Source organism: Lutjanus erythropterus, chromosome 5 (assembly GCF_056507025.1).
Source record: "Lutjanus erythropterus isolate fLutEry1 chromosome 5, fLutEry1.hap2, whole genome shotgun sequence".
NCBI lineage: Eukaryota > Metazoa > Chordata > Actinopteri > Lutjaniformes > Lutjanidae > Lutjanus > Lutjanus erythropterus.
In genome coordinates this window covers 1252482-1396660 of record NC_139321.1, presented here as the reverse complement: position 1 = coordinate 1396660, position 144179 = coordinate 1252482, and the positions used below count along the sequence as shown (strand labels likewise).

The 144179-nt window shown below is 39.2% G+C and overlaps 5 protein-coding genes across 5 annotated transcripts; 2 read left to right on the top strand and 3 right to left on the bottom strand.

The window, feature by feature from the left end:
• Positions 1-24315: 24315 nt before the first annotated feature.
• neurog1 (neurogenin 1) lies at positions 24316-26197 on the bottom strand. The gene is made up of 2 exons (XM_084718321.1): positions 26007-26197; positions 24316-25473 (listed from the first exon to the last, which is right to left on the bottom strand). The coding sequence occupies exon 2, from the start codon at positions 25444-25446 to the stop codon at positions 24835-24837; it is 612 nt and encodes a 203-aa protein (XP_084574447.1). The 5' UTR covers positions 25447-25473; positions 26007-26197; the 3' UTR covers positions 24316-24834.
• Positions 26198-39512: 13315 nt separating this feature from the next.
• exosc3 (exosome component 3) lies at positions 39513-42904 on the top strand. Its single transcript, XM_084718537.1, has 4 exons — positions 39513-39820; positions 40421-40570; positions 40667-40818; positions 42645-42904. Exons 1-4 carry the CDS (start codon positions 39596-39598, stop codon positions 42850-42852), a joined length of 735 nt encoding a protein of 244 aa, XP_084574663.1. The 5' UTR covers positions 39513-39595; the 3' UTR covers positions 42853-42904.
• Positions 42905-45419: 2515 nt separating this feature from the next.
• On the bottom strand, positions 45420-49857 carry LOC146326298 (polyadenylate-binding protein-interacting protein 2-like). Its single transcript, XM_084718535.1, has 3 exons — positions 49625-49857; positions 46924-47115; positions 45420-46124 (listed from the first exon to the last, which is right to left on the bottom strand). Exons 1-3 carry the CDS (start codon positions 49769-49771, stop codon positions 46059-46061), a joined length of 405 nt encoding a protein of 134 aa, XP_084574661.1. The 5' UTR covers positions 49772-49857; the 3' UTR covers positions 45420-46058.
• Positions 49858-51098: 1241 nt separating this feature from the next.
• matr3l1.2 (matrin 3-like 1.2) lies at positions 51099-65659 on the top strand. The gene is made up of 22 exons (XM_084718534.1): positions 51099-51204; positions 52139-53059; positions 55994-56055; positions 56142-56180; positions 56271-56368; positions 56497-56549; positions 56704-56820; positions 56953-57078; positions 57179-57343; positions 57595-57719; positions 57987-58407; positions 58503-58697; positions 59464-59560; positions 59778-59794; positions 60060-60182; positions 60531-60659; positions 62253-62381; positions 62554-62684; positions 62803-63100; positions 63471-63612; positions 63803-63918; positions 65077-65659. Exons 2-22 carry the CDS (start codon positions 52283-52285, stop codon positions 65137-65139), a joined length of 3423 nt encoding a protein of 1140 aa, XP_084574660.1. The 5' UTR covers positions 51099-51204; positions 52139-52282; the 3' UTR covers positions 65140-65659.
• Positions 65660-66278: 619 nt separating this feature from the next.
• matr3l1.1 (matrin 3-like 1.1) lies at positions 66279-100830 on the bottom strand. Its single transcript, XM_084718533.1, has 22 exons — positions 100683-100830; positions 96525-97623; positions 96273-96334; positions 95339-95377; positions 95083-95159; positions 94959-94990; positions 94743-94865; positions 94398-94523; positions 93892-94008; positions 93479-93603; positions 92896-93401; positions 90187-90310; positions 88622-88794; positions 88415-88542; positions 88235-88316; positions 70145-70170; positions 69926-70051; positions 69236-69366; positions 68503-69136; positions 68245-68341; positions 67150-67271; positions 66279-66406 (listed from the first exon to the last, which is right to left on the bottom strand). The coding sequence occupies exons 2-22, from the start codon at positions 97593-97595 to the stop codon at positions 66374-66376; spliced, it is 3954 nt and encodes a 1317-aa protein (XP_084574659.1). The 5' UTR covers positions 97596-97623; positions 100683-100830; the 3' UTR covers positions 66279-66373.
• Between the last annotated feature and the right edge of the window lie 43349 nt (positions 100831-144179).

Genomic DNA, 144179 nt, shown 5'->3' with positions numbered 1-144179 from the left:
TATGTTTTGTTCTTTTTTTGTGATAAATGATGACAGACAGTCCACATGATGCTATGTAACTGATGTATGTAGTTAGATTACATCATCGTTCAGATCCAACATGGACGCCACTCGCTGCAGCGTCAGTCCTTCATCTGAGACAGTCAGATGTGACGGCACTCGGTCTTGACTTGGTCTTGACACGCTCTGGTCTTGGTCTTGACTCGGTCTCAGTTTAGGTGGTCTTGATTACAACACTGCTGATAGGTGACCTCAGCTCCACCAGGCCCGTTATTGATCTAGTTATTGATACTGATCAGCTCCTGATCAGACACAAACAGCTTCACTGTGTGAAGATTCCTCCTGTGAAAATGAAGATAAAGTTTTCTCATTTTCGCCTCCCCCCTCTGCCTCCCTCCTCCTAACCTCACTTGTCTCCCTCTTTGGCCTTTGCCCCCCCCACCTTCCACTCCCCTCCCCCCGCCTGCTGGCATCACAGAACTCGCAATTACAGCCGATTTGCAGCTCCCAGTGGAACTAATGTGATAAAATCTTAGAAAAAGACACGGTGGACAAAGACACAGAGATGTAGCCGGGGGCGGAGGGGTGAGGGGGTGAGGGGGGTGAGGCTCAGCCGAGGCAACAAGTGCCTTTTTGGGGTTTTGGGGGACCTAATGGGATTTTCCAAGGAGCTTTGCCAGATCTCCTGCCTGCACACTGAGGATCAGCCTTTTGGCTGCCAGGCGGCACACTTCAGCCCCCTGCCCCCCCATCCAGACCCCCCATCACCGAGCTGTATGTTCAGAGGGATGAGATGACCCCCCCCACCCACCCCATCACTCAGATCCCCTGATCTGTGTCTGCTGAAGGCAGCACAGGAGACAGGTGTCAGAGGTGAGATCCTGATCTTCAGTCCAGTTCACAGGTCACATACAGCTGTGCTCAGTGGTTACCACGGAGACGCACTTCAGACTGTCCAGGTTCACATGGAGCTGCGTCCTCGGGGACCTGTGATAGAAGGAATCAGAGTGAGGACAGAGACCCTTTACAGGCTGAGCTCACTGAGTGTGTCTGTTGAAAGGACAGTTCAGATTTCTCAGGACTTTTTTGGGGGGATTGATGTGATCAAAGATTTCACAGCAGCTTCTCTGAAATGATGCATTGAATGTTATCATTTTTTTAGGCATTTTTTTCGATGAAATTGCAGGACCAAGTCAAAATTGCAAAAGAAAGTTCCTTTTTTTGCTTAATTCATTAAAAATCTGAGACAACTTGTTCCAGTGAGAATAAAATCTCTCTCTGTTCTGAGTGTTCTTACTAACCTCACCAAAAATGCCGTATTACAAAAATAAATAAATAAATAGAGATCTGCTTTATTTGTAAATGAAGAAGTGCAGGGGTATTTCACAAAGAAGCAGCTCAAACTCAGTCAAAACAGGACAAAATTATAAAATAAAAGTGGACAGAGTGCTGATGAATATCAATAACAATGAAATGTGTTCTTTTCAGAATCCATGGGAATAAAAAACAAATACAGGAAAGTAGTGAATAATAAAACACTGAGTCGGTTCACTGAGATGTACATGTATGACATTTGATTGGTGAAAGATGTAGGAAACATGTTACCACACGTGTTTCACATGGGAACATACATGTTACACCATCAAAACGTTTCAAAATCACACGTTTTCCACGTGCAAAGAACATGTTTAACGTGAAATTACACATTCACCATATTTTTGTGATTTTGCACGTGAGAAGTACACGTGATTTTTCAATAATATCACTAGTTGGTGAAATTTATTTAAACAGACAAAACACATGCATGCACCGTCTTTAGAAAAGTTTGATTTCAGTCTCACAACTTTCTGACCCAAACAGCTGATCTGCAGCCTGATACAGAGGCAGCACCGACAGACACACTGATGCAAAGGAACAAGGAGGTACTACAGCTGAAAATGTCTGACGGCGAGCTAAAATTGTGAAAATATTCTAAGTATAGCATGCAGTTACACTGATATTGATTTCTCTAGGTGTCTAAAATACATGTTGCTGCTGACCCTGTCCGCAGCGGGACATTGCTCAGCTTCCTACCCCGGTACTCCTTCTGCTTCTCCAGACTGGAGGGGTGTCAACTGCCATCTGATTCAAATGATCTGAACTGTCCCTTTAAGGTGGTCTAGGAGGGTCTGCTGATCCAGGATCCAGGAGGAGCTGCAGAACCTGAACACTGTCACCAGCTAGAACTCACTGAGCCTGTAGCCCCACATAACCTGAACCAGTAAGAACCAGTAAGATCCTGGTTCTGGGTTTTATGAACCAGAGGCTCATTTCACCAAATTTGCAAAATGGAGCTGTGATCTGCAACAACATATCATTTAACTGATCAAACCATGTGACCCGATCATGACGCCAGAGGACTCTGCAGTTTGTCAGCGATCATCAGTGAAACAGGATGTTAAACTCAACACTGGAACCAACATGGTGGTTTTCTGTTGGGTTTGGTTCCAGATTCACCTCAGCTGAGGGACAGAGTGGAGATGATGGAGGTTTTCTGGCACATTTACATGCAAATCTCTGTACCAACATTTAGGCACCAGTAAGAACCAGTAATTATGTAAGTGGTACCTGAGCTGCAGAGTGGAGCGTCTGTGATGTTAAAGAACATTTTAATTCAAAGATTCAACGATTCAAGTAGATTTATCATCATTCATGCACACAAAATTCAATTCAGATATTTAACAGAGTAGAATAGATGAAAATATAAAGTAAAATAAATAGATATATACATATACACCCAGGAAGTAATTCTGCAAGTCATTTTTTTAATTTGTGTGAGGTTGAATATGAACAGGAGCAGCAAGGTGGAGATAATCTTTATGAGATGGTGAAGGAAAGACTTTATTGTCATTATACTCAGATACAGTGAAACTGAATGGCTTCTTTCTATGCATCAGAAAAATATAACCATAAAAAATCTGAAAATATGAAAAATAAATAAAAGCAGAAACAGACAAACAGCAGTAATAGCAGCTTGTGTATGTTGTGCAGATTCTTCACATATTTGCAGGTTATTTCGAGGTAACATCTTGGAAACATTGTCCATCAACTGTTTCCTGTCGACGATCAATAAAAGTCATCAGCAGCAGGTATCAGGTGTCTGTGGATCAATACACTGATTTCAGCTCCTGTTTCACTCTGCTGCTCTTCTGTGAAAGAACTCTGAGCTGCTTGATGAGGATGTTTTCTGATGATGAAGATGAAGGCGGCAGATATAAAACATTAGTTCAGTTTGAACGTTGCAGATCTGAAATCAGTTCAGTCCTCAGAGGGAAACAGGATCCTCTCAACAGTAGCTGGAGGTCAGAGAAGCGTGACCGCTGCCAGTTGTTGAGTTGACCTCTGACCTCCAGAGGGGAGGAGGGGGGAGGAGTCTCTTTTGTTGTAAACCACATACAGTTTAGCGGCTGAACAGACACACAGAGGGTTTTCTGCTCGGAGGAACTTGAGAAGCTCTTCAGGAGGAATGAAATCATGTCACCAGTTCAGTGTTTGTCTGACGGTGACTTTGAATTAAAAACAAACATCTGTAACACAAACAGCTCCAAACTAACAGATGAATGAATGAACAAGTGTCTGTGTTTACACGTTCACTGATTTTACACTTTTATTCTGAACATGAGAATATTCTGACTTTGATACAGGCGGTTTAAACAGTTTATTCTGATCAGCACTTTGTGGTTAAGACAAGTGAGATATACTGATTTAATTCAGGTTTCGAGAGCATTCTTTAGACACTTGTTTATTTTATTTTATTTATTTATTTCTCACAGATAATGCATATCAATAAATATGACTGCAAATATGTCAGGATTAGTCAAAAGGCTAGTTTTCATCTGTAGTCCCTGGCCAGATGTAAAGTCGGTGACCTAAAATCAGTATAAAAATTGAGAAACAAGTTATAACAGCAATTCTAAAAGCTGCTAATTATAGTAAAAGCAGAACACAGACAGTATTAAGCAGAGAACAGACATAGGCAGAATAATAAAAGCAAAGCAAATCACAGTTCAAAAAGACCAGAAGCAAACAAAACAACAACAACAACAACAACATAAGCAAAGTCAACAACAACAAACAAATGCACAGACATGACAAGAGAAAAAAAGAATTTTAAAATCAACTTTAGCACAAAACAACAGGAGCAGTAACATCTGTCAGGCAGCAAAACAAGCAAATATACATATATTAATCTTCGATTTGCCAGATGATGGCACCTGAAGGCCTCTGTGTTAGTGGTGACTGATTTGGTTGCTTATAAACCAGATTCTTATAGTGGCGAGTTCTCTGATATGAGGCGTGTTCACGGCTGGAGGTGGAAATAAGTGAAGCTCTCAGGTGACAGAGAACTTTTGGAGAGAAGTGTTTACAGTGAACTGAACGTCTTCAGTTTGACAAATATTTAATTGTGGATGAAATGATCTGATGATGATTGACAGATAATCCTCCTCAGGTCCATCAGTGTGTCCCTCTGTGCTGCCTTCAGGGACCCGAGACTCTCTGTGCTGCCTTCAGGTACCTGAGACTCTGACCTCTGACCTGCAGCAGGAGCAGGTTCAGATGGACATGACCGGCAGCTCCCTGAGGAGCAGGAGGGGAGGTGGACAGAGGGGGGAGGGGGGGAGGAAGTCCTGTCAGGAGGCTGAGGTGCTTTTTTCTTTTTTCTTTTTTTTTCTGATGGGTTTGATGTCCACAGATGACCTCTGTGTTTTCCAGCTCCTCCAGTACACTGTTTCTATTCTCTGACTCCCCCCTCTCCTCCTCACCTCCTCACCCTGACCTCCAGGCCACTTTGTAGCTGCTGCCTTTTATTGCAGAGAAGAAGAAGAATAGAGTCAGTGTGGAGGAACGAGGAGACAGAAGTGTGTGTTCGATCTGTGTTGTGTTACACACTCGACTTGATTCTGTCATAAAATGACCAACACACTCGTCAGTCAGTGTTTTATTGTACAGCTGCAGAATAACAGACTGCAGAAGAAGAACAGTTCAGTGAACCAGAGACATGATGCAATATCCGTTCATGTACTGTATGATTTTAGAAATGTTGTAGTTTAATTTCAGCTCCCACTGTCCGACTGAATCGTCAGTCACATGATGCTCATTTCAGGGACAAAAGACACACACTGAACTGTCAGCAGGTCCTGAGTGATGCTGCAGGTATCAGCAGCTGCTGCAGACTTTTATCTCTCTGAGTCAATAAAACAAAGTGACCTGCAGCAGCTACAGTGATGAAGTGACAGATGTGTCCTGCTGCACCTGCCCTCAACACACCTGTGTGTGAACATTAATGTCACTGATCAATATGGAGGACAGCTGTCTGACTAACCTTACATTCACCAACATGTTCCTGTTCATATGAAGGGGGAACATGTTCGATCGCTGTGTTTCCTCTCACACTAAATCAAGACAAATACAACTTTTATCTTGTATTTATTTACTTTCTCAGCAGCTCCTGTTTGCAGTGCAGTCATGGATACACAGACAATCATCACTAGATTAATGTAATACTGTAGAAAACTTCAAAACATGATGATTCTCAGGAGAGTTTTACAGCAATCAGGAGTCTTCCTGTGATAATATATACATTATATAATAATATAAGGAGTATTAATAAGACAATTATTGCAGCATATTTTTTCTCTGTCTGCTGTTAATTAGCTGATCTGAACAAACTAAAACAAAAGAGAAAGTGTGTGTGTGTGTGTGTGTGTGTGTGTGTGTGTGTGTGTGTGTGTGTGTGTGTGTGTGTGTGTGGTTGTAGAGGATCAGGATTTAGGATTTAGGAATTAAGATGAGGGATCCACTCCAAATCTGTGTGTGTGGGTGTGAGGATTAAGCCCCGCCCTCCTCTCCTTTGAATCTGCAACCAGTCGATCGGTGGACCCGTCGATCAATCAATCGCTTGATCAGTTTACTGACAGTATGTTCAATGGACACACTCAGGGTCGAGGTTTACTGGAAAGAGCTGCTGTTGCTGCACTGCAGCTTCTGTCTCTTTTACTTTGAGCTGAGAGAAAAACAGCTCCACTTAAAAGCAGCGTCTTCCTTCTTCTTTCCTTCTTTCTTCTTCGTCTGTGCTGCTTCTCTTCACTACAGCCTGATCTCAGAGGATGACATAAATAATATTCCACTTTAAAAGACATCATGTCTTCGCATGTTAAGATTTTCATTGGTTTGATTGTTGAGTGTCATTCCCAGGATTCTGGTGAGTTGTGGGTGATGATTGAAGGCAGAGGTGACCAAACTTTCTTATGAGGGGCCAAAAATGTATGAAAAATGCTATTAAATTAAAATGTGTTATAGAAAATTTACATTCTAAATAATAATAATAAAAAAATCTACTCTTTAGTCTGCTTAACAGTATTTTTTATTCATTTGCAGAGATGATGTCAAAAAAAACATCCATAAGTTTCATTTTGGGAGCATGAATCTAGCAGGAAAGAGCCCTTTCTGACAGAAAGTTCATGTAACTCAATGTGATTTAAAATGCTATATGAGGGCAGCGGAGTTAAGTGCTGTGTGCAAAACACAAAGCAACAAGCTGCAGACATCTGACAGGTGACATGAAACTCAGAAAACAGAAGGAAAAAAAAGGTGGGAAATGTAACTGTGGAACAGCAATTTAATAAACTTTTAACAGACGTGGAGGAGCACATTAAAGCAGCAGGTACAGCCAGGTCTAGTGCTCCCCTCTGGTAACCTAATCGTCTTTGCATATAAACATACAGAATCATTTAATAAATAGTTGGATGTGCATTATTAATATGTCACAGATCAACACTTACATGTGATCTGGGCTGCGGCTGTGTTGCATTACGTCAGCAGGAGCTGATAGCTGCCATTCTGCATGATGCTTGTGATTCCATGCAGTCGGTCCCAGAAGCGTCTCTCCGCTCTACTTCAAATATGCACCATGTCTGCTTTTGATGGATGCAGCGTCACTCTGCACAGAGCAGAGCGAGCAGCCAGGAAGTCAGACACAGAAAAAGCAAAGAGCATCCTGCAAATTTTCAAAATAAATTCTTCTTTCACAATAATTCTCCTGGCGAGAAACAAACAGGAAGTACGAAAGTATTGATGGATGCCACCGAAGTTCTCTAAGTGTTCAGGCGCACAATTTAAGATCAAATCTGTGTCTGTTTTTCACTCTTTATATTTTGTCACCTGACATGTTTTTCTTTGGGACCTTTGTTCATATAATGATGCACTGTCTGCATAATCAGTCCAGCCTGGATGGTGTGAATTGACACATGAGAAAATCAATAAGTTGTGGTGATAGCACACAAAATGACTGACTGATACATCAGACTGCTCACAAACACGACTGAAAACTGGACAAGATATAAACATTTCATCACATTCAGAGAGGCTGAAATTCTCTTAATGCATGAGTGCAGACACACACACACACACACACACACACACACACACACACACACACTCATACACACTCTCCTCGTCTCTCTTTGACAACTTTTTCTGTCGTTCTTTCTTCTCGCTGCTCGTGTTGTGAGGAGCTGTTAGCTGTGAAAAGAAGGAAAAGAAAACAGCGTAACGCAGTGAAAAAGCCATTAAAAGAATATTTTCCCTGCTCTCCTATTGTGTCCCCTCTCCTCCACCTCTCCTCCTCCTCCTCCTCTCCTCCTCCTCCTCCTCTCCTCCGCCTCGCTGCAGCACCAAAACCACACAAACAAATGCAAATGGAGCTGAGAAGTTTCCACAGAGGCAGAGAGAGCAGGACCCCCGTTTGAGAGAGGAGCTGAATGGGCTCTAAAGGAGAGCCTAATTAATCTAAGTACAGCAGCAATAGGCCCACTTGGAATTTTTTTCACCCCTTTATCTGAATGGGAGGGCAGAAGAGGGGGGGTGGGGGGTGGAGGGAGGGAGAAGAGGAGGAGGAGGAGGGGGAGGTTAGAGGGACAAAATAAAGAAAAAGAGAAAGAAAGAAAAGAGAGAGGGGATCAGGCCTCCACCTTTTCTATCCAGGGACCCGCCTCATTCAGCCCCTCCATGTTTAACAGCACCCCCCCACCACCACCACCCTCATCCCCACACCCCCGCTGGAATCAATCACTCTGATTTTACCTCTTTTATTTCACTCGTCAACACACACACACATACACACACACACTTTCTGCACACCGTAAAAAAAAAGCAGGAAAAATGTAAAAAATTTCAAGTCAGCTGTCATCACCAAATGTTTAAGTTTTAATTGAAATCAAACTCTTCAACTAAGCAAAAAAGGTATAATGATTTTGTTAAGATTACTTTTTTCTTTTGAATCTTTGAGTTTTAAAACCCCCAAAAATGTGGCTGCAATTGAAAATATTAAATTATATAAGATAATGTAGAGTGAGCAGGTCATAATTACATAATAATAAACCCTGACAGAGATACTGAATAATCCTAAAGTGGGTTATTTCACAATCGTGACCTGCTTAGTGTACATTATCTGACATTATTACATAGCTTTGTTAAATACTTCCTGACAGGGATGTTAAGTCATCCTGAAAGGGTTTATTTTGCGATAATGACCTTGTACATTATCCTGCTTATTGCATGATTACTTACATTACTTACATACTTATTACAAAAAATCAACAATTTGATATTCATTTCAAAATTATTTTTATTGCTCCTTCAGAATCTCTGATCAGAACTGCATCCTTACTAATGATTTGCTATAAAGAAATAACAGACTTAAGACTGCGGTAACTGACCAATCAGAATCTAACAAAGCCATGTAATAATGACCTGCTCACTGTAGATTATCGAACATATTATACATTACTGAATAAAAATCAATAATTTGACACAAAATATTCATTTAAATTATTATTTTTATTGCTCGTCCAGAGTCTATGATCAGAATTGTGTCCCTGGCAACAGTCTGATCTTCATAGCAATGGTCTGTTATACAAAAATAACAGAACTTAGAACACTGTAATTGAGTATTTAACAAAGCTGTGTAATAATCACCATTATTTAGTTTCACAGTGAGATTACTCAGCCATTTGTGAAGTTGTTTGTTTTTCAAAGATTCAAGTTTTTCTAATAAAATGTGCAACAACTGTCTGCTATGTATAAAACATTATTGTTTACACGGATATTGTTTATATCATGATGCACATTTTGTACATATTTCTTACATTTATTTATTTTCTCTTCTATTTTTCTCTCTATATGTATCACTGTTCTACTGTAAATCTTTGTCTATATGCTTTTATACATACTTTATTGTATAGATTTTGTTAAATTATTGCTAGATTATCTCGGTATGTATTTTAGTAGACTGGACATATTTTTTGTTACTTATTTTCTATTTTCTTATCATAATATTCTCATATATTTTTCTATTCTTGAATAGGTGCATCTGTAATTTGACCAATTTCTGCCCAGAGATCAATAAAGTATTTCTGATTCTGATTCTGAAGAAAAGTAAAGTAGACTATAAGTTTCAAAGCCCAAAAATATAGTGAAGACATTTACATTTTTGTCAGTTATTTTTTTTACAGTGCAGCAAAAACAACATGCAGATTTTCAGAATTAAGAAGAAGAAGAAGAAGAAGAAGAAGAAGAAGAAGAAGAAGGAGAAGAAGAGAGTGTTTCGGGTGTGTCGTGGCAGCGGTGCTGCAGTTGTAGCGGGTGTTGTCAGGTGCAGGGGTGGCTGCTGCACAACAATGGCAGCAGCAGAAGGCTGCAGCTGAATGCTGCTGCGGGTAAATCAGTAATGGAGCTAAAGGGCAGACGCCTGTGGGGAATTTGCCGGCGTATAAAGGAGCTTTAAGAGGGGCTTCATTCATACGGCCCAAAGAGATTTGAATTGCCCCCTTCACAATCACTTGAAAGGATGAGCTCAGGGTGTTCCGAAACAAAGTGGAAATCACTCTGCCTTTCAGCGCTTCTAATAAGCTTTTAACTATTTTACATTATGGCGCTCCCCTCGTCCTCGCCCTCCTCGCCGCCATTGTGGCCGGCCGCCGCGCCTGAGCCGACTTAAATGTCTGATTTATACTTTTCTTCATGGTGAATTTGAAGTTTTTTTTCCTCAAAGACAGAAATGCCACTGAAAGCTTTATTATCATACGGGTCAGAAAATAGAAGGAGCTCATTATTCAGTCGGCGGCTCGGGACGAGAGCGGCGCTCCCACAGAGAGACGTGTGAGGAGGAGCAGGACGTGGAGTGTGGACGCCGTGTGGACGCTGTACGAGTGAAAATAAAGTTTTAATCTGAATTTAAGCAGCTGCACATTTATAAAAATACATTTCCTTTAATTTTCTTGACTTTTTTCAGTGAAAACACTGGTACATAAATCAGGGGTCACATTGTGAAGGCCTCGTCGCTTGTCGTCGTGGAAACTGTTTATTGCTCTGGAAATTGCTTCAGTCTTTTCTGAGCGTCGGAGGTCAGAGGTTCAACCAGGACACGACGGGCTGAACCCTAAAACTCTCTGCTGGGGGGGGGGCAGGTGATGAAATGGATGGTGGAGGTTTGGAGCTGGTGGGGGGGTTAGATGGTGGAGGGTGGGTGTGTGTGTGTGTGTGTGTGTGTGTGTGTGTGCTGGGGGGGGGGTCACAGTCAGGAGCCCCTCGCCCTCTGGATGACTCTGAGCCGTGTGGACATTAAGAATTTCATGGTAGTTGTGGAAGACAAGGAGGAGGGGGGGTGACCTCTGCAGCCCTGATTAAGACCTCATAACTGATGCCGAAGCACCCCCAACACACACACACACCCATCCACAACACACACACACACACACCCATCCAAAACACACACACACACACACACAACACATGTACATGTGGCTCTGCAGGCTGTAAAGAAGGTAACAATCTGATCACTAATCAAACCCATAAAATGATCAGTCCAGCTCTTGAATTTGAGATCAAACTCTCAGATTATCATTCAAAGACTCAAATTACTGATCAGATCCTCAAATTATAGATCAATCATATTAATCAAACTCAGGATGTTTCTGAGCCGGAAGTGATTGATCATCAGGTTGAAGATCAAACCTGCTCCGTCTGCAGCGAACACGCTCAGCGACGAGCCGCTTCTTTTGAAAAAGATCTCGCCCTGCTTCTATTTTTGTGGAGTTTTGCTCACCTGCTTCATTCATTTGTTGTCCATGTTGACTTCTGACTGGAGGGAAACAGAAACACTTAGTTTAGTTTATTAGCATCCTCATTAGCTGCTGCTATTCTTACTGCGGTCCAACACATGTGCACAAAATTATACAACACATAACACATCACAATAAACACATTATGGCATGGAAAGTAAAACAAAACACACAGCACAGACATGATTATTATTATTATTATTATTATTATTATTATTATTATTATTATTATTATTACCATCATCAGAGGGATGAAGGAAGGTGATCAGATCTTCGTTTGTTGCTCCTCTTCAGACATGAATGAACCAATTAGTGAGGACCAGAGGTCTGCTGAGGGTGAACAGGATGAAACTCTACTCTGCCCCGGGGTGAGCACAGGGGTGAGAGGGTGAGAGGGGGGAGCTACAGGTGCAATCAGTGGCACATGGAGTGGGGAGGAGGAGGAGGAGGAGGAGGAGGAGGCGGGGGAGTCAGAGGTTATCTTCTGGAGCAGAGAGAGCAGAGGGCAGAAACTCCCATCTGTTTACCTGTAGAGCAGCAGGAGCAGCTCCTCCGAGGCTCAGTTTCCTGATCTCTATCTGAGGGGGGTCTCATACCTGCAACCCCCCGCACACCCACACACACCCCTTCAATCCTCACTTAAAATCTGTTCCTCTTATATCATCATAGTTTTTACTCTGATGATTGCAGAGAAAGAAGTTTTCAGTTTTCATCTGAAGAAGATTTTTCATCTGTTTCACAAACTGAGTCTGGTTCAGTGGTGGACTTTTGGTTGGACCCCTTTTCCACACATGGTCTGGCTCGACTCAGTTTGACTTGGCTCATCAGTCGAGCACAGCAGGAGTTTGCATTTCCACTGCAACAAGGCTGGCTGCTCAAAGGTGTGTCTTTTAAGTGAAGACAAGCTTGAGGAGGCTTGAGTCAAGCGGTTGTAAAGGTGGATACTGTTCATATACATCTCTGGGACAAACACACTGTTTCCTTAAATCCTCTGTTGTTTATATTTAAATACTTTTATTGTGTAGCAGCACCATCAGGAAATGTTTTCATTCAGGGGTTTGATCAGAGTAATTGAACATGACCCCGGCACACATGAAAAAAAAGTAAAATAAAGCAGATACCTGAAAAAACAAACAGCGCACAGGAAAGAAACTACATTTCAAAGCACAGAGATTCAGTTAGAAGCTACAGAAGTAGAGAAGGTCCATCTCAGGCATGACTTGGTACAATAAAAGTGGTAAAGAAAATGCTAATTAGTGTGGCGTGCTTAGACTTGGCGCGGCCAAAAGCTCCATGTGGCTCCTCTCGGGTTTTACAAAATATAATTTAAAAAAAGTGATATATTTTAACAAAATCCTGTCCTACTAGTAACCTTACACTAATGCACCATGACAAGTTTACAGTAAAATTTAAATCAGAACATAAGTTCAGTGGTTTATTATTATTTATTATGATCCCAGAGGGCAGTTACTTCTCAGACTAAAAGAAACACAGTACAGTTAAAAGGACATCATCTTAAATATAACACAACGGACACAAGCCTTAGTCTTTCAACTGCTGCCGTTATTTGTCACCACTGGCAGACCAGGCACTGCCCAATCCAGCTGGTCCACATATTTGATTTACCGTAGGTTTTTCTTTACACCGGATGCCCTTCCTGAAGAGACCCTCCCTGTTTATCCAGGATTGGGACAGCACTGGCTTGTGTGTCCTCTGTAGCTGGGGAACAAACCAGGGTACAGTGTATTGCCCAAGGACATTTTGACATGTGGCCCAGGTGAGTAGCTGTTGGAGATTGAACCCCGGACCCCTGCAGGTGTCCCGCTCTACCAGCTGAGCCACGGATGCCCCAAAATGGAGAGAAAAGCACAGTACAACATTAAAAAAGCCATCGTCCCACACTTATCACAGTGGACAGTACAAGACGCAGCCTCTAAGATCAGGTTATGCATCAGCTCATCCATCAACTGAAGGATGGAGAAAATTCTGTTTAAGCAATTTTAGTCTTTAGCTTTTGCTCTATTGGTTGAGGCAGAGATCCCGTGGTACCATGACAAATATTACTGTTATGGCAAGAAGCTTTATGGATATTTCTCTGTCAAAAAATAATTTGTATGTAGATTACTTAAACACAGATGTGATACAGAGACAGGTTTTATTCCACACCAAGTTTTCCAGTCTTGCTTCAGAACAATGCAAGCTATGTACAGTTGTAAATGGTATTAATACAAAGTCAGCTGGATTGGATGGGGCATGGGTGGAGCACAGTGGAGCATTTTGCACCTTCAACTTGAGGCCACCTTCAACACCTTGTTTTTGTGCTTCTACGTTTGATAAATAGTCTACATGGTTTCTTTTCTGTCTGTTTTTATGTTTGCAACTCTGCAGAGGGTGTTTTATTTTGAAAGGTGACTGGAATCTCTGTTTTTTCTGCATCTGACTGCCTGCCTGCTTGATCTGCTCTGTGCAGACTGATGCAGAATCAGTTGCCAATAGATGATAATATCTGCTGGCGTGTAGTGAGGTTCTACTTTTGGAATCACAAGCATTGTGTAGAATGGCTGCAGCTGTGTGATGCAGCTGTAAACAGTGGAACCACGCCTTAAGGCCAGAGATATACCTGCTTTATAAGTATGTTTAGATTCAAGTAGCACTCATTTCTGATGCCGTGCACAACCAACATGCTAAACAGATGCAGGATATGTGAGGCAGCCATGATGCACACATGAACACGCTAATTAATCTCTGGCATTAAGAACTTTGATCAGTTTTAATCCTTCAGTTCCACTTCAAAATGTCTTTTTAGGTTCAACAGAAATTTTCTGGACTCAACACTGATTTATTTACTGTGTGTGTGTGTGTGTGTGTGTGTGTGTGTGTGCGTGTGTGCGTGTGTGTGTGTGTGTGCGTGTGTGTGTGTGTGTGTGTGTGTGTGTGTGCGTGTGTGTGTGTATGCGTGCGTGCATGTGTGTGTGTTCATGCTGCTTGGCTGCTCTCTTGATTGACACTTTCCTGTGACTCTGTTCTGCCTCTGTGGGCTTTTAAAGGGAAACTAACTGACCCCCCCAACATGCCCTGGAGCTGTGTGTGTGTGTGTGTGTGTGTGTGTGTGTGTGTGTGTGTGTGTGTGTGTGTGTGTTGGAGGTGATGGAGCGTTGAAGCCTCCTCCTCCTCTCAGCCTCCTCTCTCAGGTCATTAGTGCTCTCTTCAGTCTGCTGTAAGAGTCCTTCATCGTCCACTTCTACCTGTCGACCTGCTCACCTCCGACCTTCATCACACTGAAGAGGAGACATGAGAGGCTTCAGTTTCATCACACACACTCTGAGAGCTCGAGTACAACCACATAAAGCTGCCAGGAACCACAAATACAAGATTAGTGACACGGACGCCTGTAAAAATGTACAAAATGTTCTGATTCCAGGTTTCCATGTTTAAAACTGAAAGAAAAGCAGCATACGAAAATTTTAAAATCATTTTTGACCTATATTCCATTGAACACAGTACAACGACAAGATATTTATTGTTCAAACTGTTAAACTTTTTGTAAATATACACTCATTCTGAATTTGATGTCTGCACCACACTTCAAAAAAGTTGGTTCAGGAGCAACAGGAGACTGTGAAAGTTATGGAACGCTCCAGAAACACCTGTTTGGAGCATTCAGCAGGTGAACAGGTGAGTTGGTAACAGGTGACAGGATCATCATTGGGTATTAATGGGATGTCCTGGAAATACTCAGCGGTTCACAGCATGGATGGAGTGAGGTTCACCACTTTGTGAAAACAGTTTAAGAACGTTTGTCAACACAAAACTGCAGGAATTTATAGATTTCGTTATCTACAATCCATAATATCATTAAAAGATTCAGAGAATCCAGAGAAATCTCTGAAAAACAACACTGACTGTCTGTGACCTTTGACCCCTCAGGCAGCACTACATTAAAAACCCACATCATTGTATAAAGGATACTACATGGACTCAGGAACACTTTGGAAAACCGTTGTCAGTAAACACAGTTTGTCTCTGCGTCTACAAATGTAAGTTCAGACTCTACCATGCAAAGAGAAAGACACATATCAACAACGTCCAGAAACACTGCAGACTTCTCTGGACCAGAGCTCATCTGAGATGGACGGACGCAAAGTGGAAAAGGACCATCCAGATTGTTACCAGCACTAACTTCAACAGACATCAGCTGTGATGGTATGGAGGGATTTCAAAAAGACGTCAGGGATGGCAGCATATGTTGCTCCACAGAACATCTGTTTATTTCAGAGAGATGATAATGAGACACATTGTGGACGTGTTCCAACAGGTAACGTGTTCTTCATGGTAAAAGAGTTCAGGTACTAGACTGACCTGCCTGCAGTCCAGACCTGTCCCCCATTGAAAATGTGTGGTGCATTATGAAGCAGAAAATAGGACAACAGAGACTCTGAACTGTTGAGCAGCTGAAGTCGTATATCAAACAAGAATGAGAAAGAATTTACCTTTAAAACTCAAAATGAAAGCATTTGGTTTTACAGTGTAAAGTCTCACCTGTTTTTGTGTCTTTTTCATTGAAAATTCTAAAGTGAAAATATTAAACTCAAAATATATTTTTTTTCCAATCAAAACTGTCTTTTCTTCATGTTGGAGCTTCAGAGTTTGTTTCCAGATTCATCTGAAGGACAAACGTTTCTCCAAGTAGATTCAATTTAAGATTTTTTAACAATTTTAATTTTAATATATGATGTATCAATAAAGTTATGTTGAGTGTAGAAAGAGTGTTTCTGTCTGTGACTGACATGCACCTGAACACTCACCTGCCTGAAGCCTGTTACCACGACAACCAGCAAATGTTAGCCAACAAGTCTTTAAAGTAAGAACTCAGTGTGTGTGTGTGTTCCTGTGTCAATAAGTGTGTGTTCATGTGAGTAAGCGTGGGTCAGCGAGTGTGCAACGGTGTGAGTAAGCATCTCTCTCTCTCTCTGTGTGTGTGTGTGTGTGTGTGTGTGTGTTTCCTTTACAAATGAAGACAAGATATCTTCACATTGTGGGAGGTCGCTCACTGAGAGCTGCCCCAGGCCAACGCTCCTCTTCTCTTTCCTGTTTCCTTTCTTTCCTCTTCATTTTTACTTTCATTTCCTTCCTTTCACATTAAGAGCGCTGAATCAAGGGAATTAATTAAATTAAATGTCTTAAATGTTTATAAGGTACCACAATGACATTAACAAACTACAGTGAGTGTTGAAGTTGAAATTATGTTTCTCATTTTGCACGACAGGAAAACACACACACACACACACACACACACACACACACACACACACACACACACACACACACACACACACACACACAGAGCAACATGGTAATATCCAGGTGTGTGAAGCAGTGATAGGTTCCTGGTGAGTGAATGGAGGGTGGAGCAGCCTCAGGGTGGACACTCAACATCTGAATGGAGGAAATGAAGAGAAACCAAGTGGAAGTGACGTCCTGTCGTTTTCTAAAACCTCTCTGTCCACCTCTTCTTCTTCTTCTTCTTCTTCTCTTTCTGTTGTCACACAAACAAAGCTGTGCAGCTCACTTTTCTTCTTCTTCTTCTCCATGTGGCTGATAGAACATCTTCACAAACATGGCTGATCTCTCTGTGAGCTGCTGTCAGTGAGTCCAGTTTGGTTCGTCTCACACGGGTTGGTGAGGACAAAAACTGAAGATGATGGGGGAAAATGGAAAATCATGTTCCTTTCAACATCAAATATCATCCAGACACAAACTGGGATACCAATGCGCATGTACATGTGTCATTGTTGGCCAGTTGTCATGACAACAGACATACGAACTTATAAAAACACTGACAACATGTGGACTGAGGACTGATTGGTTGTATTCCAGTTTTCGTTTGATTGCTAACATGCATCAGTTAAACTGAAGACATGTTGACAAAACTTCAGTTGGAAACAAAAGTTTCTGTGGACCAAACTGTGAATCATTTTTCATTGCTTTCACACAAATCGCACATTTTCCAAACTCCAGCAGTTTTTGTATTTGCCACCTGTGAAATCTTAGCGCACCGCAAAGCGCGCAGGACAGCTGACGCGCCATCAGACACTTCACCAGAGCGCACCACGGAGCGCAGGACAGCTGACGCTTGTTTTTGTCTCTGACAGACTCAGATTGTTCTTGTTGGTGTCTGACAACATTATGGAAAAGATCACTACAGTCAGAGAGATTTTTTTTTTAAAGAGGAAGAGACGTTTGGTTTAAACAGAAACAGCTTGTCTTTGAAAAATGATAACTTTAACATTGTCATCATTTATTCACCAAAAACACCTTGGTTCGTCTTTTCACTGTGTCAGCAATCGTCAGCTCTGGGTAGGTTTAAATAAATTCTTAATTCATGATGTTTAACTGTAGGAGGACTCACTTTTACTTTCTCTGACTGAGTGAAAATGTGATTTTCACATCACAAACAGAGTCTTACTTGTTAAACATGCTCATGTAAGTTTTTAGAGTAGTGCTTTGAATTTAAAAATAAATTGAAATATTCGTATAACTGTGCAGCTAAATGTGATTCAGCTGGTAAAATCCTTAGTTTGGGACAAACCTATACAGTATGAATGATTTTTGTTCTGTAATTCCAGTATCATTGCATCTCTGGAATTTGAGGATTTTTTTTATTATTCATAAGTTAATTAGCAAATGGTACAGAAAAAAAGATAGTGAAGTCAGTTGCCTGCTTTCTTTCTGGTGCTGTTTTTACTCTATAATGAAGTGTTTGGGTGGTTTGAAAGAGTTCTGGTGGTTTCGGTGGTGACGTTAACTTGTCAGTTATGCAGTAATGTTTTTAAATAATGGCTTCAGCATTGTCTGATGCTTGTTAGTAACTGTAAGAACTGCCAATGACAGAGATCAGACTAATAAGGCAGGTGGCTCTGAGACATTTCTGCAGTTATACAAACTGCTGTTGTCTTCACTACAAATGTTATTGTGAGATTTTTTTTCAGGTTTTGACTTGTGTGGGCCAGAAGAGAAAGGAAGACTAATTTTATCTGCATTAGTGTGGACATGATGTGAGTGTAAGAGGGATCAGGATGGAGGAGGAGGAGGAGGCATGAGGCTTTTGACTGCAGGAATTCTTCCTTCAGTGTTTGAGGGCAGAGAGGAGGAGGTGAACACTGCTGTAAAAAGTGTCAGAGGAGAGGAAGAGGAGGAGGAGGACACTGTAGAGAGCTTTAGTCCTCTCAGACAAAGAGCATAAAGTGGGTTAACAAATTGAGAACAATGTGGAGGAATTTACAATGAGCTGAATGGGGAGCGTGCTGCAGAGGAGCAGGCGCTCATTAACCAAACTGTTGTTTCTCTGAGAGCCACTCGAACTGTCAAATCCCCTCAGACTTCAGAGAGAAACCTGCAGGACGGAGACTAAATCCTGATTCACTTCTGCTCTGTAATCTGCAGGACGGTGTATCAGCATCATCATTATTATCCTCATCATCATTATCATCATGCAAAACCAAACTATTGTTTCTTGAACTGTCGGATCCTCTCAGACTTCAGACAGAAACCTGCAGGACGGAGACTAAATCCTGAAAAATGTTCTGTAATCTGTGCTGTGCATCAAGATTATCATCTTCATCATCATCATCAGTATTACAGTGGTGTTATCAGCAGTGCCAGCAGTTCTCTTGTTCCACAGTGAGTCTGTTGTGTGTCAGGTGTGCCGGCAGCGTCTCATCCTCCTGCAGGATAATTCCAGGATTTACAGGAATCCTTGAATCCTTGAATTTTCACCACCTGTGTCAGGCGTGTCAGCAGCCTCCGGTCTTCTGCAGGATAATGACTTGTTGATAAAATAGAAGATTAACTTGAGTCTAATTGGTCCTTTAAGTATCACAGAGTGTCTGACTGACAGAAGTCACCACAGGGGGGAGGGGGAGGAGCCAGGCCAACAGGTAAACAGGTAAATAACTGACAGTTGCTGAGATAAGAACAGAACATATGTCCAATAACAACTCGTTAGCTCGCACAACAAAGAGTCACAGACATTCAACTATTCAGCTAAAATAATCAAACTATATTTTTTTTGCTCTTCAAGTCAGTCTTTTCCTGATGGTTTTATTGTATTTAATGTTTTATTTTATTATTTTCAAACATTTTATTCATTATAATTTGTTTTCTTTTTGTATTTTTGGACCAGACATAATCTTTAATCCTCTGTATCTGCATGTTTACATGGGAGTTGCTATAGAAACTAAGTTTATAGTAACGTAACATATTTTCCGAGTATATTTATATGAATGAATCTTTATAGTTGTGTTGAGAGTGTGTTGTGTGTCCTGCCTGTCACACTGAGCTCCTGCTGTGAAGCAGATTGCTGTGAGCTGGAGGTCAAAGGTCTCAGGCTAAAGGTGGCTGCTCAGGCTGACCTGAGATCAGTGCTGATGGGTAAGTGTGTCTGCTGTCGCCTCGGGGCAACGACCAGCCGATCTGAAGCTCTGATCCACGATCAGAACGACAGATTCAGACAGAGTGAAGAGCAGTTGACTGCAGAAGTGTTTTAAAGACTTAAAAGTTGTGTTTATAATATATTCATTAATAATAATCATATGTGGCTCTGATGGTGAAGCTCAGCATGTAGTATAGAGATATAGATTATAGATTATAGTTCTTATGGTGTTCCTCAGGGATCGGTCCTGAGTCCAGTATTGTTTTCTATTTAATGTGATTTGATTTTGAACAGACTTACAGTGAGAAACATAAATTAACATTTGATGTCTGAAAAGGAGGAAGAAGAAGCAACATGTCTGTCCAGCTCTACACCTAATCTATACTGATCCATCAATAATCAATCTATGACATAAATCCACTGTCCTTCCCATCAATCAACTTCACAGTGACACCACCGTACTTCTTAATACCTGACCAACATTACCTCATTTATCATTCATTCATTCATTCATTCATTGTCCATAACTATTTATCCTGACGGGTCATGGGGGGTGGAGCCTATGCCATCTGACACTGGGTGAGAGGCGGGGTTCACTCTGGACGAGTCACCAGTTCACCTCAGGACTGACACATAGAGACGGACACTCACATTCACACCTACAGACAATTTAAAGTCACCAATTAACCTAATTAATGAGAACCTGGAGAGAACCCACGCTGACATGAGGAGAACATAAAGAAAGTACAAAAACTCAAATTACTGTAATCAAGTAGTTTTTTTTGGGGTGCTTGTACTCTTATGAGTAGATTTTCAAGTCTGTACTTCTACTCATACTTAACTCTTTATTCTGAGCTGTAATCTACTCAATTACTTTTAAAATCATATTTGAGTTCTGAGCACAATTTGAACTAATATCCAAATCTTTCATCTACATTTTTGTAGCCAATCAGATGATCTGATCACAGATGGGCCAATGAAAACAAAGACATACAGACGGAAAACAAAACAAAACCCTGCAGCAGCACAGGTTTAGGGTAAAGATTTTAATGATTAATCATAAATCAATTAATTGCCCTCAAGTGTATTCATGGATATTTAATCAATAGATATGGCAGCAAATAAAATACAAAAATATTATAATCATTTCTCAGCCTATTTAATTATTTGTTCAGGAAAACACACTAAATTTGCAGCCGTAGTTTGAAGAGGTGACGTAACATCAACGGTTTAAAGTAACTCTGAGTAGTGTTTGATACAAATTTGTACTTTTACTCAAGTATATTTCTAACACCAGTACTTTTACTTGCAACTATTTTAGCAATGTAATAGAACTTATCAGTACTTTTTTGATCATTGGTAATTAGTTACTTCCTCCCCTGCATACTGAGTACTAATTTTGGGTTTGATGTTTTTTCTGTCTGAACTTCACTGGACAGCTCTGTTCATTGTCCTGGAAACAATGTCTGGATTTTTAAAAGTTTTTTAAATAAAGTTGTGTTTTTTTTAAATGAAGTCTCTCTCTCTCTCTCTCTCTGTCCCTGTCTCTCAGTGTCTCCATGTGTGTGTGTGTCTTCACCATCTGTTGTCCATTAACTGTAGTTTGACTTTAATCACACTGTTGCTCCTCCACGGTTACAATAACGACCTGCTGGGGTGTCCAGTTAAAGATGGAGGGGGGTCAGCTCCCTGCAGCCCGGCACAGCTGAGCCCCCCGAGCACGCGCACACACACACACACACACACACACACTGAGGGGGCTGGCAGCTTGCTCTCTCCGCCATCTTGTCCTGATCAATATTTAATGAGGTGATAAAACAATAAAACGTCTCACTGAGACTCCACAGCCTGGAACAGAGCAGAAACAGTAGAAACCAACAGTAGAGCGAAACATCTTCTGAAGGTGACGTCCAGCTGAAACCTGCAGCGATCAGCTGACAGACTTTTATTCTGACGGTCATACTCAGAACGTCACGTCTTGGACTTTGATCAACATTTTATGACATTTTATGGACCAAACAAACTAATCGATTTGTGGGAAAGTTATTGCTAGATTGAGCACTAGTTGAAAAATGTTGAAAAACACCATCTTGGACTTTGATCATCTCTCTCTGGTTCGTTGTCTCCGGTCTAAGCCGGGTTAGCTTAGCCCTTATCCCGGCTCTCTTCCTGTGGTGATTGTGGTCCAGCTGGTCTGGCTGGGTGACCCGTCTCAAGGTCCGCTACACTAATCGAGTTCCTGCTCTTCCTTTTCCCACGTTAATGAGTGTATTTCTGTCATCTCTCATGTAGATATACCTGCTGTATTTCACCATCTGACCAATGTTAGCTGAGATGTAAGCTAGCTTTAGCCTCAGTCTGTTAGCATTAATGTTATATCATGTACACAGCTGTTAGCTAACTTTACATAAACACTTTCACAGGGTTCTTGTTTTAAAACGTGTCAGATGGAAACATCAGCTGGAGATTTCGAAGTCGAGTTAGCATTAGCATTACGTTACATAAGCCAGTTACACTTATAAAATCTGCTTGTGAGTCATTATTTTAGTGACAAAATCCACCGTCGTCAGCTGGAAATGAGAATTACTTACACTTACAAGAATTACTCCAAAATTTCAATGTTAAATCTGCCACCGTTTTCACCGTAAACTGCATTCAGTGCAAGGATGGAAAGTTTAGCAGGTGTAGCAACAGTACCTAAGGAGGGCGGGGCTTGGCAAAGGGTAAGTTTATCCAATGAGTTATTGTTTTGAGTGATGTCACATTTTGTATTCTCAGTTTGGACACCCTCCTTCATTAATTGGGGGGGGGGGGGGGGGGGGAATCAGACTGTGCTCTGGGCCCCTAAACTGCAGCCTCCAGCCCTGGAGTGCGTGCCTCCACCCTGCCTGTGTTTCCAGCCAATAGTGCACCTCCTCCTCCTCCTCCTCCTCCTCCTCTCCTCGCTCTTCCTCCTCCTCCTGCTCCTCCTCAGTCAGTTGACAGATTTGGCTTCATCCTCTCTGCAGTAACAATAGAATCTAATTCAAACTTTTTGGACCTCATTATGAGTCTGCAGGTGCACGCGGCCCGACGGCCGTTAATCCCGCTCAATTAACGCACGGCCCCGCGCACACACACAATACAACGGAGTCAGCGACGGGGACGCGCAATGCCCGCGCGTGCCCGCACACCAGACAAATAAAGATCGAACTCACTTCTCTGAGTCTGATGCGATAAATTAATAAATCATCATCCTGTGTTTCCAAACTGCTGAGATCAATAAAGATGATAAAAGTTGAAAGCTGCAGTGAGATGAATGTAACGATGAGAATCAAACAATAAACTGTCTGTAAAGTTACATCAAATCAAAATCAAACACTTGTCGTTTCATGATTGCGACACATTTTATCGTTAAATCCAGTTTCTTTAAACCTCAAACCTCGTCCAGACAATATGAATAATATTTTATAATAATAATATTAATACGACTGCTACTAATAATAGCAATACCAATAATTAATTCTTAAATTATACACTGAATCTTTTGAATAAGTTCACTGTCACATTTCAATAGATTCAATCTGAAAAACACCAACATGTTTGTTTCTTATAATGCACAACATCAACTATAATACATCAATAATAATAATAATAATAATAATAATAATAATAATAACTTTCCACTCTTCTCTTCTCTTTTCTTTTTTCTGTTTGGATCGTTTCTTTCTTTCCTTCCTTTTCTCTTCGTTTCTGTTGTTGTACTTTCTTCTTTTTTGTTTTATTATTTCTCTTTATAACCTTTTTTTTTATCTAGTTAATTTTTCTCTCTTTCTCTTCCTTTCTTTTCTTCTTTACTTTTCTTGTCTTCTCAGTTTTCTTCGATGTTATTCTCTCACCTTGTTTTCCCCTCAGTTTTGTCTTTTTTCTTTTCTTTTCTTTTCACTTTTTTTCTTTTCTCCTCTTTTCTCTCCTCAGAGACTTGGCAGCATCATTCTGTCCCCCCGGGTGTCCTCCCCTGATTATCTGTCCATCCTCAACACGTGCAGAGACAAGAAGACCGCTGCTGCTGGACGTGTGTGAGGCTGAGGGGATTAGACTAGACCCCCCCCCCCACACACACACACACACACACACCCATACACACACACACAATCACAAACACACTCCACCCTGAAATGTTCTACTTTTAAAACTCCACAATGAAAAGATTTTACTTTGTGCGTTTCTTTGTCAAATGAAACATAAAGTTCTCAGTACTCATAATAAAAAATGAAAACAATATAAAGTGTTTGAATGTCAGAAAATTAATTATTGAACTATTGAATTAAATTATTCACAACGTATGACTGTTGTCTTTTATTATTATTACTATTATTATTATTATTATTATTATTATTATTATTATTATCTTATCTTCTTCTTATTATTATTATTATTATTATTATTGTTGTTGTTGTTGTTGTTGTTGTTGTGTGTCTTAGCTGTCTATATTCGTGTTCTGTTATTCACATATTTCTATAAGTTGCTCATTAACATGACAGTAAAACTGACAATAGACGATCTTTGTTTGGTTGAACTTGTTTCCACCTGCTGCTCTGAACAAACCGTTAATTTATTAATATTAATAATTATCATAAAAAAACAGGTTAATGCATCCTGAGCTCATTACTATGGTTATTTTAACAAACGGATTAAATTCAGATTATTTCAGATTATTAATAACTGAGAGAGAAAAGACAGAGATTAAAATGTTTTATAGAAACGTTATAACTTTATTTAGTAGAAAACTGGTTCCAGTAAATAGAATAAAAATCTCTTTATGTACAAATACAAATATCACGTGACCAAACAAAACGAGTCAAATAAATAAAAACAACAATAATCTAACAGAGGTGGGGGGCAGTGGTGGGGGGGGGGGCAGAATACATAATGAATCAGCTTCATTCAGTCTATTGTCACAGCGGAGAAACTCGATTTACACGCTCTCTGTTCTGCTCCATCACTCTACAAATTGTAAAATTGACTTTTCACCTCCGACTGAGGGAGGAGGAGTGGGGGCTGTAACCTGGGAGACTGGAGGGGGGAGGAGGTGGGGAGAAAAAGTGCAAAAGGTTTGAGGAGAAAAACAGAAAATAAAAAAAGAACAACTAAATCTAAAGTTCTTCTCCTGTCCAGTCCATCAGTCAGCAGGGAAATGAGCTCATTAAGGCAAAACTGTGATTCTTGTTAATCCAACACACTGTCCGTCTGTCCCTCTGTCTCTTAGTAAATGCCTGGGACGAAGCTACGGAAGCCGAACAGGTCGTGCTGCAGGTAGCTGTGTGTGTGCATGTAGTCCTCCGGGGCCCCGGGGCTGCCCGGGCTTGAGGCCGGGCTGGAGGCGCAGTGCGGTGGGGAGGAGGAGGAGGAGGAGCCGCTGGAGCTCCAGGAGCAGGAGTCGCTGTGGGGGCTGTGCGGGGAGGGGAGGAGCAGGGGGGGCTCTCCTCCTACTACTCCTCCGGTCCTCCCTGCCTGCAGGTCCGCGATGCGGATGGTCTCGGACAGCGCCCAGATGTAGTTGTGGGCGAAGCGCAGAGTCTCGATCTTCGTCAGCTTGGTCTCATCCGGGAACGCGGGCAGGACGCCGCGCAGCGCGTCCAGCGCGTCGTTCAGGTTGTGCATGCGGTTCCGCTCGCGGTCGTTCGCCTTCATGCGCCGGTTCTTCTTCACCGCGTGCACCGTGGCCTCGCAGCGTGCGCGACCGCGGCGACGCTTCTTCTGCTGCTGTGGTGGTGATGGCGGCGCGCAGAGCGGAGAGCTGCGGGAGTCTTCATCGTCCGTGTGCGGGAACAGGTCACAGCTGTTGGTGTCGATGTCGGAGTACACGGAGTCCATGATCAGGGTGCGGGTCTCTGCAGGTTTCTGTGGAGAGAGGAGAGGAGCGCGTCAGACGGAAGCCAAAAATCAGAAAGTTCAAAGTTTTCAATCTGCCAGTACAGTGGCAGGGCTGGAGTTAAAGCTGCTACAAGAAATATTTTGTTGATTTTGACAGACAAAAGCAACAATTACGCCAAAAATAACCCAAAATTAAGTTATCTCTTGCTTTAAACTGACTAACACTATTTACTGTCATTTTGCTTTGGAAAATGTGTCCGCCCAGGTGGCAGACATTAAACATTACTTTATGGAAATAATCTCATTTTCTTATATAGGTCATATTATTAAGTTCAGACTGTTTGGTAGCCTATAAAAACTCCTTGTAGTAGCTTTAAAATGCACCTTGAGTCTATTCAAATTTTAAATTTCTTTAAATTCTTCTCTAAATCTTTAAATAAACTTCCATCTTAATCTATTTCCACCACACTTTTAAAGAAAGTTCTGTACATTTACAGGACTTTCTCTAAAAAGAAATCCTTATATTTCAGTCTTTTCTTGTTTCGTTGCCGTGGGCTCACCTGAAGCGTCAGATCCGGGTCAGAATCCAGGTGTTCTGGGATGTTTTGCGGGTCGAGCGGCACGCGTCTCTCTGTGCGTCTTTTTACGCGCTCCGGATCAGCTCGTGCGCTCGAGCCGGTGAGCCTGGCACGAGACCGACCTCAGCCCTGCTTATATACCGAGTCCAGGACAATGACCGCCCCCCTGCTCTCCGGGACCCCCCTCCCTCTCTTCCTCCTCCCGGGCCTGAACCGGTATCTGAATGAGCAGCAGCAGGTCTGCCCCGTGCCGCGCGACCACCTCATTAACATAATGACGCACCACTGAAGCGTGCCACTAATCACGGCCAGCCAATCAGAGGCGGCGGCCGGCCACGCGAACGACACGCACGATCCCGCACCTCCTCCTCACCCCCTCCCTGTGAGGCAGAAAAGACTTTAAACTAAAAACATAAAAAACTGAAAGAAAAGAAAAGAAAAGAAAAGAAAAGAAAGAAGAGACAGGAGGAGCACCAACACCACCACACGCACACCCCCACCGGGCGGAGACACGCTCCGGAGAGTTCACTCATCCTTCATCCATCCCTCCACCCATCATCCCTCCATCCTGCTGATACCACAAACACCGACACAGAAAAGCTCGACACAAAGAAAAGTTCAACAGATGTGAAAAAAAAAGTCTCCAAACATCAGAAAAGTTCATCAAACTCCAAACTAAAGACGAAAAATCTTAGAAAGTATCAACTAAAGTTAAACTTAAGATAATATAAGAAAAAGCGAAAATTGCAGTGTTAAAGCAGCAAAATAGAAAGAAGTAGATAAACCGTTAAAGGGACAGTTCACCCCAAATTCAAAAAAGCACGTTTTTTCTCTGACCTGTAGTGCTGTTTGTTCATCTAGACAGTTTTGGTTTGAGTTTTGGAGAACTTTCTGATTTAATATGGATTAGATGATACTCTGCTTGTGGAGCTCAAATAGCCAAAAACTCAAATCACCAACATTTCTTTATAGAAATCATGACCTGGTTACTCAAGATAATCCACTGACCTTGTTGTGAGCAGTTTCAGGTAGAATCTACTTTCACAGTCGCAGCACAGTCGGAGGTGAGCGTGTCATGTCAAGGAAAAATAAAATGCACAGAATCATTTCAGACACTTAATTCTAATAATTTCATACTGATATTATGAAGATGAGTTACAAGATGCAGGAAGTGTTATGCACAGGTGACAGGTGTGTTACAGTCATTTTAAACTTCTTTTCAGCAGATGAGCTGCAGGATTTTTATAGAAAAACTTCACTGCACTCTCCGTCATCTGGTTTAAAACAGTCGCATGACATCAACAGTCTGTTATCTGAAAACACATCAATAATAATATTTCACGAAAGGGAACAGGACATTTTAAATAAACAGGAATTATTATTAACATGAGTCATTTGATGCTGCATACAGTCAGCTCTTGTTTTAACTTCATATGATCTATTACTATCAGCTAACAGTTCATTTTTGGGACAAAAAACTGGATTTTGATTTGGGACACCTCAAAGTGTGGAACTGTCCTGAATTTGTCAGGACATCTGGTCCTCCATCTGGACCCATGCAGGATATTTAACTTTTTAATTCATTGGGTGAGAAAATATGACATGAGACATATAAGACATGAGACAGCGACTCTGTAGCATTTTTATTTCTGCCCATACGTCACCCGTGTGTACTGTTTTTTAACTGTGTAATTTTTGTGCAAATGCTTCATTTTGTCATATGACCACAATGACAAATAAAGGGTCTTAAGATATAAAATAGAATGAGCAAGAAACAAGAAAAAATACAAACACAGAGATGTGATTTCAGGACATTTTCATGGTGTAATATGTATATTCTCATGTGAATCACATGTAGTAACATGTTTCCTATTACAGTTCTTGTGCAGTTATTGAAGATGTTTCATTTCTCATTCAAGAAGCTTCTTCAGTTCTGAAGTTATGATTTATTTCTGTAAAACCCAGAACTGAAGAGGCGAAACGGCTTCAAGAACTGTGTGTTTTGTTTTTGTTTTTTTCTGTGAGGGTATATTCTAAATTTGTCTGACGAAAAGCCAGAAGAACAACAGCCACACAGAGAGAGACTCACACCTCAGTGGCCTGGATGAAAGTCTTCGGTATTACTTTCACATCCAACATGTCTTCCTAGTCATTTACATGACTTTGTCAGTCTTTATAGTGACCCTGTGTCTTGGTGCATATACCTTCAGAAGCTGTAACAAATACATCAGAGTATTTGCCCATGAATGTTAGGCAACAGGAAGATGTCCAATTTCTTTATTTTACATGATTACTTGTTTTTACTTCTCTAAGTATCTTCTTTATGATATTTTTTTTATTTTTATTTACGAAACATTGAATTTTATGCGTTTTCACTTGTTGAAAACACGTCGAAAATCAGGCCTCAGACCTTCAGACCAAATATCGACCAGTTTTCAACCAGAAATAAACGCTGAAATCGTGGTTGCTGCTCACTGTGTTAACTAAAGACTCTGTGAAATGTGTCTGCAGGATCAGATGTTTGGAGCTTCAGCTGAACTGTTTGACGTGATGAAGTCTGTCTTTGTGTTTGTCTTTTCACTCTTCAGTAAAGGCGTTCAGGCCAATTTTCTTTAAGTGTTTTTTAAAGACATCTTTATGAGACAGCCATACCATTTTCCATTAATTATTCCATTTACTGAGTTTGCAGCTCAGCGGAGGAGAAGCAGAGACCTGCAGAGTCTTTCTGCTCCGGAGAGGGGGGGACAGTCATTTATAAATAATTACACAATGTTTAGAGTCTTCAGGCATGTATAATATATCAAAGCGATTATAAGGTGAATTGTTCCATTGTGGCCGTCCGCCCTGCACTTCTTTTCACTCCTCTCCTGGTTTGTCCCTCGTCCAAATTCAGCTCCTCTGGCCTTTTGTGCTGCTTTCTTTCTGCCTCAGCCACTCTATTGGCAGCATTCTTATTCAAATGGAGCTCAGCAGGAACAAAACCAAACCCAGGCTGCACACAAATCATGTGTGCCCCGGCTGCAGGGCCGGCACAAGCCTCTGTGAGGCCCCCACAACAAGTCTGCAAATCCCAAATCCTGCTTCACTCAAAGAGGATCAGCCACAATTTAAAGATACTCCAAAAGATCCTGCTTTCTCTATGCATTTCTACTGACAGATACTCCAAAACAACCAAAGATCCTGCTTTCTTTGCACGTTTCCACTGAAAGATACTCCAAAACAACCAAAGATCTGACGTATTTGCACATTTCTTCTAAAAGACACTCCAACATGACCAAAGAGCTGCTTTCTTTACACATTTCCATGGAAAGATACTCTGACACAACCATGATTCACCTGGTTAATTACAGCTACATGTAATTACAATAGTTGACATTTTGAAGATGTGTTGGACTGAAAATGTCAAAAAACAACAGAAATATTTAAAATATTTGAAAAATAAAACAAGAAGCTGAGAGGAAAAATCTGCAGTGTTATCTGTGACCAGAGATGGACACAAAAATACACTAAAAAGTATTTTGTTACAAATTTCAAATACTGGGTCAACAAATCTATCAAAATAAAGTACAAAAGAGAAAAAAAAATGTATTTAATCATCAGGTTTTCTTTTAACAACGGTCAGGGCGCTGTCTTACACTCAGCACAAAGCTGTTGCGCTGGTGGCGCAGGTAGATTTGCTGTTTCACACCAGCACAGTTGCCATTTTTGCCACATCTGCAAGGAAGCAAATGAACTTGTATCTGGTTTGAGCAGCCATTTATGGTAAACAGCAGCAGACAACAACAAACGAACCAACCCGGGGAGAAAAAGGTGTGTGTGCGTCTGTCAGAGCCTGATGCTGGCTGTATCCTCTGTGTGTACGTTGTGTGCGAGTTATCAAACTTCAGAAACACTTTCTGATTCTGTTTCCTGCACTCACAGCAGTGTTGGCGGGACAGAGAAGTGAGGATGGGAGGAGAAGAGGAGAAAAAGGAGGAGCAGCACCTCAGTCAGGTGGATGACCAGCCGGACTGAGCTTCGTCTGGGTCGGGTCTTCCTTCTCCCCAACTCCTCCAGCAGAGCTGCATAATAATGATGATAATAATGAATTATAAAATACAACATAATATCAAGATACTTCATAACATAACTGTATGCTGTAAAACATAAGCAGTTACATATCTGCATGACATATATAGTTCATGTATTGCGTCACCTGTTGCAGGCGTTAATGTAAAATAAACCCCGTGAAGCTGCTTTGGAGACGTGCTGCTGTCTCCATATATTTTGTGCTCTCATGCTTTCACTTCTCGAACCAGGAGATCTGTCTCCTCACTTTAAAAATCATTTCTCTTTGTTTTCTCCTGATAAATCTGCCGTCATGCTGCCAATACTTGCACTCCGGGCACACCTGCTTGTTAAAGGTGATGAGAGCTGACTTTCTGATTGGTTTATTGCATGTCTGTCCTAAACTTGCCCATGAATTAATCAGGGCAGTTGTGCACAGCTGATAGGTGTATCCCATTGTGCACTGCTGGCTCAAGGGACAGGACAGGGCAGGATACCCCTACACCCCTGCAGCAAGCCAGCAAAGGTGGATTTGGACACCTTGAATAAATACAATGTGTACAATGTGTCTTGGCATTGTCTCGCTGAAGTAAGCAGGGAAAAAGACGTCAGGGATAGAATCATAAATTGCTCCAAAACTTGTATGCACCTTTTAGCATTAATGAGGCCTTCACAGATTTGATGAGACACAATGTTTTTAGAAGACATGATGTTGAGATGAAATGTGGAGATTTTGCAGTGATTTTTATTTAGACATTATATTTTGTGTACATTAGAGTGGAAACACTTCCTCTTTTGTCCACAGGGGGCTCCAAAATCATCAAAATCTGAAATTTCTTATGGCTTTAAATATATTACATGGAACTGCAGCCCATCTCAGCGTTTGCCATTTGTTTCATTTCTTCTTACTGTTTTCTTTCAGTCAGATGTGGCTGAAAGCTGCAGAAGCAGAAGGAGACCTTGTGTTTATTGGTGTGTGTGAGTGTGTGTGTGGGAGGAGAAGCAGTTGAAGAAGATGGAGGTAGGTTTGTTTTTTTACAGCCTCCATCACTTCAAAGTGATGATCCAACAGCTTGTCAGGCTGCTCTTAAAGTGGACGGAAACAGTTTACAGCTGCATTTCTATTGGCCGACAGCTGATGCACATGTGGGTGGCACAGGTTAGATTTACACTATATGGCCAAAAGTTTGTGGACAGAGCTATCTCTCCTGCTTTGATCCAATGAAGAGAAATCACTGATATTTATATTCTTTTAACCTGAAACTGAATCCATATTTAACCATTATTAATTATATTATGAATTATTATGTTTTAATGGAATGGAATTTGCATTTGTGCATTTGTGGTATTTGTATGTGTTGGATTTTATTTTATCCATTGTTTTATGTTTTTATGATTATTGTATGTTTTTTTTCTGTCTTTTCTGTTGTGTCACGACCTCAAACTTGAAGCTGAGGCGTCTTGAATCATCCTAAAGGGGTTTATTTTGCAATAATGACCTGCTCATTGTACATTATCCTGCTTATAACATGGTGTCAAAAAATCACCACAAAATATCAATAATTTGATACAAAATGTACATTTTTAAATGATTTTATAGATTTAAAAATTATTTTTATTGATCAGAATCGTGTCCATAGCAACGGTCTGTTATAAGGAAATAACAGACCTTAGAATTCTGTAATTGACCAATCAGATTCACTGTTACATGGCTTTGTTCAACACTCAATTCTGATTGGTCAGTTATAGCATACTATGTTGTTAAGAAGAACAGGCTGTTACTATGGACACAGTTCTGATTATAGACTCCGGAGGAACCATGACATCATTGTTAAATCAGTAAAAATATTTTAAAAATCATATTTTGTGTCACATAAATGTGTGCCAACTATTTTGTTTTTTTTAGTAAGTAATCAGGACAACCAGGATCATATCATATCATATCATATCATATCATATCATATCATATCATATCATATCATATCATATCATATTACCTGTATGCAGTCCTGCCCAGATACTTTAGAATAAACCAAATTACATGAAGACCATCAAGTAAATTATGTCTTAAATAGATTAATGTATGATTAATTTATAATAAACTGTGGTGTTTTTCAGGGTTTTCTTTGTAACCAAACATCTTATGTTTTCAAAATTAAGTTAAGGATGAATTAAATGTATTTTAAAGCAGCTTTAATGTTTATTCTAATCATGTATGAACTGACAGTGTTCAATCTCATAATGTCATTCTCAAAATAAAAATGCGACCGATTTGTCTTTGAAAATATAACAAATGCCAAGTCAAGAAATATATTTGTTTGAGTGAAATTAAATGAAACCTATAAATGTGCTGCCTGCAGACAGAAGATATTTCATCATCCACCAGGTTCTGTTCATTCAAATGCAGTTTTTGTATTTAATTACAAATTGCAAACTCCATACTTTGGTGTATATAGAATTTGGTACCCAGTGTTTCTGTTTGTGTTTCAGTATTTTGATTTTAATTTTAAAAAAAACACATTTTCTGTATATTTGTGTTGTTCATACTTCAGAACATTTTGCAACAAAGTAATAAAACCAAAATAACGTGTAATAATGTGTGTGTGTGTGTGTGTGTGTGTGTGTGTGTGTGTGTGTGTGTGTGTGTGTGTGTGTGTCTGTGTGTGTGTGTGTGTGTGTGTGTGTGTGTGTGTGTGTGTGTGTGTGTGCAGCTCTATGAAGAGGAGAAAAAGAGAAGAAGAAGAAGAAAAAACACAGAGCTGAAAGAAAGCAGGAGTGAGAGGTCTGTCCGGGGTGAAGCTCTGACAGGATTAAGTCTCAGCGACACGAGATGTGATTGAATTTCAATGAAGTGAAACACGTGAGAAAATGACACAGAATGAAATGAGCCACAGGACACACACACACACACACACACACACACACACACACACACACACACACACACACACACACACACACACTACAAAATAAAAGAAAAGAAGAAGCTGGAGGACTCTCGAGGAAAAGGAGGAAACAAAAACAAGTGATTGAGCTGAAGGAGAGAAAAAGTCTAATCTGCTCAGACTGATGAACAACTGAACTGTAGTAATCCTGTAATACAACACACACACACACACACACACACACACACACACACACACACACACACACACACACACACACATCCTGAACATTTATCACTTCATATATTCTCTACAGAGTCAGAGTTTTTATTAGCAACATGTATTTTAGACACTTAAGGGTCGTGTTTAAATGTACACTACATTTAGAATATTTTCACCTCTTTATCTTTCTGTCAGACAGACTTTTCTGACAGGAAACCACCATTACATAAGACAAATATCACTCTCTACAAACCAACCAAACTCCACTGACAAAATCAATAATTTTATCTCAGAGAACACAGGAGTTGTTGGTCTGCTGCCTCCATCTGTTAGCTTGTTTCAGTTGTTGATTGACTTCAGTGTTTCATCACATTAGTTTGGTAAAATATATAAAACATAAGTTGCTGTAGATTGAGGCAGCAGTAGACCAACGACTTCTGTGTCCTACAAGGTAAAAATGACTGATATTTTAAAGGAGAGTTGGTGGATTTGAAGAGACCAGAGACGGCTTTAGTTCCCTGTCTAAAAGGGCTGTCTGACAGCAAAGTGAACAAGTGAAACCAAAGATGTTTGGTTTCACTTGTGTTAGTGGAACAACTCAGTAATTGACGTGGACTTTTTATTATTTTACTGTGGAATTAAATGTGCAATTTTTAAATATGATTATTCCAAACTTGGATTAAAACATATTTCTAATTACATTTTTAGAGGGTTGTTGTGGATTTGAGTTTTCACCCATTTTAAACCATCAACATCATCAATGAGCCACATGTTTCTTCATCACCAAAGAAAAACCCACTCGTTTATTCATGCACTGTCCAGCTGTGAATTAATCTGCTGAAAATAGTCCCTGATAAATGCTTTATTTCCTCCTTTTTGTTTGATGCAAATTACATTGTTTGTTTTGCCACTTCTGTATCACATCTCCCCACGATTCCTGTGCTGTGCAAATAATGCAAGAAAAACTTATTCTAACTTTCATTAGCATGTTTCCAGGTTTATGTAACTCTACTGACTACCTACTGGCACCTCAGTGACAGTGTAAATGTTGAAGTTTTGGAGTTGTGTCACCGGTAATGTGAACATAAGAACAAAGTAAGACAAGAAAAGTAAGACAAATACAGAATAAGTTATCTTAAAGGAGCCTGCTGTTAATGAATGGAAGTAAATGACTGCCTGAAATGATCAATGAAAGATCTTTGTCCTGTAAACCTGCAATATGTAGTTTCTGCCACTAGGCTTCTCTCACATATAAAAAAAAAGACAAAAAACATAGTTTGACAATGTTGTGTGGTAGTGTGGGATCATGGGAGTTGTTGTCCTTGTCCACTCACCATATGAGCAGACAGGAATCATGTTAATGTTTTACTTCACGTATTTTGACTGAAGTTACAGCAGCTAGCAGAAAACACAACTTCACCTTGAATAAATAACAGATTTCTCTGGTTTGAACGTTGCTGGAAACATTTACGATACATTTGAACACTAATCAATAAAATATGTAATGTTGAGCATTTTTGCACATTTTAATGCAGAAATGTTCCATATTACAGCTTTAAATATTCAGAGCTTCACTTTCTGTTAAAAGTCAAATCCTCCTGATTCCTCATCATTCCACCTTAAACTGCAGTTAAGGTGGAACTGATTTCTTTTCTTGTCTGTAATGATGAAGCTGTCTTCAGACTGTGTGTCAGAGGCTCCATGATGACTTGCTGTCTCTTCTGTGTGTTCTGGTCGTGGCGTTGCCATGGCGCCGGCGGACCGCAGATAAACGCTCGGTCCAAACTGTCCCCCTTTGTGGCCGCTAATGTTGGGTAAACCGGAGGTAAATTATAACCCTGAGCAAACAGCCGCAGACAAGTGAATAGGAAGCTGCTGCTCCCAGAATGCATCAGCAGATTGATGGAGGTGGAGGCCGGCGGGTTGAGGCCGCACGGCGACGGAGGCGGCGGCATTCAGGAGGCTGATTGACGGCAGCGTTCCTTTAGATTAAAACCTTCCTGAACAACAAGACGGCTGTGAAGAGACGACGGGAGGATATTAATTACAGGAGGAGGAGGAGACGAGGAGGAGCAGAGCTCGGAGGACGAGCTAAACTCGTTCAGTCCGGACTTTCTGTGAACTTCAGGTGTGAACCCTCCGCTGGCCCACAGTCCCGATCAAATCGCTTCAGTTTATTTCTGGTGTGAAAACATTTCTTTGGATGGTTCAGACTTTCAGGCCGATCACATGATGTTCTGTCAGGCCATCATCAGAACCAGGACGAGCAAAACCAACAAAGCTGCACATGAGGAGAGGAAGTTTTAGTGGTTAGCATCCTGCAGCGTTAGCTTTCAGCCTAAACATTGAAAATGTTAAAGAGCTTTTTGCAGACTGCTGAAAGCAAAAGAAAAGAGAGGCAACTGGATCATGTGACGTGGAGCATCACGGGGCACTGGCTACGCACATGGGAAAAGTTAGCCTTTAAATCTTTCTGCCAGGAAGGGCTTTGAAACACGTGGTTAACGGTCTATCTATTCTATCTATTTAATTTTTCAGCCTACGTTCATGTGAATCCCCACCAGATTATGGCTGCTGCCTCGCAGTGAGCTGACTGGGTGTAAGATTTACACCTGGTCTTAGCAAGAAGGGAGCTGAAGCCTTGATGGTGCAACTGCAATTAGGTTGGACTTAAAATGCCCTCTGTTTTCTAAGACGGGTCATATAGCAGACAGTTCAGAGTTTCTTTGTCTGTGTTGTCTGAAGCCAGCATGGCAGTGAAGCACATGATGTGTCATCATGCATCCAGACATGTGCAAACATCAACACCTCTGCATGCAAACAGACTCGCTAAGACCTGCCATACACATGCAAGGGATAATGTACAGTGAGCAGGTCAATATTTAAAGAGAAATAAGTCCTGACAAGGTGATGCAGGACGCCGTCTCAAAGCAGAGGGGACTTGAATCGTCATGACGGGGTTTATTTCACAATAATGTCCTGCTCACTACACACATACATACAATTGAAGTTTTTAAAATGTAAAAAAAGAACAAAGAACTGGAGATCTTCACCCATCCTCACATCATCTCAGAGAAATGATTTCAGTTTATCTTCAGCTGTGAAAAATGAGCCCCTGAAATACCCAGCATGCAGTGCAGGATGACCCTCCATCACCACCTGATCAGACTGAAGGTTCCTGAACGAATCTGCAGACACAACAACACAACCTGTTAACATCACTGGCAGACCGTCAGTGTTTCTGCACACAGTCAGACCTGTGTGTGGGGGGGGGGTCGAGCGAGGTTTGGTTACACTTGTAGGGCTCAGAGAGAGAGGGAGAGAGAAGGCCATATGGTTGTGAGTGCAATAACTTGAATTCAGTCCAACAAAGGAGCCACTGAGGAGCTGTGAAAACTCTCCTCTTTCAGCCTAATGAAGCTGTTGTCTGGAGGGGAGGTGGAGGAGGAGGAGGAGGTGGAGGCGGGGGGGTGGAGAGGATGGAGGCGGGGGGGCGGAGGACAGAGGAGGCTGAGCGGCCCTGGACGTGATTTGTCATACAATCTGAATCTTTAGGAGGGCCACAGCACAGAGACCTCCTCTCCATATGTCTGCTTCATCTGCATCTGAAAGCTGAGGGGGGGGGCAGTGGGGGGGGGGGCAGGGGGGTGAACTGCCTCTGCATCATCAGGTTTGAGGGTATTTGTGCTGCTTGTTGTTGTGTTTCAGCTGATGAACGTCTCCTGTTCTTCATCAGAGATATGAAACTAAAAACACAAAATTCATCTGAAGTCAAAGTTTAACAGAAAAGAAACAGAAGAAGAAAAGTTTCAGTTTCTGTTCAGAGCAGCTCGAGATTTAAAGAAGAGAAAAGAGAAAGACGATGATAAAGAAGGAAGGAGAGAAAAAATAAATAAAAGAACAGGAATAAAGACAGGAGATAAAAACTGAGAAACTTTTTAACTAATAAACTTTCACTTTCACATAAGATTCTTTCATAAGATAAGATAAGATAAGATAAGATAAGATAAGATAAGATAAGATAAGACAGAATGTCTTCTGCCAGATTGCTCAAACAAACAGTCACATTAATATAAGAGATAATAGGATAAGAACAAGATATAATAGGTTGGAGAACTAGATTAGACTAAACTAAACTACATTAGGCTAAACTAAACTAGATTAGACTAAACAAACCTAAGGCTAGACTAGACTAAACTATACTAAATTAGACTAGGCTAGACTAGATTAGACTAAACTAAGTTAGGCTGGACTAGACTAAACTAAATTAGGCTGGAATAGACTAAACTAGACTAGGCTAGGCTAGATTAGACTCAACTAAACTAGACTAGACTAGACTAAGCATGTGAGAGCTGTTGAAAGATGTGATCCAGACTTGTGAACAGCTCATGAGACGTGCAGCGGCTACAGCCAATGAGAGCAGAGACGGGCTGAAGGAGGAGAACAGTGAAGCAACAACCACAGAAGAAAAATACGGAAAAATAATAATCAAAAAGTTTGTTTATAAAGAAGTTATTATGTAGTTTTGGGAGCCGACAGATTTTGATCAGAGAACTTATAATGTGTGACCTCCTGTCTCTAATCAGTCTTGAAGTGTGTAAACAACAACAACTTCCAGATTCCAAAGGACAAATAGTTACGTAACGTGAACGCCACAATGATCTGACTACTTTTAAAGTCATGTGACCGAGGCTCGAGTCTCTGATTCAGACACGAGATGACATGTTGGATCAGCAGCTTTAAATCCTCCTCCTGCTCTCCGACCAACAAAGAGTCAGTGTGTCGCTCAGAGCCTGATGAGGAGGAGGAGGAGGAGCAGGATGGTGATGATGATGGTGAAGGTGATGATGCAGATGGAGTTGGGGGGGCGGTCCTGACACTGACATCAGGGTCGTGACCCGGTGGCTCTGCAGACATCTGTAGCTGCTGCACATTCCCTGACACCTCGCTCCGTCCAATCAGATCTCTGCAAGAAAATATGACCTGCACACCCCCTCTGACACACACACACACACACACACACACACACACACACACACACACACACACACTCATCAACATGCATGGCTGTGGTCCTGCTCTGGATCTGATCTATTGCTGCTGCCTTTGTGTCTCTGACATTCTGAGACACCAAAGAAGAAGAAGAAGACAGGAGGAGAGAACACAAGCAGCTTCGGCCCAGTTCCAATCCACTCACTACACCCCCCCACCACCACTTCATGACAGAGTGTAACTTCCTCTGCATCCTGCAGAAGTTCACCTGAGTCCTTGTCAGACTCTGCTGCCCCCTGCTGGAGCAGAATTATTAGAATATATGTAGATATAAAAGAAGAATTTAAAATTTTAAATGACAGTTATCAGGACATAAAACCAATAATCTTACATATACAACAGCAGAGCTGTCAAAAGAAATTTCAATTGAAAAGTCAAATCAAATCGTAGACAACAACAACAACAATAATAATAAAAATAACAATAAAGATTACAGAAGATTTCTGACACAAAATTCCGAGTGTTCTTCAAGTGAAAATAGAAAAGATCAGACATCATTTCTCATTACACATCAGATATGATGGAATATATGGAGAATATGATGTAAACATATACAGCAGAAAAAGATAGATCATATAGATTAGGAAATTATTAATAATTAATGATGAAGTAAACAGACAGTAACTTCAGATAAACTTTCTGAAATATTTTCAAACAGAGGAGGACTGAAGATCAGCTGATCTCTGAGAAATAACAACAGAACAACAGCGTCCCCTGCTGGAGAACAAGTCTCCCTCCGTACTGCTGATTGTACTGCTGATTGTACCACGAATACTGTAAGTACTGCAGCAGGCAGCAGCGTTATGATGAGATTATTGTGATGTAAATATTATATTTAGCTTCATTTACATCATTATTATTTTATTCAAGCGGTGTTTGTTCCCTCTCAGTCTGTGCTGCTAGATTTTATTGTATTTCTTTCTTTCTTCATTTGTTTGTTTATTTAATTGTTCAGTAATATCCATAAGAATCTGCTGCATGCTGGTTTTCTTAGTGATCACTTGCAAATTAAATTTATTTATTAAATGTATTGTGGTAGCCCCTCTGGCTTCGTTATTTTGAATGTATAAACTTTTATTGTGAGTATATTTGACATGTGCAATTTGTTCAATAAAGAACACTAAATAATAATATATAATTTAAAATACATCACAAACAAAATATAAAAATAATAAATAACAAACAAACAAACTAATAAATAAAATGTTGTGAGGTGTTGTTGTTCCTCCGGTCCGTAGAGGCCGCTGCACCGCTGCAGGTGGAGTATTTCCTGTTTCCTTCCTGTGTGTCACAGTGATTTGTGTCCGTGGAACAACAAAAACAACTGCGGCACATGCTGAGCTGAGCTGCCGCGGAGTACTCGTCATGTTTCCCGGGTTAAAGGAGAAAGTGGGATCCGTGTTGTTACCGGGAGATGAGTTCTGCTGTGAGGCCGAGGACAGCCTCTCTCTGACGGCCCCCGCCAAGCCGGAGAAGCTGCTCTGTGGTCCGGGTCTGAGGCGGAGCGGAGACCGGCTGCTGGTGTGTAAGAGCGGGGTCCTCCGACACAAACAGCCCAACGTGTTCTGGATCGACTCCCAGCAGAAGAGGGTGAGACAAGACAGACACACAGCATGAAAACGGTTACTGACTAATGTGCATTTTAATGTAATGGGCAGAGCTCCTTTGAGAAATCTTGAGATTCAGGGTTTTTATTGTCAGCACACGTGAACGCCTCACATGACAGGATTTTTTAGACGGAATGTAAATCATTAAGGATCAGTAGTTATTACGGCTTAAAAATAACAAGATCATGCTGTCATTTGTGCCATTTCAGTTAAACTTTATTCATTAAGCCCGCTGTCATATCTTCCATCCACCCGCTGAGGCGCCCCGTGCTTTACAACGGCGAACAGCGGGAATTAACGCTTAAACTTTCGGATAATTTAGTAACATAGAACCCTTCAGTGAATCACTTACACCCGAATTACTCAGAAGACCAAACCAGAGTATGAAAGGATAAAGTTTTTGTTCAGAGTGTTAAAGCCGTTGAACCAAATTCAGTTGAATTTTAAATAACTGCGTATTTGAATGGAGTTCGGCAGCTCCTGACAGAGGGCTGTATTCAAGCCAAATGAGGACCTTCTAGAAACAGAGTACAGGTGGTGGAGCAGTGCATGCTGGGACTTGAATGTGTCTCTGTGTCCTCAGTATGTCCCAGCTAAAGGAGAGACAGTCATCGGCATCGTAACCGTCAAATCAGGAGACGTCTTCAAGGTGGACTTTGGAGGCAGCGAGCAAGCATCTCTGTCCTATCTGGCGTTTGAGGGAGCGACCAAGAGAAACCGACCCAACGTCCAGGTGAGACGCTGATGACACACAGAAGTCCAGGTGAGACACTGACGTGAAGGCAGCAGGGTTCACCCCTCCCTCCTTCTGTGTGTGTTACCTGTACAGGTGGGGGACCTGGTGTTCGCGCAGTTCGTCATAGCCAATAAGGACATGGAGCCAGAGCTGGTGTGTGTGGACAGTTCAGGACGAGCCAATGGGATGGGAGTATTTGGAGGAGGTGGTCTGCTCTTCACCGTCTCTCTGGGACTCGTCAGAAGGTACAAACATCCTTAAGCATGGAGGCAGCAGGGGAGTGATGCATTCAAAGTTAATCATGAGGCAGACAAATGTGTGTTTGTAAAGCAAAGCTAGTTTATGTTACTGAAGTAAACAGGACTGGATATTTAACCTCAGGAGACACTTTCTGAGTGATGGTACTGGACGGATCATTTAGAGAACATGTATGCATGTCAGCGGATACTTTTCCCTGATTAACAGGTCAAAGGCCAGTCCCTCCAGAAAGTTATGATGTTGCGATCACAACAATTCACACCCTGTGAATTCTGCAAAACCTTATGATTTTGTCCAAACTCTGCAACTTTTCTGCAAATTTGGCCGATCATCGTAGCTTCCTGCGAGTTCTACCAACCACAGCAGTCACACACCCAGACATCATGCATGTACGTCTCAATCAACTGACTCACTGTTTTGACATTTACTTTTTTGTATTTATTAGCCCCTCAAGGATTTAAGTGTTTTTGGGGCTGATTGTTGAATCCTAAAATGCCTGATTTCAAGGCTGCTTTTCTAAAAAATTGCATGCATGTTGCAATGTGTTTAGGTATTTTTTGCAATGGAATTGCGGTAAAAACCAAATTGCATAAAAAGGTTGCAGTTTCTTTCTTTATTTGTTGTATATTTCATAAAAAATCAAAGGCAGTTTATTCCAGTGACAATGAAACAGCACTGTGGAGATTTTGGCCACAGAGTCTCTCTTCTCTCCAATTTAATGGAATTAGACAAAACTCAGCTTGTGGAACTCAAAGAGCCAAAAAATAGGTTTAAAAAATTCAAATCCAGCGTCTCTTTCCAAAAATCATGGCCTGGTCACTCATGATAATCCACAGAACTTATTGTGAGAAATAAAGTAGATTCTACTGCAGAAAGAAAATAGTTCTTACATGAAACTGTTCAAAACTCTGCAACTCATGATAAAACAGTCTGTGTAGATAAATGGCACCAAAGGTCAGGACCAGTTATTCCCAAACACTGGGTCGTGACCCACATGTGGGTCACAGGAGATTTTATTTGGGTCGCCAAAGAAGTAAAAGACCGTGGAGGAAATTCTGCTAAATGTAAGATTTCTCTGCAGTACAGCTTTTATGAAGCATTTAAAAAGTGTGTATAGTTTTACTGAGAGGAAAAAACAAGAGCCTGTTAATTCCACCCACATGAACTTCTTTATGAAGTAGGTTAAAACGTCCTGCGCTGTAAAAACAAATCAAAATCTGAAGGAAACTTAGTCCAACAGATTTTTGAGTTTTGAACCCGACTCAAACTAAACACTGTTTACTAACTAATAATGTTTTGTTGAGATAATTTTCTTTTCTTCTTTAGATGAACTTGAATCTTTGAGTTTTATAAAACCCCAAAAATTGTATTTCAAAAATTACTGAGTAAACTTGTTGAAGAGGAAGTGAATAATGGTTAATAATTTAATATTTTCCAGTTTGCTGTGCATAGTTTTAGAAAAACTTTATTTTTAGTTTATAAACTTCAAAGATTCAAGTTCATCAAAAGAAGAACAGTATCTCAAGTAGGTCAACAAAATATTTTGTGGTCAGACTAAAGACATTTATTTCAGACATGGCAGTAAAAATGGTCTGAAATGTTCATTTATGCACAAATTAACTTTTCCCAAGATTCATTGATGAGGTCATGATCATATGATCATTTTTAAAAAGTTGGTCCCCAGAAAAACAGTTTGCTAAACTCCGGTGTCTCCAGCCTTTTCCTTTTCTGGCTCCAAATATCCAGTGAAAACACCCTGGATTGTGAATGAATGAGTGTCCTCACTGGTCTCTGTCCTCCCCCGTCTGTCCAGACTGCTGTCCCCCCACAGTGACATCCTGTCCGACCTGCAGCAGCTGTTCCCCTGTGAGCTCGTTGTCGGGATGAACGGACGTCTGTGGGTCAAGTCCTCCAGCGTCCAGCAGACGCTCATCATCGCCAACCTGCTGCAGAGCTGCGACACCATGACGACGGCGCAGAGACAGACGCTGTTCAGGAGGGTGGCACAGGGGACGCTGTAGACCACAGACTACACCTGGACTCGTGTCCACAGACAGATATGTGTCTGTGGACACACAGTGTCTGTGGACACACAGTGTCTGCAGACAGAGGGACAGATTTTAATATTGACCAATCAGATCTGAGCGGCTGAACCACAGAGAACAACATCCTGTTCTGAGGTTCAGGTTTGTAGTTTTGGTGCAGAACTGGGTCCTGCAGTTGGTTTCCTGTCTGATTGTGTTTGTTCTTAAAATTAAAGGAAGATTCCAGTGTTTTTTTTAAATTCTAAAAATGTTTTACAGCTTGATTCTCTCTTCGCTCTGCTCCACTTCAAATATTTTTAAATGTATTTATTTGATATATTAAATATATTTTTGATGGAAGCTGCATCGAGCTGTGCAGAGCAGACTGATGGAGCAGGAAGTTAGTAACAGGAGTGGCTTTAAGAATCTGGTAAATCTTCAAAATAAAACACAATCATAAAAACAGACAAACTGCAGAGCCGTCAAAGAAGAAGCACAAAAATCAAAGAGGAATGACAAAATCAGCAAAATCAGATGGACAGATCTTCTGAAACGCTGCTGTTGGGACATGAAGTGACATCATAGAGCCGCGCTCGGTGGAATCGACGTATTGATTTGATTTGTATTTGTCATTGATGTAGACGGGTCGGTGAGACACCTGACAAAAAAACAACAAAACAAAACTCCAAGCTGTTAGAAAAATGTTCATGTTAAAGAAAATATCAAGTTTTGTGAAACATTCTGGTACTGAGGGTCTTTAGATCAATAAAAAAGTTACTTCATCCAGAAGGACATTTAATTAATTAATACAATGTATAATACTACTACAACTAATGATGATAATAATAATAATAATAATAATAATAATAATAATAATAATAATAATAATAATGATGCTAATGATATGTGAACTGGTTTGCACCAATGAAATGTTAGTCTGACTGATGGAGGCTGATCCAAAGACTGTAAATCCAGATTCTGTGATGCTGATCCTGTGGTATCTGGATCAGAATGATTCTGACAGGTCTTTGAAAAATCAGGATAAAACTTAGACGATCACTTTTATCTCTGACAGCAAAAAGAGGTTAGAACATCTGGATGATTTTGATCTGGATTTAAAGTTTTTTCATCCTTAAATCTTGGTAAGAGTTCATTTGTGCATAAATGTGCAGTTGTACTGCCATTTTGGCATCACCTTGTCATCTTGATGCATCTACACCGATCAGGCCCAACATCATGACCACTGACAGGTGAAGTGAAGAACACTGATTATCTCTTCATCATGGCTCCTGTTAGTGGCTGAGATATATCAGGCAGCAAGTGAACATTTTGTCCTCAGAGTCGACGTGTTAGAAGCAGGAAAAATGGGCGAGCACAAACTGATGGTAGACGACTGGGTCAGAGCATCTCCAAAACTGCAGCTCTTGTGGGGTGTTCCTGGTCTGCAGTGGTCAGTATCTATCAAAAGTGGTCCAAAGAAGGAACAGAGGTGAACCGGCGACAGGTTCATGGGCGACCGAGGCTCATTGATGCACGTGGGGAGTGAAGGCTGGTCTGTGTGGTCTGATCCAACAGACGAGCTGCTGTTGCTCAAACTGCTGAAGAAGTTCATGCTGGTTCTGATAGAAAGGTGTCAGAACACACAGTGCATCACAGTTTGTTGTGTATGGAGCTGCAGACCAGTCAGGGTGTCCATGCCGACCCCGGTTCACCGCCGAACGCACCAACAATGGACACGTGAGCATCAGAACTGGACCACGGAGCAATGGAAGAAGGTGGCCTGGTCTGATGAATCAGGTTTTCTTTTACATCACGTGGATGGCCGGGTGTGTGTGCATCGCTTACCTGGGGAACACATGGCACCAGGATGCACTATGGGAAGAAGACAAGATGGTGGAAGCAGTGTGATGCTTTGGACAATGTTCTGCTGGGAAACCTGGGGTCCTGCCGTCCATGTGGATGTTACTTTGACACGTACCACCCAAGTATTGTTGCAGACCATGAACACCCTTTCATGGGAACGGTATTCCCTGATGGCTGAGGTCTCTTTCAGCAGGATGATGCTCCGTGCCACAAAGTAAAAATGTTCCAGGAACGGTCTGAGGAGCACAACATGTCTGAGGCGTTGACTTGGCCTCCAAAGTCCCCAGATCTCAATCACATCAAACATCTGTAGGATGTGCTGGACAAACTTAAGACCTTAAGACTTAAAGGATCTGCTGCTAACATCTTGTACCAGATACCACAGCACACCTTCAGGGGTCCAGTGGAGTCCATGACTCGACGGGTCAGGGCTGTTTTGGCAGCAAGAGGGGGACCAACACAATATTAGGCGGGTGGTCATAATGTTATTCATTAAGGTGTTAACAGGTCAACTGATGTGTCTGTGCGTCCTGAATGATTCAGCTCCCACATTTATAACGACAAACTCAATATCTTTGGAATTTTACCATTTCTCTTCATTTTATTTTCAGATATTATTTATATTGAGCAAACAATTAATTGTTCAAATAATAACATGCAAATTATTGAATAATAAAAAGAAATCAGTCAAAACACACTGATTGACTTTTTCTCCATAAACATTTATTTTCAAATAGATTAAGAAAAAATAGATTTTTTTTACAAGTTTTTTCTTTATATGACTTTTTATACAGTACTTTATGTGCATTTAGAAAAACAACAAACAAACAAAGATCAGTTAGTGAGGCAGCAGGACCGACACGCAAAGGACTCTGAGAAAAGACTAAAAAGAGCAGAGAACCAACAACAGCCGGATCAGACCGGCTCTAAACTCTAAATAAAATGTGAACACGACGTTCGTTTTTCTAAAAGTGCAAATCAAAGCTCAGAGTGACTGAAAACATCAGAGCTGATTGAAACAGAAACCAGTTTGTTCTTAAAGTGAAAACACAAACACACACGCACACACACACACACACACACGCACACGGACAGACAGACACTCCTCTCAGCTGATTTACATTCAGAGAGTCACACACACAGACATACGGACGGACGGACAGGTGATCAGGTGATCGCAGTAACTAACAGTAACAGTGACTGAAAACATGCGAGCAGAACTTTGTAACTTTGGCAACACATCAGGCTGAAGGTCGAGCGGCAGCTGCAGGATACGGCGGACATCTTGTTGATGATGTCACAGTGCGGACTGGGGTTGGAGGGGGCGGGGCCCAGTGGGGTCACATGACGTGTTTCTGGATCCCCGGGATGAACTCCTTGGCGTTGGGGTTCAGACTGCTGTTTACCTGCCGAGCACAGAAGAAGAAGAGAGTGATGACATCAGCATCAAGATAAAGAGAAGGTAAAAGATGCAACAAGACAAAAACATAAGATGAAACAAAAACTGTCCATAAAAAAAACAAGACAAAAATCATGTAACAAAAAGAAAAAAGACAAAAAAACAAACAAACATAAAACAAGACAAAAATGACCAAACCAGAAAACATGATGTAAAAGACGAATCAAGATGAAAACGTAAAAGATGTTCAACAATGTAACGAGACAATAACACAAGACAAAAATGACATAAGACAAAGACGGAAAAAACACTTATTGAAAACACGACAAAAATCAATGTTAAAGATGAAAACAACATAACCAAAAAAAAAAACCGACGTAAAAGACGTGAAAAAGCAGCCTTTCATTTTGAAACATGAATCACGGCGTGCAGATTTAAACCTGATTAAACACAATCAGACTATTTAATGTGATTAAACTGGATGTTAACTAACTAACCAACTAACTGGTACTGAAAGTATGAATGTTTGGTTTTCAGCACAACATATTTTCATCACTGCTTTAGCTGACGATTCATTTCCCCGTCAACAAAGTTGATAAAATGTCTTTACAGTTTTCTTCAGTGAAAAGTGACGTCTTCAAATGTCTCGTTTTGTTTGTCTGACTGTCCAAAACACGATGGTTCAGTTTACTGAGACGTAAAACAGAAAAACTAACTGACACATGATTGTAGCATTTTGTCACTAGTTCTTTTCTAGGCAACTGATCAATAAATTGCTTGTTAATTATCTAATAAGTGTTGCTTACCACAAGGTCGAAGTCTGCGTCTGCATGAACGTCTGAGTCGAGGACGAGCAGACTGATCTGGTCCTGCAGCTGAGAGACGGTCTGAGACGGGAGGTCTCTGGACGGGATGAACCACTCCCACTGCTCCTCCTCCTCCATCAACTCCTGGATGCACCGCTCGATGAACTCCTCCTCCCACAGCTCCTCCTCCACCTGCGCACACAAACACACACACACACACACACACACACACACACACACACACACACACACACACACACACACATTGTGTATCTGGGTCACACGGAGAAGAGGACTGTTTTTTTATCAACTACAGCCGCTCCATAGTACACATTTATTTTCCCAGAGAACAACAGCTGAAATAATTTCATCAACAATCAAAATTGTTGATTTAACAGTAAATTAATTTGGATTATTATATTATATTTTCAGGGTTCCTGCACCTTTTCTAAAGTCAGATTCAACTTTTGAAACATTTACCAGGTGCATTTTCAAGCTTTTCCAGTTCCAGAGAAGTCTGTCTGATAGTAAGTTAAAGAGGTGAAAATATTCTTAATATAGTGTACATTTAATGTTCCAAACAGCCTCAGGTGAATAAAAGAATCAGACAGACACTGAGTCAGCGTCTGCGCCTGACACGAGTGTGTCTTCACATTAATGTGACGTGAGTGTGTGTTGTTGAGTCCTGCCCTCGATGAATCATCAGATTCTGCCTCAGTAAGAAAAGTCAAAGTTCACGGAGTGAGCGAGTTAACTCTGACACAACATGAGAATTAATTAATGTACTAAAATAAACAAAACCATGATGTGGTTCTGAACACAGCCTGACTGGTCTGAGATTTTTCAGACTGATTCCAATTTCAAACAGGAAAAATTATCTGTTCATTGATATAGTGGCCGATATTAAAGATCTATTTTTATTCCAGAACAAAAATTCACAAGATGTGGATTGAGCACCAATTGACCCTTTGCTAAGCCCCGCCTTCCTTGGTTACTGTTGCTATGCTGCATGTATACAGTTCACAGTAATAATGGCGGCAGATTTAACAATGAAATTGGGAACAGTTGTTGAAACATGAGGTCTGTGATTCCTCAGAGAAGTTAAACAAAAGCAGATTCTCATTTCCAGCTGACGACGGTGGATTTTGTCACTAAAATAAAGACTCACAAGCAGATTTCATAAGTGTAGCTGCTGATGTAAGCTAATGCTAATGATAACACAGCTGAGAGTCTCCAGCTGATGTTTTAATGTTTCCATCTGACACGTTTTAAAACAAGAACCCTGTGAAAGTGTTTATGTAAAGTTAGCTAACAGCTGTGTACATGATATAACATTAATGCTAACAGACTGAGGCTAAAGCTAGCTTACATCTCAGCTAACATTGGTCAGATGGTGAAATACAGCAGGTACATCTACATGATAGATGACAGAAATACACTCATTACTCAAACAATTGTTGCTGATTTAATTTCTTCAACCATCCAATCGATTAATAGTTTCAGTACTGGAGAGTGGACCTGGAGTTGATCAGCTGTTTATAACTCTGACAGCTGTCAATATAAAGTCCAGCCTGTTATCCTGAAAACAAAAGCCCACTGCTCTGAAATAACACATTCTGTCTCACTGTCTGCCAAACTCCATTAACATTTTGCTCAATTTAACAGTTAAACACATCTGCTCCTTCTACAAGATTATTAATAATTAATGATGACGAGTTCTCCTTTAATACTTTCAGACCAAATGACTGGTTAAGAAAACATTTTGTGTTATTGTGCGGCTTCAGTGAATCTGAACTGACCTTTTAAAACAATATGTATATGTGTGAAGTGTGTTGTATGGTGGAAGTGTGGTGTAAAATGTATTTTAGACATAAAAAAAAATCAATATCAGCTTAAGTGTCAGCTGAATTTAGAATATATTCACCACTTTACCTTTCTGTCAGACAGACTTTTCTGACAGTAAACCACTGTTATATAGGACAAATATCACTCTCTCCAAACCAAACTCCGCTGAGAAAATCAACAATTTCACCTCACAGAACACAGGAGTTTTTGGTCCATTGCTGCCTTCATCTGTTAGTTTGTTTGAGGTATTGTGTGAGTGTGGTGTGTTTAAGGGTTAGTTCAGATTCACAAAAGTCTCACAACAACAAACAGAACATGGCAACAGTGGAGCAACAACTCCTGTGTTCTGTGAAATAAAATTACTGATTTTCTCAATAACATTTGGTTGGTTTGGAGAGAGTGATATTTGGCCTATATCACAGTGGTTTCCTGACAGAAAAGTCTGTCTGTAAACAAAGTAAAGTGATGAAAATATTCTAAATTTAGCTCACACTACTCCTGCTGCTTCTTCAAACTGGGGGACGTGTGGACTGCCAGTAGCTCACAACCCACATTAAATAATCTGAACTGGCCCTTTAATAGGCTGGAACAAGAAAATGTTTGACATTCTTTCTTGAAAAATGACTGACACGATTACTTGATTATCAAAAGAGTTAACAGGTCATTCACTGTTGATCAGCTAATCAATTAAATCGTCTGATCGCTGCAGCTGTAGTCCCTCCCTCCTCACCAGTCTGACCTAATTTCCAGCTGAAGAGGACAAAAGCTGTCCGTGTAGGTGGACATGTTGACTTCACACCTGAACAACAGACTGTTTCTGAGTGTATTTTTCTGGGTGTTGTGTTCAGGGTCTCACCTGTCTGTTGAACTCCTCCTCGTTCTCCATCCACATGTACTCAGCGAACGGGTTGTTGTCCTCGATGTTGACCTGGTTGCTCAGGATGACCTCGTTGCTGATCGTCATGTTGGGGGCGACGCTGTTGCTCAGTCTCGGGTCTTTCATTTCACTCCTCGCACACACAAAGAAACACAGGCCGGATCTCCGCAGTTCCACCGACGACCCTACAGACACACAGAGACACGGTTTAACACACAAAAACACGATGATTTAGCCGTTAAACACCGAGCGTGTAACGTTCAGGGTCGCTGCTGTGATGGCCGCTCTCTGCTCAGCTAACGACTGTGGCTGACTCTGCCATTTTACAGCAAATACACCAGAAGAAAGAGCGAGTTTCACCAACAGCAAAACATTATAACAGTCATTCAATAACATTACAGTTACGTTAGGAAATAGAAGGCAGTGTTTTAATGACTGGAATACCTGAAAACTTGATTAATTCGAAGCCAGCGGATCAGACGGTCGAACTCTATGGCGAACTCCTTTCTAACTGTCATGGCCGCCGCGCTGCCTATGTTTGTTTACATCGGCGACGTCACTCTGTGCTCGCTGGTGATTGGATAAACCGCGCTGCTGCCTTCACTTGCTACATGATCTATTAATACAAACGGGGCTGGAGAATCGGAAAGAATCATTACTTATGACATTTTGGCCTTTTATTGAAAACCCCGATGTCAGATTGCTCTTTTCTATTTATTTATTTATTTATTTATTTATTTATTTATTTATTTATTTGGTATTATTACTATGAAGTTTTGTATTGTTTTCACATTTTCAATTTTAAGAATATTTACAATATTTATTTGTTTCCCATTACATAGATTTATTTTGTATCTTTGTGATGTATACTTTGGTTTGTGCCAGATGTAATATGCGCATTTTTTGCAAATTTTTTAAAAGGGCATTTTTCTAATCCCTAGTTTTATCCTTTAAATGTAATTTTTCTTTTTAATATTTCCATTTAAGTCCTCCATATGTATTTGTTTCATTTCATTTCATTATGTGTAATAAAACTGTTAATTTAAAGTGTAAAAATATACAAAAGTAAATAACTGTTTTTTCATTAAATTAAATGAAAGACTTATAATTATTCTTTTATATTAAATTTGTTCTTGATATTATTTTTTTCTATAGTTCATTTAAAAAATACATTTTTATCAATCCCTGTAACATTACTATATAGTAAATAAAGTTGAATAAAAAAAAGTTAAGGCTGTCTAGGTCAGAAGGGAACTCCAGACCAGCGACACATCTCGCGAGAGTGATCATTTAAACCCAAACCATGATCTTTCTGTAATCCTAACCAGGTGTTTTTTGTTTCTAGACCGATAAACGTCTTAACCACAGTAACAGTCACACAATAAAACACATTTTTTTTTTTTGTACAACGTGAACACTGAAGAAACGGCACGTACAATTCTCGCGAGAGTTTGACAAGTTACGGGTTCCTTTTTAGACACGACCGTCGGTGCGCTTGGCTCAAACAGTGCCTGTGTACGCTAGCAGATTGAGCTAGCTACGCGTACGAAGAAATTCAGGTAAGACTGTTTGTATTCACAAATCTTAACGTTTTATACATTAGCAGAAAGTTCACAGCTTAATGTAAAAGTTGCACACTATAAGATCAGACCATTGAAGTGAAATTAGCTATCTACTAACGTTAGCAAGTAGGGGCAGGGTAGTGGCGTTAGCAATCAACGCTAAAGTTCTTAAAGTTAGCCTGTAGTACGGCCTATAGCTGTCAGAGGAATGCCGTTTTTATCAGTTATACAGGTTAATGCATACATTGATTTGTAACTTGCTCAGAATAAAAGTACTGTCTTCTTTTTTTGGTCTTAGTTCGGAAAGTTAAACCGCAGGGTCACGTTAATGTTAGCTGCTAGCACTGTTAGCTAAGCTGCTGCACAACACAGCTGCTCCATTCAAAAGCTGTGGTGCAAATTTACACATAACTGAAACTTCTCATGTTCACCTGTCAGATAACATGTTTCACTGCAGCTGCTTCATCATGTCTTCATATAAACCAGCAGATAAAGTCAGACTGTTCTGGTTCAGGTCTCTTTCACTGTAATGGGGCTGTCTTTGATTCCTTCACGTTTTTAGTCAGACATGAACAAACGGTAATTCTTAGAGAGTCTTTTTATTTAATGACTCACATCTCTGTGTGATATTGTTCACTGGTTCTGAGAGTTTCTCTTTGTTCAGTGAGGATGTTTCCATCACACTCTGTTCATGTTCTCCCTCCTGGTCTGAGGTGATTTTTTTTTTGAGTCTTTACAGCCTATCTTATCTCTTTTCCTAGCCCTCTTTAATTGCCTCTCATGTCCCAGTATCACAGCTTACACCTGCTCAGGTGACTGTTAATCAATCAGTTCTTCTCTCTGCTGTTCAGTGCCTCTCCACTGGCTTCTGTTGTCTTATTTGAGGCTGCAGCAGCGTCTGAAGTGTCTCCACCTCATTGTGTTTCAGCAGAGATCAGACAGAGAAGAGGAGTTCTTCACTTTGACCAAGTTTACTCTTAACTGACATTAACTCATCCTTAAAGATCCCACCTGCTTCCTTCTTTATCTTGACTCGGCCGTCCTGACGCAGTGAGCAGCTCCTCTTTGTGGTGTCATGTCTCAGAAGTCGCAGTCAGACGGTCAGAAACACTTTGCTGTGGGTCGGGGGCTTCTGGCCGCTGCAGAGACCTTGAACTTCAGCATGAACGAACAGCGATCCAGCCGGCAGATGGGAGGCATGGCCTCGGGTGTGGGGGTGGGCAGTGGTGGCATGGAGGGCCAGGGTGGCAGCAGCTCCCAGATGTCCAGGCGTGGCGGAGGCAGCCATCTTGGCAGCACCATGAAGCTGTTCGCCAGTTTGGGGCTGTCGCCCTCTGACCTGGACGCCCTGGCTGAGATCCCTGAAGAGGACATCAGCGTGGAGACGCTGCCACAAATCCTCATGCAGCTCAAGAGCCGCAAGGGAGACACCGGGGACAGACGGACGGCATCTTCCATGTCCTCTGACGCTACATATCGAGGAGGACGGGAGAGCTGGGATGACATGCACATGACCAGGATGAGCGGTCCTTCTCTGGGTCAGGGCTCAGCCCGGGCCCAGTCCTCTGCAGACTTTGGGTTCAGTTCGCTGCAGGACGTCGCTCCCAGCCAGAGCTACAATTTAAGTTACAGCGGCGGTGGCGGTGGGAGCAGAGAGAGGCCGTACTCTGACCTCTCCCATCGTGACTCCTACAGCGGGCTGGGCATGGGGCCGTCCACGTCCGACCCCGTCTTTATGCAGAGGAGGATGGGCTCCCCGTCCAACGGAAAAGTCCAAGACTTCTTGGGAGTCACGCCCCCCATGTTCCCCCACGTGTGCTCTCTTTGTGACTTTGACGTTCACTCCACCATGGTGAGTACCGTCCAGCCTCCTTCTCTCTTCTTCTGGGACTAACGTTAATGTTTCAGTTCAGACACCTGAGTTCACTCGGGTCTTCTGTCCACTTCAGTCAGGGACAGTTTGCATCTTGTTTTAAATCATCTGACAGCATGAACCGTACCTTCATGTTCTTACTCTCTGCAGCAGTACAGCCTTCATCCAGCCAGACATCTTAAAGGAGTAGTCTACCCAAAAATCCAGCTCTTGTTATGATCTGTTCACCCTTGTGTCAGCGTCCTCCAGCTAGATCATCATTTCACATTGTTCATAACACATTTCTGCACATGTGATTTCACAGTTTAATTCAACTTTATTGACCTGGCACATACACTGCACAGTAGCAGATTATGGTGTGGAGAGCATCTTCACAAGAATAAATGAAGCCCAGCCGGAAACTGATGCTGATGCTGAACATTCTGGACCAATCAACTGTTTACATGATCACATCACTTACCTTCAAATATCTGGATCTCAATATCAAAGTATTAAAATCAGCTGTTCTGATAACGATAATGATGAAAAATGATAACAATTAGGGAAAATTTATCAGAATCAGAAATACTTTATTGATCCCCCGAGGGAAAATTGGCCACGTTACAGATGCCTCGTTTCAAGGGTAGAAAAATATCACATTGTGCAATTAGAGGAAGAAATGTATAAAGCTATAAAACTATGTACAGTTTAGCAGTACTACTAAAAGATAATAATACAGAATATATCAGTCCCCTCAGGAAGTTGTGAAGTTGCGGCTGCAATGATTAACACAAACTCAACCAATCTCTGTGAATTTTGCACGACCTTGCAGTTTTGTCCAAACTCTGCAATTGTTCCACAAATTTGACCAATCATCGTCGCTCCCCACAACTGGGACCAATCACAGCAGTTTCCTGTGCAAACTTGTATGTCTCAATGAAACGACTTGGTGTTAAATTATTTATTTTATTTTCGTAATTTCTGTTTTTTTAAATTTCTCACTGGTACTGGAAAGAACACAGTTTGTTGTTCTTGACATTCATCGACGTTCTGTGTACTTATATACTTTATGCTTTTGTGCGTGTTGTTTTGGCTGAGTTTGAGGTCCAGAAAGATTTTTTGTGGAATAACCCCCAGGTGGACTACAAATAAAGCATGTTTTGTTAGAACAAGTGTACTCAGCACTCAGACAACAGAGTGTGCTTTTATTCTCCCTGAAACATGTTGCCTTTGATTTTTAATGAATTATTGAATTGCAGAAAAAATAATCACAACTTCTTTTTGCAATTTTCGCTTGATCCCACAAATTAATTGCAAAAATACCTTAAACATCAGTTTTGTTTTTAGAGAAGCTGCTATGAAATCAGGCGTTAGGCCACAATAATCCCAAAAAGGCCTGTGAAATCCTGAAGGGACTCATTTATACAGTAAAGGTATGTGTCTTGTTTTCTCCAACAGTAATATACAGTTATTATACATATATACTGTAATAGAAGTAGAGATATAGAATAAGAAATATAAAAAAATATATACACCATGTGTTATGTTGCAAAAAATATATGTTCATGTATTAGTATAAGTAGAAATGCTACATAACAGAGTAGACAGCAGAGTTATTGCACAGGATTATTTATTCAGTGCACTGTTGCATTATGAATATGGGATCATTTAAGAGCATAAATATAAAACTGTCAGTTATTTAATGTGAATCAGCCACAAGAAGGTAATAATCAGCCAAAAAAAAAAAAAAAATCCACACTGTGCGTCTCTAAAAACACCCAAACACATAAACAGACACGGTTATGAATAACTTTAATGTGGATACTTAAGAATTCTAATTTGTTGTCTCCACACTCTGGAAGGTTTAAATGAAGGTAGTCAGCCATGTTCAGTCAGTCAGAAGAAGAGAAAAAGAAGAAAAGATCAACAATTAAAGATCTGATAAGTGATTTGTTACCTTGGAACCAGATCCAAAATGGAAGCAGTCATCAGAAAACATCCCTAGAAATAATCTAATATTGGATGAGCTTATCGTTTTTAACTAGACACAAATTGTCATGATAATTGTGATTAGAGAGTTTTATCTTCTGCTTTTACTTTCATTTTTATAAAGCAGACGATCTCCAGGAATCATCGACTGCTGATCAAAACTGACTGCGTATGGTTACCAAAACTTTAACATTTAAACTTAGCTTAGCTGACACCAGGTTGGGTATAAACGGCGCTGCTGAGAGAGGATTAACGCTAAGCTTTTTCTCTACATGACTCTGAGCTTTAAGTCGAGGGCTGTGCCTAACATTTTCCATTTAATCTTAGACCAATCAGAGGAAGAGTCCTATTTGTCAGATGCTTGATTAGAAAATTACTGGAGCTTAAATTCAAAAAGACTGCTGTGACACAGATGAAATTTTTATTATTATCATTGTTGTTGTTGTTATTTTGGGAGGCTTTTTGTGCCTTTATTTGATAGTACAGTCAAAGGTAGACAGAAGAGGACACAGAGACAGAAGGGACACAGATGAATATGATCACAGTCACAGCAGCTGTTCTCCCTGATGATCGTTCTCTGAGGAATCACGCTTTGATTCCATCTTTGCGACGCACCGTTGACATAAACAATGATATCGATTACACTGATGAGTCCTCGCCCTTCTGATGCACAGAGCTGTTCACCTGTTTATTCAAAACGTATTCAGATTGAACATATTACTTGTCTATAATGTTACAAATTCAACACTGCACTTCCTTGGGTCCCCAGCAAAACACCTGCTGAGTTTGAAGTAGATCAGATGAACAGTTCATGTGGTAGAATTACACACATACATATAGACTTAACTAAAGCTTTAATATTTGGGTGAACTATTCCTTTAACTTGGGTTGAGTGGGGCAGAAGCAGCGTTTTGGACATCAGTAATTCTCTGTTTGAATATGTAGGAGTGGAACCAGCACATTAATGGACTTCGACATGCTGAGAACAGACGGCAGCTGCTCGACATGTGAGTCACACAGATGTTACAGATGTTCTCAGAGCAAAGTTTGTCCTGTCCTGTCCTTGAGACGTAACGTTTGGTCCATGTTTCAGGTATCCAGACTGGGACCCTGGTATGTCCTCAGGCAGAAGGTAAGAGACGCTCAGCCTTTGAAGAAACAAACCTCGTATGTCGTCATAGAGATCGGTGTCTTTGACTGACAGCTGGTTTCTTTATTCCAGCGGTGGTCTTCTGGAGACCCCCAACCTGTCTGCAGGCCTGCTCGGACCCGCCCCCATGTCTTCACTTCAGCCTGGAGGAGGGATGTCCTCCGGTTGGGGTAAGAAACGGCACAGGATCATTATTATTATTGTTAGAGTTTACAGTAACGTGTGTATAGACAGTCTGCAGCAGCAGCAGGTGAATTTGTGTGTATGATTGTTGACCTTTGGTGTGTTTGTGTGTCAGGAGGAGTTGGAGGTTCAGGTCTGTCAGGAAAGAATCAACAGGGACAAAATAAGGTCAGTTTGTTCTCTTCTGTCACTGTTTTACTGTCATAACACAGTTATTATTACATATATGTGCAGTTATGTTTTCTGTCATGTTAGAAGTGATGTTATAGACTGAATCACTGTGAGAAATATGGTGGGAAAAGAAATAAATGTTTGTCTTCAGCTGAGGAGCAGAGTGGTGGTGGTGAGATACGCCAGGAAGCCTCTCAGCAACAAGACTCTGTTCGCCTTCACCGAACCGTTCGGCGTCCTGAGGGAGCACCTGGTCCTCAACAACAAGGTGGAGCAACAACTTAAACATCATCTTATGTAATCAGTCATGATCAGTGTCAGTAAAAGTCTAGAAAAAATTGAATATCTGTATGTAAATATCTTTATATCTGTGTTTTAAATATCTGTTTGTGTCCGTCAGGCCTTCTTAGAGATGAGCAGTCACGAGGAGGCTCTGGACATGGTGAACTACTACGAGCAGCACCCAGCAAACCTGTACGGCAAACCGGTCAGCTTCTACCTGTCCAAGAGGCTGCTGGTCATCGAGGTAACGCCGTCATCCTCACACTGTAACACAGTCAAACTGTTCCTAAAACATCCCTCAGCTTCAGATACCGACACGGTCTGTTGTTGTGTTTGACCCTCAGAAAGACGAGCCACACTCGGACAGACCTGTCCGGGACGTCAAAGGTCACGGCAGCCAGGTGGTTTTCTTCTCCAACCTGCCCCGAGAGGAAGAGAAGAAGAAGGAGCTGCTGACCATCGCTGGACGCTTTGGCATCGTGGAGAAACACCTCTTCTTAACTGACCAGGTAAACTCAGCTGCTTCTGTTTTCTCAGGTGATGCAGAGACTTTAAAGAGTTAAGATCTTTATTGAAATGGTATTTTTCTTTTCTAAAGTTGTTGTGATCATCTCCATCAACCCATCATATTACAGAACATTTGGAACTTAAAATCAGTTGTGTGTGTGTGTGTGTGTGTGTGTGTGTGTGTGTGTGTGTGTGTGTGTGTGTGTGTGTGTGTGTGTGTGTGTGTGTGTGTGTGTGTGTGTGTGTTGTCCAGGCGTTTGTCCAGCTGGGGTCTCCGGCAGATGCAGAGATGCTGGTGAAGTATTATAGCGTGAACCCACTCACCATCAAAGGAAGATCCATCCGCCTCAACATCTGCACCAAGTATAAGACCCTCAAGTGAGTCCACATCCTGAAAAAACACCGCAGTCTCACATCCAGTTCAACTCTGGTGAACTTTGATGCTGCGATTTCGCCAATCAGTCAGTAGCAAAGCACTGCAGGTGAAACTACTCAGAGCTGTCGGCCCGGCAACCAACAGCTGCTGATATATTTGCATAAAGCGAAAAGTTTGAGATGTTTAAAAGAAAGTGAATGAATGTTGAGGCAGAAAGTGTTAAAGTTTTGTATTTACGCAGTGAGCGTGTGTGTGTGTGTGTGTTTCAGCGTGAACCGCAGACAGGGCGGCTCTGGAGGAGACGGTCGAAGCCAGAGGAGCGGCGGAGCAGCAAACACCACCTCCTCCTCCTCCTCCGGCTCTGGAACCAGGTCCTCCTCCGGCTCCAACAGAACCTCCTCGTCCAAATCCTCGTCAGGCTCCAGGAGCAGAGAGGAGAAGAAGAAGGAGGAGAGCAAAGCGAAGCCTGAGAAGAAACCTGAGGCAGCAGAGGAAGAGGAGGAGGTGTCAGGAGTGATGGAGGGGGAGGACGGAAGAGAGGAGGAAGAGGCGGGGGAGGAGCAGGCAACAGATGGAGATGCAGAGGGGGAGGAGCCAGAGGAAGCGGAGGCTGTGCAGGAAACAGTGAAGGAGTCGGCGGAGGTCCAGCAGCAGCAGCAGGGGGGGCAGGAAGAGGAGGAGGAGGAGGAGGTGAGAAAACATCAAACATGGAGGATTCAACTGGAACTTTATTAAACAAACAATGAAAAAAACACGCTCAGACACTGAACATTTACTGTGTGCAGGCTCCTGATGGTGATGATGTCACTGATAACATGCCTGGAGATGTGGGCGGGGCTGACGGTTACTCCAAGCAGCCAGCGGAGTCAGAGGGACAAACGGAACCAACAGAAACCGAAGAACATGAGAACAAAGATGAACCGACCGTAGAACCAGGAGAGAACCAGGAGATGGTGGAGGGAGATCTGCCTGAAGACTCGGTATGATTTAATAAACTGATCCAGATTTAATAAAAGTTTTATTAAACTTTTATTAAAGTTAATAAAGTTAAATAAGTTAATAAAGTTTTATTAAATCTGGATGAGTTTATAAAAGTTTAATAAACTCATCTAGATTTTAATAAAAGTTTAATAAACTGATCCAGATTTAATAAAAGTTTTATTAAATCTGGATCAGTTTATTGAATAAGTTTAATAAACTGATCCAGATTTACTAACCAAAAGTAAACGTGATGAGATGTTTTTTGTCCAGCTGAAGAAATATGTCGGTTTATGATGTTGTTGTTTTGTTTATTTTGATTCAAGGTAGTAGGCAGGTAGTTTATTTAAAATAAAATAAAACATGAAGAGAAGATTAAAAAAGATTGCAAAAAAGCAAAAGCCTGCTGATAAACTAGTTAAAACATAACAGAAATTGCAAAAGAACAAAAAGTGAAAGCAAACAAATATAAAACAGCTCCAGATGAATTTAACAAGAGGTTTTGTGTGTTCTTCATTGAAAAGCTCCAGTGAACGATGATGTTTCAATAATCCAGGCTGCTGAAAATAAAAGCATGTTTATTCGTTTTTCTGTGTCTTGTTTAGACAGAAATCCTTTGACTCTTGTTCGTACGCTGACGTGATAATTATCTTCATGCGATTGTTCTGAGTCCATAACTTTAAGATGTCTGGCTTGATATGTAGTTTTTATTGTCATGGACTCAAGGTGAGCACTGACTTTTTTTGTAATCTTTGTTCTTTGGTTCAGTTTGATCAGGACTTCCTGGAGAACATGGAGGACTTTGTGACGCTGGACGAACTGGCAGAGGATGAGGACGAAGCCGACGGAGAGGCTGACACCATCGGTACCTGACCGTTTTCTCCACAACAAGATGAATTATTACTGAACTGAAAAAAGTTCTAGATGTACAGATGTTTACATTGTGAATCTGTGAATGAGAAGCTAAAATCTACCTGCAGCTTTAATTCAGATTTTAAATGATGTTGGAGTCTGATGGAGATTTGATAGTTTTAGATGAAAATGAAACCAACACTGATCTTCTTGTTTCTTTTTCTCTGCAGACAACACGAGGAGAGGGGTACGTATCTGTAGATTATCTGTCAGATTTATTGTTTAAAGTCAGGTGAAAAAAAACAGATGCATGCAGGGAATTATCAGTTAGCAGTATTGGCTAAAAAAACATATCTACCAACTAAAAACCAAAATGAAAGCAGGACAAAGTACAATAGAACGTTTTACTGGGCGTTTAATAATACAAAAATCTGTTTTAGTTTAGTAGTTTTTAGTTTAACTTTATTTGTGAATTATAGAAACCAGACTTCTGTCTGTCTTCTGGTGTTCAGGGTATGAGGGTGGTGAACATCGTCGGCTTCAGACGGGGTTACAAGTTCCTCAACGAGCTGCTGGGACTCGCCAAACCTTTTGGGAAAGTGGTCAAACACCTGGTGCTGGACTTGAGACCTGAGGTACTGCAGTCTGATGTCTCTGTATGACCTACATAACAGATGACATCATCAGCAACAAGATCAGCTGTTTCTGTGTAGTTCTTCTGAATGTGTGCCGGCGGGTCGGATTCTTCAAAGGTCAGATGAAATGAGCCTGTGTTTACATCTAAAGTTAAAGTCAATATTCAGAGCTGCGTTTGTGATTCAGCGGTCAGCTGTGATCTCAGACTCTGAAGCGCGTTCCTGTGTTTAAGTTCTGTGATTTGACTCTGAAAGCCTCCAGAATGTAAACTGTATATTTTTCTCTTTACCTTCACCTGTAAACATGTTTCTGTGTTCGTCTCTCCTCCTCCTCCTCCTCTTCATCAGGCGTACCTCCAGTTCGAGACAGAAGAAGAAGCTCGAGCGATGGCAAAGTTCTACAACTCGAACATCACGGCGTCTGTGTGCGGCCGCCCGGTCAGGATCAGCCACTCCAACAGCTACCCGACCATCCAGGTGAGCTCACCTGTCTTACCTGTCTGACCCTCAGTGTTCAGGTGCTGAATCACAGATGGAAGCAGCTTTTCTCATCACAGACAGCCAGAGAGTAACGGAGAGTTTTATGTTTTAACACCTCTTTCTGTCATTCCTTTTAAATTTATGCTTTTTGATCATCTCTGCAAAGAGTTTTGATTATTTAAAAAAAAATATATATATTTCTATGAAATATAAAACATTTTATCCGTCCAGAGTAATTTTGTCCCCTCATAGGACAGAATTTGGACATCTCTGGTCAACAGCATTAACAGTTTGAGACGTCGGAGCAGATCAGTGGTCTGCAGCCTTTAATCCCAAAAGAAAAATCTTTCCAGAGCTGCAATTCAGTAAATTCTCTACTTTCCTCTGAGAGACTTTGTCGGCCATGATGCACATTTTAGTTGACAAAATATTGAAATATTTTTTTTTGTGTAGACGACACACTTCTACAATTGGAGACTGTAAGAATCACTTCAGACCTACCTACGCCAGAATAAATAACCATTATTCATTTCCAGATCATTTTTTTTGTCAAAGCCACTTGAGAGGAGCTAAAGAGCCGCAGGTTCAGACTCCCGCCCCGTTAAAATACACAAAACAACAAAAAACATGTACCTTCACCGTGTTTCTGAGCTCAGCAGGAAGCTGCAGGTTAAATATTTCCATTCAGAAATGAAAGAACCATCGATCTGTACCGTGTTTGTGCACCAAAAAAAAAAAAAAAAGATACTCAACTTGCTTACTTGGGGGCCACTTTTCCAAATATCTTACCAATGTTGTCTCTTAACATGTATCTTCATGCAGTAATTCTCTCAACAATGTCCTACTGTCTCCCACTCTGGTCCCTCACCTCCCTACTGAACCTATAACAAGACTGTACAACAGAGTTGATAAGATCCATGATAAATTTCCCCTCTGGACTCACCACTGCACTTTCACTTTCTGATGCCTTCACCTTTCAGAACTACAAAAATGATCAGGCTATGAAATTTTATCATTGGATTGAAAACAAGAACACGTCTCCAACACTCACTGATCTGGTTCCAAGACACGACATAAGACAGGAACGCATCACTAGATCAGTCTCCCAGTACCAGCTTACAGAAATAGCTACGGTCTGAGATCATTTTTTCACGCAAATACCCAACTCTGGAGTGAGATACCAGATTATATTAGAACAATAACCTCTGTTAGACATTTTAAACAGACATATAAACACTGTCTGATGGAAGGATACACTTGCAACCACTAACTTGATCCATAACATGTGCATACTTCATTCAAGTCCCTGCCTCTTGAAATGATTTGTGTTGCTGTTTGTTTTGTTGACTGTTACTGTTTTGTGATGCGTTTCTGTCTTTGATGAGCTGCAGAACAGGAACCTGCTGTAAACCAGTTTTTACTGAGTCAGGCCTGATTAATTGTAACTGATTTTATTATGTTACTTTTAATCTTTTCCTGTATAACAAACAAATAAAATAACAAAATCAAGATGAAAAAGATCAAATATACAACAAAATGCTGCAGTTTGTCTGTATTTTTGATTTTCTGCGTGTGTTTTGTGTCGTTCAGTGCGGCTCCAGTAAAGTCGTGTACGTGGGTCAGATCCCGAGCAGCAAATATTCTGACGAGGCCATCCTGAAACTGGCCGAGCCGTACGGGAGAGTCAAGAAGTATTTCCTCAACAGGATCAGGAGAGAGGTACAGAAACACAACTGAGTCCTGAACGCACCACCATCTGACTGATGTGTTCACTGTCTGTCTGAAACACACAGGGCAGTGAACACATCGCACAGCTTGAAACACAAACATCACACCGTGATATGTTCACTGTCCTCCATGTTTTAAACTGTGATGTGTTCACTGTCCTCAGTGTTTCATTGAGATGGAGAGGGCCGAGGACGCTGAGAAAATGGCTGAAGCGTGTAAAGCGAATCCACCAAAGTTTAACGGCAAACGTCTGACTGTCTACGTGAGCAGGAAGTACAGACAGCTCAAACACGGGTCAGTTTCTTCTTCTGTGGTGGCAGGTTTGACTCTAAATGTCTTGTAGGTCAGGAGAACAATACTGTGATTTAAATGAGCTGCAGAGTTTGAAAAATGTTTTTGTTCATCCGTTCAGTCATCGCTGTCCGAGTTCGACCAAGAGGGAACACAGCAGCATGTCACCAAAACCCTCCAAACACCCCGAAGAACCTCCAGCCAAGAAATCCAAAGAGGAGAATAAACCAGAGGAGGAGGGAGAGGAGGAGAAACTGAAGGAGGAAGACGAGAAAAAGGAGGAGGAGGAGGAGGAGGAGAAGAAAGAGGAAGAGATGCAGAGCTCTGATCTGAGCTGCATCGATGTAAAAAGAGAAGAAGAAAACTTGGTTGAGAAGATTCCTGAAGTGTCTGATCAGAACCAGACGAGCTGCCAGGTGGTGAGTCACATGATCAATCAGTCATATAAACAGATCACTTCCTGTTTACTATATGGTTCATTACTGTCCACTTTAAAGACTGCTAATTTATGCTTCATGTTTTCTGTGAAGCTGTAATGCTAACATTAGCATGCTAACATACTGATATGTAGCTGGTATGTTTACCACATTGATGATCTTAATTTAGTGTGTTAGCATGCTACGTTAGCTGAGTGGCTCAGCTGTGGCAGATGTGAAAGTCCCTCATGTTGTTGTTGAGGTGTTGCAGACATGATGCTAACGTGGCTAACCACGTAGCACTGGACTGACTGACAGATGAATATAGGCCTCTGATGTGAAGTTGGCTGGTTTTTGCTCCGCTGGGCTGCAGGAGGTGAAACAGAAGGAGCAGGTGGAGGAGATGGAGACATCGACCAATCAGAACGGACAGACGGAGACTCCCCCGCCGGCTGAAACCAAACCCAGCGTGGCGACTCTGCCGCTGCCCCCCCACGACCCCAACAACCCCATCGGTGAGGAAAACTTAATATTTTCCACTTTGACTGCAGGTTTAAGTTCAGTAGATTTTATTGGACACAAAACTCAGGAGTCCTCTGGACCAAAGACTTGTGTCACACTGAGCTGAGATGTTTTGTTTTCTCACCTTCACCCAAAAAACTGAGATAATTTAACTGTTGTCCTGAATATTCTTTGTGTGTGTAGGTGTTGAACATGTGAAGATGGGTTATTACTGCCGCGTCTGCTTCCTGTTTTACTCCAACGAGGAGACGGCGAAGAAGACGCACTGCAGCAGCCAGACGCACTATGACAAGCTGCAGGTGAGACAAGCTCCTCCCACACCTGACTAACAGATTTTTAACAACATGTACATCAAGTCTAGTCAAGAGGAAGTATCAGAGTGGTGTTCAGGGACCTGTTGCACTAGAACGTGGTTGAGTTTGCAGATGTCAGTTTGGTAAGCTTTTGTTTTTACAGATCTTTTAAAAATCTGCCCGTGTAGAAATGAACGTGATATTCAGATTTTAGCATCTAATTATTAAAAATGCTGCATTGAAAGAACAAAAAAGTAACAACAGATGTGGGCCTGTGAGTTTCAACAAAGGAAAATAAGAAAAAACATTCTGAACAACCTTTGTGGCCATTTGAACATAGATTTACAACTTCATGAGGTGCACCTGAATGCACCATGAAGGACTGTCAGCCAGTAATGATTGATGGCTGTTATTCTAAACAGCATTTCTGTTGATTCTGGTCTGTCAGAGATAAAATAACACTTAAGTACAAAGGAAAACTTCCTCCAACATTCAAATCATTGTTTACCTCTTCATTTATTAATGAGTAAATATGATTTATTATTGATTATCAAATAACAACAAAGACGTAACCCTAACCCTAACCCTAACCCCCTAACCCATCTTAAATATGTCTCACTTGTCTAACCCTAAAGATATTCAGCTGAATGTGATCATAAATAAAGAAAAGCAAGAAATCTCCATATTTGAGGCTGAAAAGATTTTTGCATTAAAGATTACTTTAACTATTCATCATTTATAGAGCTGCAGTGATTGATTATTAAATTAATTGTCAACTATTTTGATACTCAATTAAGTTTATTTTTAGTTTTTAAAAAAAGTCTAAATTCTTTGATTTAAGCTTCTTAAATGTGAATATTTTCTGTTTTGTTTTTTTTAACCGAATGTCTTTGAATTTGAGGACAAAACGACATTTGAGGACGTTATCTTGGACGCTGATCAACAATTTTCTGACATTTTAAAACGACTGTTAATGAATTAAATGAGGAAATAATCGATTGATTTATCACAACAGTTAAATTCTGTTTTACAGGCGTCTCCAACCTCGACAAACAAAACCAAAACTTAAAAATTAAAACTCTTTCAACTTCTTGACTTCTGTCTTTCCTTCAGTGTCTGCTGTGATAAATGAAAGTCGACTGACGTCTCTTTGTTTTTTTTCAGAAATATCTGGAGAAGGAACAGAGCAAAGCAGAGAAGAAGAAAGGGAAGAAGACTACAGCATGAAAATGCATCATGTGACCCAGGAGGAGTGGACATGGGACTTTTTAAGTACTTCAGTTTGTTCTCAAATGTTGGATGTGACTCTGAAATCTCTACCTGCCAGGTGAACAAGTTCTGGTCACCCTGGCAACAGCTAAAAGCGAGGTCTCGTCCTCAGCGAGCAGGAAGGAAACAGACGTGTGAAGATAAACTGAGTGTTTGTGAAGCAGCTGCAGTCAGACTGTAAAAATCACATTAATAGAAAAGTTAAACAGATTTTGTTCTCAGTCCAACACTCACAGGGTCACACGCCCAAATAAGGAGCTGCCTGTTGATTGGCCGAGACAATTTTTGGTCACAAGAAACTATTTTTTTCATTATTAATAACTTGTTTGGTTCTTAAAATACTGAGGGAAAAGAAAAGCAGGGAATATTTGTCCCTCTGTGCTTCAAAAAAAGTTAATAAATTAAATCAAATAGTTTCTGTTCAATTTTCAGTCAGGTGAACATTTGATTTATTGATCAGTTCAATAAAGAAAGGAAAAGAATTAAAGGTTAGCCTAGCTTAGCATTAAGACTGAAAATGACTGGAACTATTTTATGACAGTATTCATCCGCCAAGTGCCAGGAAATCCCTCTACAGAAGTGTGGGGTGGATGGATACACACATTGGTCAAGAAATAGTTCCAACATAAAACCACAAACTGGTTTTTACTTTTTTTTTTTTTCCCTGCAGGAAAATTTTCCTAAAATGTCAAACTCTTCTTTTAATTCTGTTATCATGGAAAACAAACTTTGATGCCTGAATGTTTCTGGTGACGTTTTATAAAATAAACCAGTTTCCTTAAATATGTGGATTTTTTTTTTTTAAATAAAAATGATTTACCAGTAAAAACAGAACAAAACTCGACATCCTGAAGTTACAAAGTCTTAGTTTTAATTTACAATGTAATGAAAATTTTCATTTTACTACAGAAATAAATCATAAGTCAGTTTTCACTTCTGACCTGTAGAAACTACAGTGACGTTGGGTTTTAAACTGTCAACCTGCCGCCATCAAACAAACTGATGTTTGTTCTGAGTTTTTCTCTTTTCTGCCTTTTTTGCTGAACATTGAGTCAAATTCAGAACTTAAAATTCAAAACTTAAAAAGATTTCTAAAGTTTAAGACAAAGTAACAAAAACCTGAACTGATTTAAAAAGAAAATACAGTCTCTGTTATGTGATCATGTGACATCGTGTCTGTTTCACCTTCAGTTCAGCTCGTCCACGGATCTTTTCCCGTCTTCTCCTGGAAAACACACAAAGGTTTCTTTTATTCGTAACGGATATGAGTGTGGAGAGAAATCAGGTTCAGAAAGATTCTGAGGTTTTAAAACGATGTTAAATAATTTCACAGCCTGCAGTCGTATGGTTTGTGAATGTGTAATGCAGTTTTACAGCAGTAGAAATATTCTGTGCAGACTGGAGTATGAATTTTGATGTACTCATAAATCATGCTTCATAGGCTCCCATAAAAAGATAAAAAGGAAATCTGAGTGTCCATGTCTCAGACTTTGTAACTTTACTGTTAAAAATATTTCTGCATTTTAATTACAAATACACAAAACACTTCTACAACCATAAAACCAATTTGTAGCTGCAGCACCACCACATTTCACTGAGTTCAGTTTAACTATAAATCTTAACATGTGACCCTTTCAGCTGAAAATAACAGCAGAAATAAACAAGTCTGGCAGTTGATTTGAATTGTAGAGATCTGTAAAACTGACAGTTTTCTACCTGGAGGTGACTGTTTGTTCAGGGAAGCTGAGCTGGAAATGATCAACTTTAATGAAGTGATTTCAGATAAAGTGAATGACTGAATGAGTTAAACTTTTACATAAAGAAACATAACAAGTTGGATTTTTGCTGAGCCAGACTGAACGAAAAATGGTGATGTTAATCATTAATCACAATTAGGAATTTAATTGATAGTCCAGAGATGTGTCTGGTCCAATCAGCTGACAGACTGACAGGTGTTTACAGACTCACCTGGTACTTCCTGTAGTGTTCCGCCGTGCTGCAGTGTTGAAGTTTGGCTTCGTCCTCGTCGGCGTAGATCACCTGACACAAGTTACAGAAATAACCAACGACCGGACGAACAAACTCGGCTCCTGCAGGACGAAAACAACACGGTGAGGGGACAGTGAACGCATCACTGCTAATCAAAGTAACATCAACACCTTGTACCATCACACAGAATGTATGAAGGAGGTCTGTGTACTAAAACTGAGGGGTGTCATGATTCTTTAGGTTCACAAACAGTTATGACTTTAAATTAAATTTAAACTTTTTATTTTGCTCTGACGTCTCTGCCACTGTAAAGATCAACAGATGATTGGTTTTATGTCCAAACAACTGTCATTTACATTTCCAAATGATTCTTTAAGAGTCTAGATGATATCCAGCGTGATGTAACGGGTGTTTAAGCCGCTCTGTGTCGTCTCTGAAGGAGACACACTGGACGCTGCAGGTGGACAGAGGTGGACAGAAGAACAAACACAGAGAATCAGTGAGTCTGCCTTTCACTTTGATTCATGAAACTGTGAGCTCATTTTGATTTTAATTATCAGCTTCATAATTATTCCACATTTAGCTCCTGTCTTCTCGGACTCCCTCATTCTTGTACTTTACGATCTCAATTTAGTTTATTGTACTAAAGGTCCAACATACAGTTTATCAATTAATCTGTCAATTATTCTCATGATTAATCGATGAGTTGTTTGGTTTGCTGTCTGTAGAACGCCACTCTGCAGACCCTGGAGGAGCCTCCTTCACATTCAGGACCAGGTCTGCACAATTAATCACAATATTATCAAAATCACAAACATCTGAAAAACAGCATTATTATATATGAAGTCCTGTAGAGCTGCAGAGACATCCTGACCTAAAAATCCTCTTCCTCAGAGGAAAGAAAAACATGATGTGTAGGACAGGACGTCTCTGTCTCACCATATCTGGTCAGTTAAACCCTTAAAGACACATTTTGCCTTTAACGAATATTGCAGAAAGCCATATTGGTATTTTGATAAGGTTTTGACTGACTGTGCAGCTCTACTGCTGATTTAAGAGGACAGATTTTCTTACCAACAGGTTTGGAGGGTTTCTGCAGCTCTTCAGCGCCCCCTGCTGGTTCACACTGCTCCCCTTTGACCTCAGAGTCCTGCAGCAGATCAGCAGGTTTCTGAAACAGATTTCAGATGAAAACACTGTCATACATGTAAAGTGAAATCTTTCTCTGACAGTTAATTGATTATTGATCAGAAAGTTAAAGGTCTGAAGTGTCTTAACTCGTCATTACAACCTGTTTGAGCACATGAACCTGCTGCAGGTCTTCAGTTGTACCTGTTCACTTGTTGGTTTTTGATCTGAATCCTTCAGTTCTGGTCCAGACGTCTCCTCCTCTGATGCTTCTGTCTCACTGACCTCCATCTTCTCTTCTGTTTTAGACGACGGCTCCTTTTCTGGAGTCTTTTCAGCAGCAGACGTCCTCTCAGCCAAGTCCTCCGTTTCTTCAGTCTGAGCCGATTCTTCTTCTGTCTCCTTTTCTTGACTCTTTTTATCGGCCGGTTCGTTCTCTGGTGTCGTTCTGGAGATCTTTTTGGACACAGACTCTTTCTCTGGTGTCTTTTTTTCCAATGGCTCCTGCTCTGGAGACTTTCTGGACACAACCTCTTTTTCTGGAGTCTTTTTTGTCTTTCTATCAGTCGACTCACATGGTGTCGTTTCTGACTCAGTTTTGGTGACTGATTCTTTTTCCGGTGACTTCTTCTCCAGAAAACTTTTGGCCTCAGACTCCTTTTCTGACGACTTCCTGTTGCCTGTTTTTGACTCCTTTTTCTGAGTCTTTTTAGACGTCGACTCTTTCTCTGGAGTCTTTTTTGAGGACTTCCTGTTGGACTCATCCTTGTTCAGTCTCTCACTCCTCCTGCTGCTGCTTTGAGTCCTTTGCTCCTCCTCCTCCTCCTGAACCTCACACCTGTGAAGACAGAGACAGGGATTCAGAGGTTTTCTGGGTAAATGACCACATTAATCTGAACGGGATCACCATGGAGACGGCATGTTGACGGTTTCTGACCCGTTAGTGAGGCGTTTGTATTCATGGGAGATCTGGACGTCGAGTCTGGAGCCGTTGAAAGTCACAGGGTTACCGCTCAGCTCTCTGACGGCTCTCAGAGCTTCTGAAGACGACGACATCTCGATGAAACCCTGAAACAGATAAACGGTGACGATGAAGAGACGTTACAAAGAGCTGCAGGGAAAGAAAACCAGCAAGAAAGAAAGAGAGAAGAACTAGAAAGAGAAAAGCTAGAAACTAGAAAAGCTTTAAGGAAAGAGATGTAGACATACAGGGCTAGAAAAAAGAAAGAAATAGAGCTAGAAGGACAGAATTAGAAAAAAGGAAGCTAGTAACAGAGTGGAGATAAAGGCTGACAAAAAGAGCTAGAAAGAAAGAAAGAAAAGAAAGGAGCGTGAAGGAAAGAAAGAGCAAGAAAAGAAAGGAGAACAAGAAAGAAGGAAAAGCTACAAAGAGGAGAGAAAGGGAGCTAGAAAGAGTGAGAGGGAAAGACAAGAAAGCTTTAAAGAAAAAACTACAAGAGGTAGAAGGAAAGAAAGAAATGGAACTAGAAAGGAAAGAGGTACAACGCTTCAAAGAAGTTAAGATATAGATAAAAAGACAGAGGAAGAAGTCAAGGAAAAAAAAACAGAAAGAAAGAAAACATAATAAAAAAAGAGACAGAGGGACTAAAGAAAAAGAGGAACTCACACAGCTGGGAGGTTGGTGGAAGAAGCGCACCGCCGTCCCAAAATCTTTGACCAGTCTGATGAACTCAGCGTCGGTGTCGGAACACAGAGGGAGGTTCCTGAAGAGAACAACTCGGGTGGACGGAGACTGGAAACAAACAACAAGTAAATATCAACAACAAGGTTTTCTCTTCATAATCAACAACATGTCTGATAATGTCAATATTTCATGTCTTCTTACTTTGGATCCATCAGCAACTTCTTCATCTGAAACAAACAAAACAAGATTCAAATCAAACAGGATGAAATAAAACTTTATTAAAAAGAGAATTTAAAAACTGAAATATCTGATTTAACCCTCTATGGTACCATGTTGCCCTCAGGCAACAAACCCATTTTTGCCCTGTCACATCTCCACAATGCATCCCTTTAAATGATGCGATACTTTAAAAAAGAGGTAAAACCATAGAGAACCATTAACAATGCTTTAAGTTGTCACATGACCTCCAGGAAGCGATTTTGAAACCCTTCTTGGCGGGCTTTTTCTAAGGAGACAGCTCTGCTATCTTGCTGCAAAAAAAAGACTCTCAAAAAGTTATTTTTTGTCCCTTTTCCACCTGGAAAAAATGTCTTCACACTAATAGGTGAGTAAACTTTAAGTTTTGATAGTTTCATGCAACTTATTTACTAATTTAATAGTGGAAACTTGTTAAAATGCAGCTGTTGCCCTGAGGCAACAACGTGCCATCATGGAAAGTTGCAATGTTGCCTGCAACAGTGAACCATTATGGAATCACTATAGCAAACACAACACTGACCACTGGCCTATTTGGGTGGAGAAAAAGGGCAGATGCAGATACCCTGGATGTAAGGGTATAGTGAAATCACAGTGCACAAAATGTGTCACCTGCCTGTGCTTCACTCCTGAAAAAAACTGCTTCATGGAGTTCCATAAGCACTGAGCAGCAACACCACAAGTGATGGCAACACATGTCAGGAAAGACACAGGGGACTGACAGAAAACATGCACTGAAATGAAGCAGTGATGATCAAAAACTGGAATTTGTTGTTTTTGTTTTTCAAATGGTTATGGTAATGGTTATCTTTGTTGATTTAAGTAGTTTAAAGTTTTATACTTTACACATTTATTTCAATGGGTTGTTCCTAAATAGTACAATGTTGCCTACAGGCAACATTTAGCCAAGAAACTTTTTAAATTCTTTTCATAATTCTTTTTAATTTAAAATTTAAAATGAATTGTGACTTCTTGATGTTACTGAATATTTTTGCATATGTTTATGAAATAAACAATGTTCAAATTGGAAAAGGAACGTTCTTTTTCACTTATGCACCATTATGGTACAATGTTGCCTACAGGCAACGAACCCCAAAAACTTCCAAAAATAAAAATATAAATAAAATTTCTTCAGATTATGTTTATTTAGTCTATTTTGAGACATAAAAACACATTTCCCTCACTGGCATCATAATGTGTACCATAGAGGGATATGACCATACATACATACATACATACATACGTACATACATACATACATACATACATACATACATACATATGACCGTACATACATACACACACATACATACATATATACATATGAGCATACATACATACATACATATGACCATACATACATACATACATATGAGCATAAATACATACATACATACATATGACCATACATACATACATACATACATATGACCATACATACATACATACATACGTACATACATATGAGCATACATACATATGAGCATACATTCATACATATGGCCAAACATATGACCATGCATACAAACATACAGACATATGACCATACATACATACATACATACATACATACATACATACATATGACCATACATACATATAACCATGCATACATACATACATACATATGACCATGCATACATTCATATGACCATACATACATACACACATACATACATACATATGGTCATACATATGACCATGCATACATACATACATACATATGAGCATACATGCATACATACATACATACATACATATGACCATGCATACATACATACATGTGACCATACATACATACATACATACATATGAGCATACATACATATGAGCATATATACATACATACATATGACCATACATACATACATACATATATACATACACACATACATATGAGAATACATACATACATATGACCATGCATACATACATATGAGCATACATACATACATATGACTATGCATACATACATATGAGCATACATACATACATATGACCATACATACATACATACATACATATGACCATACATACATACATACATATATATATAAATTCTTTTTATAATTCTTTTTAATTTAAAATTTAAAATGAATTGTAACTTCTTGATGTTATTGAATATTTTTGCATATGTTTATGAAATAAACAATGTTCAAATTGGAAAAGGAACGTTCTTTGTCACTAACGCACCATTATGGTACAATGTTGCCTACAGGCAACAAACCCCAAAAACGTCCAAAAATAAAAATAAAAATAAAAATAAAATTTCTTCAGATTATGTTTATTTAGTCTATTTTGAGACATAAAAACACATTTCCCTCACTGGCATCATAATGTGTACCATAGAAGGATATGACCATACATACATGCATACATACATACATACATACATACATATGACCGTACATACATACATACACATACATACATATGAGCATACATACATACATACATATGACCATACATGCATACATACATACATACATACATATGAGCATACATACATACATACATACATATGAGCATACATACATACATACATATGAGCATGAATACATACATACATACATATGAACATACATACATACATACATATGAGCATACATACATATGAGCATACATACATACATACATACGTACATACATATGAGCATACATACATATGAGCATACATTCATACATATGGCCAAACATATGACCATGCATACAAACATACATACATATGACTATACATACATACATATAACCATATATACATATGACCATGCATACATACATACATATTACCATACATATATACATACATACATACATACATACATACATACTTATGACCATACATGCATACATATGACCATACATACATATGACCATGCATACATTCATATGACCATACATACATATACACATACATACATACATACATATGGTCATACATATGACCATGCATACATACATACATATGAGCATACATGCATACATACATACATACATATGACCATGCATACATACATACATACATACATACATATGAGCATACATACATATGAGCATATATACATACATACATATGAGAATACATACATACATATGACCATGCATACATACATATGACCATACATACATACATATGACCATGCATACATACATGAGCATACATACATACATATGACCATACATACATACATATGACCATACATACATACATACATACATACATACATATATATGACGATACACACATACATACATATATATATAAATTGTTTTTAGAATTCTTTTTAATTTAAAATTTAAAATGAATTGTGACTTCTTGATGTTATTGAATATTTTTTGCATATGTTTATGAAATAAACAATGTTCAAATTGGAAAAGGAACGTTCTTTTTCACTTATGCACCATTATGGTACAATGTTGCCTACAGGCAACGAACCCCAAAAACTTCCAAAAATAAAAATAAAAATAAAATTTCTTCAGATTATGTTTATTTAGTCTATTTTGAGACATAAAAACACATTTCCCTCACTGGCATCATAATGTGTACCATAGAGGGATATGACCATACATACATACATACATACATACATACATATGACCGTACATACATACACACACATACATACATACATACATACATACATACATATGAGCATACATACATACATACATATGACCATACATGCATGCATACATACATACATACTTACATACATACATATGAGCATACATACATATGAGCATACATACATACATACGTACATACATATGTAGCTCAGCGTAAGTTCAATCAGGAAGACCTTCTATTACGCTGCCTTCATTCACAACTTTCCTTTACTCCGCCTCTCTCCTCCTATTCCCTCTAATCAGCTGTTTGTGGGCGTTCACCTTCGTCTTTACCATCCATTCAGATTTTGCCACGGTTGCGATAGCCAGTCAATTTGCTGCTGCCAAATCTTTAAATCGCCTCTGTCTTTGCTCCATCAGTTGTCATTCAGTCAATCGCGCGACCCTCCTCCACCCCTCTCTCCTCCAGTCACTGGACCCAGGTAGCAGAAGATGTTCACCTCGATCCTCCCTGAAGCCCTCTCCTCCAGCCTTCAGGTCCAGGCAGCAGGAGTCCAGAGCCACTTCACCTCACCAGTCTCTGCTTTGCACCTCATCATCACCACCACCACCAGTTTCTAGACCCCGGGGGGGTTCTCTTCACTACAGCTTCATCACCCCCATTTATATATACGTATTGTTTCACCTCATGGGGGTCTAACCGCCAAAGACTGTTCATGTTTCATATATCATGCATGTGCCAATAAACCATTTCTCTTTTACTCTTAGTCTCTCCTGATTGAAATGAGCATACATACATATGAGCATACATTCATACATATGGCCAAACATATGACCATACATACATACATACATACATACATATGACCATATGTACATATGACCATGCATACAAACATACATATGACCATACATAAATAGATACATACATACATACATACATACTTATGATCATACATGCATACATATGACCATACATACATATGACCATGCATACATTCATATGACCATACATACATATACACATACATACATACATATGGTCATACATATGACGATGCATACATACATACATACATACATACATACATATGAGCATACATGCATACATACATACATACATATGACCATGCATACATACATACATGTGACCATACATACATACATACATACATACATATGAGAATACATACATTCATATGACCATGCATACATACATATGAGCATACATACATACATATGACCATGCATCCATACATATGACCATACATACATACATATGACCATACATACATACATACATATGACCATACATATGACCATACATACATACATACATACATACATACGACCATACATGCATACATACATACATACATACATGTGACCATGCATACATACATACATATGAGCATACATACATACATACATACATACATATGAGCATACATACATAGATACATACATACTTATGACCATACATGTATACATATGACCATACATACATACATACATACATACATACATACATATGACCATACATACATATGACCATGCATACATTCATATGACCATACATACATACACACATACATACATACATATGGTCATACATATGACCATGCATACATACATACATACATACTTATGAGCATACATGCATACATACATACATATGACCATGCATACATACATACATGTGACCATACATAGATACATACCTTAATATGAGCATACATACATACATACATACATACATACATATGAGAATACATACATACATATGACCATGCATACATACATATGAGCATACATACTTACATATGACCATGCATACATACATATGAGCATACATACATACATATGACCATACATACATACATACATATGACCATACATACATACATACATATGACCATACATACATACATACATATATATATGACCATACATACATACATACATACATACATACATACATATATATATAAATTCTTTTTCATAATTCTTTTTAATTTAAAATTTAAAATGAATTATGACTTCTTGATGTTATTGAATATTTTTGCATATGTTTATGAAATAAACAATGTTCAAATTGGAAAAGGAATGTTCTTTTTCACTTATGCACCATTATGGTACAATGTTGCCTACAGGCAACAAACCCCAAAAACTTCCAAAAATAAAAATAAAAATAAAAATAAAATTTCTTCAGATTATGTTTATTTAGTCTATTTTGAGACATAAAAACACATTTCCCTCACTGGCATCATAATGTGTACCATAGAGGGATATGACCATACATACATACATACATACATACATACATACATACATATGACCATACATACATACACATACATACATACATACATACATATATACATATGAGCATACATACATACATACATATGACCATACATGCATGCATACATACATACATACATACATACATACATACATATGAGCATACATACATATGAGCATACATACATACATACATACATACTTATGATCATACATGCATACATATGACCATACATACATATGACCATGCATACATTCATATGACCATACATACATATACACATACATACATACATATGGTCATACATATGACGATGCATACATACATACATACATACATATGAGCATACATGCATACATACATACATACATACATATGACCATGCATACATACATACATGTGACCATACATACATACATACATACATACATATGAGCATACATACATATGACCATACATACATCCATACATATGAGAATAGATACATTCATATGACCATGCATACATACATATGAGCATACATACATACATATGACCATGCATACATACATATGACCATACATACATACATATGACCATACATACATACATACATACATACATACATGCATACGACCATACATGCATACATACATACATACATACATACATGTGACCATGCATACATACATACATATGAGCATACATACATACATACATGTGACCATACATACATACATACATACATACATACATACATATGAGCATACATACATACATATATACATACATACATACATATGACCATACATACATATGACCATGCATACATACATTCATATGACCATACATACATACATACTTATGACCATACATGCATACATACATACATATGACCATGCATACATACATACATGTGACCATACATACATACATACATACATAAATATGAGCATACATACATATGAGCATATATACATACATACATATGACCATACATACATACATACATATGACCATACATACATATGACCATACATACATACATACATACATACATATAAATATATAAATTATTTTTTATAATTCTTTTTAATTTAAAATTTAAAATGAATTATGACTTCTTGATGTAATGGAATTTTTTTTGCATATGTTTATGAAATAAACAATGTTCAAATTGGAAAAGGAACGTTCTTTTTCACTTATGCACCATTATGGTACAATGTTGCCTACAGGCAACAAACCCCAAAAACTTCCAAAAATAAAAATAAAAATAAAAATAAAATTTCTTCAGATTATGTTTATTTAGTCTATTTTGAGACATAAAAACACATTTCCCTCACTGGCATCATAATGTGTACCATAGAGGGATATGACCATACATACATACATACATACATACATACATACATATGACCATACATACATACACATACATACATACATACATACATATGGGCATACATACATACATACATATGAGCATACATGCATGCATACATACATACATACATACATACATACATACATACATATGAGCATACATACATACATACATACATACTTATGATCATACATGCATACATATGACCATACATACATATGACCATGCATACATTCATATGACCATACATACATATACACATACATACATACATATGGTCATACATATGACCATGCATACATACATACATACATACATATGAGCATACATGCATACATACATACATACATATGACCATGCATACATACATACATGTGGCCATACATACATACATACATACATACATATATACATACATACGTACATATGAGCAGACATACATACATACATATGAGAATACATACATTCATATGACCATGCATACATACATATGAGCATACATACATACATATGACCATGCATACATACATATGACCATACATATATACATATGACCATACATACATACATACATATGACCATACATACATACATACATACATACGACCATACATGCATACATACATACATACATACATGTGACCATGCATACATACATACATATGAGCATACACACATACATACATGTGACCATACATATGAGCATACATACATACATACATATGAGCATACATACATACATATATACATACATACATACATATGACCATACATACATATGACCATGCATACATACATTCATATGACCATACATACATACATACATACATACTTATGACCATACATGCATACATACATACATATGACCATGCATACATACATACATGTGACCATACATACATATGAGCATATATACATACATACATATGAACATACATACATACATACATACATATGAGAATACATACATACATATGACCATGCATACATACATATGTGCATACATAATACATATGACCATGCATACATACATATGAGCATACATACATACATATGACCATACATACATACATACATATGACCATACATACATACATACATATGACCATACATACATACATACATATATATATAAATTATTTTTTATAATTCTTTTTAATTTAAAATTTAAAATGAATTATGACTTCTTGATGTTATTGAATATTTTTGCATATGTTTATGAAATAAACAATGTTCAAATTGGAAAAGGAACGTTCTTTTTCACTTATGCATCATTATGGTACAATGTTGCCTACAGGCAACAAACCCCAAAAACTTCCAAAAATAAAAATAAAAATAAAAATAAAATTTCTTCAGATTATGTTTATTTAGTCTATTTTGAGACATAAAAACACATTTCCCTCACTGGCATCATAATGTGTACCATAGAGGGATATGACCATACATACATACATACATACATACATATGACCATACATACATACAAATACATACATACATACATACATACATACATACATATGAGCATACATACATACATACATATGACCATACATGCATGCATACATACATACATACATACATACATACATACATACATACATATGACCATACATACATATGACCATGCATACATACATTCATATGACCATACATACATACATACATACTTATGACCATACATGTATACATATGACCATACATACATACATACATACATTTGACCATACATACATATGACCATGCATACATTCATATGACCATACATACATACACACATACATATATACATATGGTCATACATATGACCATGCATACATACATACATACATACTTATGAGCATACATGCATACATACATACATATGACCATGCATACATACATACATGTGACCATACATACGTACATACATAAATATGAGCATACATACATATGAGCATATATACATACATACATATGACCATACATACATACATATGAGAATACATACATACATATGACCATGCATACATACATATGAGCATACATACATACATATGAACATGCATACATACATATGAGCATACATACATACATATGACCATACATACATACATACATATGACCATACATACATACATACATACATACATACATACATACATACATATATATATGACCATACATACTTACATACATACATACATATATATATAAATTCTTTTTCATAATTCTTTTTAACTTAAAATTTAAAATGAATTATGACTTCTTGATGTTATTGAATATTTTTGCATATGTTTATGAAATAAACAATGTTCAAATTGGAAAAGGAACGTTCTTTTTCACTTATGCACCATTATGGTACAATGTTGCCTACAGGCAACAAACCCCAAAAGCTTCCAAAAATAAAAATAAAAATAAAAATAAAATTTCTTCAGATTATGTTTATTTAGTCTATTTTGAGGCATAAAAACACATTTCCCTCACTGGCATCATAATGTGTACCATAGAGGGATATGACCATACATACATACATACATACATACATATGACCATACGTACATACACATACATACATACATACATACATACATACATACATACATATGAGAATACATACATACATATGACCATGCATACATACATACATACATACATACATACATACATATGAGCATACATACATATGAGCATACATACATATGAGCATACATACATACATACATACATACATATGACCATACATACATACATACATATGACCATACATACATACATATGAGCATACATACATACATACATACATACATATGAGCATACATACATACATATATACATACATACATACATATGACCATACATACATATGACCATGCATACATACATTCATATGACTATACATACATACATACATACATACATACATACTTATGACCATACATGCATACATACATACATATGACCATGCATACATACATACATGTGACCATACATACATACATACATAAATATGAGCATACATACATATGAGCATATATACATACATACATATGACCATACATACATACATACATAAATACATACATACATACATACATACATATGAGAATACATACATACATATGACCATGCATACATACATATGAGCATACATACATACATATGACCATGCATACATACATATGAGCATACATACATACATTTGACCATACATACATACATACATATGACCATACATACATACATACATATGACCATACATACATACATACATACTTACATATATACATACATACATACATATATATATAAATTCTTTTTCATAATTCTTTTTAATTTAAAATTTAAAATGAATTATGACTTCTTGATGTTATTGAATATTTTTGCATATGTTTATGAAATAACCAATGTTCAAATTGGAAAAGGAACGTTCTTTTTCACTTATGCACCATTATGGTACAATGTTGCCTACAGGCAACAAACCCCAAAAACTTCCAAAAATAAAAGTAAAAATAAAAATAAAATTTCTTCAGATTATGTTTATTTAGTCTATTTTGAGACATAAAAACACATTTCCCTCACTGGCATCATAATGTGTACCATAGAGGGATATGACCATACATACATACATACATACATACATATGACCATACATACAGACACATACATACATACATACATACATACATACATACATATGAGCATACATACATACATACATATGACCATACATGCATGCATACATACATACATACATACATATGAGCATACATACATATGAGCATACATACATACATACATATGAGCATACATACATATGAGCATACATACATACATACATACATACTTATGATCATACATGCATACATATGACCATACATACATATGACCATGCATACATTCATATGACCATACATACATATACACATACATACATACATATGGTCATACATATGACCATGCATACATACATACATACATACATACATACATATGAGCATACATGTATACATACATACATACATACATATGACCATGCATACATACATACATGTGACCATACATACATACATACATACATATGAGCATACATACATATGACCATACATACATACATACATACATATGAGAATAAATACATTCATATGACCATGCATACATACATATGAGCATATATACATACATATGACCATGCATACATACATATGACCATACATACATACATATGACCATACATACATACATACATATGACCATACATACATACATACATACATACATACATACATACATACGACCATACATGCATACATACATACATACATGTGACCATGCATACATACATACATATGAGCATACATACATACATACATACATATATATGAGCATACTTACATACATACATATATACATACATACATACATATGACCATACATACATATGACCATGCATACATATATTCATATGACCATACATACATACATACATACATACTTATGACCATACATGTATACACATGACCATACATACATACATACATACATATGACAATACATACATATGACCATGCATACATTCATATGACCATACATACATACATACTTATGAGCATACATGCACACATACATACATATGACCATGCATACATACATACATGTGACCATACATACATACATACATAAATATGAGCATACATACATATGAGCATATATACATACATACATACATATGACCATACATACATACATAAATACATACATACATATGAGAATACATACATACATATGACCATGCATACATACATATGAGCATACATACATACATATGACCATGCATACATACATATGACCATACATACATACATATGACCATACATACATACATACATACATACATATATATATGACCATACATACATACATACATACATACATACATACATATGAGCATATATATATGAGCATACATTCATACATATGGCCAAACATATGACCATGCATACAAACATACATACATATGACCATACATACATACATACATACATACATACATACGACCATACATACATATGACCATGCATACATACATACATATGACCATACATATATACATACATACATACATACATACATATGACCATACATACATACATACATACGACCATACATACATACATACATACATACATATGACCATGCATACATACATACATATGACCATACATATATACATACATACATACATACATACACATACTTATGACCATACATACATACATACATACATATGACCATACATACATATGACCATGCATACATTCATATAACCATACATACATACATACACACATACATACATACATACATATGAGCATACATGCATACATACATACATACATATGACCATGCATACATACATACATGTGACCATACATACATACATACATACATACATACATACATACATACGAGCATATATACATACATACATATGACCATACATATATACATACATACATTCATACATACTTATGACCATACATAAATACATACATATGACCATACATACATATGACCATGCATACATTCATATAACCATACATACATACACACATACATACATATGAGCATACATGCATACATACATACATACATATGACCATGCATACATACATACAAACATACATATGAGCATATATACATACATACATATGACCATACATACATACATACATACTTATGACCATACATGCATACATACATACATATGACCATGCATACATACATACATGTGACCATACATACATACATACATAAATATGAGCATACATACATATGAGCATATATACATACATACATATGACCATACATACATACATACATATGACCATACATACATATGACCATACATACATACATACATACATATATATATAAATTATTTTTTATAATTCTTTTTAATTTAAAATTTAAAATGAATTATGACTTCTTGATGTAATGGAATTTTTTTGCATATGTTTATGAAATAAACAATGTTCAATTATGGTACAATGTTGCCTACAGGCAACAAACCCCAAAAACTTCCAAAAATAAAAATAAAAATAAAAATAAAATTTCTTCAGATTATGTTTATTTAGTCTATTTTGAGACATAAAAACACATTTCCCTCACTGGCATCATAATGTGTACCATAGAGGGATATGACCATACATACATACATACATACATACATATGACCATACATGCATGCATACAGACACATACATACATACATACATACATATGAGCATACATACATATGAGCATACATACATACATACATATGAACATACATACATATGAGCATACATACATACATACATACATACTTATGATCATACATGCATACATATGACCATACATACATATGACCATGCATACATTCATATGACCATACATACATATACACATACATACATACATATGGTCATACATATGACCATGCATATATACATACATACATACATATGAGCATACATGTATACATACATACATACATACATATGACCATGCATACATACATACATGTGACCATACATACATACATACATACATATGAGCATACATACATATGACCATACATACATACATACATACATATGAGAATACATACATTCATATGACCATGCATACATACATATGAGCATATATACATACATATGACCATGCATACATACATATGTCCATACATACATACATATGACCATACATACATACATACATATGACCATACATACATACATACATACATACATACATACATACATACATACGACCATACATGCATACATACATACATACATGTGACCATGCATACATACATACATATGAGCATACATACATACATACATATGAGCATACATACATACATATATACATACATACATACATATGACCATACATACATATGACCATGCATACATATATTCATATGACCATACATGTATACACATGACCATACATACATACATACATATGACAATACATACATATGACCATGCATACATTCATATGACCATACATACATACATACTTATGAGCATACATGCACACATACATACAAATGACCATGAATACATACATACATGTGACCATATATACATACATACATAAATATGAGCATACATACATATGAGCATATGTACATACATACATACATACATATGACCATACATACATACATAAATACATACATACATATGACCATGCATACATACATATGAGCATACATACATACATATGACCATGCATACATACATATGACCATACATACATACATATGACCATACATACATACATATGATCATACATACATACATACATACATACATACATATATATATGACCATACATACATACATACATACATATGAGCATATATATATGAGCATACATTCATACATATGGCCAAACATATGACCATGCATACAAACATACATACATATGACCATACATACATACATACATACATACATACATACGACCATACATACATATGACCATGCATACATACATACATATGACCATACATATATACATACATACATACATACATACATACATACTTATGACCATACATACATACATACATATGACCATACATACATACATACATACATACATACATACATACATATGACCATACATACATATGACCATGCATACATACATACATATGACCATACATATATACATACATACATACACATACTTATGACCATACATACATACATATGACCATACATACATATGACCATGCATACATTCATATAACCATACATACATAAATACACACATACATACATACATACGAGCATACATGCATACATACATACATATGACCATGCATACATACATACATGTGACCATACATACATACATACATACATACATACATACATACATATGAGCATATATACATACATACATATGACCATACATATATACATACATACATACATACATACATACTTATGACCATACATACATACATACATATGACCATACATACATATGACCATGCATACATTCATATAACCATACATACATACACACATACATACATATGAGCATACATGCATACATACATACATACATATGACCATGCATACATACATACATACATACATACATATGAGCATATATACATACATACATATGACCATACATACATACATACATACATACATACATACATATGAGAATACATACATACATATGACCATGCATACATACATATGAGCATATATACATACATATGAGCATACATACATACATACGACCATACATACATACATACATACATACATATACATTTAAATTCTTTTCATAATTCTTTTTCACTTATGCACCATTATGGTACAATGTTGCCTACAGGCAACAAACCCCAAAAACTTCCAAAAATAAAAATAAAAATAAAAATAAAATTTCTTCAGATTATGTATATTTAGTCTATTTTGAGACATAAAAACACATTTCCCTCACTGGCATCATAATGTGTACCATAGAGGGATATGACCATACATACATACATACATACATACATACATATGACCATACATACAGACACATACATACATACATACATACATACATATGAGCATACATACATACATACATATGACCATACATGCATGCATACATACATACATACATATGAGCATACATACATATGAGCATACATACATATGAGCATACATACATACATACATATATACTTATGACCATACATACATATGACCATGCATACATTCATATGACCATACATACATATACACATACATACATACATACATATGGTCATACATATGACCATGGATACATACATACATACATACATATGAGCATACATGCATACATACATACATACATATGAGAATACATACATTCATATGACCATGCATACATACATATGAGCATACATACATACGACCATGCATACATACATATGAGCATACATACATACATATGACCATACATACATACATACATATGACCATACATACATACATACATACATACATACATACATACGACCATACATGCATACATACATACATACATACATACATACGACCATACATGCATACATACATACATACATAAATGTGACCATGCATACATACATACATATGAGCATACATACATACATACATATGAGCATACATACATACATATATACATACATACATACATACATATGACCATACATACATATGACCATGCATACATACATTCATATGACCATACATACATACATACGTACATACATACATACATACTTATGACCATACATGTATACACATGACCATACATACATACATACATTCATATGACAATACATACATATGACCATGCATACATTCATATGACCATACATACATACATACTTATGAGCATACATGCACACATACATACATATGACCATGCATACATACATACATGTGACCATACATACATACATACATAAATATGAGCATACATACATATGAGCATATATACATACATACATATGACCATACATACATACATACATACATACATATGAGAATACATACATACATATGACCATGCATACATACATATGAGCATACATACATACATATGACCATGCATACATACATATGACCATACATACATACATATGACCATACATACATACATACATACATACATATATATATGACCATACATACATACATACATACATATGAGCATATATATATGAGCATACATTCATACATATGGCCAAACATATGACCATGCATACAAACATACATACATATGACCAAACATACATACATACATACATACATACATACATACATATGAGCATACATACATATGACCATGCATACATACATACATACATATGACCATACATATATACATACATACATACATACATACATACATACTTATGACCATACATACATACATACATATGACCATGCATACATTCATATAACCATACATACATACACACATACATACATACATACATATGAGCATACATGCATACATACATACATACATATGACCATGCATACATACATACATACATACATACATACATATGACCATACCTATATACATACATACATACTTATGACCATACATACATACATACATATGACCATACATACATATGACCATGCATACATTCATATAACCATACATACATACACACATACATACATATGAGCATACATGCATACATACATACATACATATGACCATGCATGCATACATACATACATACATACATATGAGCATATATACATACATACATACATATGACCATACATACATACATACATATGAGAATACATACATACATATGACCATGCATACATACATACGACCATACATACATACATATGAGCATACATACATACATACGACCATACATACATACATACATACATACATACATATACATTTAAATTCTTTTCATAATTCTTTTTAATTTAAAATTTTAAATGAATTGTGACTTCTTGATGTTATTGAATATTTTTGCATATGTTTATGAAATAAACAATGTTCAAATTGGAAAAGGAACGTTCTTTTTCACTTATGCACCATTATGGTACAATGTTGCCTACAGGCAACAAACCCCAAAAACTTCCAAAAATAAAAATATAAATAAAATTTCTTCAGATTATGTTTATTTAGTCTATTTTGAGACATAAAAACACTCCAAACATTTTTTCCCTCACTGGCATCATAATGTGTACCATAGAGGGTTAAAGATTCAGATTTTTCCACGACTTTCTGAGTTTACCTTCATCATCACACTGGTCTTCTTCTCCCAGTTCATCCAGAGTGATGCAGTTCTCCAGATCCACTGGGAAGTCTGGTTCCTCCTGGAGACCAACACACAGACCTGTTAGACCAGTATCTGATAGTTATTGATCATCAATCACAAATGGTTCACAAAAATCACAAGTTCAGTTCATGTCACCTCGTCCTCCTCCTGCTGTTCCTCCTTCACAGGTTTCTCCTCCTCTTCCTCCTTTCCTTTTAAACGTTTCTCCACCTCCTCCACCTCCTGACCATCAGCCTCTTCATCCTTCACCTTCTCCTCTTTATCTGAAACAAAACAGTTCCTTCAACATCCGTCTGTCACTCTTTTTCTTTCACAGAAGCAGCTCCTTTCTTTTATGTCTACCTCCTTCAGGTGAGTCTGTCGTCTCTGCAGTTTCCTCCACCTTGTTTTCTTCCTCCTCATTCTCCTCCTCTACATCAGCATCATCCAGAGTTTCCATATCTTCATCCTCCAGATTCTCTCCATCCTCTCCGATCACCTCCATCCCCTCGATGTCGCTCTCCTCTGCAGACGACCTGCACGTCATGACACAGTTTCTTTTTATTCAAGTAGAAAGTCAGCAGGCACAGAAACATCCTTCAATACAGTTTTTAGAAGAAAACAGAAACATAAAAAAAGGAGGAGGAGAAAATAAATAAAACTGTAGCAGAGAACCAGGGGTGGGTCACAGTCAGCTGAAACGCAATCCATCCATCCAACATTTGTCAAACTTGTCTGTTTTACAAACATATCATACATGACATTAAGCCAGTCTTAAAGTGGGTCATTTTTTAAGAAAACCAAGAAGTTGTGGTTGCATTTCATCCAAGTACTGTAGGTGTCTTGGTGGCCTCGTCTCGTTCTTTCACGGTCACTCAGTTTGTGAGGACAGTCTGCTCGATGCTGCTCAGATGAACACATTTGCAATATTACTTCCATTTCTTAATGATGGATTTCAGTGTTGTTCAGTGTTTGTGTTGTTCAGCTGGGTCCATCTCCTGATTTATACTTCTCAATAACCTTTTGTTGGAGTTGCTTGGCGTGTTCTTTTGTCTTCATGGTGTAATTGACCCCTCGCTAAGCCCCGCCTCCAAACAGCAACTGTCCAATTATAGGTTGGCAACCATAACTAGAGCTGTCAAACTTTTCATTTCTCTCCATGTTGAAAGGGTGCAGGAGACTCTGAGAAGAGCGATACTCAGTTTTTATGAGTCTGGACGGAGGCGTCTCTCAAAGACGTCAAACACGAGAGCACACGTACAGAGAATGAATTAAACTCTGTCTTCATCTGCTCTAACACAAGCTGCAATCGTTAGCATGTCTGGCTAACTAACACTAGCTTTAACTTTACCTTCAGTCAAACTTGTTAGATCCCACTGCATCTGCATTTGCTCTGTGGGGGTTTGAGGAGGAGGATGTGGGCTGATGAAGAATCAAAGTGGGTCGATGATGATGCATGTCTCTCTTGCTCACAGTCTCAGGTCTAAGCCGGGTTAGCGTAGCTCTTATCCCAGTTAAAGAGCCACTCAAAAAAACAAAAAAACAGCCTGCAGAGGGAGCTTGGCTGAGATCTGGCTTTCAGGTGACTTCCATGTTGTTGAAAAGTTAAAAAAAACACTTTAATCCATGAAAGTTAGAGGGTCTTGAATCTAACTCTTGGTGTCTTTTCCTGACATAAAAATCATCAAAAGATCATTTTGTCTTATTCTATAAATTACTTGTCAGGAATATCCACTGGTAATATTTCAAACAAATAAATTTTGACCATCTTAATGCGTTGGATCAATCACACGTCACATATTTTCACTTTTATAAACACAAACTCCACCTGTTTCACTTCCTGTTTGCTGATCTGATCTTTTCACTCCGACTGTAAACCAACAGGACAGTCGAAGGATTGATTGATATAAAAAACACGAGAAACTCACTCGGCTTCCTCCTCTTCTTCCTCCTCCTCCTCCTCCTCAGGCTGTTTGTTCTCTTCAGCTTCGGGTTTGGAGTCTGAGACAGGTGCTGGTTCAGGATCAGGATCACTTCTGGACTCTGAAGCATCTGTGGAGAGAAGAAGACAATCATCATGTAGATTTATGGTTCACATGAATTTTCATCAGTTACAGTCATTTAGGGACCTTTTCCACTTTCCTTGTTTGGTCTGGAGTTTCTGATTTTTCAGTTTGATCCAAACCAAAATTACAGGTGTGAAACCTCCTCCCTAGACCACTGTCCAGACCAAACAGTCTAACCTTGGTCTGACTGAAAGAGGTCAAATCAAACAGGAATTTAACTGAGCTGACAACCTGAGGTCACATACATGCCTGTTAACAAACCACTCAGCTGTAAGTATACAGGGATGCAGTTCACGAAGGCGGTGGTCATCACAAGAAAACAACTGACTGTGACCCAGGGATAAAATGATTACAATAACCTACAGTAAAACTCCTGACAGTTAGTTTCACATTTACATGCAGAGTTTTTTAAATGCTGGTAAACCCGCTAAAAATAAAAGGAGCAAATGAGGTGACAAGCCTTCATTGCCTCAGCTGAAAATAGCACGTTCACCCAGGTGTCATGTTTACATCACTGCTGATCAGAGCTGGAGGCGATAAATACCTGAGTGCACCGCAGAGTCATTTGACCTGGGACTGAATGCCAAGTGTATCCTTCCCCACTGAAGGACAAAAACAGATGTTAACGGGTGTTGGAAGGTTTTCTGTCCAGTGTAAAAGGTTCAGATGCAGGCGCAGCAGCAAAGCAGCAGTGTGGGTTTGTTTACCATCAGTGCAAACACTGACGTCATTAAGGACATGATGTCATTTCAAACTGTTGAGAGGTTTTCAAAGTAAAACTTAAAATTATTTCAACCCACATAGAATCGCCACATTTAATATGGTGGAGGAGTTTGTGTGTCCCTGTGATCCTGGAAGTTGTGTGGGTGGGCATTAGCCTTTGATAAGGTCTCCTGAGGCAGACTCGTCCCTGGAGCCAGCCCAGACAAAGAGCGATTCAAAGACCACTATGAATTGGCAAAACTGCAGCCACAGGACCTCGTTCCCTCCTGGAGAAAGACCTGGGAGGGGAGCTACCCAGCATGCATCTGGTGGCCAGGCCTTGACCCATGGGACTCACCCAGGCACCGCCTGCAAGGATATCATGGAGCCACCACCCCACCTTTCGGGCTTGGTTGGTCTGGGGGGTCTCTTAAAGCAGCAAACAAGAACCAGGAGGCCAGAAGGGCTGCAGCTTCAGAAGTCACTGAAGCAAAAGCCGGGTGTGGGAAGAGTTCAGGACTTTCAGTTGGCCTCAAAGATGTTTTGGCAAACCATTCAAGGTAGAAAGGAAAAGCAGGGCTTGGACTGTGACTTAGACTGTGACATGCCTCTTCAGAGCTGCATGGTGGTCAAGGACAGAATCTGTGGAGTGGTTCCCATTTTCAGAAAGGCAACCAGAAGGTGGGCTCTTCCTATCAGGATATCTCATTGCTCATCCTCCATGGGAAAGTCCAAACCCCAGATTCAGGAGGAACAATGTGGATTCTGTCCCGGCCATGGAACAATGTACCCGCTTTTTACCCTCACAGGATTGCTAGGGGGGTCATGGGAGTTCAACCATCCAGTCTACATGTGTTTTGTAGACTTGGAGAAGGGTTACAACCATGTCCCACAGGGGATTCTGTGAGACATCCAGTCCTTTAATAAAGTGAGAGTTGTGTCCGTATCTCAGTAGGAGTTGGACTCCTCCAGGGGTGCCCATTGTTCTGTTTGTGATCTTCACGGACAGGATCTCAAGGCACAGCTGGGGTAAGGAGAGCCTCGGGTTTGGGAAGCTCAGAATTGTGTCTCTGCTATTTTCAGATGATGTGGTTCTGCTGGCTTCATCAGACTGTGACTTTCAGCCCAGTCTTCAACCAAGTAGTGAAGCAAGAGTCAGCATCTCCAAGTCTGAGACCATGGTTCTCTGCAGGAGCAAGGTGGAGTTCTCCCTCCAGGTGAGGAGTGAGTTGCTGCCCCAAGCACAGAAGTGCAAGTATCTTGGGGGTCTTGTTCATGATCATTGATGCAACCTCAGCAGTAATGCAAGCAATCTACCAAACCACTGATGAGCTGAGCCAGAAGGCAAAGCTTCCAATTTAGCAGTTGACCTATGTTTCAAACCTCACCTATGGTTGTGAGCTTTGGTAGTGACCAAAAGAATGACATCACAATTTCCTTAATTAGGTGTCTGGGCTCAACCTTAGATATCGGTTGAGTTTTATCTCGACTGCGACCCTAAACTTTATCAACTTTATGGTGTAACTAATTTAGCATAATGGTTTGGCACTCATAACTTCATAAAGCCTAATGAGAGGAAACCATCTTTTGCTTTCTTGTGACAGAGGGCTGATTATCTCTAGAAGTGGGAATCTTTAGGAATATCATGATTCAATCATTCATTCCGCTTCTTTGGTGTCTGATTCGATTCTCGCTCTCAGCTGCACCATTAATGCAACATAAACTCTGGGGAAAGTCATCACAGTCCATGAAGCAGTGCTAACAAAGTTTGTTTCCTCTAGATCATTAAATAATTCACTTATGATCTTGAGATAACAGAATTAATAATAATTAAATCATTCTCATGTCAGTCAGGTTGTGTTTTCTTACCATTCTGCTCTGTTTTCTCTGGTCCCACTGACTTTTCTCTGGACTTGGACCTGGACTTCTTCTCTCTGCTGGACAATTCTCTGGACTTAGACCTGGATTGGGTCCTCCTGTCTGTGCTGGACTTTTCTCTAGATTTTCCTCTGGATCTGGACCTGGTACTGGCTGTTTTTTCTTTGTTGGACTTTTCCTTGGATCTGGACCTGGTTCTGGCTCTTTTCTCTTTACTGGACTTTTCTTTGGACTCAGACCTGGACCTCTTCTCTCTGCTGGACTTTTCTCTTGATTTTTCACGGGATCTGGACCTGGTTCTTTTGTCTTTAGTGGACCTGTCTCTGGATCTGGACCTGGTTCTGGTTCTTTTCTCTTTAGTGGACCTGTCTCTAGATCTGGACCTGGTTCTGCTCCTCCGTCTCTTGCTCTCTATCGTCTTGTCATCTTTCTCTTGGCTTGAGCTCCTCGTGCTCGTTGTCGATTCTTCTTCGTACCTTTTGGCTGACGGGACCCGCCTGCAGCAGACAAAGAGAGTATTGGTACTGATCAATAATCTATGGGTCAGAATCAGCTGCAGGTTTGTCATACTCACATGATACTCTTGTATTCTCCAGAGAAGGAAACTCTGATGACATCACTGTTGATCCTCAGAGTGTTGGAGGAATAATAATCCACCAGCTTCTGAGCATCAGGAGCGTTTTTCATCTCCACAAACGCCTGAAAATAGAAACAAAGGGTGAAGAACTTGTTTATCTATCTCTAAAATGTTTGACAGTTTTCAGTAAACTCAAAATATTTTGTTAAACTTATATCACTTCTCCTTAAATCTGGAATAATTTAAAAGTTGATTAAATAATTGATTAATTGTCTAGAACAGAAAGAATAACTTTCCACAACAAAAGTTCAAGACAAACCTGAAGACGAACTGAAAGCTAAAAGACAAACCGACATAAATATGTTTTAATGTTTGACGGTCAGAAAGGAGCAGATACCAAATGATCTTACCGTAGATGGCAGGAACAGGGTGTAGAGAGGCACGCCGAACCGTTTGATGATACTGATCAGATCTGATTGGCCGTTCTCTCCTGTCGGAGCCGGAGTGAAACTAACCACCCGAGAACTCTGTAAGGGGAGACAAAACTCAAAGTCACATGACTTCATTTACTTCCACAATTCTCTCCTGTCGAAGGCACCTCGCTCTTTATGTCTCTGCTCAGTATAATACAACAGAACATGTCCTCTCTACTGATCTCTGGAGGCTTAAATAGGTGTTTTATATAACTGATTATCTAGTAAAATATGTTCATGTGATACTAACGGTAACAGCACTATTTCAGATCATTTCCTCTACTGAGGAACCACAGTATCTGAAGCATCATGTTGAAACATGTTTGTTGTTGTCTGGATGTTGCAGAATGATGTGAACACAGAACCACCAATGTAATCAGAATAATGAGGACACCAAAACACGTGTTCCTTCACTGTGAGCTGCTGGTTGGATGAACATCTACCTGAAGGAAGTTGAAGGTGTTGGAGATCCTGAACTCCATCTGCTCTCCGTTCACTGTCGGAGGATAGTTAACGTGGAACTTCACCAAGTCCTTCGCCTGATCGATGGAGCCGAGCTCCACGAACGCCTGCAGGGTTCACAACACATTTAACTTTAACAACACAAACTATATGAACAACATGCAAGAGATTTACTTTTGTCTCCACTTTAAACCTGCCTCCAGACAGGGCATGAATCAACCAATGAGCTCGTCTGTGTGACCTCCACTATTCCACTCTGCATCCTAAAAAGAGTGAAGAATCATAAAACTCTGCTGTATATCTTAAATTGTTGCATGTGGACTCACTAAGGATGGAAACATGAGGATCTTGACGATCTTCCCGAACGGTTCAGTCAGTTTCCTCAGGTACGCCTCATCCACAGACTGAGGCGGAAACTTCACACATACCACTTTACTTTTCTCTGAAGCCTGTCAGAAACATATGCACAACATATTTATTAATATTTCAGAGTTCACACAGGAGCAGCTGAACTAAACTTTAATTTTGTCTGACGTCTTTACCTTCTTTTCAGGTTTTGTATTTGGCTGCGGCTCTGTTAAACACACAGGAAACAGAAGATGTGAGTGCAGAAATCAGGAGCAGAACGTAACCAACAACACATGGGAAAGAATAAAGTGTCTTTACTGGGGTTCTGATTGGCTGCCTGAGGCTGATGGGCAGGTTTTCCTTCATCTTTCCACTTCTCTGATTGGTTGTCAGCCCTTAAATTAGAGGACAGATTTAAAATGTTCATCTGTAACATGAGGACTTCTTCATCATAACTAAAGGATGTTTAATAAGGTGAAACCATCACAATATAATGTACACAGTCATTGTAGATGTGCGCATCAGTTGTTATGTTATTGTTGAAGTTCTGGTTTTAGTGATGTGTGAAACTGACCTGCTGACCGTCTCCATGCGACAGTCCCAGTTAGGACACCTGCAGAAAAGACACGACAGAGTGGTGAAAACCAAAACAAAAGAGCAACAAGAAATTGACCCTTCACTGATCCCCGCCCTCCTTAGTTACTGTTGCTAAGCCTGGAAAGCTTTACATACTCGCATTGTATTTACAGAAGTTTATGGTGGCAACAGCGGCAGATTTAACATTGAAACTGGGAGTAACTGTTGAAACATGAGGTGTGCGATTCCTTAGAGAAGGAAACAGTGTAGCTGGCTGATGTAAGCTAATGCTAATGCTAACTCGACTTAAGTCAGCTGAGAGTCTCCGGCTGATGTTTTAATGTTTCCATCTGACACGTTTTAAAACAAAAACCCTGTCAAAGTGTTTATGTAAAGTTAGCTAACAGCTGTGTACATGATATAACATTAATGCTAACAGACTGAGGCTAAAGCTAGCTTACATCTCAGCTAACATTGGTCAGATGGTGAAATACAGCAGGTATATCTACATGATAGATGACAGAAATACACTCATTAACGTGGGAAAAGGAAGCGCAGGGACTTCATTAGTGCAGCGGACTTTGACACAGGTCACCCAGCCAGACCAGCTGGACCACGATCATCGCAGGAAGAGAGCCGGGATAAGAACTAAGAGCTTAGACCTGAGACAGCGTTGTGAAGCACAAAATACGACAACAGAGACCCTGGACTGTTGAGCACCTGAAGTTGTATATCAAGCAAGAATGAGAAAGAATTTCACTTTCAAAACTTCAACAATTACTGACTGAGTGTTGTTAGGAGAAGCTCCGCTGGTCTGGGTGAAAATGATAAATCTTACAAGATCTTCACCTTGCACCCCACCAGCAAAGGTTAACCAAGATATTCCAGGACAAACTGCCAACATGACTGGACGAATTTAGAGAGAAACTCACTGTTGCAGCAGGCTGAGCTGTCCGTCTGCATGCTGAGGGCCATTTATATGTTTAATCCACACCTGAAACACAAACACAAGAAGCAGAAATGAATTTGTCTCACTTAACTGTTTCTACCTGACAGCTGCAGCAGCTGCAACACTCCCATCATGCCTCTGCAGCTGAACACAAACCCCTCCCACCCTGCAGAAGAAACACCTCCCCACCTCTGCCCCATGAGACTCTGTAGAGAGAGATTCGAGGAGGACTTACCTTCTCTGACATCACAGTGATGTCACACAGAGAGCATGAGTACGGGTACACTGGCGGAGCTGTCCCATGGAAGTCCAGAGCTTCTTTCTTGGAGGGCATCGAGGCGGCGGCACTGGCGGCAGGCCGGTTGCTGCTCCTGATGGAGGAGGTGTCAGGCTCTCGATGGCCTTCATGAGTCTTTGGGCGATACTGTTCAGGAGGGTGAGCTGACCTGTAATCAGATGGACCCGCCTCAGAGAAACGGGAAGGACGAGTTCTTTTTCCTCTTCCTGCTGAGCTGAAAGACGCTCGGTCATGAGATGAACCTGGGCCGACATCTCTACCCGTCTTACCATACTCGGATGGTCCTGGTCTGTGGTGGAAGTCCTGAGAGGACACTGGGCCTGTGTCTCTGCCTGTCTTACCATACTCAGAAGGTCCTGGTCTGTGGTGGAAGTCCTGAGAGGATGCTGGACCTATCTTACCATACTCAGAGGGTCCCGGTCGGTGGTGGAAGTCCACCACGTAGCTTGAGGATAAGGATGATGATGAAGGCAGTTGGTCGACTCTGACCGGGCCATTGGTCCTGGGATTCCCCCAGCGGTCCACGTCAGATGAAAGAGGACTGGGTGTTAGGTGGTCCATTGGGTATTGGATGGGCTGGTGGTGAGAACGGTCCCAGTCGCCGGTGGGTCGACGTGCAGAGCTGTGAGGATAAGAGGAGGAAGAGGAGGAGGAAGGAGATGGAGCAGTGGAAAGGAAAGGTTTGACGGTCCCTCTCTTTCCTTTGATCTGTTGGAGGACATGAGGCAGTGACTCGACGGTGAGGACGTCTTCGGGCAGCTCGGCCAGCAGGGCCAGGTCGCTGGGCTCCAGACCACAGCTGCTCAGGATGCTGAGAGCGCCGTCCTGCGACCACTGAGCTCCTCTGGAGGAGGACGAGGTGGGCGAGGAGAAGGACTCCTGAGGCGGCCTGTAAAAGTCTGTGTGGTCCGGTGAGGCATGACGCCGGTCTGAAGAGCTGTAAGGTCCAGGATCAGGTCTGAGGTCGGAGTCGGTCGGCGGTCGTCTGTATGGGTAGTTGTGAGACATGATGGAGGAGAAACGCTCGGAGCGTTTCCTGCAGACAGAAGGTGTCAGGGAAGACAGGAGATGTAAAATCTGACTTACAGAGACCAAGAGGTTGAAGACGGTTCATCCTGAAAGAAAATGATTCAGCTGACAGCTTGAAAACAATGAACTAGAGATGCGCTGATTTCAGTTCAATATCTGAAATTGGATATCTACCAATACAGAGAACCAATACGATACTATGGTTAGGTGATACTTTACAATTTTGGTGTTAGTTTGTTACTTTCGATTGTGCCATTGTTATTTGAGCTGTTGTTTCCTTAGCTTAGCTTCCTTAGAAGAGCTAGCTAGCAAACTCTGTTTCAAGTTTCAGAGACTGAACACATCTGAGTTATGGGCCTGTGGTTCAGAGACAGAAACCCTTTTAAACTCTGCGCGGGGATGTATGTCGGACATTTGCCCGGCAGGGATGTGCGAGTTGATCTGCTGCTCCCTTCACTGGCGATAGGAGTTTTCAGGGCTAAGTGAGACAGCTGGTGACTGCCATCAGGGTGACAGTGAGAAGCTGCAGTGAGCTGGTGAGGATTCTCCATACACTCTTGAACAAATCAGCTTTTCTGCTGTGGGACAGCCTTTTCTGATACAGTCAACAAACTGAACCCCATCTCCCCGACAAATATCATCCTCCATCCCTATGTTTCACTGTGGACGTCGCTGTGCCTTTCAAAAGGCAACCCTAAAGGCTCATTTATGCTCTATTTATGCTCAGAGGCGAACAGGAGTCAAAAGTTGCCTTGAAGAAGAGAAAGAAGTTTCTGACAACAGCAAACATGGTGATGCTGGAGGAGGCTGTAATAACTAACCCTCTTGAGAGAGAAGCAGAAGTGGAGGCAGCGTTGTAGATGGAGATGATCTGTGAGGTCATTAAATACATCACGACATGTGGATGGAGAAGTTTTTTCACTGCCTATGTGACGACAAACATCATTTACAATACTACTGGATTTTTAAAACCTCTTCATTGTGTCATGTGATTGTGTCTCTCTTCAGTTACACTGCTACACTGACCCCACGACTACCGAAGGTACGGCTCTGCTCAATCCATATCTGTAATCTTCGGAAAACATGCAGATGTACAGACGAAATGAACACAGAGTACAGACAGAATCTGTATGCATATATAACTTGAAGCGTAAAGGAGCCTTAACAGTGACCCTGTTAATCAAGTCTCCATTGAAGATGTCCCAGTCAGTGCCCGCTAGGAAGCTGTGGGGCGCTCTAGAATTGTGATTTGTGATAGTCAAGTTCTAGTTTCTTGCTGTGTTATTAATAAAGTTAGAAAAGGGGGAAAAGGCGGAGCAGTGGGTATGAACAGGCACAAAATGTGTCAGTGGTGATACCGTGGCACAGATCCAAGAGGTTAAAATTAGGGGTGCAACAGATTGCAGCTGTCCTGTGTCCCATACAGATTGCCCCCCCCCACACAGCTCGTCACGTATTTGATCCGTAGACTACATGTAACCATCATAATGTGAAACACAGCTTTACTGTCACTTTTATACCAATTATAATACCTGAGATCTGAGTGCAGAGTTGCAGTGAACAGAGAGGACAGATGCTGCTGTGTTTTATTCTGCAGCTCATCTCTGTGAAGAGCAACTGAGTGACATCACGACCATGACTTCAGACATTTTCACTGGTGTAAATATGCTGTCGTCATAGAAACAGATCATTAGATTGTGATATTTATTAAAACTTTGGTGATATCTACTGTCTGAACTTCTACACATGTACACACACACACACACACACACACACACACACACACACACACACACAGCTCCTCTCAGCTCACTGGAGCAGCTCTGTGTCTGTCTCTAACCAATCAGACAATACTGTGCAGTAGCATATAATACTGTTAAGTGTCTATTATATGTACTATACACAGTACAGTACTGTATAATACAGTATAGTATTCAAAATTTACAATATAGTATTGTTAATATAATTACAATGCAATTTTTATTACATATATAATTTCTAATATTATTATAATTGTTATTAATACATTACATTGCAATGGTGATATCTGCTATAGATCGCCCCATTGTCACAAATAACCCCTTTCACTTATCTGAGTCAGTATCAGAAAAATATCAGTTTTGGATCGGTGCATCCCAGCACTGAACATGAGCTGTTCAGGTCTCTGTGAGTTAAAACTACACAGGATAAATGATCTTCATAACATCTGAGATATGTTGTATAGACATATGAACAGCCAGTTATCTCAACAAAGTTTGTTACCTAAGAAACCAAAACAAAACATCCATCTTAACAGAGTTCAATCAGACGGACAGAGAAGAAGAAAATGAAATGAAACACACATTCACTTCACAATATTCATAAAGCTAAAGGTCATCAAGTCATTGAATGTCCCATCTAACAGTCTAAAACACTGCTCAAGCAATGTCTACAGCTACTACTATGCATAATAATAATAATAATAATAATGAATCACATTTGCAAATTAATGTGGTGATGCAATGCTAATGTTTTATATCACTTTAAAAATTCTGACTACATGAGACACAGCTCTCTTGGTGCTAAATTTTAGTCTGCAGTGATCATTTAAATTTACCCTTTCTACATCAGTGAATTCATCTGACCAGGTTCAGGACAGAACTAACAAATATAAATTAATAAAAAGATAATGACTTTAGTCTTCTACATCCCTACAGTTCACTGTATGTTGGTAGGAGAGGACACACAAGCAACATCAGCAATATGATGAAGGTATCAGGATATTTAGTTACAGTGAACTGACGACAGAGGGAAAATCTTACACACACAACCACAACTGTGACTGTAAAACAATCAGTTATCGATCAGCTCAAACAGTCGAAGTTATTGGCGGATAAACAGCTGATCTGATCAGTTTTGTATTGATAAAATCAGTCAGATGTCAGCGTGTCTCTGAATTTAAATCTCGTGTTACAGTTATCAGCTAACAGCGTTAGCATTCAGAGCTAACACATCAATACAATCAGTTAGCTGTCGGCTAACAGCAGAAACAGACACAAACTCTTTCTCTCTTCTCAGCGCTCTTACCTTCAGTTAAACACGAAAAAACACGTCGATGAATAAAAACTCGAAGACAAAGTTCACCAGTGAAAACGGTGTTATTATTATCATTCAGTCTGTGGCGGATGTTACAGGAGACAAGATGCAAACAGTACAAGCTAACTGACTGACTGGTTCTTCTTCTTTGTTTTAAAACAAGAGCGATGGAACATTACCGCCACCTGCTGGTGTGCAACTGCACCAGGATTTTAATTATAATAACAAACATGACATATTTATTTATTTATTTATTTATTTATTTATGATGTTATGTATATATCGTATTTTGTATGTACTTATTTACTGTCAGGTGCCTTTTTATGGATATAATTTATTTCTGTTAAATTACTGGCATACTTTTTTGTTGAATAATGTTAATTGTACATATTTTTACATAGACTACTTCTATTTTCTGTTTTCTTAATTTCTCTATGCTTATATGTATTTTTATATTCTTGAATGGGAGCATTTGTGACTTGAGATATTTCCCCTCCGCCAGGAATCAACAAAGTTCTGATTCTGGTTCTAGAAAATAGAATCACAGATATTTTATTTTTATTCTAGAATAGAAATATAGACATTATATTATCAGCATTATTTAATATTTATAATTAAATTTTTATCTAAATGACTCTCTGAATGTGAGGACTTCATTCTCTAAATGTCAGTGTTTCTCCTGTCAGTGTCTCTGATCTGTTGTATATGTGACATTATGGAGTATTTGGAAGCAACAGCATTAAACCCGCACTTATTTTGCAGTTTTAAATCAGACTTTAAACACAGGGGTAATAATACTGATAATAATAACTTTATTTAGAGACCACAATTTGTGCATAAAATGAAACACTGAGTTCTGGACATAAAATCTGAAAAGCAGAAACATTTAAAACATTAAAAGCAAGGATAAAATAAATAAAATGAAATGAAGGTTAAAACTGCAAGGGAAGAAAAGATGAAACAACCATCAGTTAAAAACACCTCAGGAGAAAGCAACAGTAAAAAGATGTCTGAATTTCTCGTGTTGTCCATTTTAACCATCAGGTGGCGCTGTGGGACTGATTTTCAAACCAGATCAATGAAACTCCAAGTTCCAGGAATCATCATCAGTCTGAAAGAAAGAAAAGAAGAATCGACGTGTGAAAACTCCCAACAAAACAAACATCAAGAGACACATTCAAAACAGACTAATATAAATGTGGCACTGGTCCTTTTTCACTTTTAAATCTTCCTCTAACATGACACCATATAATTATTTGTTATTCTGCTGTTCATTTTATTTTTGTCTGTTTAAAATGACTCTTATTTTCACAAATATTTTTTTAATTAATTTAATGTTTATTAAATTAATTAAAGGGGTTTTTAGTGATGCATTCAAGTAAAATGGGACATTTTTCTGAGCTGAAACCACCATGATTATTGGCTACCAGGTGCCATAAAACTGTGAATTTCTGTTCTATTTTAAATATTCAGTTTCTGTGCACTCTGTCATATTACAGACATTTTTAATATAATTCTTTCTTTAAAAAAAGTGAGATGTTGCAGTGACACACACACACACACACACACACACACACACACACACACACACACACACACACACATGTTCAGGTGGGGGAGGTTTAACACAGAAGAAAATAAAACAACAAGGAAACTATAGAGACAAATCAGGGTCATAAACATTCTGGGCTTAAAATGATGTTCACAGATATTTTCACAGCCTGCAGTTTTATACCACTTGTTGTGTGCATGTGCAAAAAAATAAAGAAATAAATAAAATAAAAAATTAATGCACAGGTCCAAGTTTGTGAATGCGTAATTAGGTTTTGCAGCTGTAGAAATATTCTGTGCACAAGTAAAATAAAAGTTTTATAGCTGTAGAGTTATTTTGTGAAAAAGTTTTGTGCATTCACACGGAGCAGGTGGAATTCAGATACCATGAAATAATTTTTTGATCACTTTAAAGACTTCTTGTCTATGTGGACTTCAGAAATACTATGATATACTGTAGAAATACAGACTAAAAAATAAAATGTAATAAAAATAAATGCCAAAAAAGAAATGAAATAAAGAGAAGTAGAAATTAGGACACAGGGTAAGCAAAACTTGATTTCAGCAGCACATTTCATCCCAGGTGGATTCACAGTTTGTTGCACAGAGTCACGACGGTTGCAGCCACAAGAACAGACGCATAAAAATACTGGAGTTAAAACCAAGTGGGATAAAAAAAAACAAAAAACAAATCAAGACCAGAAATTGACAAGTAAAAAAAAAAAAAACGGGAAGAAAAAAACATGAATGCAAGAAATGAACATTTAACTGTATTAAACAGACTTTTTTCTGCCTCTTTTCTTTTTCCTTCTTCTCCTTTAATGAAATTAAAATGGACAGTAGTATGAGCTGTAATATAACTGTGTGCAGCAGGTGGCGCCACAGACCACATCATGTTAAAACTGAGTTCTGCTGGTTCTGTTTGCAGAAATAAAGATCAAAAATGCAGTCGATGATATTTCACATTAATTATCTGCTCAGACTGAAACGATTCAAAGAGTCTGTGCTGATGAAAAAATATCAGCTGATTCACCGAACGTTTCTATTTTTGTCAAATTCAACAAACAGGCGACAGTTTGATGGGAAACAGGTTTAACAGCTTGGTCAGTTTTCAATCAAATAAAATGACAGATAATTATTATTAGAATAAAAACGCAGCAGCTGTTTGTGTTTGGAAGATCAGGATCATATTCAGAGTTTATTCTAACATGAGCAGCAATTTTTAATCAGAGCTTCAGTTCTCAACATAAAAATAACAGAAACATAAAAGTGTCGACTTAAATCCAAACCTGTAAAAAAAAATCCATCAATCTGCTTCTCAATTAACCAAATAATAAATCAAGACTTTATTATTTGTAGTAGCACACGTTTTACAATTAGCCAACATTAAAATATAAGAAATACAGGTGAAGATCATGATGACACAGAATTTAAAACAGCAGAAGAAGAAAAAGAAATTATATAAATAAAACTGAAATCAAGACGTTTTATAGAAATCAACTGATAAAGAAGTTAAATTTGAGTAAATCAAAGATAAATTAAAATCGACTCCAAAAATATTATCGAGTAAATGAAAAAACAGAGAATGATGATTATTTTTCTCTGTACTCTACAAAATAAAACATTTGCTCAACTTTAATAAAATTAAGATAACAATCTGGAAAATGTAAATCCTGTGAGACTTTTACTGTGACAGCAAATTAATTAGTTTAAAACATCCAATATGATTGTTTTGTCCTCTACAAGATTAATCAGGTCAAATTACTTCATTTAAGTTCTTCTCTTATTTATTTTACTTTCAGTCTTCTCAGAAATGTGAAACTGTTACTGTAATTTATTTTGAGACTTATTACTTCATTTAATTTCAGTCAGAATAAATTACACATAATGAATCCACTTTTATGATCAAACTGTTTATTTTAAAAACAGTGATCAACTTACATTAAGTCCAATGAGTTTTATACCAGCATCTGAGCCCAAAATAAACACATCAACTCTTAAAAACGATAAACAAATAAATGAATTTTAGTCTGTAAATATGACAGCTGCTGTCTGTCACTCACCTGCAGTAAAACCACCAATGAGACGTTTAGACGTTGGTTTAGATAATTCTGATAATAATAAGTCAGTCGTCTGTTCCTGAGTTACTGAAAATATGAAAATATGAAATATAAAATGTTGATAAAACGCTGTAAACACAAACATCTCAACAACAGACTTGTGTTGTGTACTGTAGAACTGGTTTCCCTACCTGGGGTTCGGGTCCCCCTTAGGGGGGCGCCAGAAATCACAGGAGGTCCCCGAGACTTTGTCTGCTCTGAGGTCCTCAACATCAGATTTACGCGTCGACTAAAATCACAATTTCAGGGTTCGTCCACCTTTTCCAAAGTCAAACTGAAACATTTTTGACATGAAATGACATATTTATATAGAAAACGATTATTTCTCCTCTTCATCAACCAAACTGATGTTTTCAGACAGAATTCAACAGACGAGACAAATTAAAGGAAAACATGATGAAGTTTCATATTTCTAAATGTGTCACCTCTCTGTCAGTCGACTGGACTTCCTGTTAGAGCTGTGAATTTTGTGCATTTTCATAACTGATAACTGACGATGATAACAAGTAATTAACTGATTAATCATTAATGAGATATGAAACACTTTTTTTTTTCTCATTTTCATTTTAAGTTACCTTGAATGGCTCAACCAGACAAAACAACGTCAGGCGATGAGCCACAATTAATGTCATTTCTAGACTATTGATGAATTATCAACTAGTATGTGTTTAATCGGTTAAATTCTCAATTTGGGAATTAATCAATTAATGATTAATCAATAACTTCCTGTACAATCTGGCTTAGCAAATATTGGACTTATTTTATGTCTTTATCTAAAAAGTTAACTAACTGATTCAGTCAAGCAGCAATTTATTGTGAAAGTAATGTGATTACACTTTTAATTATTTACAGTTCAAAGCACTTTATCCAGAATCCAAGAATTTTTCAAACCTTGAAAACCTTTAAATTCAAGTGTTTTCAAGGATTTCCAGCACCTGAACAAACGCTGAAATTTATACGAAAGTCTGAATACAAAACTATTTAAAGACAACTCATATTTTATTTTAAAAATGTAAAATTTATAAAGTTACTCCCCGTAATGTGTCATGAAATGTAAAGGAAACGTGTTAAATTCAACCAGGGCTGCAAATAATGATTCTTTTAATTGCTGATCATTTTCTCAATTAATTGATTAGTTGTTTAGTCCATAAAATGGTGAAAAAGTCCAAGGTGACATTCAGTTCACTGTCAGACAGGAGCAAATAAACCAGAAAATATTCACATTTAAGAGGCTGAAATCAGAGATTGGGCTTTTTTAAATTTAAAAATTAATCAAAATGATTATTCAGTTAATTAAACCAGGCACGATCTTGCCAGTTGTAAAACAGGTCTGAATAACAATCATTCTGTTGATTCATAACGATCAAAATTTGAAAAATAGTTGCAAACGTGGAGCACATGGAGGTGCGTGTACGGATGGCTAAGCTACCGGTGACCGTACACTAGCTAACCCAACACAAAGCTAACAAAACATTATCTTATTTAACAAATAAGTACAGTAGTTAGTATAGTTTAGTTTTTATTTTTATGAAACAAGACTATGTTTTGTTTGTGTTCTGTTAGCAAGTGTATGGTTATTGATAGTTTAGCGATTGTACACTTGCAAACAGAACAATATTATCATGTTGACATTTAAAATATCCGAAGCAATATTACGTTTGTTTAAAATTAGCTCAAGAAACAAAAATGCTGTTCTGTTCGGTACTGTGAAAATATTACAACATTATTTTTATCAGTTACACTGACCCTCAAAGAAATGAAAACAGAGGTCTTTTTTGGTTGAACAAATGCTTTATTATATTTTTATATTATATTGTGGTTTATTATAATTTCACAAAATATTTGAAACTTAATATAGCCTTTTTTAAAATAACATTATATAGATTTTAGAGCTGTCCTCTGTTCTCCAGCAGGAACCACAGCTGCAGATTAAACATCAGTTCATGTTAATTATATTTTGGTTGTTTGGTCTCTGAATGTCAAACAGGTCTGAAATCATGAGGACGGGTCTGACCGGGACTGTAAACCACTCCAGATGTTCAGGACCTGGACCCGATCCCTGTGAGTCTCGAGAGAGAACAGCTCGGTCCAGAGGTTTGAATCCTGATCCTGGTTTTAGAGTGTGAGACCGTCCGCCCGGCAAGATGCTGCCAGACTAAACACGACATCTCAAACTACAGAACGCCACAATCACATCACCTCATTATTTACTGGCAGACAACAGACACACAGGTGTTTAAACGCAGGTAATTCAGTGTCATCAGCTCCTCCACATGCTGACAATTAACCAGTTAATTACAAATTAACCTCACGTCAACATGACAGAGCTCCACATTCACTCAGCAGGACAACATGTCTCAGAGTTTTGTCTTTTTTTATTCATAAGTATCCAAAAAAATTTTTTTAATAAATGAGCAGAATAAAACACACATGAAAAATGCTTAAATTCTCTGATTCCAGCTTCTTAAATGTGAATATTTTCTGGTTTCTTTCCTTCTCTCTGACAGTGAACTGAATATCTTTGAGTTGTGGATGAAACAAGACATTTGAGGACGTCATCTTGGACTTTGAGAAACGCTGATGAGCATTTTTCACTGTGCCATTGGTTTTCGGCACCAATGGTACCATGTTTCGTTAATTTTGTGTTCTGTTAGCCTGTGTATGATCACTGGAAGCTTAGCGATCATACACTAGCAAAAAGAGCACAAAGCTAACGAAACTTTGCACTACTGGCACACTGCTTAAGATTTTTGTGAAATAAGAAAATCACTGGTAACTTAACGCTACTACCTTTTTTTTTAGCTTTGTGTTCTGTTAGCTAGTGTAAGATAATGTTACATTACTGTATGATCACCAGTAGCTTAGCCCTGCTAATGTTATGTTAGCATTGTGTTCTGTTAGCTTAGCCCTGTCACAATGATTTTCTCGTCGATTTTCTTCAGACATCGTTAAGAAACAAGACAACAAAACTTGCTAGATGGTGTTAAATAATGTGTTATGGGAATGTTCTAAGCTCCGCCTACAAAACGTAATAATGTTTAGCAACAGTAAAAGGGTCATTGACTACAAACCCTGTATGGGTGTGATATGACTGGTTTGGGTCAGGTTTGTACAGGACGCTGCTGGAGGATTCCTGCCTGATGCATCGTGTCGGGCTAACAAGGTTATCCATATAAAACTGTTAAAATACTCAAATAAGTTTATTTTCATGGGGGAAATGTTACTAATTTAAGAAAAAAATGTATTTACAATAGCAAAAGATTTGGATGGTTGCAGTTTATCTTTATCTTTATCTTAGTAGTAACCATGTAAACAAACAAAGAACTAATCAGACACAGGTAAAACAAATGGTTATCAAAAAGAGTGGGAAAAGGACAAAGACAGGAAGGTAAGTCAAGACACATGAGGCAGGACCAGGATTACAAAATAAAACAGGAAAAGACCAGATAAACCCCAAGACTGTGACATCAGAGGCTTTGTCCATACAGTTTCATGTGGATTTAAGGCAGTAGGTGATACCGGGTGGCGCACCATCAACAGTAGTCCTCAGGCTTCTGCTCATGACACATCATGTTGGGTCACCGACTCCTCCGTGAAGTTACAGACCTCCTCGTGAGATGAGAGTCCCTTCAGAGCCCCATTTTTTATCACGATCATATGCAATATGTCAAAAATCAGAGCTGGTTTGAGGCCTAAGTTGTAGAGCCCTGACATGACTCCCCAGTGTCTTGTGCACTGCTCTAGGACCACTGGACTGTAGTCCTCGAGGATACGAATCGGCTTCCCCTGATACTGGAGCTTACCGCGCTGTTTGCGGGCCTCACAGACGACCAGTTCCCTCACTTGGTGGTGGGGAAAGTGAATAATAACAGCCTGCAGCTTTCTTTCCCGGGGTGGCGTGGTGGTGAGTGCTCTGTGCGCCTCGTTCACCTCGGGGGAGATCGAGAGGTTTGTCCGCTAAGCGCCTCAAAGAGCAGGTCTGAAACAAGGTCGTTGTTTTTTTCAGCATCATCTTTCTTAATTTTTTAGCCAATTTAAGAAGCCAAACTGTAATGTTTGTTGCTCAGGAGAGCGATACTACTGCCACCACTACATCCTGGTTCCTGGAAGCCGGATATTATTTTTTAAAACCTGTATAAATGGGTTTCTTGTTTACAAGTGATACAAACAGCTTTGGTAGCTGGTCAAAAGATTATAGACAACAGTTGTAATCAATGTACATTTAGCATAGTTTTGTAAATCCTTGTTGACTCGATCATAAAATGCTGTCAGAGATCATATCATATTAAAATATTGTGTAAAATGTTATCTAACAGTAGTTGACTCTTAGTACAATCATCAGGTCTCTGACTGAAATCACCACACTAAGTTTGTTATTCAAATGAATGTTTTGCTAAAAGCAGCCGAATCACAAAAACTACATGTCCTGTTAATTTTCCTCAACTTACCTGATTATTGTTGGTAACTGAGGCTGTTTATCTTTTTCTTATGTGACCATATCAGGAACAGGCCGTAACATTAACATCAATAAGCTAATTAACTCAAAAGAAAAAGTCTTTAAAACACGGTTACTTTTCAAAGAAACATGACAGCGACTGAAAACATCCTAAACAAAACACGAGACATGTATGAAAGCTAGCCGTGTCTGAGACGGTGACGAAATGTCTCGCACTGACTGTATTAGAAAGTAACCATGGACACCATCTACAGCGTCCTTCTCGACCACATCTAGAAGGGAATCAGAATTTTTCAGAACTCTTGTGGGATCAGGGTTTAGATCAGAATAATCACTCTCACATTTGACGTGGGTCTTGGTTTCCCTTCTAGACACGTTTTTGAAGTAGAGTCACTAAAAGGGTCTGAAAAGTCCTTAAAGTAAATCTGTTGGCAACACTGGCTGCCGCCTGATTGCCCATCTATACCACTAACCCTGTATGAACATGATGATATTGCTATCATTGTTGTATGACCTGCGTCAGGTTAAAAAAAACTTGAAAAACATTTGAGGCATTTCTGATACCAGTCTCATGTCAGAGTCTCTCATGTCAGTCTTTCTTGACGAAGACGTTGGCAAGATGATCTCTTCTTTCTGTTTGGTATTTCGGGGCCTGGTGCCACTCAAGCCAACCGCGAGAAACCTCATATTGTTCTGTTGTCACCCGATACAGAAACAAACGACCGGTCGGAGCCAAGATTTCTGATTTGTGCTTCATTTACAAGAAAAAACAAGCGTGTACCAGACGAACAGAAGTTAAGTGATGGAGAAAACTACCTGAAGTCCCAGAAAAACTTCTCCAATCAGCCCCGAGTGGACGGACGGACGGAGGGACGGACTAAAATGAGACAAACCCTCAATGTGATCCGTCTGATATGGATTCAGACACTCGTCCATCAAGTGATTAAAAGTTGTTTGTGTCTTTAATCAGCTGACGGGTGTCCAACATGTTGTCCTGAGGGGATAATTAAGAACCTGCTGCTGAGTGAGACTCATATCTGACAGCATTTATTATTAACAGCACTTTACTGAGTCAGAGCCGAGAGCTCTTCCTCCTCTTCTTCATCATCATCATCATCATCTTCTTCTTCTTCTTCTTCTTTATGAAATAAACTTTAAAAAGTTTTGCTGATCTATAATCTTTAGTTGAGATCATTTCCTTTTCTTCTTTAGATAAATTTGAATCTTTGAGTTTTATAAACTAAAAAAGTAAATGTGTTTCAAACTTTGCTCACACTGAGCTGCAAACCTTATTTGTCTTTTCTTTTAATGCCTGAAAAAATTAAATAGTTTTAATTGAAAATATTAAAATTTTAATTTTAATTTTAACAATTTTTAAAATATTTTTTAAATATAATGCATTGAGTTTCTACAAAGATTTAAGTTTATAAAATCAGAAAAGTAAATGATCTCAAATAAATATCAGTAGTTGCTCAAACTTTTTCAGAACTTAAGAGTTTGAGTTGGGCTCAAAAATATAAAAATAGAATATGAAAATAGAATCTAGTTACCTTGAAATTTTCTCAACTCTTTTGCTTTTACAGTGTAATTAGGGATGTTAATGATTAAACAATGTTAAAAATGTAAAAATGTATTATTTGGTAATTAATCAATAGTTTAGAAATGGCAGTAATTGCATCTAATTTGACATTGTTTTGTCTGTAAAAAGTGTTTTGGATATCTAATTATTACTGATTGATCATCAATTATTAATGATTGATTGTTGTCAATCAGTTGTTAGTATTTTCAACTATCAGCTGAGGAAAATGATCAGTATTTATTATTTATTATTATTTTTATTTATGTTTTCATTTCCTTATTTTCCCTTCTGGTTCTCCGTGTCTCTCCTTTGTTTTTGCCTTTTCTCATATTGTGTACAATCAATAATATCAGTGTTTTACCACCAGTATTTTTAATTTACATTGTTTTTTTCTTTTTTTCCCCACTAGCTTATGATAGTTCTCTGATTGGTGTAAATTTTCCGTGTAAAACCAAATAAATAAATATTGTTTGTTTACATCATCCAGCGATAATAAAACAAACTTAATTTTAAGGCTGCAAGTATCGATTATTTATTTTCATTGTTGATTAATCTGTCAATTATGTTTTCAGTTATTATTAAAATGTCTCTGATTGATCAATCATCAAAATAGCTGGCGATTAATTTAAGAATTGATTAATAAGCAATGATTTGATTAATCATTGCTTCCACTCTTTGGAGTTCATAACATGTCGGCAGTCACAACTGTGTGTGTGTGTGTGTGTGTGTGTGTGTGTGTGTGTGTGTGTGTGTGTGTCAGATAGTCACACATGATAAATGGATCTCTCTCTCTCTCTCTACATTATGTATGGATGTTTTGTTGGGACGATGTTCATCTGAGCACTTAAGTCTTTTCCAAACCTGATGAGCTCCTCCTTCAGCTTTCTGCCCCATTTCCCTCCAACTTGTCCTCCTCCTCCTCCTCCTCCTCCTCCTCTTCGTCCTGGATGGATCTGGAGCAGCATTAATGTTTAACCGCTGTGTTTAGTCTGAGCGTCAGTTTGTTTTGTCATTAAAATGGAAGAACAGCTCACGTCGCTCATGTCCCCGTTCTCAGAGACAATCCAGCTAAGTGAAATTAAAGTAAAATATTAATCACTCAATCTATATTCATGGAACACTTTGCATACAACAACTGGAGTCAGAGCGGTTCCTGAGAAAATGATCCCAACAAAAAACTCTTAAACTCAAAAAATGTTTTAACATCTGAAGCTACGAAAATGTCTCCAGTCAGCACTGCAAACCCAAATAAGTTAGAAATACTTAGTTGCCACAATATTTTTGAGTTGATAAAGTTAAAAGTTGAAAGTTATTAGAGGTTACATAAAGTTACATTTTCAAAAAATGCAACAAGGATTTTTATCCCATTGCAACAAGTTAACACACTGTAAAAAAAAAAAAAAAAAAGATGAGAAAAATTAAAATATCAACTCAAGTTCTGAAGATTTTTTACCAACTAATAATGTTTTGTTGAGGAACTTTTTAATTTAATTTTCAAGCATCTAAATAAAGACAAATCAGGTTCGTAGTTCACAGTGAACAATTTTTAAAATACTATTTTTTGGGTGGTTTCTAAAACTCACAAGATTCAATTTTATTAAAAGAAGAAAGAAAGATTATAGGTCAGCAAAACTTCGTTAAGTTTATTTTAAAACTCTCAAAGTTTTGAGAGTTTGATTCAAAACTCAAAAATCTCAAAATTTTTCTCAACATTTTTTTTTTTGCAGGACAGAACAAATTAATTTTAAGAATAAAAAACAATCATCTCATGTTTAGTACAAGATTCAAGATTCAAGCTTATCTAAAGAAGTAAATTATTTCAACTAAAGATTCTAGGTTTTCTTCAAGAGTTTGAGTTGGACTCAAAACTCAAACATCTGTTGCCTTGAAATTTTAAGTCAACTACTTTTTGTTTTTTACAGTGTTAGTGATGTGAATGTGAGAGACACAGTTGACAGAAGAATTTTTTCAGGAAACATCTCCAGTTTGTAACCTGCTGACACACTCACAGGTCGACTGCCTGCGACCCCTTGCAGGGCCGCGGGCCTCAGTTTGGGCCCCTCTGCTGGTCTGTCTGCAGCCTGATGGCTCCCAGTGGGAGAATTGAACATAATAGTTCTCCTGATCGCAGCGCTGCCATTTAAATTGCTAATTATGATGGAACAAATAAATAAAACATGACCTTAGCGTGTTTTTATCTCTCACTGTAAAAACTTTGGACGACAGTAAATCTGCTCCAGTCGTCCGTCAGCGCCGCTCTCTGCTGATGACTCGTCTGTTGTCGGGAAGATGCTGATGTGTGTTTTATCAGCTGCTCTGTAAATGTCAGACGGGTTCACGGAGTCACTGTGTTTCATATAATCTAATATTTTTTATTTGGTTATGATTTGATGGTTTCTAACAGAACAGTTTGTTGATCAGTTATTTTGATTTGACTTAAGGTGTCATATTTGTGTTTTTGATTTTTTTGTATTTAATTTTAGTTTGCAAATTCCTCATCTCCACCCTTTATGTTTTTCTCAGTGCACTTTAACGTTGCCATTTATGATGGTTCATATAGAATCAAGTACAGTTTATTTTTTGTGCTTCATATGGGAATGCAGGACTTGTGACGACAGTGTTCCCACCACAGTGAAGCATGTGTCTGTGTAGATCCACCTTGTCTGTGCATTTCAAAGCATCAAGCAGCAAATAATCAGCCAAAGTTTTGTGCAGTTTTCCTTCGATATGTGTGAATATTCCTGATCAATATTTCCATCAACACATTGCATAAACACTGCAGTGTGAAAGGAAAAAGGAGAGCGCTGGTGGCTGCGTTCAGAGCAGTGGGATTAAAGTTCAGCAGTGACGTTGTCTTGTGGCAGTAAATGTTCAGTTTGCTCATGAATAAAGCAGAGCAGAGTGAGCTGCACAATCTGCTCCACCTCCAGGTTATAAAATGTGGATAAAATTCGTATTCAGTATCTTTTTACTGGGCACCAACATTAAGTTTACATGTGTATTGTCAAAAAAAATAGACTTGAAGTTTAAATGAAAGCCTAAGGCCATGTTTTCGCCTGTCAGGCGCAGCTGGGACGTGGACTGACGGAGCTGATGCAGACAGCTTAAAATGAGAGGTTTTGTGTCACGTGAGACCTGTGAGTGAAAAATGTATCTGACTTGCTTGTGGTTAAGACAGGGTGTGTATGATGGTCGAGAAAATGTAGCACTAAAATAAAGGGCTGTCTCTAAACATGACGTACACCTAAACTATTGCAGATATTTTTCTGGTAGGCCTTATACGTGAAATGTGGCTAAAACACGTTTTTCTGCTGACCCCATCTGCAAAAGTACAATACTGAGCTCCCATGCTGGGTCGTCCTTCTCGTCTGTCTACAAACTGAGATGGCGCTGACCGCCACCCCGTCACTACGGGAGACAACCTCAGCAGCCTACATGCTGAAAATGACGAGTTACTTTTTCTTATTTTTTCTTATTTAGCCATTTGGAGCTCGCCTCTCTACATGCAAATGTTCAACCACAACAAGTTCCCATGGCACTGTTTTGCAGGGACACTGTCGCTTGTAACTGATTGATTGTGGCTGCCATTTTACACTGCATGCAGTGTATCTGCTGTGTGTCTGTTGTGCAACATCCAGCAACCAGAATACGTTAATTGGAAAGGTAGTGAATCGCCTGTATTTACACCAGATGTGAAAGCAGCACGTTGCGGCTGCAGCAGGTTTGCAGCACGCAGCAAATATAAATAGAGTTCTATTTATGCTACATGCTGCAAGTCTGCTGCAACACACAAAATACTGTTTCAAAACATATTAAGTTGTGTCTCCTGTACTTTTCCTGGCCTAAAATAAGCATTAATATGAAACTTTCTTGTCTTGTTTTGTGGTTGAATTTGAAAATATATAACTGTCACACACTTGGTTGAATTGGGTCTGTGATATCATTCACGTTTAGTTGGCCAAGACTTTAGGATTCCCTCTTCAGGTTGTCCTCCATTTGTGCTGCTTAGGAACCACCCACAAACGTCCAAGCAACCAACTGCACCCTACTCACAGCACATCCTGCTTGTTGTCGTCCTGTAGTGTTTATTCAGTGTGAAATGGACGAGGACGGAGTCAGTTCTGTGGGTTCTGAACAGAGTCAGTGTAAAATGACATGCTGTGTGCAGACCGTTAGCAGGCGATGGAACCAGGCTCAGCAGCCTCACAGTGACCAAGACCAAACCAGGACTGAACACAGCATCTGAGACCAACAGGGAAGACAGTCATTCAAGGTCATTTATCTAAAAATAATGATTTGTTTGAAAAAAATGATCAGATCTGGTCTCATACAGTCCCAGAAACCCGGCCTCCTGTGTGAATGTCCTGTGTTTGACTCACCTCTTATGCAAACTTTCTTGCTCTTAAACTACGTTTGTCCTTATTAGTTTGAAAGTTCTGCTGACTGTCAGGAAAAAATGGACGATTCATGTTCATGAACACAAATCTATTGATTCAATTTCTTGACTGTTTCACAAAATGCCGTGATACTGGGTCGACAGAACAGATGAAAAAATGTGCCAGAAGCATTTTGAGGAAATCTGAGCTGCAGCGTAGAGCCTAAAAACTCTGGACGACCACAGAGAATCTAATCACAGCTGTCAGAGCAGCTAATATTAAAATATTTTATGGTCCAAACTATGATCTTCTGGCTCATTATTGTTGGGTATCAATCTGTCTTTATCTCCACACCTCCAAGGCATCAACACAACTGTTTCTCACATCACACTGAGCTGCTGAGGAGGAATAAAATAACTCCTGAATAAATTTATAAAAGCAGCATAATGGAGCAATGAGGAATAAATATTTGTAGAATGATTAAAATGTAAAAATAAAAGTATTGATCAGGTCAAGTCAGTTTGATCTTTCAAATCAGACACATACTGTGGAGGTCAGAGGTCAGAGCAGCCTGCAGTGATCATGAATGATGGAGCACAGTCTCAAAAAATAACCTTTACATCTCATTTTTCTTTTCACAGGAGGAGTTTTTTTTTTTTAAAAGAGGTTTCCTCCTGTGAGTTTGTGTCTGATCACCTTCACAGCTTCATGTCTCATCAGTGTTGAACAACAGGAGGAGGATTTGTCTCTAATCTTTATGAACAAAGTCGATTATCAGAGCAGAGGCTTCGGTCACTGTAAAGTCACTCCTGCACTCAGGCACTTTGAACACGTAAAGCCGCCGTGAAAAGAGCTCAGCATCATCCTGTTTGCAGCGTGACGCGCCGCGGGACAACGCCATCACCGCTGCCACCTCCTCCTCCCGCAGGACCGCAGACGCTCTGACAGTACAGACACCGCAGTGTGATCACAGGAAACTCACTTATTTATAACTTTACATTGTGGCTTCATGATGTCGTCAGACTGAAGAGAGTCACTGTCATTAATATCAGAATGATGCTCCATCAGCTGATGAGTCACATGACCTCTCCAGGCTGTTTACTGAGGATGTAATATTTTATCAAATATTGTAAAAAAAAAAAAAAAAGTCTCAATTTCAAACTGGACTGTGACAAAACATTATTTGGTTAATTTAACTTATTGTTTTTATTTTATAAAAGGACGTCTACTGCTTTGTTTTTGTTTTGCAGTTCGTACAGACAATTCAAGCATTTATCAGCAGAAAAAAACATTTTTGCATACTTCGGTCATGATCGACATCTTTTATTGTAGAGCTGCAATAATTAATTGACGAACAATCAATTTTTAAATGAATCGGCAACTATTTTGAAAATTGATTAATCAGTCTGAGTAATTTTTTTTAAAACAAAAAGGTAAAAATGATTCCAGCTTCTTAAATAGTCTGTTTGTTTGAGCCAGTGGTTAAGAAACTTTTTCTGACATACCCCCTTTCAGAAGCTAAAGAAAGTTTATGTCCCCCAAACCCCACAATTTTTATCAGTTATTGACAGTAACTACGGTTGGAACAGATAAAAAAAAAGGATTCATGTTGAATTTTATTGACTAAAGGTCAGCAGAATTTCCCTTAACAAGACGGAAACAATGAAACAAGATGAAAATAACATAAAAGACACAGTAAGACAAAAATAAGAAAAAAGACGTAACAAGACGAAAACAACGGAACGATATATGATGAAATACAAATATAAGACATAAACCATGTAACAATACAAAAAAGACGTAGGAGATGAAAATAGTGTAAAAGACGTAATAAGACTTTTTCGGGTTTTTTTCCGTCATAAAAGATGTAACAAGACATAATAATCTTTAATTAGATGAAAACAATGTAAAAGATGTCACAAGATGAAAATGATGTAAAAGATGGAATAAGATAAAACATAAGAAAACAAGATGTAACTAGAAAAAAAACGACAACAAGATAAAAACAATGTAAAAGGTGGAAACAACGTAACACATAAACAACATAACAAAACACAACAATATGTAACTAGTCAAACAAGACGTAAAAACAGTAACGATACATAACAAGCAAAAACAAAAACAAAACAGAAACAGACAGAGAGGGAGGCTGTGGTCAGTAGAAATGTCCTTCTGTGTCGTTCTTGCAGGAGCTGGATTTTGAAAATGTTTGGAAACTTTTGGTAAAAAAAAAATTTACATGACAAAGACCTTCAAATTATTACTGTTTAATAGAGCTGGAATATCACAGACATGTATGATTCTGCAGAACACTTCCAGGAGCAAACAAACTCTTCTTCTGTGGTTTTCTGCTCCAACCAGAGGGCAGAAGCAGCAGTGAGAGGTGGACTGAGGATAAACTCTTTTCTCTCCGTGAAACAAACTTTTCTAAATTTCCCCCAAAAACAAAGAGGAGGCAGAAATGAGTGAGGAGAGCGAGTTCGGTCCGTGCAGGATCCATGTGGCGCTGTGATGTAATATTGATGACCCTCCTCGTCTCCTGACGACCGCCGTTTGGTCGTCTCATGTTTTATCAAATATTCATGAAGCTCTGCGTCCCCTCGCCCTCCTCCCTCAGATCCCATAATGCATCTGTAATGTTCTGTCAGGTGAGGCATGATGGGAGAAGTCATGATGGAGTAAAGCTCCTGAAGGGATGGAGGATGATTATTTCTGATCACAGGAAGCTTTTTCTCTCTTTTCTTCTTTTCCTCTAAAACTATACGGCATCTAAAATGACAGGGGCCCAAAGTCAAAACCCTGAGGAACACCGAGCTCCATGTTTTCTTTCTCCATCTCTTTCTTTCTCACTCACAATCCCTCCGTTCTCTTTGTTTCCTCCGTTTCAAAGCTAACTTACTAACTAACAAACAGCAGTGTTCGCTAACAGTAGTGTCAGTTAAAAGTAGTTACAGGTGGTTCCAGCTAACAGTAGCTAACAATAGTGACTGCTAACAACAGTTAGCAGAAGTGTTGCTAATGCCAGTATCTGTGAGAAGTGAAGTTGTGTTTCCCAGAAGCAAACAGTAGTGTCAGCTAACAGTAGCCAATGGTAGTTTTAGCTAACAATAATGTTTGCTAACAATAGCTAACAGTAGTGTTCCTTGTGTCAGCTAACAGTAGCTAACGGCAGCGCTCACTAACAGTAGTGCCACTTAGCAGTACCTAATGGTAGTTTCAGCTAACATTTGTCAAAAGCAGTATTAGCTAACAGCAGCTAACAATAGTGTTTGCTAACAATAATTAAGTAATGTTGCTTGTGTCAGCTAACGATACTAATGGTAATGTTCACTAACAGCAGTGTCACTTAACAGTAGCTAATGGTAGTTTCAGCTAATTGTAGCTAACAGTAGCGTTAGCTAACTCATTTAAACCTTGTGGCTGCTCTTTTATTGATTATTTACAATATATGTCAGATAATGTCAGAGACTGTTATCAGTATGTTTGAATGATACAAAAAAAAAAAAAAAAAAACTACAGGTCCCTCATTGTTTAGCTCGGCGAGATGAGAAAAGTAGCACTGGTTGCTATGGTAACATAAAAGTTGATGTGTGATGTTGGATTGGGTATTTAGAATTTCCTGAGAGAAGACAGAATAGGATAATAAATTGGGAAAAATCCCGAGACTCTTCCTGTCTTAAGTGAAAACTTAAGATAAAAAGTTTTTAATATGTACATGTTACTATAATATAAAATATACATGTACAGCTGTTGGTCTAGCTCACTGAAATGATTGTCAGTTGTCTGCCTGAATCCATGTGAATGCAGCATTATCGTGAGACGTGCTGTGTTTGTTTGACTTTTAGCGTTTTATTAAAAATTCAGAGGTCTGTTCAGCATCGGCAGAGACCTGAATCGTCTTTTTCCTGATTTTCATCTCTCTGTCTTACTTTCTTCATCTTTTCATCAAACTCTTCTTCCTCTTTCTTGCTGCATCATCCCTTCTCTCTCTGTCTCTGCCTCCTGTTGTTTTCTTATTTATCACCATCACTAATATCTCTCACCTCTCTCCTCCTCGTCTTCCCCCTGAGCCTCACCTCCCTCCCTCCATCACCTGTTCTGCTCCTCTTTCACCTCCATGTTCCCTCGCCGTGTCTCCCTCCTCTTCCTTCCTCTTCCTCCCCTCATTAACACGGAGCCCTGATGGATGTCGAGGCGAGGCCCGGCTCGCCCTCAACATCGTTCTCGCCCCTGTTGCTCGGCGCAGGAAACCCCTCACCTCTCTGCAGGGGTGGCAGTCGAAGTGGCCGTTAGGTTCCCACCGGGGGCCGCCCGCCATCTGCCACCACCCTCAACCCACCTGCAGCAGCTCGCTGCCGCCGCGGGAGCCCGTTGACTCCCGCCACAGCTGGAAAACTGAGGTGATGATGGGAAGGAAGACCTGCTGCTGCATCCAGGACCCACAGGGAAGGTCGGCCATATGAGTTTCCAGTAAGAAAATATAAGATAATAAAAGAGAAAAGATGCTACAGACCCACCAAGCACCCAACATCATTTCAGTGTTGCATCTTGGGTAAAATCTGGTCAGTCCATCGTAGCCTTTTTTCAGCCCAAAACCAGACATTTAAACTTGGGCAGAATCTAGTATTTGATTTGGTCCAAATGTTACCCAAAAATAGACGTTGAACTTTTAACTTTGTTTGGTTTGAGCTTGTCCAAATGTTGTCAAAAAATAATGTTGAAATTGAGAAGTTTTTATTTTTAACAACCAAGTGTTTTTTTTTTTTTTTACAGAGTGAAAAAGTACAGAAAAAGGTCTGTTGGTATGTTTAGTGTGTCACATGATCACTGTGGTAATACATGCACCACGTTGTATGTCTGTGTTAGTTTGTCTAAGGTGGCGTTTAGTTTATCATATGTTTAGCATGTCGTATGTTCAGTCCGTCGTGTGTTAAGCGTGTTGTATGTTTAATCTGTGGTACGTTCAGTGTGTTAGCATGTTTAGCATGTCATCTGTTCTCCTGTGTTGTAAGTTCTCTTTGTTAGTATGTTTCGCGTGTCACATGATTATTGCGTGTTGGTATGTTCAGTGTGTTGTATGATCTCTGTGTTTGTATGTTAGTTTAACCTGTGTTGGTGTGTTATATATTTAGTGTGTTAGTACGTTCAGTGTGTTGTTATGTTCAGTGTGTGTTTTCTATGTTCCATGTGTCGGTATGCTTAGCGTGTCACATGTTTAGTGTGATATATGTTCAGAGTGTGTTGGTATGTTTAGCGTGTTTGTGTGTTTAAAGTGTTTCCAGGCTCGGCGTGCTCTCAGTGTTTGAGCTCATCGTGCTGCTGCTGATGATACTGATGATGATGATGATGATGATGCAGATGACCACACAGTCATTATCATTCACTACACTCCCACAATTCTCTGCTCCAACTCCAATTACCGTGTGATTGTATGCTTGGCATGGAAAACATAATTAACAACCTGCGTCTCTGCCAACCCAAGCAGCCAACACGCTGTTTGTGTAGAACGTCGATCTGAACGCAGGAAAGCAAACACAACAGCAGCAACAACAACAACAACACAAACACCGCCGTGTTTTCGGGTTCAGAGGCAGAGCGGCGGCTCCACGCTCCCGCGAGGCCGCCACGATTTGCCGTAATGGCGGCGGCGGCTCGCTGCTCTTCTCTCTGATGGACTGCAGGCTGCTGAGGGAGGACGCTTTGTGGTGTGGACAAGAGGAATTATGGGAGAGCACGCCAAGAGAGGCCCGCTGGAGGTGTGTATATGTGTGTGTGTGTGTGTGTATGTGTGTGTGTGTGTGTGTGTGTGTGTGTGTGTTATCAGGTCTGTGTTAAAACACACTGAAGAATATTTGTGCATCAGAAACAAAAATGTGCTTGTTAGAGGCTGTTAGAGTACATGAAGAGTTCGGGTGTAGATGGGTACATCACACACATGCTCACATACGTGTGTGTGTGTGTGTGTGTGTGTGTGTGTGTGTGTGTGTGTGTGTGTGTGTGGTCCAGACTGACATCCAGAAATGAACACTCTGTCTTTTGACTAAAAATATATTCCTGCAGCCACCATGACAACACTTGTTTTTGTAATACAGAACTTTTTTGTTACAACAACATACAGCCAGAAAGGTTTCCTGTGAAAACATGAGAAGTCGATATATCGTTATCATGAGAAGGCTAACTTGATTTAATGAGATGTTGATTTTGTGTGATGTGGTGATATCAAAGACGTGTCATTGATACTGTTTTGCTGTCATAATGACAGCAAAGCACAATAGTTGTGTCCATTTTCCTGTCAGTAATGTTGTTAAGAGTCCACAGTGTGTTTTTGCTATTTTGGCTGTTAAACTTAAATGTTCCCTAACCTGAATCATAACATTCTGTTAAACTTAAAGCTGCAGAAGGTAGAAAGCCAAAAAACATTTGATTGTTGAATCTCTTCTGAGTTAGGTTTCGTTTTCCACAAAGCAGATACCTGAAAGTACAAACAACAACGGGGGAGAGGAACTATATTTCAGATGTTCAGTTAGAAGGTAAAGGTACTGAGAGCTGAACATGAAGAGAAACATCTTTCTCTCTGCTCTCTGCTCTCCACACGAGCTCAGTGTCACAACACTCACTTGTTTGAGGGGAAGAAAAGGGGACTTGTCACGGGTTGGCTGCAGTTGGCGAGATGTGACTGCCGCTGCAGTTGGGCTCACTTTGTCCCCGCTCCAGTGTAGTTCCATTTCAAGTGCAGCTCAGTACAATGAAAGCAATAATAGAAATGCAAATCAGAAGCAACATGGTTTGACTCAGCGTGGCCAAAAACGCCAGTGTAAAAGTCCTATGTGTGTGTTTGTATGTCAGTACTGACAGCACTCACAGAGAAATCAGTTCTTTCCTTTACATCCCTCTTCTCTTAACTCTCACTTCATGACTTTCAAATACATTTCTCCTCCAATCAGTGGTCAAGGTGAACAGACAGACTAATTATCTTAATGTAAACAGCGTGGTCGGCTCCTCCGTGGTTGATGCTGCACAAAGGTCTACAAGCAAACGTGAAGAAAAATCCACTCTTCAAACCCAAAAATTTAAGAAAACAAACGCTGAGCTCTCGTCTGGTCTGCAGGTTTGCGAGTTTTCCGTGGATCAGTGCTGCAGAGGATTGAGGAACAGGAGTGAAAATAAATCTTCTTTTTAATCCCAAAAGTTTGAAACGTACACTGTGAGCTACCCTCCTGCCAATAAAGGAGTCGGCATCAGAGTGACTCCGATGTTTCTTCCTCCAGAACCTCCACTCTGCCACCGACCCTCTCCTGCAGAGCTCCCCGGCTCTGAGCAGCCGTCTGTCGGCTCTGTGTCTCAGCTACACCCAGTCCTCTCAGCTCTCAGTAAAGCCCTGTGATAGATGTGAATAAACTCAACTGAAAGTGAAGTCACAAGTAACTGAGTGAGCTGACAAACTCCTGGGCTGAGCATGTTGCTCACTAGACTCTTTTTAAGATTTCATTTTATCATAATTAGGTTTTATAGCAAATTTTCCAGCTGGAGGTTCTACCATTGAGTCAGGGTCTCACCAAAGGAATGTGCACATGCAGCTGCACTAGTAGAACAGCCAACAGGAACGCCCGGTCCGAGATGACCTGTGATTGGTTTAAGTCTACCGTCACGGGCCATTTTCCCTAAAGTCTGAAAACAGAGCCAAGAGGAGGTGCAGAAGTCTAGTTCTGTCTCAGACCACTTGATTTACAATATTCTGAAAGGTTATTATGGAATTAAAACAATGTTGCTTACCCTAGTTTTAAGTGTTAGCTAACCTAAACCAAAAGTGTTAGCTAACCAAGCACAGGTATTCCTCAATCCAAATCTGTCATTTGACAAAAAAAAGCCTGTTTCTGTAAAGAGGAGAAGAGAGTCTCATATTTTTTGTGGAGTATTTTCATGCCTGTTGAAAAGAAAAAAAGGCATTTATTTTTACAGCGGGTAGCGGGTTAAAGACATGTTGGTACAAACGGATGAATCTCTCAAACTCTCAGTGAAGTAGAAAAACAAAAATGTGTTCAGTCTGTTCAAACAGGGTCGGCTGTGGAAACACGTGTACATACAGCACTATTGTTTGCGTGACTGTATTTGTGAACGAATCCATCATATCTCAACAGCAGACCAAGGAAAACAGTGTACAAGTGTGAGAATGACTGCTGTGTGTGTGTGTGTGTGTGTGTGTGTGTGTGTGTGTGTGTGTGTGAGTGTGTGTGTGTGTGTGTGTGTGTGTGTGTGTGTGTTTATTGGTGTGTATCTTGTAGATTCAGCAGAAAGAGGCTGCAGCAGCTTCTTCTTCTCTTGTTATTTATCGGGTGGCAGCGAGTGGCTGCTGCTTATTTACAGCAGATTGTTTCTCCAGATGTTTTACAGGGAGAGAAATCCCCAAACACACACAGTCCTCTCTTTGTCCAGATGGAAGTCATTCTTTATAAGACTCCGTAATCCTTCTCTCTCTCCGTGAGAGGAAACAGAGGGAAGGTGGAAGTGAAGCGTCTCCTCCTCCTCCTCCTCCTCCTCGTGTCACTGATGTTCTCCAGTTGTGTCGACATGTTTTCAGTATAAAACTCTGACGTGTCGACATGTTTCGGCAGATCTGAAACATTTGCGTTGATTAACTAGAACACTTACAGGTAACAGAGCAAAAGAACACGTTCTCAGTCTGAGACTACCAGCTGTTTGAGGACAAAATCACTGTAGATCACGTGGAACAACAACAATTAATCGATTTCACGTCAACTATTAAATTAATCACTCCGTATTTTTATAATTGATTAAAGTTTTTGTCTTTTTTCATTTTTTTTAAAGCAAAAAGTCCAAATTGTCTGATTTAAAAACTGAAAAATTGAACATCTTTAGGTTGTGGACAAAACAAGACATTTGAGGACGTCATCTTAGACTTTGGGAAACACTGATCAACATTTTCTTCCATTTTCTGACATTTTATGGACCAAATGACCAATTGATTAAAGAGAAAAACAATCAACAGATTAACAGACAATGAAAATAAACGTTAGTTGCAGCTCTGAACTCAAAGTCCCCTTTTTTCTGGGACTTTTAACCACAGTTAGCAAACACTGGCTAATTCTCGCTAATGTCTTTTTTCCTGGTGTGTCTCCCCATATTAATGACACTATTTTGGATTTTCTGTGCATGTTGCCAAGCAGGTTTAAAAGTCCAACTTGAAATTAGTTTGCATTTTTGTCTACTACAGCTGCATACCTGTTCTGCAGACCACCTGCTGTGTTGTCTTTGTCAATTTTAAAAAACTGCTAAACTGAACCGTTAGCTTACCTGAACCAAACTCTTCCAACTGTTAGACTGAACCATAAGCTAACCTAACATGTTTTAACTCTTAAACTAAACCATTAGCTGACCTAAAACTGTTTTAACTGTTTAAATGAACCATCAGCTAATCTGAACCAAACTGTTACAACCCCTAGCCCATGGTTGTTACCAGTTGTAAATGGTAACATGAAGTTATTTATTTAGCACAATTTTGAAAATTTGACAAACGGAGAAAAAAGGGAGGCAAAACTGCAAAGAGAAAATGGCTGATTGTTCAACTGAACAAAAGAAATATGACAACAACAAACAAAAAGCTGTAAAACAAAGTCCTCTCTAACTTCTAGTAAAAACAGAAATATAAATGAGACAGCTCCCCTGTCACCTGATGTCTCTAGACAGACGACAGGAATCAGTCAGTCATGAATACCTGGCCTTTTTTACAACAATAATTAAAGTGCCTCTTTTTACACAAAAGTTATTTTCGTTGGTTTTCACCAAACAACAACATCAAGAGGCACAATTGGCGAGCTGAACGTCAGCCACCCAGACTGACGCTCTCGCCGAGTCCACACAGTGTCACTCCCAGGACCAGGACCAGGACTGCACCAATCGGTAGGCAGGACAGGACATGGAGTCCACGCCGTGACACAAACTGATTTAAACTGAACCGTTAGCTAACCTGAACTAAACACTGTGTAAAGTTTAATAATGTTCATATTAGTGTAAACCTGCTGCTGTAAAATTCCCAGCTGCTTGTTCGTAATTATTTCAGATTAGCAGATAAAATCAGTTGTTAGTTCAACAACATTTGTGTATTTTAGTGTGTCCTGAAACCCAGCAGTGTTTTAGTTTAAGTTGTCTGCTAAACTCTACTGACAGTCTGATTTTTGTTGTCAAACGGTGTTTTTTATCTTTATCATTATGGAGTGTTTTCTGCAGTGAACACTGACAGCGTGTGAAGATCTATTTTCTTAAACGGTTCCTCTGTTCAGACAACGAGTCATAACTTTGATTTCCACTTTGTGTAACGAAGAGAGAAATTAAAGAGGAACAAAACTTCACCGTGCATAACAAAGAGATTTCATAATATTCCCACAGCTTTTATTGGAAAAACATCCACCTCTGTGAAGTCCAAGTTTCCTGTGAGATTTCCTCCAAAACAAGAGCTGATTTTTAAACTGAACTACAATAAAAAAGCTTTGTTCTGTTGCTCTCAGTCAGAGTGGGCGAGAGGGAGAAAAATAACAACACCCTCCCAAAAAAAAAAAAAAAGGAAATGGCAGATTGATGAAAAGCCAAACTGGTCCCAGGACGACGCGTTCTTCTTCTCTCCACAATATTAAAAACTCCCACACGTTTCAGGAGGAGGGCAGAATTAGCCTTGCCGGGACGCAACTGTAAGCTGCCGTAATGACTCATTTGTTTCATCCTGATAGATGGCTCTCCGGATGGAAGAGGACCTCGTTTAAGAAAAAGCTGCAGACGGTGATGAAAGACGGCGGCGGGCGAAGGACGACGCGCCGATCACGGAGAAGGTCTTCAGAAGTGACTCGGACCGCCGGGGTCGCTCTCAGGAAAAAAATGAAATCCTCTCAACGAGGAGCCAACACACACAGACTTTGAAGTTAAAGAGCGTGCAGGAGGAAGGTGCAGGTGGTGCTGATGAATATTCAGACGGAGAGTCGACGCTCGGCTGCCAAACAAAACGCCTGTTTGCTTTCTGTCACCTTCCAACTTCTGATACATTTATTTTGTTTTGCTCCCAGGTGACTCAGATGAGAAGTTTGTGATCAGCAGAGTTTGTTTCCTTCAGTCAGGTGATCATCAGGTGACCCTCAGGTGGGCCACATCTCACCTGGGTTTGAACCACAGAGGTCTGGGGTTAAAGATATTAGACCCAATCCTAAAAAGACCTGTGGAAAACCCACACAAACCCAACATGTTAGCCTGTTATGTCCCATAAAGCAGTCATTCCCAAACACTGGGTCGTCACCCACAGGTGGGTCACGGGAGATTTAATCTGGGTCCCAAATAAATAAAAATCCAGAGGAAATTATGCAAACTGTTTTAACTGTTAAACTGAACTGTCAGCTAACCCTAAACTGTTTTAGCTGTTTAGATGAAACTGAACTGTTAGATAAATTTCTATCTGCACTACAGCTTTTATAAAGCATTTAAAAATGATGAAAATAAAAAACAAGAGCACGTCCCATTCTATCTAAATGCACTTATTTTATGTCACATATGAAGGACGCTCATGTTTTCCTGATAAGATGAAATAAAAACAGTGACATGGCCTGTTTACTCAGACTAAAAGATTTTATTTTTCATTTACAAAGTCTTAATGTGTGCATATGTTTTAAATACATCATTGAGATAATATAGTGCGGGAACAAGAGAAAACTGCACAAAAGTTGTATTTTTTAAATTCTCTTAATCTCTGTTTTTGTATAATTCATTAAAAATCAACTCAGTGTTCTATCTAAGCTCACCAAAACTGTTTTAGCTGTTAGTTAATCTGAATCAAACTGGTAAACAGTTTCAAGTTAGCTAACAGTTCATTTTACCTGCAAACAGAACCTTTTGTTAACCTGAAACCGTTTGACTGTTAAACTGAACCGTTAGCTCACCTAAAACAGTTTTACCTGATAACTGAACCATATTCTCACAGTTTACATAGAGTGAGTAGTGGTGTAATATAAAGTGATTCTGTAGTGGGAGCATTATTTAATAAAGGATATTGTTCTACTGAAATGCTGAGATCTTAAATCAAGATATTTTAATAGTATTGACAAATGCTCCCCGTATTCTTACAGTACGCTAAGCAATCTTTATAATCATAAAATAGAGACTTTGCTATTGATTCATGCTATGGTAGCATTTTCTGACAAGGCAGCATAAATGGACAGAACACCGGTTCTCTCAATCTGTAATATATCGTTCTAGGAGTAACTGACAATCGATAATCTGGTGTTTAGGTTTGAGGAAGTGTTGCGTATTTTGAGCGTAATTCATTTGCAAAAAAAAAAAAAGAGAGAGAGAAAATGCACAATAACCAAAGTTAAAGACAGGATTGGTATTAGCTCTGTCTCATGGTTGTAAATGTGACTTCAGCTGTTTATTTGGACGTGAAGTCTATTTTCTTAACAGTACACACGTGAACGTGAGGTTGGTGCACAAGAAAACATGTTTTATCCATATTTTGTAGCTTTTTTCAGTACAAAAGAGGATAAATAAATGAAAACTAAATTAAACTTTCCAACATGTGATAACGAAGCTGTAAACAGCTCAGTAGATTCTCATTACCTGTTCAAACATCCTCCCACAAACGCTCTCATCCAGATGAATCTCTGGCTGGTTTTTCCTCCTCAGGTTCGTCTCTCCTCTATTAAAAGTCTCCCAGGAGCCTCCTGATGGTCCTCAGAGAGTCTCTCTGCTTCCCACGTTCGAGCTCCGAGAGACCAGCTGCTGCTGCTGCTGCTGCAGGACGACCGGACGACACTGAACACAACAGGCCACCGTACTGACACCATCTGTGTCTGTACGGTCTGTATCTGAGGACAGACCGCCGCTGCGGAGAGGTGAACCGCTGCTGTTAAAGTGCAACGCAAATTAAACTGCATTTCTATCAATGTGCTCAGAAACCGAAAGGGAGATTATATTTGAGTAAAATAATCATGAGTAGGCTAACTAGGTTAACCACCGGCTAGGAGAAGATGGAACATTTTATGATCTTTTTCTCTCTTTCTTAGTTTTTTTTTTTGTGTGTGTGTTTTAACTAGCTAGTAAACAGCGTAATGTGTTCATTAATTTTTAGCTACTTAGCAAAATATGTATCTTTTTTCTTTTTATCCAGGGAGTCAACATAACTTATTTTTCTAGCTAGTTTGTGGAGGAATACAGATCAGCTGAAAGTTCTGTTTCTTCTATATATTATGTCCTGAAAGCACACAAATTAAATTTTAATTTATTTATTTTACTGATTAAATTCTGTTTAATTTCAGTTTGCATGGATTTACTAAACAGATTAGTGTTTTAACTGCAGCAGAGCTCTGCTTAATTTGAAATGTATTATTTGCTAAACTCTGATTAGAACTAGTCTTAGACTGGGTTGCACCAACAAAGATTCATTTAATCTAAGTGTTTTTATTTAATGAACAGCCTCGTCTCTGCTGTAATCTCAGACTGAGCTGCAGACAGAAACCCTCACAGCTGCTGAACATTAGCGTTGGTGGTTTATGGTGGGACTGTTAACATGCCGCGTGTTGTGGAGGTCCAGAATAATTCAGACTGACTGGTTTACAGTGAAGGTGACGGAGCGTGCACCGAGCATGTGGGCAGCAGATGATCCGGCTTCATTACAACCAGCATCACTTTCAGTCTGAACCCGAGTGTCAGTTTGAATCCCCGACGACTAAAATCACTAAATCACCTCGGCCTGCGAACGCGTCTGCGCTCGTTCTCTGAAACAAAGTGACATTTCTTGTTTTTTAAAAGCTTCTCCGGGACGATAAAAATGCTGATGTCACTTCCTGCAGCTGAGTGGAAACAGGTCTGGTTTTATTTAGTGTCGAACTGTCAAACATCAAATTAAGACACATTTCAGCTTCTCCCCTGATGATCGTATTTATTAAAAGACGAAGCAGAAAAGTTTAGGAAATCCATGTTTTACTGTTTCCACCTGTCAGAAATGACCTGTGTCAGAGGTGATGATGAATACCTGTTACTAAGCATATTTAGTTATAGTAAAAAACAAGAAATTTAGGAATACTTCCAGGATTTTATCTGATGTCTAATATTACATTATTGCAGGAAAGCTGGCGATGTAAAGTTTTGTATTTCCTCATGGAAAATGTGACACAGCAAATTAACAAACACGTTTCCCAGCACCTGATCTACAGATTTCTCCAAATTCTTTTTAGACTTCTGGAGTCACAGGAGTTAAATACGCTGTACAGTGTCAGAAACAAGTTGTGATGCATGTTTTAAAATTTATTAGGATATTGCTAATGTTATGAACTCTGAATGTACACAGAGTTTATAACTCACTGTGAGATCTGACAGGCTGCATCAAACAGGAAGCAGTTTTCAAAAATTTTATATTTTAATATTACTTTTTTCACATCAACATTATCAAAACTCAGAAATCTATTTGAGTCTTAACAACTTTTTCATTTTTACAGTGTAAACGTGCAGCTGCAATGATCAGTAGATTTATCAACTGACAGAAAACATCAGTTTAAACCCAAAGTAAAATTCACTGCCAACTGTTTCCTCTTCAGGGAGAGAGGGCTGATGGGAAATGTGGTTCTTGTTTGTAGAAACATGAGCGCTGTTAGGAACTCCACGAATCTGTGTGTGTGTGTGTGTGTGTGTGTGTGTGTGTGTGTTTAGGATTAAATGATGATAAAATAATAAATGATATTCAGCAGCAGTGGGCCTGTTTCCTTCATCGTGTCCACCTGGTTTGTGGTGGTCTCTGATAAATGGACCCTCAGCTGTCAGGACCTGAAACCTCCTCCAGCTGCGACCACTTATGATGTCACGCAGTACGCTGTTTATCTGCCTCGCCATCACCGCCGCTTTCCCGACACGAGTTCGACCTCTGGGCTGCAGGAACGGTCACATGTGCAGGACGGTGGAGGGACGAAATCTGATGTTTCTGCCAGAGGGAGGACGGGACGAAATTTATTTTGTGCCAGCGATGGAGTTATGAGTTGAAATTTATCACATGACTCTCTCGAGGCCATGTTGAATCTCTTTTTTACACAGAGATTTTATACAAGAATGGACACCATGAAAGCTCCCTTAAAGTGAAGCCAAAGCCTCTTCATCACCCTCTGGTGGCTGGTTGCAGTATAGGTCATAAGCCCCGCCCCATTCATGTCTGCAGATGGATCAAACTAAAATATCAAAGTCAGTTCGTTTTAATTAATTATTTGATTACATGAAAGGGGATTTCAGGCCGGATTTTGGAGGTCAAAGGTCACTGTGAAAAAAAAAGACATTTAAAAATTGGTCATAGTGAGCTGCAAACCTGATTTGTCATTATTTGGATGCCTAAAAAATTAAATGGTTGTAAGTGAAAAAATTAAAATGTTAACAAGTTTACACGATGATCTTTGAAATACCATTTTTAGGGATTCAAAAACTCAAAACTCAAAAAGTTTATCTAAGTTATTTTTCATTTTGTCACATCTTTTACATTGTTTTATGTCATTTTTGTTTACACATCCTTCGAGTTATTTTGGTTTTGTCACATTGTTTACATCATTTTTTGTCTTTTGGGTGATTTTTTTGTTTGCTATGTTTTTTTATGCTGTTTGTTTTTGTCTCATCACATCCTTTCAGTTACAGAGTCACTAAGTTTATATAACAAAGAAAAGTATATTATCTCAACAAAGATTAGTAGTTGGTAAAACCTTTTCAAAACTGGGCTCAAAAATGTATAGGAGTAAGTTACCTTGAAACTTTTCATTTTTTACAGTGTAAGTGTATTACAAAAACTAAGGGCAGAGATACAGTATAAGTATAAATTAGCTTAAAAGTGAAATACTCAAGTACAAATACCTAAAACTAAACATAACATATGAGTTCACCTCGAGCTGTAAAATCCCTAACTCTGTGTCAGACAGTGAACACACCGCGGACTCTAACAGAGATAAAATCCTGCAGGCGGATCCACTCGATCAGAACCAGATCTGAACCAGATCTCCGTGAGCGTGACGTCCAAACTCTCGGCGGGTTTCAGACGCTTGTTAATTAATTGTCTCTGCACTAACATCTGTCGTCTCTGGAGTCCCGACGCGCTGCTGCTGCGGCGGCGATTCAACATTTATACGTGAATCCTTACAGCAGCTTTTAATGATGAAGCATATGGAATACAGCCGAGCAGAAGAAGAAGAAGAACATTCAGCTGTGACACAAACAGATACATGTGGTGAAACCAGCTCAGATTTTTTTTTTAAAACTGCGGCGTCTCAGGCCTGAAATAAGTCCAACCTGCAGGACACAGAGAGAGACGCCGCCGGGGATGATGGGAACAGAAACCTGACTGTAAATGCTGCAGGATGTTCAGGATCAACACACCACAGACAGAAAACTGTTTCAACCTCAGACTTTAATACTGAGATTAAAAACATTTTAAAACAAATACAATTTTTTTACTTTGCTCTGATTTTAATGGCGTTGAGATTTGAAACAGTCGACAAAACTGTCATTTAGTGCAGAGGTCTGCAACATTTCCTCTCAAAAGAGCCAAAGAAAGAAAGAAAAATCTGTCTGGAACCACAATTATTTTTGTATTTTCCCTGAAGACTGCTTTTTTTTGGATTTTCCATCCATAGCTAGTCAAGACGTGCCACCGTTACCTTTTATTTATTTGTTTTATGGGCTCAAAAATGACAAAGGTGGTTCTTTTAAAACAATGAAAAGGCCTTTGTTGTCACGGTACGGTCATGTTAGACCTTTGAGTTAAGGTGTTAAGGTTTAACGTGATTGTGCTGTGACAATAAAGGTATTTTAATTGTTTTAAAAGAGAGAATCTTGGAGTTTTGTGTAATTTTTAAATAAACGAGTGTCCCTATCCAAAGAGAAGAGGCAGACATTTTTTGATTTGTACATTTTTTACAGTCAGGAAGTTTTTTTTTCCATTTTACATAATTTTTTGTCTTCTTATATATTTTAAATTATTTTTTGGTTTGTTATGTCGTTTACAACATTTTGTTTTTGTTTTGTTACATCTTCTAAGTTACTTTTTGGTTTGTCACGTCTTTTATGACTTTTTGTTTTTAAACTTTTGTAGTTGTTGGGTCCTCAACATTTCAACATGTTGCGATGTATTTAATGACCTCCCAGACCACTGCCGTCTACAACACTGCCTCCACTTTCGACTCTTCTTCTTCTGCTTCTTTGGAGTAACTTCTGACTCTGGGTGGTGCCCTCTGGTGGCTGTACTGCTGAACGTCCATATCAAAGTAAAGGACACATGTCAGTGTCTGGACAGTGACGGTTCATCGTACAACAGATGGATCCGTTTTCACTCGTAAAAGATGCGTTGAAACATGTCCAGACTCTGGAGGGAAACTTTAATAAAAGTAAAGAGATGTTTGTGTTCTCAGTCAGTCTGCAGGAGTGTGTGTGTGTGTGTGTGTGTGTGTGTTGGCTCACAGAGGAAGTGGCGGTCGTGATCGATCACTCTGAATTTCTAAGAACATGTGAACTCGTGTTCGTCCTACATCTGGTCTCCTGCAGGAGACGCCTGCAGAGACTCCACCAGAGGAAGAGATTCTTCCACCCACCTTCACTGGCAGCCAGGCCTGGCCCACATCCCTGTGTGTGTGTGTGTGTGTGTGTGTGTGTGTGTGTGTGTGTGTGTGTGTGTGTGTGAGTGTGAGAGAGAGAGAGAGTGTGTGTGACGTCCTGTGGTCTCATTATGTTTGCCCCGTTTCCCTTCAGCGAACATCAGATGTAACAAAACCAGAGGACAAAATAAGAGCATTACTTTTTAAAGATGTGTCCTGAAGACGGGAGACGGTGATGCGCGCTGACAGCGGCTGCTAATTGGAGTAAATTAATTTACCTCGGGCGCCGATGTTCGCACAAAGCGCCGCTCGCCGCGTGAATAAGTGATGATCGGCAGCGGCCGTATAAGCCCCGACTTTTTGAATCATTTAACGCCGCAATCTGCTAATTAGCAGGGAGAAAAGCCAGCTTTCAGCCACAATTAAGATAGGCCTCTGTCAGTCAGGGGGGTGGAGGGAAGGTGGTGAAGAGGGAGCGCTTCATTTATTCATCCTCTGAGCAGATGCTGAGTGCAGTGGGGGTTTGGATGGAGAGATGCAGGGATGGAGAGGCAGAGCTGAGGGATCTGAAGGGCTTGGATCGGGAGGAGGAGGAGGAGGAGGGTGGTGGTTGGCGTGTGGTTGTAGAAGAAGAAGTTTTCCAACCCCCACCCCCGCCTCACCCCCTCCACCGCCACCACCACCTCTCCCCTCTTTTCCTTCTTCCTCTTGTTGTGTGCGAGCCTCAGCGGAGGCGAGCAGCATGGAGGGCCCGCCACCAACCACAACAAAGCAAAACAAAAGACCTGATCTGTGAGGAGGAGGAGGAGGAGGGGGAGGAGGAGGAGGAGGAGGCTGGGGGTGTTAGAGGAAGGTGGTGTTAGCGCTTTAGCATCTAGAGGCAAACACACACACGCACACACACACAGGGAGGGTTCCTGTTTCACACACCGAGTGTTAAGCAGTTGTACAGCCCAAGGTCAAACATGGCTCTGCAGGTTCCCCGGGTCATAACACCAACCAGCAACCCCCCGCCCCCACCCTCCTCCACCCAGCAGCAGAGGCTCAGCCTGGCACCGATTCAAACTGAGCGCGCTCGTTCTGGATCCTCACTTTTAAGTGTAAAATCCCGGCGTCCCCCGGCTGAGCGACGGCTGCGATGCTCTTTGTTTTAATCTGCAGACGCTTCAGTCTGTTGGTCTGTTGGTTTTCAGGTCAAAAGGTGTCGAGAGTGACGATATTTCAGCGTCAAACAGCTCCTGACTTCACTTTAAATCAAATTAATCTCAGGTTTAAGCTGCTGTAGATGTCAGGTCAGTGCTGACTTGATTCTGTGACCCTCTCTGGAGAATTGGAACAAATAACGCAAAAAAAAAAAAAAGAAAGAAATGGTGAAAAATGAATCCTGTCACAATCTTGTAATTGAAAAATAGATCCAGACGTGAAAACAGGAGGAGTGCACGGACATCCATCCATGTTTTCACATGCTTGGAACTATTTTTCAACTAGTGATCAATGGCACAAATTTTTCCATTAATCAATCAGTTGTTTGGTCCATAAAATGTCAGAAGATTGTTGAAAAATGTTGATCAAAGTCCAAGAAGACATCCTCAAATGTCTTGATTTGTAGTGTATGTCCATATGCATACGTCCATATATATACACACAACATATATATATATGTATATATATATATATATATATATATATATATATATATATATATATATATATATATATGTATAATGAAAATGTTCCATCAGACTTTTACAAAAACATTTAATTTTAATCAGGCATAAAAAGGGTCAGCTATACCCTAAGGACCCCTGTCTCACTTTCTAGTTTAAAAAAGGCATGAATACTGCTCAAGCACTGATAAACTTTGTATTTTCTGACAAATTCATTCAATAATATTTCTATCAGATGTGTTTCAGCCATAACGTGTCGACTCTGTAGCCCTTCTAAATTAAAGATAAATAAGAATTATGTTTTAAAAATGTGTATTTTGATTAACATTAAGGGAATTCTGAACAACTTTAAAAAATAAAATGGCTGCTCACTACGACAACACTGTGAAATGAAAAAATTGAACATTTTGTCAACTCTGTCAGATTTTCCATCTGATATTGATTGTTGATTAAACACTGATTTTTTGACCAGCGACTTAATTTTGTGGACAGTGTTGTGTGCAATGTGGCATATGAATAAAGTAGAAGATGAAGTCACAAGTCGTCCTGTGCAGGTGTTCTGTGATGACTCTTGGTCCACTTTGACCTTTTAGCCCCTCCCTCTCTGGTCACATGACAAGAACCAGAGAGTAAAACACCTGGATACAGGTTCTGTTTTGTGATTTTGGACTAACATTGTAGAGAAAAAAATGACTGGACTGGAGTGTGCACCATGCTTCAGCAAACACGTGTTAGCTAGTTAGCTGGGGATGTAGCATGTAGCTCAGCAGCTAACAGCATTCTCATGAAATTCTCCACCTCATGATTTATGTTGTGTCCATGTTAATGATGCCGGCCAATCTGGTTGCCATGGATGCCATGGAATATTGACCACATCCTCATTCTCTGTTTGAGAGAGAACGTTCTCCTAAAAACATCAATTAACACTGGCTGGACTGTAAAATATCTCAGTATGTCAGACGATGTCCTGTAGTTTTTAATTGAATAATTTTATATTTTATATATTATTATATTATAACCTAAAACAGCTTTAACTGTTAACAGTTAATGCAAACTGTTAGCTAACCTGAAGCTGTTTTAACAGTTAGCCTGAACTGTTTTTGTATCATATTCTATAAACAGGTAACTCTGCAAACTGCAGTCACACTCTTTTAACCATGCTGGCTCAGATTTTTGGTGTCCTGTCAAAATATTTTCAAATCTCAATATTTCAAAAGATGTTCTGTAGTTTTACTTAATTAACTGAATTATTTGGGGGGAAAAAAATCACACAATATGAGTCTCGTGTATCACTTGAATGAGGTTTGTATTTATATTTAGGAGGTAATAATGATCATTTGAATACAATAAACACAGTAAAGTTTCTTTGAAGGAGGTCAGCAGTGTCGAATCACATCATGTTAAGGTGACGGAGTGATGTCAGGCTGATTTAGTGTCATGTGACCATCAGATCTGCTGCATTGAGACACAAACATAACATTTAAATACGAATGGAGGCAGTAAAGCTGCGAACGCGCTGCTGTAAATCAAACCTGTCTGTGACAAACATAAATCTGTGTGTGTGTACAGTGGATCACAGTCAGGGTTCAGGGATCTCCTCCCGACATCGTCTCGCTCTCATTACGACACGGAGCGCCGTCTCTTCGCCGCGACCCCGGTCAATTTATTCACGCTCAGGCCCGGGGAGTCCTGCCCCGGACATCCGGCGCCGAGCATTATCGCTGCTTAGCACCTCCGACTTGGAAATCAGCGACGGGCTGAAGGTAATGAATATGTTAACGGAGGAAGCCCTGAGGATTTATGTCCGACACTGAGCTGTGAATGTTGTGAATGTATGCATGTGAGGCTGATGTTTATGCAGAGGCGACCAAACTCACATGTTTGTTGACTGCTCATTATTTATTAGCTGAGGTGGGGCAAAGTATTCAGATTATTTAAGTAAAAATACTGATACCACGCTGTAAAAATAAATGTCCTGTTATGAAAATATTATTCAAGTAAAAGTATGCAAGTACAATGACATTAATGTAAAATCAGGATTTTACTGTTGTGGCTCATGAGGTGGACTATTGATTATTTTTCATTTCTGGAATAATCTCCTGATTCTTTTCTCTATTAATTGATTGTTTAAAAAATAGTCACAATGACCCAGAACCCAAACTGACGTCTTCACAGCGTTTGTTTTGTACACTCAACAGTCCAAATCTCAACATAACCATTTTAACTGAACTGCTAGCTAACCTGAAACTATTTTAACTTTTAGCTAACCCAAACCAAACTTTTAACTGATAAACTGAACTGCTAGCTAACTTAAACCAAACAGTTTTAACTTAATTGGTAGCTAACCCAAAACCAAACGTTTTTAACTGTTACACTGAACCATTTGCTGACCTGAAAATGATTTAACTATAAACAGACTGTTTAACAATTAAACTTAACTGTTAGCAAACCTAAAACTGTTTTAACTGTTAAGCCAAACTATTCACTAACCTGAAAATGTTCTAATTATTAAACTGAACCATTAACCATAAATAGTTTTACATGTTAACCAAACTGTTAGTTTACCCGATATTGTTTTAACTGTTACACCAAATCGTTTGCTAACCTGAAAATGTTAACTACTAAATGTAACTATTAGCTAACATGAAACAGTTTTAACTGTTATTATTAATTGTTAGCAAATTGTTTTAACTATAGCTACACTGAACTGTTAGCGTACCTGAACCAGTTTTACCTGTTATTAAAACACACCTTTAGCTAACCTGGAACTGTTTATGTTAAACAGAACCTTAAACTGTTTTACCAGTTAAACCTTGTTGTCAGCTAACCTTAAACTGTTGGACAACAAATTTTTGGTGTAACTTTGGTCACTGTGGTTCAGTGTTTCACTTCTTGAAATATCCGATTCACATCAAGTTCATTTTCCTCGTAGATACAAACATGTGGATGTAAATATATTTAATCAAACCATAATTTCCTTTTTTTTTTTTTTTTAAATTGTACTGACCTGCTTTTTACCTCCACATATCCCTGGTTGGGAGTTCGAGCTCAGGTCTCAACTAATCTGGTCCATTTAAAGGGACTTCTACCTCTGTGCAGTGATGCATTGTGGGACGTCAGTCTGTCACTCCGTTGTTGAACTCATCATGTCTTCAGACTAAGACAGAAACGTCTCTGGTCCTGCTGGGACTCAACTCTGAATTAAGTGGCACGACGCCATCTTAACTCCTGCTGAACTAACTCCTGATTGGCTGTGAGGTTCTGACTTGTGATTGGTTGGTGGAGGAGCTGATTAACAGACTCTGTGGACAGCAGAGACACTGTGGCGCATTCAGGGAACAAACAACAACAATATGTTTCTGTATCAGCAGTGACACCAACATGGTCTCCTTGACCCAGAGCCGGCGGACATCTCCTCCTCCCCCTGCCTCACCCGCCTCCTCCTCACCCCACACTCCCACCTTGGGGTGCGTTCGGGTCTTCAGGGCCTCTCAGACCTTGACTGACTGATTAATGGACTGGACGGCAGTCAGCTGGTGAGATTACAGAAACACCGCCTCCTCGTCTGGGGACGCCGCTGCAAAGAGAAACATCCAGCAGCCTCGGTGCCAACCAGCCCGTCCTCCCCCATCCCGACGCCCCCCACCACCACCCCCCACCTACCCTGGAATCTCAGACGTTGGGGAAATTAACGTTGGGATGGAGGAAGGGGGAGGAGGGAGGGGTAAAGGCAAACCGCTTGCCAAGCCATCTGAGATCTTCCTCCTCCTCTTTCTCCTCTTTTCGATTTTGTTTGTGCCCGCTGCCGATTCCCCGGCCGGAGTTTTTCGGCTCGGCGTCAAATCCCCGCCGTCCTCACGGATTCTCCAGATCTCATTACAGTCAATGAGGCTGCAAAGACTTTCAGATCAAAGTGAAAGACTTGAGCCTCTGAAGGAAGCACGAGGCCTTTTTTTATTTTTTTAATATCTGTGTGAGAACCATCCAGGAACATCAGGAACACTCTCACAAACATACATATATACATTCACTACAGTACTGTACTGAGATGCATGTTTTTACTGAAGTCTTTCTTTTCAGGGAACTTTATACTTTTGTATTTTTGTATCGTATTTAATGATGTTTGTTTATTTTATTTCTTTTTTAAAAAAAACATTTACCAACAAAAAGGCTGAAACAATTATTTGATTAATCAATCAACAGAAAATTAACTGGCAACGTTGATGTCTTTTTAGATGCATTTGAATGCACCACACTCTGTTCTGTTTGAATGCACTAGTCTCACTCTAACAATGGAGGTTTACATCAGAGCACTTGAACGCACCACTCTTGGTCCTTGTCAGAGCATTTAAATGCACCACATTTGGTTATTTTCAGAGCATCTGAACACACCACGCTTAGTTGCTGTCAGAACGTTTAAATGCACCACACAAAATGCACAGTTCTTATTGAAGCATTTGAATGCACCACACTTGTGTTAGGTGTTTGTTATGAAGTAACCGTTTACACAAAGAGATGGTGAAACAATTAACCAATCAACAGAAAAGTGACTGGAAACTACTTTGATGTCCAACTCATTTTAAATACAAAAATTCTAAACAGACAAACTCTTAACAAATAACAAATTTGATGAATTAAGGTTTTAAATCTTGTTATATATCACATGATTTGGTTCCAGCAGCCAGAATTTAACATCCCCTGAGTATTTGCAGCCTACTTCTAAAATTAGTTTGCAATTTTTTGCCACTATTTATAGAAAAGTGCACAGCTGAGTGAACCAGTTCTCCACATTAATACTCTTTCTAGTCTTTTTATATTTATTGTCACAGATGCAGTAACACACCACATGTAACAGGTTGCTGCTGACAGCAGATAAGTTTCAACTGTAAACTTAATGGATAAATCAAACATGCAGCTTCTGACTCCAAGTGACAAAAAAACCCTGACAGTTAAAGGACCATTAAGTCAAAAATCATTTTGTTTGTATATTTAACATCTACATGTCAGAATGCTCAGCTTCTGATGAAGCATTTCACTGCATCACGCTCTAATTAAAAAATGGAGTCCAGGTTTATGGGGACCTTAGACCTGACTTTACACCTGCACATGAGGACACTGATGTCTAAAGGGGACATGAGGTCATAAACCCTTTATAAACACATATACATAAGTGAAAATATATGAGTAAATAAAAATTCACAGTTGCTGTCAGAACATTTGAACGCACTACACTTGGTTCTTGTTGGAGTATGCGAACACACCACTAACTTCTAAGGGAGCATTTGAACGCACCATAGTCCTCCACGTGTCACACAGTAATAATGGAGGTTCCTGTCAGAGAATTTGAATGTGCCACACTTAGTTGTTGTTGAAGCATTTAATGCACCACACTCAGTGCTTGTTAAAGCATTTGAACGCACCACGCTGGGTTCTTGACGGAGTAGTTCAACACACCATGCATAGTTCCATGGGAGCATTTGAACGCTCCAACAGGCCTTTGCACCACAGTGCTCCACATGTTGCACAGTAATAATGGAGGTTCTTGTCTGAATATTTGAAGGCACCATGTTGGAGATCGTTGGAGCATTTGAACGCACCACACTCAGTTTGTGTCAGAGCATTTGATAACACTACACTCAGTTTTTGTTGAAGCATTTGAACACACCACACTTTGCTCTTGTAGGAGCATTTGAACACACCACAGTGCTCCATTGCTCCTCAGTGATTGTGGTGTTGGCGTTATGGCGCCTTCACGCCACCGTCACTAAATAAACTCATCAGCTGTCGTCCTGAGTGTGTTCTGATTTCATGCTGCAGTTTTTCATTTCTTATTAACGAGCGTGTAAATAATGAGGGAGGTGTGGGGGGGTAAATAATCCGACCCTGAGGTCTCCGGCTGAATTATTGTGATTGTTTTTTTTGGCTCTTCGGGGGTCTGAAGCTGCTCAGAGACCTCCGACCTCACAGCATCCTCCTGACCTTCATCCTCTCTCTCTCTCTCTGTCTGTGTCTGTGAAGCTCGCTCCACCCTGACATGTTTTCATTTCTCATATCCGTGAGTAACAAACACACCTGAAGCTCACCTGCTCGTACTTTAACTTTTACTTTAATATTTAAAGTACATTTCACTGTTAATACTTTTGCGCTTTGTATGCAGGACTTCAACTTGTAACAGTATTTCTACAGAGCAGTATTAATACTTTAACTTAAGTAAAAGACCTGAGTACTTCCTACACCTCTGTGAGTTTTAATTCTGGGAAACAATATTCCCAGGAATGTCCATTTCCTGTTTCCTAGGAAATATAATGGCAGGAAAATTTTGTTTTTGTATGTTTTTTAAAGCATTTAGAAGATATGGGAATATTTAGCAAATATTTATGCCTGGTTCGCTTTCTTAAAACATATTCAACAGCTGTGTGCGTGGAAAGCTTTAATTAATAAACACAAAGCACCATGAATTCAAACTCTTCTGACTGTTCATGCAGGTAGTACAGTAACCTGTGACTCCATCTACAAACAAAACAAAACAAACAACATGATTTCCAGTGTTGAGCTGGTTCACACTTAAAAAGAGTGAGCTCAGAGTTCACTTCACAGACATTAAAATGAATTCATGAAGAAAAGTGCTGCAAAAAAAGAAGTATTGGGGAGGAAAAGTCTGAAAAGAATTTATGAAAAAATCAAATACTCTTCAAGGACGGGTCCAAAAATAAGATAAAAATAAAACAAACACTGACTGTCCAAGTTACTGATGATAAATGATACATTTAAAAATACTTTATTTAATTATGGATGATGCCTCTTAATTTGTAAGAACACTGTTCCAGGTGAAGAACACTGTTTTTGTGAAGCTGGAAGTTATTTATTCCTGTGTTTTAAGAGTTGTGTGAGGTTTTATTGTACTGACACAAATAAACAAAAATGTTCAGTCTCCTGCTGGTTGTTCTGATACTTTGTGGCTCAAAAATATGAATTCAAAAAATAAAATTAATATAGAAGTGCAACAACCAGTCAAGTAATGAACTGACAACTACCGGTCAACTAGGAAAATTTTTAGCTACAGACCTCACAGTACCAGTGTTGAACGCTCCAAAAGAGTAGTGTTCATTGATTGTGCTTGTTTATTTGGTGAACGGTGAACTGAGCCGATCAGTTTGCAATCAGTGAACATGAATGTGAGCGTGTGGATATGGACAGAAATGTGGAAGTGATGTAAAAACTTTTTGTGATCATGTAGCATGAAGTGTGTGAACTACACTGCAGACTGGAGTCTCTGTTACAGAGAGAAAAGGACAGACAGATGTGCATCTTGTTAGAGTATTTGAATGCACCACACTGGGTTCTTGTCCAAGCACCTGAACGCAGCACACTTGGGTCTTGTTGTTGCATGTGAATGCACCGCACTGGGTCCTTGTCAAGGCACCAGCACATTCCAAGATCTAGTTTCCAGGTCTTCAATCTGACCTGACAACCTGCACATGTGACCCCTGTGATGTATCCTGTGACCTCTCAGAGGGACCTCAGACCTCAGGTTGAGCAGTAGAGTTGTAAACAGGAGAAGAAGATGGATTCAGGTGGTTCAAACCTCTGTGTGTGTGTGTGTGCGTGTGTGTGTGTGTGTGCAGTTTAATTAAAACAGTGTATGAGTAGGAGAGGTCATTAGCGCAGAACAGATGGGGCCCTGGTTGCCATGGAGACGCTCCTCATTGTTTACAGCTCCTCTCTTTGTTTGGCTGCTCCTCTAAATGAGCAGCGGCACATTTCCCTGCAGCCGCCGCCGCTCTGCCGCCGACGTGGGACGCCGCAGAGTTCGCCACCGCCGCTTTTGTTTCTCTAAATGTTCATTCAGTCCAACATCTGCACACACACACACACACACACACACACACACAAACACACACACACACACACACACACACGTCAGAGGGCTTTATGTTAACTACCTGCTCCCCTTTGATGAGGAGATAACGGAGTCGGTGGGTCACGTCTCTGCCGGGTCGGAACACTGTTGAGCCCCGCAGCCACACGCTGCTCTCGCTTTTACGATGCTGCGTTCGGATGCCGCAGGACAAAAAAGGATGCGGCAGAGAAACACCAGAGGTGAATATTTAAGAGGTCAGAGACGGAGTCAACCGGCCTGTTTCCTCCTCCTCCTCCTCCTACACGCTCCCCTCCGACATCCATCTTTAATGTAAAAACCTCCGACAGAACAATGGCTCCTCCCCTGACGAGGGCCCCGCTCGCTAATAATTAGCCAGGGGTCATCATTTTTTGATAAAGCGGAGCAGCAGAGAGACGGAGACAGACAGAGGGACACATTTCATTTGCATCATCACATGTTAATGCAGGCGCAGGTCAGCCCGGCGCCACCATCGCCGGCAAGGTAATTAGCTCGAATCCCCGTCGCATCGTCTGAAATATTGAACATCGGCGGGCCGAGCGAGGCAGCCGCAGCAAGCCGAGGTGAACGCTCCCCAACAGACAACAGCAGAGACTTTTACTGCAGCCGGACGATGAGGAGGAGGAGGAGGAGGAGGAGGAGGAGGAAGAAAAGAGAAGACGAGTGTTTGTTTGTGTGTTTGAGCCTCAGCAGGCTGATCTGTGCAGAAACAGTTGGAGCCTCGGGGTGATTCTGCAGCGTTTCAGCTGAATGTGAATCACAGTTTTTACTTCAGACTCAACAGAAACTTCTGTCTAAATAAAACCACAGAAGAAGACAGAGGAGGACGGACAGCAGACAGAAAAATTTTAGGACAATCCCGACATCATGTTTCAGAGGATCTGAGATTTTTCTCCTCTAAACTTCTCTCACATTCTTTTGTCTTTCATTTCAACAGAGGTGGGAAGTAACTAAGTACAAATACTTTGTTACTGTGCTTAAGTAGATTTTATTTTTCTGACAAGTTTTTACTTGTACTCTATTTTTACTACATACATAAACAAATATCTGAACCTTCTCATCCTCGCATTTTAAAAACAGGCTCGTTACTTTAGTTTTAATGACTTTGAAGGGAATTATTGATTATTTTCATAACTTCAGGACTGATTTCAACCTAAATGGATGGAACAAACAACAAATAAAACACAAAGATGATTCACTGGTGGATCAGTGACAAAAAAGCGACATTACAAACACAAAAAGACAAACAAGACAAATAAAAACTGAAAAAAAAACAAAAAACAAGGTAAAACCACATGATGTGACGAAAAAAGACAAACCCTGCATAAAAAAACAAGACAAACAAGATGATAACAAGGTAAAAGACACAACAAGACGAAGATCATGTAACAAGACAAAAATAAACAATAAGAACGATGTAACAAATCCAATAAGACAAAGACATGACAAGACGAAAAGTGACGAAAAACAAGATAAAAGACGTAACGACAAAAACAACATAAAAAACACAACAACACAAAAGACACATAACAAGATGAAAATAAAATAATTAATAAAACAAAATGAAATACTAATGAAAAAGATGTAAAAACACTAAATAACTTGTGATCTCATCAAGATCAAAAAGACGACTGAGCTGTGAGACTCAGTCAGTCTGTGAGCTCACTGTCAGTAAATGTATCTTATTATTACTGATTGATCGATTGTTAGCAGAATTATTGGTTAAGGAAAATGCAGATAATTTGCAACCCTAGTATTCACCAACATTCAGACCTGTAATATTGTTGAAATATTGATATTGAGGGATTTTGTTTACCCAGCGACAATAAAACAAACTTAATTTTAAAGCTGCAACTATTGATTATGTTCATTGTTGAAGGTCCAAACATGTTCTTCAAGTCTTTTATGTTACGATTATTTTCATTATCAATTAATCAGTTATTAAAAATATTGATCAAAGTCCTACATGGCATCCTCAAAAAACAGAAAATATTCACATTTCAGAAGCTAGAATCTGATCGTTTTTTTGATTAATCGTTGCAGCTTTACTTCTTTTATCACCTCAGCTGCTTCCACCCTTTGAAGCACACATGTCATCAGTCACGACCTGTATGATCAATAATTAGCAATATTGATTGATATGAAACTTAAATGAACAATATGAATATTTTACAAAAGGTTTTCTAAGATCTTTGAAGAAATGTTGCCTTTTTCTTTAACACTTTACTGG

What these genes read in the sequence shown, in the direction of transcription:
- neurog1 (XM_084718321.1), bottom strand. Translation starts at nt 25,446, where the DNA reads ATGGACTCCGTGTACTCCGACATCGACACCAACAGCTGTGACCTGTTC.
- exosc3 (XM_084718537.1), top strand. Translation starts at nt 39,596, where the DNA reads ATGTTTCCCGGGTTAAAGGAGAAAGTGGGATCCGTGTTGTTACCGGGA. An exon ending in TCGACTCCCAGCAGAAGAGG is followed by an intron (nt 39,821 to 40,420) that starts GTGAGACAAGAC and finishes CTGTGTCCTCAG; the next exon opens with TATGTCCCAGCTAAAGGAGA. An exon ending in GAAACCGACCCAACGTCCAG is followed by an intron (nt 40,571 to 40,666) that starts GTGAGACGCTGA and finishes TTACCTGTACAG; the next exon opens with GTGGGGGACCTGGTGTTCGC.
- LOC146326298 (XM_084718535.1), bottom strand. Translation starts at nt 49,771, where the DNA reads ATGAAAGACCCGAGACTGAGCAACAGCGTCGCCCCCAACATGACGATC. An exon ending in AGGAGGAGTTCAACAGACAG is followed by an intron (nt 47,116 to 49,624) that starts GTGAGACCCTGA and finishes TTGTGTGCGCAG; the next exon opens with GTGGAGGAGGAGCTGTGGGA. An exon ending in ACGCAGACTTCGACCTTGTG is followed by an intron (nt 46,125 to 46,923) that starts GTAAGCAACACT and finishes TGTGCTCGGCAG; the next exon opens with GTAAACAGCAGTCTGAACCC.
- matr3l1.2 (XM_084718534.1), top strand. Translation starts at nt 52,283, where the DNA reads ATGTCTCAGAAGTCGCAGTCAGACGGTCAGAAACACTTTGCTGTGGGT. An exon ending in ACCTGGTCCTCAACAACAAG is followed by an intron (nt 56,821 to 56,952) that starts GTGGAGCAACAA and finishes TGTGTCCGTCAG; the next exon opens with GCCTTCTTAGAGATGAGCAG. An exon ending in TACAGACAGCTCAAACACGG is followed by an intron (nt 62,685 to 62,802) that starts GTCAGTTTCTTC and finishes TCATCCGTTCAG; the next exon opens with TCATCGCTGTCCGAGTTCGA.
- matr3l1.1 (XM_084718533.1), bottom strand. Translation starts at nt 97,595, where the DNA reads ATGTCTCACAACTACCCATACAGACGACCGCCGACCGACTCCGACCTC. An exon ending in GGAGAATACAAGAGTATCAT is followed by an intron (nt 93,402 to 93,478) that starts GTGAGTATGACA and finishes TGTCTGCTGCAG; the next exon opens with GCGGGTCCCGTCAGCCAAAA. An exon ending in AACACTACAGGAAGTACCAG is followed by an intron (nt 66,407 to 67,149) that starts GTGAGTCTGTAA and finishes TGTGTTTTCCAG; the next exon opens with GAGAAGACGGGAAAAGATCC.